The sequence below is a fragment of the Brassica napus genome, chromosome C6, assembly GCF_020379485.1.
Source record: "Brassica napus cultivar Da-Ae chromosome C6, Da-Ae, whole genome shotgun sequence".
Classification (NCBI taxonomy): Eukaryota; Viridiplantae; Streptophyta; class Magnoliopsida; order Brassicales; family Brassicaceae; genus Brassica; species Brassica napus.
In genome coordinates this window covers 40,642,582-40,778,409 of record NC_063449.1, presented here as the reverse complement: position 1 = coordinate 40,778,409, position 135,828 = coordinate 40,642,582, and the positions used below count along the sequence as shown (strand labels likewise).

Here is a 135,828-nt window from a genome sequence, read left to right as displayed (position 1 = left end):
CAATCCAGGTTCTCATCAGAATCATCATCCAAATGATTGCCTTCTTCTGTAGCCTCCCTTGGATTTGCGGCTTCTATATTTTGATGCTGGCTTGTAGTCGGGGTGAAGGCAAGATCATGGTCGTTGCAACTCGCAGGCAAAGGAACATCTCCCTGAAAAGAATTATAGTTTTCCAACCAAGCGTCCAAGTCGTCCATCTCGTTGATGATATCAGTACCAAACGAAATCAGATCTTCAATTGGAATATCATCATTACCTTCCTGGTTAGGAACCAACCCTATCTCGTTCGTATTATTTTCAGGAGGAGTTACATTGTCCAACGCAGCAAAACTTGTTTCACCAGGAACTAAACCCACTTGGTTTATATTGGTTTCAGGAACAGTCAAATCTTCAAGAATAGCATAAGCCTCGTCAGAAGAAAACCAGTCCCAATCCATTTGGTTTGTATCGGTTTCAAGTGGGGTTTCAATATGACTTGTTTCACCAGAAACCAAACCCAAATGGTTTGATTTAGTTCCATTGAAAATCATATCTTGAGAAAGACCATGATTTTCTCCAAAAGAAACCCTACCCATTTGGTTCATATCTAGTGGGTTCTTATTGGTTTCAAGAACATAGCTAGATGGTTGAGAAGGGTTAGGATTAGACTGAGAAATACAAATCTTAGCAGATTCCTTTTGGAATGCATCTAAATTAGATGCACCAACTCTTGAACCTGAAAGGACATGAGAGACATGACTATTAGACCACTATTGCTAATATCATTTGTAGAAGGAATATTATTGTAAGATGAGTTATTATTTGTGGCGGAATGAAAATAATTAACTTTTATTTATGATTTATTTAATAATGTTACCAGAAAGTGAGTGCCTATGCAGACCCGATTTTTCTCCTATATGAAACTTTGGCATTCTGTCCTTCTTCTCAGCAGCAGATCTTTTAAATGAATCTGCATTTAATGAAACAGAACAATATTGACACAAACATGAAATAAAACTATAGAATTATGAAAAGTAACCATATAGCAGGAGAGCACTTACATTGGACAGTGGATAATGAGGAAGATTTTCTCTTTCTCAAGGAACACCACATAGAGTTACTTTCAATGAGAGTTTTCGCTAGGTTAGAAGCTTTGAAAGGATATACATAATCTGATGGATATTCATATGTTTTATCCGTGGATTTCCATTCATTCCTTGTCAATGTTTTGTTAATTATCTCAACTTGAAACTTGTATTTCTACAACAATTACAGAATAAAATGCTATATAAAAGCAGCCGAACAATATTATATGTTGAAGAAATGTATGTATATATACGTACCTGAAGATAGCTACCAACTTGGCGTTGAGACAAGTTTGAGTCCTTCATGATCTCCAATATGGCTTTGGGACGAGACTCTGTAAGATAAAGAGGATAAGAATTTTTTTTTAAAAAGGTAAAGAAAAATTGGTCAAATATAAAATAATCCTTACCTTTTTCACCCAAGATGGATATAGCAGCTAAAAACTTCATGTGGCGGTCACGAGTCCATACATTCTTGCATCCCTCAACATCTGCTATGCTTTTTCCCTTTTGGTACATTTGAGAAGATGTGAATGTTTTGTTGAGTGGTCGTCTTCCTAACAACGATGACTGACTTGTCCCCTGCCTCTTTATGTGATCTCTGAAAGCTTTCATCTGCTTCATACGTTCTTCCACAATGTTTTCTCGTTTTTCAGCTACGTTGATTTTCTCCCACTCTTGCCTTTTATTAGGTAACACAAGTTGAAACATGTTGTCGACGTCATTTTCAGAAATTGGCTTCTTCAGACAAGAACATGCTCTTTTTGTCAAAAGATCTGATGTTTCCTTAATGTGTATTTCTGTACCAATCACTTTAACAAAGACATAAGTGTTAGATTCATTTGTTCAAGAAACAGAAGTGGAAAGAGTAAAATAAAAGAAGGATTTATTAAATTTACTTACGTATAAGAGGAATTTCTTTGTGGTGCATAGCAGTGAGAAAATCATTTGTGTCGGACAGTTCAACGTTGGCTATAACAAGTCCAATATCTTTTTGTTTTTCGATAACCGATATAGCCTCGCTTGCTCCATTCACACTCATAACATCTAATATATAAATTGATTTACAATGCAACAAATGAAAAAATGTAACATATGCAATGAAACAATTTTGAATAATATGGAACTATGTGAATGAAAATTATCAATACTAATGTAAATGATTAAAATAAGGAAAATTTCAAAGAATGGTTGGTTTTACCTTTATGCGATCGTTGTTTAAGCATTGGAATGAGAGATGCGACTGATATAGCATCGTGGTCGATTAGCAGAATAACACCAGTGCTTTCAGGAATAATGTTTTTGGTCAAATTTACCATGTTTTCAGCCATTTTCGAGAGAATTTGCTTAAAATATATGAGAGTTTTAAATGTATATCGAGTTTCATAGAAAGAGATGGCAAATGAATATATATAGAAGAAGAATAGAAAAGTGGACCCAACAAGATCACAAATTGCAAAAAGAACAATCCAAGAATAAAGCATTTAACTTTTTATCTCAATATATCTAATTTTATAATTTGACCCTTAAAAATATATATAAAATAGAAAGTATCTAGGTTAAAAGACAATTTCTCAAAAAAACTTGTCTCGATGGTCAATTTTATTTTAATAGTAACTACGAATAAATTTATAATTAGTTTCTTTTTATTTACATTGAATAAGATTAAAAAAATGGAAATAGTATAATTCATTTGACTGTCATAATTTAAGAATATTTTAATTTACCATTTACCGACTTAGCAATATCGATATTTATATCGTTACTATTTTAAAATATTTTGACCTGAAAATATATTGGTCATATACTCTTTATATAATACTTAGGATTATTATTAATTATTGTTGACCTAGTAAACATATAATTACTTTTACGTATAATAGTCTTTCATAAAAACATTAACAATGTTAGAATTTTATCTAAAAGATTTGCTTAAAATCAAAATAATAATTTCTTACGATGAAATGAAAATATAAATTATCTATTTTTTCTGAAACTAAAAATTTACAATACTTTGAATAATTTAATTTAAATATTATATAAATTGTTATTTAAGACAGTATTAGTTTTGGTAATTATTTTCTTAATATATATGGGAGTTTGAAATGTATATCGAGTTGTAAGTGAAAAATGACAAAAAAATATATAGAAAAGAAGAAAAATGGACCTGAAAATTTAATAAATAAAAAACAATCCAAAAATAAAATATCTAAATTTTTATCTCAGTATATTTAAATTTATAAGTTGAACCGTTAAATATATATAAATATCAAAAGCATCTAACTTAAAATGTATTTTTTAGAAGCTTGTCTCGATGGTCAATTTAATTTTAATAGTAATATAATTAGTTTCGTCTTACTGATATTTAATTAAACTAAAAGTTTTTGGAAATAGTATAACTCATTTGACTGTCATAGTTTTGGAATACTTGCAATTTAACATTTATCTACTAAGCAATATAGATATATAGTCATATTGTTACTTTATTTTAAGAAAATTGACCTGCAAATATATTGGTCATATATTTTTAATATGATATTTAGGAGACTTATTAATTATTGTTGACCTAGTAAACATATAAATACCTTTTAAAACAATAACAACATTAAATTTTTTTTTAAAAGTTTTATTTAAAATATAAATAATATTTTTTCGTGGAGTGGAAATGTAAATACTATGGATTGTTTTGAAAGTATAAAAATGTAATATTTTAAATAATTTAATTTAAATATTATATAGCTTGTTATTTAAAGTCAACAATTGTTTTGGTATTGATTTGCTTTACAATTTCATCATTACCATATTTTGATTGATCGACTTTTATTTAAAATATGGTGAGAAATATATGACTAGTCAACTTAAAGCTCTTAATTAACTTTCATGCTCATTATGAAATTCAAAAAAATGAAAGTAGGAATAGGAATAAAATTCATTTTTGTATGCATGGCTTTGAATGTAAGCTAAAAATTTACTACAAAGTTGTAAAATTTCTAAATAAAGTCATTAAGATTGTGATGTTGTATAATGTATAACTAATGCTTGTTTAGTCGTGAATTCATGATCGATGGTGGACAAAAGCAACATTAGTAATGGACTAATGGTTAACAACATCAACACATTCATAACAAATTAACAAGAATTCAGAAATAGTGAAACTAAGCCCGTTAATTTGAAGGGACTAGGCGGGTTCGAGCACATGTTTAGCTTCAGGTGAATGCACATGATCCAGATGCGTGGCATATTTACACTGGTTATCGAAAACCCTCATTTAGAGATATACAAAAAAAAGCTTAAAACTTCTACTATGTAATGAACAAAACAATCATCTGAATAACCGTAGAATGCTCCTCGGATTTCAAAGTATCAGAATAAGCAATGTTCAAACAACCCCACTTATAGTCACAAAACAGGCTCTTACGAATGCAACATTATTCACTTCCTTTTACCAATATGCTATTTGCCAAATCCTTTGAATAGCTATCAATATCTCTATAGGGTAGGTATAGTACTGTTCAATTATAGGTATATACGGTCCAAGCCTTCTGTTTTTCATTTTACCTTTGGTCATTTAACAAGCTTGAAGGAGGACTTGTTGTTGGGTTTGCAACCAGCGGCCATGAGCTTCTCTTGCTCAGATAGTGAGTGGCGGAAGTGGCAACGGTGGCCGTAAGGACAGATGTCACCAGCAAGAACCATTCTGCAAACTTCAGTCTTGTAACGAGGATGGCGGATCACTGGGCGGAGTTCTTTAATGCCGTGAGCGAACTGGCAGTGGTCACCGTATGGGCATGTCCCCGTCTCTTGCCACTTGTTGCAGAGCTCTGTCTTTGTCATCCCTTGATTGTACACCTCCACTTCTATCTCCTCTTCTTCTTCTTTCTTCCCTCCTCGCACATATACCCTTTGCTGCAATTTCATGAAGTCATTTACATCTTTAGTTCAAATAACACAGAGGAACAGAGTATTTTGGTGCTTTCGTAAAAAAGAATCATCTATGCAGCTTAGACTCAACAGTTAAACCGTTTATACATCGACTCTAACTAAAGCCTCCTCTCATAAATACAATTTTTACTGCATTTTACTCAATCATGGCCCTTCATTAATCACCATTACTCTCTACATCTCTAGTTAAACGAAAGCAGAGGAATAGAAGATTAAGGTATCAGAACATGCAGCTCAGATTCAACAGTTAAGCAACGTCTATTGTGTCTCAATGACTAAACCAAAATCACAGTTCCTGCATCTTAGTCATTCATGGTTCTTCATTCATCACTATTACTCTTTAACATCTATAGTTCAGACTTCAGAGAAACATCTTTTGTTTATTTCTTCTACTCAAGAATCTAAATCATGAACTTAGTTGAACGAATGTTTTTAAATAATCTTGTACCAACACCAACAAATAAAAGCTTAGTCAAATTCAAAGGCTAATCAACCCTGTAGTCTCAGTGATTCCTGTAATCAAACTCTATAACTATCAAGAAAGCAAAGAAGAGATTAGTTACCGTCGTACTGAGTTGCTGACCACAAGCTCCAGGCTTAGCTACGGCTCCACGAGATTTTCCACATTGAGCAGCGGCGGCGCCACCACCACCACCACCACCTCCACCTCCACCACCTTGGCTCGACTTAGAGTAACCGCTGGATCTCACGGAGATGCTCTTCGGCAGCGACGAACGGTTCAGATCCTCACTCGCAATCACGCTCGTCGGACTCTCATCGCTGACGTCATCTCGATTAACCGCACGGTTCTGATTCTCCGCGTCCTCGGCGCCGCGATTATTCCCTCCTCCGATCGAAAGATTGCTAAGCATCCGAAGCGGAACCCTATCGTAGCCGAATCGGTTCTGGATAGAGGATCTGATCAGCTGGTCGAGCTCCTTCTTGAGGTGGAGATTCATCGAGCGGAGCTCCGTGTTCTCGAGACGGAGCACTTCCGCTTCGAGCGACGCCTCGTGGAGGCGCGTGTAGCACAACGCCTCTCGGTTCACCATGTCTTGGCGCTGCTGCATCACGCTGCGGCTGTTGGAGTGGTAGAGCTGATCGCGTAAGAGAGAAGGTTCGCCGTGAGAGTTGGCGATTCCAACGGCGGAGGTGCCGCTGTAACTAAACGGCGCCGTTTCGTTTTCCATCGTTCCTCAGCGATTCTGTAACGGAACAACCGTATGTGATAATCTCAACAAGCAATTTGGTAATCGAAGATTCGGATTATCACAAAATCGCGGAAAATTATACAGGAAAGAACATCAGATCTAGTGGATAATCGATTTTATATGATGGAGAAAAGAAAATTGACGGTTAGAGATTGACCTGGAGTCGAGAAACTGAAGAGCAACCGAGAAAGTGCCGAGAAAATTGAGAGGAAACTTTCTTGCTCGAGAAAGGGAGAAGCTGCAGGTATTTATAGTGGCATCTTGGAGGGAAGTTAGGGAGATGGATTATCGCATTTAAATAAATAATTATTTTAATTAAAGTGAAAATAAGGCGGTTGTTAGAAGTAAAGTAACTAACAGAAAGATTCACCTCTGGTAAAAAAAAGAGCAAGCAAGTACCGAATGCTTTAAGCCTTGAGCTAGATTTAAGTTTATGCCACTAATTTTGACCATTTTCATGTAAATAATATAATATTGGATGTTGATAGTAAGAGCAAAGTGTACTTTTTGATGATAATAATTACGAAGAAGCCATAGTAGCTGGAGATACTAATAACCAAGGCCCAGTGATGGTTAGAGAATCATTTGTTTCAACTAATTGCTTGTTTCTGAAGATTATTTCGAGGGTTAAGATTGGTCTTTTTACTAAAAAATAATATTACTTCTGCATTTTGATTGGTTAATATAAAAAACTTTAAAACTGAAAAGAAGGTTTGCTTATTTATCACAACTATAACTAACCTCTTTTTAAGTGGTCTTGTCAAAAATTCATCAATACAACAATTATGGTTTTGGTAACACTGAAAAAGTCTTTACAATTTCCACTGTTCATATCTTATCATTGTCAATGTCATTGTTTGTTAAGTAACCTTTTGATTTAACATTAAGGATAAAGTTAAAAATTCTGGTGAGATTTGGTGATTACATATTGGATGGTGAAGCAAATAATCAAACAGTAACATGCATGAAACTGAAATAGATGAGCAGCTAGATTAGTGTCTTATGTACAAAGGCATATTAGTACACACTTGTACCACGTCTATCTTCTGCTTTTACGTACGTTTGAGACCATATTAAGCTTGTTTCTCCTCTCTGAATCCAAAAGAATGCAACTTACATAATGATTTATATATTTTTATGTCTACGGTTAATGGAAGCTAGTCTCTGAAGATACTTACGCTCTTGCCCTCTTCTTCTCCTTGAGCCATGAGATGGCGTTTTGACGTGCACAGTCAGAGAGAGGAGAGCAAAAAGAGATTACTTCCTCCGAGTGATTGTGAGAGTAATGAGTTTCGCTGCTTCCTCCTCCAATGGTTCTTGAGAATAAAAGAGATGAGGAAGCTTCTTTAGGTGTAATTATGGAATTATTGAATGGTGAAGAAAATGTATTCACCTGAAGATATCAAAGGTAGAGAGAGACATTAGGTTACAAAAGAATATATAAAATAGTTAGCTCAAGACTCTATAGACTTATATATACCTCACAGTGGGCTGATGTTCCCTTAAATAAGATGTTATCATCTGCAACTAGATCATAACCAGCTCCAAAAAGTTCTTCAAAGTTTCGGAAAGTGAGATCAATGTCAGGTATATGGAAGTCATGGTCATCACAAATTGTATCTTCACAAACTCCAATGTCTTGTAGATTTTGATCCCACAGCTGAAAAAAGAGAGCTAAGAGCATCCTTATCGGTCGTATTTAGAGAGGATCTAATGCTAATTATGCATTAAAAATAAATCAAAAGAAATAATAAAGGTTTGAGACGTCTCCTATTGTTGCGACGGAAGAGACGGTATTGGGGGACACGTGTAGGCAAAATAAGAGGAGAGAGGAGAGCGCGTCTTCGGTTCGCTTTGGTTCTGTTTCTTTCTTTCTCTCAAAACTTCTCTATCTTTCGTCTGCGAGAAAGGCGATTCTCTGTGTCTCGGCGGTTCCTCGACCAAACGGCGATAATCCTTCTCTCCATGGCTCGTCGACGTCTCGGAATCGTCTCTCTCCGTGGGTTGTAGACGAAACGACGAAAGTCTCTCTCTCCGTGGGTCGTAGACGAAACGACGAAAATCTCTCTCTTCGTCGACGTCTCGGAATCGTCTCTCTTTGTGGGTCGTTGTCGAGGAAGTAAATCGGTGATTATCTCCCGTGGGTCTCGTCGACGGTGAAGGACCGCTGTCTCTCTCTGTAAATCGGAAGGTAAATCGTTTCTTGTGTTCTTCAAGCATGCATGTGTTAGATTTGACTTATTCTTGTTCTGATTGCATGTGTTTTTTTGATTTGTAGGTTCGATTCTTTGTGGCGGTGGCTGTCGTCGACGGGGCTCTGTGTCGGTGGCTCTCCTCAACGGCGACGGAGCTCTCTTTGATGGCACTCTCCGATTCTCTAAGGTAATGCTTCTGTTTCATGTTCTTCAATGATGCATGTCTCATATTGTGCTTGGATTCTGTCGGGTTTAGCTGAAAAATATTTTGTTTCAAGTTAATCAATTTTGATAACGTTTCTGTCATTTGATTCTGTCAAGTTAATCAATTTTGATAATGTTTATGTCCTTTGATTCTGTCAAGTTAATCAATTTTGATAATGTTTTTGTCCTTTGATTCTGTCGGCTTTGACTGTAAAATATTTTGTTTCAATCTTGTTTTGATTGTTGCAAGGTTATGATTAAGATTGTGTTGATTAATATTTTTTTGTTTCTGTCTTTGTGTGGTGAGATGAATGGATGAAGTCGGCTTTGATGTGTTCTATGGAAATAGAGGTCAGGAAGCTTCATCAATACAGGTTAGTGTTACTCTTCCATGAATTAGAACTGATGTGGTTAGCTTCTGTGAGGAATTAAAGATGTAGTTAACTGTAACATTATGGTTGTGATGATGGTAATAAATAGAATTGACGGTTAGATAGAAAAGGGAACGTGAAGTGTGTTGAATGAATTAGATAAATGTCAAGTCTTAACGCATTCAAGTCTGGTACTAGTTAAAAGAAAAATTGAAAGCTTCTGTGATGAATTGTTTGGTTGGTGTGTTGAATGCTAGTTCTCTTTCTCGAATTATTTATAACCATTGTCTTCCTCTTCAATCTCCAACATCTGAATGCGCTTGCTCGTTCTTTCTCCTCTTTCTCCTCTTTCGCCTCTTTCACATCTTTCACCTCTTTCACCTCTTTCACCTCTTTCTCCTCTACCTCTGACGTCGGAAATGGATTTCAATCCATTTCAAGACTCTGCCAAATTTGTTGAACTACTTAATAGTCAACAAAATGTTGTCTTTGGCAGTCAAGGAAATGTTTCTCTCTCTACAACGCAAGCTCCTTTCGTAGGCACTCAAGAAGATCCAATCATTGCTGACGAGCTTCCAGCAGAGCGTAATCCCCGAAGGACTTGGACGCCAACAGATGATATAGTGTTGATCAGCTCGTGGTTGAACACGAGCAAAGATCCCATTGTTGGGAATGAACAAAAGTCAGGGGCTTTTTGGAAGAGAATTGCAGAATACTTCTCGGCGTCTCCTAAGATAGCTGGTTCTGAAAAAAGAGAAGCATCTCAGTGCAAGCAGCGTTGGCACAAGCTGAATGATTTGGTTTGCAAGTTTTGTGGGGCGTATGAAGCAGCAACCAGGGAGAGAACCAGTGGTATGAACGAGAATGATGTGCTTAAATTAGCCCACGAGATCTTCTTCAACAACTACCAAAAGAAGTTCACCCTTGAGCATGCGTGGAAGGAGCTTCGCGCTGATCAGAAGTGGTGTGAACTCTCCACAGCCAAAAATGGAAGCAGCTCCAAAAAAAGGAAGTGTGAGGATGAAAACAATGCTTCTGGAGATGAAGAGTTCACATCTCGTCCTCCGGGTGTTAAGGCATCAAAGGCCCGTGGAAAGAAGCCGGTGGTTGATGGGAAAGTGTTCTCTGACTTCCAGAATATCTGGAGTTTGAAGAAGGAGGACTTGGCAATGAAGGAAAGGCTCTCGAAGATGAGGATGCTTGAGTTGATTCTTGCAAAAGAAGCACCACTAGACGAAACCGATGCTGCTCTGAAGAAAAAACTCATCAATGAGTTGATGTAACTCTCGGTCATGCTCTGTTTAACTTTCATGTTCTAATTAGTTTAAGTTTCATGTTCTGTTTAATCTTTCATGTTCTAATTAGTTAAATTTGTAACTCTTGGGTTCTTGTTTAATTTGAAATCTTGTTTGTGTTCTTGTTTTCTTTGAAACCTTTTTTGTGGTTCTTGTTCTTTATACTGATTTGATCTCTGTCTCGTGATCTTTATACTGATTTGATCTTTGTTTCTTGTCCTTGTTACGTACAGGAGCATTGGAGGTGAGAAGGATCACGGACTTGTTGTGTGAAGTGTTGTATTGTCACGGACTTTGTCATCTTGTTGCGTCTTGTACTTTTGTGTCTTGTATTGTCACGGGCTTTGTATCTAGTCTAGTACTCTTGTTGTGTAGTGTCCATTGTACTACTCCTGTTGTAGTGTCACGGACTTGGCATCACTCTTGTTTCATAATTGTACCAAACACAAAAGCTTATGTCTATATATTGCACTTTCTATTACTCAAGTTTCATATCTTCTCTATATATTGTACCAAACACAAAAGCTTCTGTCTATATATTGCACTTCATAATTGTACCAAACACAAACTCTCAAGTCTCTTTAATCACAAGTTTCTCTTTTCTCTCTTTGATCAGAAGTTCACGTTGAAAAAAAAAAAGATCACAACTTTCTCTCTATGGCTTCTTCTTCTCAAGATCCTTTTGATTCTTTTGATGATGCAGTTGATGATGCATTTGATGATCTTTTTGAGCAAGCCTTTGAGAATATTTCCATTCATGTTGATCAAGAAGAACAAAAAAAAAGAGAAAAAAACGAGCTTATATCGAAAGACATCGTGAAGAAGGGCACATTCATTTATGGAATGATTATTTCAGTGAAACTCCAACTTATCCGGATAATTTCTTCCGACGACGTTTTAGAATGAACAAGCCATTGTTCATGTACATTGTTGATCGACTCTCCAACGAAGTTCAATATTTTCGGGAAAAGAAAGATGCTCTCGGAAGAAAAAGTCTCTCTCCCCTTCTGAAGTGTACTGCAGTCATTCGTGTCTTGGCATATGGTTTTGCGGCAGATGCGGTCGACGAATACCTCTGGCTCGGTGAAACAACAACTCGGTTATGTGTGGAAAATTTTGTGGAAGGGATAATATATTTGTTCGGCGATGAATACTTAAGAAGACCAACCCCGACTGATCTTCAGCGACTCCTTTACGTTGGAGAACATCGTGGATTTCCCGGGATGATAGGAAGCATCGATTGTATGCATTGGGAGTGGAAGAATTGTCCCACCGCTTGGAAAGGGCAATATTCTCGTGGTTCGGGTAAACCAACAATCGTTTTAGAAGCGGTTGCTTCGTATGATCTCTGGATATGGCATGCGTTTTTTGGACCTCCAGGTACCTTAAATGATATCAATGTTCTTGATCGCTCACCTGTTTTTGATGACATAATAAAAGGTCAAGCTCCTCAAGTCACTTACTCTGTCAATGGAAGAGAGTATCATATGGCTTATTATCTCACCGATGGTATTTATCCGAGATGGGCCACTTTTATCCAATCTATTCCACTGCCACAACACCCGATGGCTGTTTTATTTGCTCAACATCAAGAAGCTGCCCGAAAAGATGTCGAACGTGCTTTTGGAGTCTTGCAAGCTCGGTTCGCCATTGTCAAAAATCCGGCGATGTTTTGGGATAAAGTCAAAATTGGGAAGATTATGAGAGCATGTATCTTAATACATAATATGATAGTAGAAAACGAACGAGATGGAAACACTCAATTTAATGTTTCAGAGTTCCAACAAGGAGAAGACAACGGAAGTGCACAAATCGATCTCGATATTTCCCATGAAATGCATACAAATATCGCCAATATGATGGATGCTCGAACTCGAATTCGTGATGGACCAATGCATCACCAACTCAAAGCTGATTTGGTTGAACATATATGGCGTAAATTCGGACCTGATGAAGACATTGACTGAGCTCGGAAGCTTCTTTCAATTATTATTCTCATTTATTTTCTTAATCTTCATTTCTATGTTTTATTTGAAATTCAATGTTTAAAATGTTATGTTTAATAATTTTATCAATAAATTTTAAGATAAATAAAATAATTTTTTTTTAAAAAAAACCCTAAAATTAGAGACTTGCAATGGACACACTTATTTGAATGTCTCTATCTTAAGTTTCTTAAAGTCACTTTTCCAACTTAATAATATTAAAAAAATAATTAGAACCCCTAAGTGAGTATTAGGGATAAGGATGCTCTTAGAGCACCAGCATTGGATGTTCGTGGGTGGAGTTCACACGCTTCCCCAGAAAAAAAAAATATTATAATATGCTACAGTAATGATCATGTCTCGCCACGCTCCTTCCGTATGAACCCGAGTCGTCACTGCTCAGCGGGTCCCACGCCACGTGGCGGCCCGCTATTGGTCAATTTTTTTAAAAAAAAAAAATCAAAAAAAAAATAATAAGAAAATAATAAAAAATTCAAATTATGAACCCAACCGGGGGTTCATTAATGCTGGTGCTCTAACCATGTAACTAAATGGTTACACCACATTTTCATTAAAAAAAAAGGAAAAAAAAATGGTTACACCACGAAGACACGCATGATACTATTTAAACCAAACCTGATTGTTCTTGTTAACTGGGCTTTTGCATTCCCAATAGGAATCACCAAGCGTAGAAGACGAAGACAAGTGTGAAAAATCAACAATCAGATCTTTTCCAGTCTGTGGAAGATGGACCAAACGTTCTTCAGATTGCTTTGGAAGCTCCAATGGAGAAGGACCATCTTGCTCTGTCAGCGACAAACTCTTATTCTCTTTCCTGAGTTGAAGCTTCTCCAATTCAAGAATCTGTCTCAAGATAAAACCAGCTTCTCTTTGCACCTGAAATACTATCTAACTTGATATGATTTCTTCACTCTGTCATGACTGATGTGTTACGCTTGCGTGTGTTGTCATTTTTGTAATCATATATTGTCACATTATCTATTTCATCGACTATAATATCTTCCAACTAAAAGAGTTAATTATCAACACGATTTTTATTTATTCCAGTTACAACTTGCAAACGAATCAAAGATAATGGTCATTATTATTACATAAACATGTTCAAGCCAAGCTTTGTTTTACAAAATGTTCCGTAAACGCCTCTCTTCGCCTTTCTCTCATAATAGTTTGTAATTCCTACTTAAATACAATATTAATCTTGTATGCAATTCTTTTAAATTTCTGTCAGTTGTTCGTTATTCTTATAAGTTTATTCGTAGGAGTTAATATGTATGATTAAAAAACATGAAAGCATAATAGTATAGCCATGAAAGTTAGATCTGGAGGAGGAATCTTAACAAAGAGACTATGTACCCAATCAAACATCATTCGGAGAGGCCACAAAGAACAAACCCGAGTCCCAGACCGATTTGATCTATCATGGTCGACATGGCGAGACCCTCCTCCGTCAATGTCACTTCCCGAAACGCCTAAGCGAACCTCAAAGCGACAAATGGGACAAGTGTTATGAATATTCAACCAAGACACAATGCAGCTCGTATGATACAAATGCAAACATTTCAACTCTTTGCCTTCCTCTCCAACTTCAAACTCCTCTTTGCATATCGCACAAACCTTCTCCTTTGCCAAATCTTCTTCCGTGATAGTCACGGTCTTTAAATCCTCGATGGCGGATAAAGAGGCCGGTGGTGGACCAACACGTTCGCTAGGCATGGCATCAACGAAGTCATCATCGGTATCATTAACTAGTTCATGGTTAAACCGGTTACTTCTTGATGAGTTGATAAGATGGAGAGTGATCCAATCGGTATCGGTATCCCAAAAAGATCGGTTAAGCCTCATAATGTCAAGCTCGTCGTGAAGATTGATCTCTCTAGAGCAGAAAGGACATAAAGAACCATATAGACCATAGTTTCGGAGCCTTATGGTACGGCTACAATGACGGCAATAGAAGTAATGGAACGTTCTTGTTCTTCTTGTTCCATTTACAATGACTCTCGGACGATACGGATTAGATGCCATGTTTTAACGTGAAATTTAGTCTTTTATTTGGATTAGGGTGTAAACATATGCATTTATACCTACATACGTGTACATGTTTTGAGGACGAGGCAAGACGAAGCCTGTACGAGTGTGTTATTCTTTTCTGTCTAGAGGAAGAATGGTGTCGTGTGGCGTCTGCTTATGCTAACTCGGGAATCTTTAGTGGTTTGTCTTGTACGAAATCAAACATTAATGATGCTTAGAAAATCAATTATGGTAAAGAGTGATTAAGCAAAGAGGGGTGTTATATGAACGGCCCACTATCAGCCCAGATCTTGGACCAGTGTTCTAGTGCTTCCTTAAAATTGAGCATATATTATTTTTTTGAGCCAAGATCTAAGGAAGCACTAGAACACTGGTCCAAGATCTGGGCTGATAGTGGGCCGTTCATATAATTGCTATTTTTGGAAACCTAATATCGCACATAATTGAAGCATTGTACGAGCAGATATGTTTATTCCACAATTATTGGAAAAAAAATACCATGAATCTAATCAAATAGTTTGGACTTTCGACAACGAGGAGACTAGTTGCGTATTAAAGACCTAGTTGATAAAATTTTGGGAATTTAAGTGTGGTAGAAAAAAGAAAAGCATCAAATGCTTTGTTATTGGGATTCGCACTGTTTGCTGAACTCCAAGATCTACCGAGGAGTACAATCCCCTATATATTACAATTTTTTTAAGCAACACTTCATCACTAGAATGATTCTTAAAATCATTAGAGAAATAGGTTGGTCCATCTAATTATATAATAATATTTTTATTAAATTAACAATAAATTCATCATTAATGTACTTTATTATTTTCTTAAATAAAATTTACGGAATTGCCTAATGTTGCTAAAGTATATATGGCAATTAATGATTTTGAATAATAAATATTTGATAAAAAATAGTGTATATTCTATAATATTTGTTTAATTTTAAACTATTAAATAAATTAAACAACCACAATAACCATATAATAAAAATTTAGATTTTTATGTATATGTTATATTTTGAATTTTTACAAACGGCTATAAATTACTAAAACTGTTAAAAATCTCACATTCAAATTTTATGATCCATGGTTTAAAATTTTTGTTTTGACAAAATAAAAATGATTACAAAAAATATATATAAGTAAAAAGTCTAATTTAATTAATTATTAAGATTAATATATATATCGTTTTAAATTAAACTATAAACCATATAAAATACAATATTTTAGTTTCAAAATTTACTTTGAACAATTTTTTGATAAAAGTTTTGAACGATCATTGACAACCTTTTTAAAAAACATTATAAATTAAAAAAATATTAATTCCACAATGAAAATTTTGTTATCAGTAATTTAAATTTTTTTTCTACAAAAGATACAAATGATCAAAAAAACTATATGAGTAGAAATTATCATTTAATAGACATTAATATTAAAAATATACTAAAATATATTATCTATGTTAGTATCATTTAAATTTAATAACATATCCTATCAAATATAAAAAAAATATATTTTTTGGATTAATAAAATTGATTTATATGTTCGCACCAATTTAATTATATATTTAATAGTTACTGACTTTTAATTATTTAATATATATCTATTATTTTATAATATGTAAAAATATTTAATACATAAAATAATTTATATATATAATGTTGATCCCACGCAAGGCGCGGGTCTTAACCTAGTTTTAATTTATTTTCATATTTTCTTCTAATCTACATTATAATAGTGCAGTTGCATCACTCCTGATGCGACATGTCAGCGATATGTGGGTCTCATTTTTAAAAAATGTGAAAAAGTGTCAAGTCTTTGACTCGAACCCGGGTTATTAAGATCTAAACAATAACATTTATACCACTGAGTTAAAGGATTCTTTGTAAATTGATGGCTGAAACAAATATAACATTATAATAGTGCAGTTGCATCACTCCTGATGCGACATGTCAGCGATATGTGGGTCTCATTTTTAAAAAATGTGAAAAAGTGTCAAGTCTTTGACTCGAACCCGGGTTATTGAGATCTAAACAATAACATTTATACCACTGAGTTAAAGGATTCTTTGTAAATTGATGGCTGAAACAAATATATATTTATGAAAGTCGGAAACCTTTGTTTCTTCGGTTTTCTCTGTGGGACCCACACTTATTTATTTTATCTAATGATTTAATAAATACTTTATAACTCACGTTTTGAAATGAGATTCGTTAAAAAAAAACCCAATAAACCTCTTTGGTCTGTAAGCGTTCTCTTCAATGGAAGTTTAGGGCTTTCAATTTTTATTCATCGGTTCATGACTCATCTAAGAAACACAGATTGGCTCTTTGAGTTTCATGAATTAGTTTTTCTTCTTTAGTCTCTACATCTCCCCATCTTTAATAAATTCATCATCAGTTCTTTTATTTTGCCTGATAAATCATGATTGTGTGGTTTTAATTTTCTTTGGTCATCCTTAGCTTGCACCCTTTGATCTAACCAAGAAAAAGAAGAAGACATTTGTCGTTCAGGATGCCATCGAGGACTCAGCTGATTCACACGGGAGACATACTATCTGTTGCCTGATTGTTCAAGAAGAGTTTATGTGATGTGAAACATATTTGTTTATTTTCATCAGTTGCTTTGTTTAATCTTTTTTCCTGCAAATAATGATGGCTTTGACAGTTCATTTACGGGAGCCAAGAAGTAAAAGAAGAAGAAGCCAGTGAGTGTTTGACATTTTCTGTCTTCCTGAGTTTTTTTTTCATTCATTAAACTTGAATTTTGAAGATTATGTGCCTCAAATTCTTTTTATTTTGATGGTTGTTAGGTTGAATGAAGATCATTGAATAAAGAAAATGTCGATGCTCCTGAAGATTTGGAGGGTACTTTATATTTCTTTCTCTGATAATTCTAGCGACATAAATTTGAACCTTACAGAGGGTATATTGCAGAGCATCCTAATGATGAGAAAGAGGTGGAGGGAATTGATCTGCACCAGCAACGTTACCCGTGGGAGGGAAGTGACATGGATTACTTATACGACGAGGTAAGCATATCACTAGATGGTTTGCGGTCCATCTTTGAGAGCCGTCGATTGTAAGTGTATATCGTTTTGAAGTTGTACAACACTAAGATGTAAAGAATTACTAATCACGATTACCTTACTAGCAGAGTTCTTTTGCACAGCTATTGTCAATGAAATTAACACTGGAAATTGATGGTGCTATATTTCATGTTCCAAATGCTAACGCAAGCTCCAATGTTGATTCTCAGCTTTAACATGCCAAAATCACAATGCAGTGGGTGTTGTAAGGTAATTCAGTAGGCACAAATGTTCAGATGAAAAAAATTCTAAATTGTATTTATGCATCAAACTTATCATCCGTAACATAATAATATGCTTTTTTGTGCTAAGAACCGTTTGTAAGTAAATGTCTCGGATGTATATGACTGCTTAGTTTGTTGCTTTTGACAGTGAAATCACTACGCTTGCAATGTGTCAGGACATCAAAAGCATCTCAGCTGATGGTTAGCTTTACAATTTCGTTGGTTTCTTTTTCCTATTATGTTGGATGGGTTATTTTAGCTAACAAATATCGCAACAGAGCGCTGGCAATAACTCTAATAGATTTATATATACATGTAGAATTGGAAGTTTGGTGAGAACATGAACAAGTACTTCTGTCACGCTATTGGACAGTTATACGCCATTTCAAGAGAATTGATTTCTTATATTTCTCATAATCAGTAAGATTTTAACTGTTTTGTCTACTTTGCATTCATACTTCATTCTCCATCTAACTTCTCGGTGCTACTATATAATGATCAAGTCATTTTCTGCACAAATAGGCAAGTGGGGATGAAAAGAATACGAAGCAGATGATGAAAAATGATTCGAGCAAATTAGTGGCAACACAAAGCTAAGCGAGATAAAAATATCAATCAATAAAGAATGAAAGAAGAATGAGCAGGGTTAAGTTATTACACAAGCCAAAATTAAGACAAATCAAACGACAGAACGTGAAAACAAATTAAACAAGACAAGAGGAGATGGTGAAGATAAAATGCATTGAAAAACTGAATGCTGGATTAGTAAACAAGAAACAAAAATAGATTAAAATGTAAAAATAATAATAATATATCCTCTATTTTTGTTATTTTCTTTGGGTTGGGGGGCAAACTAAATTATTTTCAAAACCCAATACAAAAATAATTAATTAAGTACTTAATTAAATTCAAAAACTAAATAAATATTTTATACATGAATATTAAAAACAAAATATTTTAATATGCAGTTTTTAACTAAAAGAAAACTTATAAATTAAAATACAAGAATGCTATAAAGTAAACAAAATCAAATGAAATATAATGTTCTTGGTCTTACCTCCCTCCCTTCAACTAGCGGAAGGAATCGTTTCCTTTATTCTATTATTTGCTTACAGTGAAAATCCTATTTTATTTTTCAATTTCACATTATTATTCCTATTATGTTGGAAACTAGTAGTAATTAAATTTGGATTTCACTTCGAGTTTATCTTTATCCATGAGAAAAATGGTGGAAAGTTGACGTTGTTTTCACTAAGTATATAATAACACTACACTACAATACAGACATACTTTTTCCCATTTTCTATCTTTATTTCTCTAAATACTCTCCAAGAAGGCGGAAGCAAATTTAAAAAAGCAATCCCACAAACTAAAAGAGACGCAGATAATTGGTGTAATTTGGTAAACAAAAAACCAACTTTGGTTTCGTTAAGAGAAAAAAAAAACTGCAACCAAAAAAAAAAATCCTCTTCTCCTCGTTCCATGGCTACACGATCAAAGGAAGCTCGCATTTGAGATGGATTTAGTTTAATTAGTTTGATTTCGGGGCTAATCGTGATTTCGATTCATAAAGTTTGCTCCTTTTTAGCTGATCTTAAGAGGATGTTGAGGGTTTAGAGGTGTGTGTGTGTGTGTGTATGGTGGTTTTCTTTATTTAGTTATGTGGATGGCTACACGATCTAGCTATGGGTTCCCTCACGAGTCTATAAATCTCCAATCTTTGAGCTCGTCTGAGATGATGCCGAGGGGTCCTTACTTTGGTCGAAGTGGGTCCTTGTTGGGGATGAATATGATCAGTAATGTTCAGAATGGGAACTCTTCGAATTCGTCTATTGATTCGGGTTTTGGGATCAAGCCAGAGACTTCATTGGCTAGTGAATGGTCAACTGAAGAACAGCTCAAACTGGAGGTTGGACTTGAGAAGTGAGTGTTTATGTTATTTCTTTATTATCAATGAGTCTTTTCTTTTGTTTGAAGTTGATCTGACTGAAGGAGTTTGGTTCTGTCTTTTTGCAGATATAAGGATAAGCCAAGTATTATCAAGTATATTAAAATTGCAGCCACTTTGCCTGACAAAACCGTTCGAGATGTTGCTTTGCGGTGTAGATGGATTACGGTAAAGCTCTGTTTTCACCTATCTGCAACTTTCAAAGTTTTTTTTTTTTGTTTGGAGTTTTGCGAAAAAACCTTCTCTGTTCTGTAAAATGCCGCCTTAGTTTTTTGCCTTTGTCCATTTGTTATTTTTTTTTTCTTTTTAAACAGAGAAAGAGAAGAAAAGCAGAAGAATTCAACTGTGGAAAAAGAATAAGTTCTAGCAAGGTATACTTGACACTCCTAAATACACAAAGAAAAGCGTCCATTTGTTTGTTTTGCTATTTGACATCAAGCTAGATTGAATAATATGGTCTAGGAATGAGATGAAATGTAACTCTTATATCTTGTTAAACTGTGGTTTTGGTTCTAAAAGATTTTATATTTCTACAGGACAAGCAGACAGGATTGTCCTCGAGGAAAACTTCTGTTTTGCCTGATAGCATGGCTTCATACCCTTTATTGATGCCCTTTACAAGCTCCAGTAATAAACATATTACATCTGAAGGTTAACATCTCTTTTTATCTGAGAATTTTTCACCCTAATTTACCCAACTCCAGGTATCTAAAAATAGTTTAGTTATAGAAGAAGACTCTACACATAGACATTTTGAAGTTGATGAGTAATTAATTCTTTTTGGTTGTCCTGTATCAGATTTAAGCGGCCATGCAATCAGTCTGTTAGAACAGAATGTAAGAGCTTTAAGTCAAATTAGAGCTAATCTATCCTCATATAAGGTAAGCTCTGGATTACCTGGTTTAAAAGAATGTTATTGGGGTTTCTTGGTAAAATCTCTCCCTCCTGGTGATTTATGAACAGGTACATGATAACATCGATCTGTTTTGTCAGACAAGGAACAACCTTATCACCATCCAAAATGAGTAAGTTGATACTTTTTGTATATGATTTTTTCTTTTATAATATTGATGGAGATTGTTGAATGGATGTCTTTAATTTGGGCAGCATGAATAATATGCCTGGCTTGATGAGCCAGATGCCACCTTTGCCGGTTGCAATCAATGATAATCTCTCAGCTACCTTGTTGAGTAATTCAACCTTGGTAAGTTTATATGCTGCTCTCTCATCTTTGAAATGGTTTTTAGACTTGTAGTGGATTTTTTTTTTTGGTTTAGATATATACACATGTTAGATTCATCTTTGGCTTCTGCAATTTGTACCAGGCGATGCCATTAAACACAATGAAAAATGGTGGTTTCCATATGAAGCAAGAGCCTTCAGGGTGACCATTAAATACTTGTAAATTGTCTTAAAGAAGATTGAGGAAGAAGAAGAAGAAAAAGCTCACCATATATTTTTCATCACACGTTGGGAAGTTTCTAGAGATGTGATTCTTTCGTAACACCAAAGATCTTTTATCGCCAGGCTGGCATAAGATTAAGAAAATAGTAAGTCTTGGTCCTGGCTCCAAACTGAAAACCCTCTTGACAAGGTCTATAGATTAATCAACTTAGCATTTAAATGTCATTGGAGAGTTCTAAGCGATGTGTATAAAATGATTCCGTGGGAGATAGAAGAGTGTGTTGTCGTGTAATCCTTTTGATTATTTGGTGTGTTGTTATCCTGGTATCCATTCCCTTTTTAACATCAAAGTGGTCAACTTTATTTTTGTTATTTCTGTTCCAACTAAAACATTTCTTCTTTTTAGTTGAAGAGAATTCAAGGCCTATGAAGGTCTTTTCAACTTTAGCTTCCACAGAGTAAATGAGATATTTAACGAAAGACGACTTATATCTAATAAGTGCCAATTCTTGTCAACGCTTCAAATATTTAACTAGGAAAATGTTTGGGCCCACTCGAAAGTGGGACCCTCCAAAAATAGGCGTATGCCACTTATGAGTGGAGAGCACACGGTATTCTTTAGTAAAAGGCGAAAGAATAGTTCGCTTTGTGCTCACCACATGGCTGCGTGACTTTTACATGAGCAGCGCGAAGTCTATTTATACTACAGTCTCCCGTATCAAATCCTATCAGCTTCCCGATGTGGGAACTAAAAACTCTTTACTAAAAGGTGTTGTGGGCTGTAGCTGGGGCCTATGCCTTACGATAACAGAATTATAAGGTTATTTCTTCTTTCAGACAGGGTGCACTTGACGCATGTCTAAGTAATTGAACAAGAAGATTATTTCACATACAAAGTGTATGTAATATAATCTAGTCACATACAAAACACAAATCTCTATGCTTTTTATCCTCCAGAATACACATTGGAGATGGAAGTTAGGTTCAACGGCTGCTTTTGGAGAGACCCATTTCACATTCCGTCTGTGTGATGAGCAAATAAAGCAGAGCATATACACAAGGAAGGCAGGACAGATCCCTCCAGTTATGATGTTAGATAACTCTGCCATTCAGTAATCAGAAGAATATGGCTCAAAAACACCAATAACTTATTATACTTCAAGCGGGTTTTGCGAAAATAACATGGCATTAACTAGGTCATATTATTATACCTGACAATGTGGTATTTAATAACATGATTATGCATAATGTGATATAATAATTTGATTACATGTCACTTTGGTCATTTAGCTGATTTGACCTTAGTCTTATATAGTAGTATAAGTGAGCATCAGACGAAACTAAAACAAACAATCTTCAACCTTCAATTTGTATGTACGACCAATAAATGTTAAGAAACAAGAACAAGAAAATGCAAGAATCCATGTTGGGTACTTCTGTAATATCAGAATAATGGGACGAAAGGAAATCAATGAGAGAGACGGGGAAATTCTACATCATCCAATTCAACCGGTTTTGGGAAGATGAAACATGATCTCCACCTCTAGATGATGGATCATCAAAGTTGATCAAGCTTCTTATGGATCGATTATCGTTGCCATTTTGTTGAAAATAGGAAGGACGAGAGAGGTTGTCGCTAGAATCAAGTAACAAGAATGAAGAAGTGGAGGCAGTGGAAGCCATGGCTGTTGCTCCGACCGGAAGTGGGTGGTTGTGTGTTCCTTCATAGGTTGTTATCAATATCGACATGTCTTCAAAACATCTTTGCACCTTCACAAACGCAACAGCACTTACATAAACTATATACACATATATAGCATATAAAGCAAAACCAGTTTTACACATAAACTAAGATCATGATATGCATGCAGTAGAGTGATTTAAACTAACGTAGTTAAAACCTTGTAAAAGTGTATGCTGCTTGGGAAAAAAAAACTTGATATAAAATGGCCACCCACAACACAATACTATAGAATTTTTGTTGGAAACAAATCAATTATATATAGAGCCTAGATAGAATATTTTTATTTGTTTGATCAAAATTGGTAAAAAAAATCAATGTTACTTGTTAAAAACCCTCATGAAATCCATATTGTTATTTTTTTTTAAAAACATATGAGATAAATAAATAACTTATTTCACAATATTTTATCTGTCATTTCGGTAAATAAATATTAAGATTTGGTTATCTTGTACATTTTATCCAAATTATAATACCCTAGAATTTGTGGGTATGTGTATTTGCACTTCTTGCAGATCTTACCTGTTTTCTAACGGGACATCCTGGAGCCACGGTGCATCGGTAATAAGCTCTTGGACAAGGATTCCCTTTTGCTGTTTTCTGACCATACTTTCTCCATTGGCACCCATCATTCATCTTCATTCATACATACACAGAAAAACATTTCTTAATTTTTTTTTATGTTACCAGTCTCCAAACTGAGTCTAAGATTGTATATATAAAGAAACTCACCGTTGCGGTTTCACATCTCGCCCTCACTGACACCCTGGCTTTTCTATTCCCCGGTGAAGACGTTATGACACGTTGCGTTGTATCTTGTCCCTGAATTGTGCTGCTACTATTGTATCTTTGCGCGTTATGAGACTCAGCTGCTTTGCTCTCTTCTCGTTTCTGCTTTTTCTGTAGAGAAAGTGAAAGCCCTAATTCCCCCTCTACCGACGGCAAGGAAGCAGATCTTTCGACTCCTTTTTTCCGAGCCTTGGCTTGTGCCCCAAGGAACGTTTCAAGATCCTAATTAAAAGACATCAAGTTATATATATATATACCTGTTAATTAAGTGTGACTACTACATATGTAAGTAACGTGTATAAAAAACAAGATTCTCTCACCATCTTGTCAGTATGATCGATAACCGGAAATTTCATCTCGAGCTGACGATAATCTTGAAGGGTTTGCTCTACAAGCTTCCTCAACCTCATATTCTCTTCTTTTACATGTTCCATCTCGATCTGCATCTGCAAGAGCTAATCTCCATCTATGGATGTTAACCTATTTGCACACGATATTAATATATAAGTTCTAATGTATGGTCAGTACCTCTTCACGTTCGTTTTCTTCTTTTCGGGTTCTTGAACTTAAAAAAAAATCTTCAATTTCGTCTTCTTTCACCATTTGTTCATCTTTATCTTCACTAGCCCCATCATCATCATCTTCTTCTTCCTTCTCACAGCTGTGTTTTGATCTTTCTTCATCTTTCTCTTTCTCAAGTCTGAGAGAAAGATCCATGTCAATTAATGGAGATGAAAAGCAAACCTCTGTATTTGTTTGTTAGATTTGGATTTTGAACTGCTAAAATCAAATTCCATTTTCTGATCAGAATTTCGTTTACTATTTGTATTATTCACTCTAGTACGCATCTAAAGCTACATTTGACTTTCTTTAAGTAATCAGATTGTCTTGAAGATAAAACAATCCAATATTAATTAATTAAGTGTTTAATTTTGGCCTTTAGAACAATTAAACCCGACTTATCATGGATAAATTAGATGAAGATTCTTTAACATTTTAAAAGTATCTTTTGGATTATCAACACTTGGGTCCAGGAAACTTCCGGTCACATGTGTTGTACCATGTGAAATACAGAAGACCGTCGATGTGTGCTAATTTTTCAACTTTGGTATTGATGTATTGATAATCAGATGCGTACATGCATAGTTCGCTAGTGTTGTAAAGATCGAGATAATAATTTTTTTTAACAAGAATGGTGGGATCAAAATTCAAAATGTACCATATATTTTACTTCTTCGTCTCAATCCATCATTAGACGTATAAAATCAAAGCATCCAAAATGTGTAACTCATATGAGTTTTTTTTTTTGTAACTTGGCTTTACTATGTAATGAGCTAGATTATTATATAATTCAGTCAACGAATCTTGAATTTCCTCTTCAAGGTTTTATTGAAATTTTCTACTTCTAAATATATTTTCTTAAAGGTCAAAGCTTGGTGTTATGGATTTGTATTCTCGCGCAGCCCTCATGCTACACATACCGCGTTCGGGGGAGCGAGGATATTTTAGTTATGTTCGTTGTGCAATTTCTTAAGAAAAGTCAGTACATATGATATACACAACTTGATACCAAAAGACAAATTGATTTGATTTATAAATAGTATGATATTAATATGCATGAGATATACTATTCTTGTAAGCTTTGTACGTGTTGGTGCACAATTTGATGGCGAGAACGTCGGAATATATATGATGTATTTAATCAGTAAAGTCATGTCCCTCTGCTAAATATTTAAAGCCGTTTGATTTTATTAAGTGTGTTAATATAACTCATTATGTATGTGACATCATTGTTGTGATTCTTTTTTTGTTCCTAACGTGAATATTTAGTTAGCAAGTATTAAACTCGTACGAAAAGATCCAGAACAAGATACGATGCCAACGAAAAAAAGTCCAGAACTAGATACTAGTTGCCTTGGGATCGGATCTAAAAATAGTCAACTAGCATACTTTTAGTTTTTATCGTTTCCATCATATTGTATATAATCTTGGCTGAGTCTTTTTTTAGGGCATTGTTAAGTCCCTGGTTATTCTGATAGATTTTCCGTTTTCGTAAAGGTAGGTTGGTAGAATGTAATAGGCTTTGTTTATGAAGTAAAATGGTAGTTTAAAAAAAGGTATATATATAATCTTATCTCACATTCATTTAATAAACTTATTTTTCTTATCGAAAAGTAGGCACTGGTCAATAGTTGAAATATAATTAGGAGTAAGTTTGATAGTCATCTCTCTAGGCCAGGTCCGGGTCATAGGCAAAGGAATTGACCACTTAAATCATTCCGATTTTATACAACAATTTTAGTTGAATGTAGAGTACTAAAAATATTCTTTGAAGAATACAAACATAGAATTGTATTTGAATGTACGCGACACTACGAGTTCTTTTTAAAAAAAAGTTAGACCAGCCCTGCATCTCTCTAGCATCGAAACAAACTCGTGAATTTATAAACTCATTCAATAATTGTGTATTGTATTCAATATTTGTTTAAATATGCTAATATAATTTGAATAGCTAGCCAAACACACAGTTTTGAAATTATAAATCAACTAGCTAGCCAACAGTTTTCATAACCGGAGCTTGCCATTAAACAAATTCATTTGTTTCAAGATACTAAAATAAATTGAATACTAGTAGGGATAAATATATCACATCGAAAATTCTAAAAGATATTAAGTAATATATAAGTGGTTAGGATCAATCCAATTTATCACTGATAGTTTCAAGTTGAAAACTCATAATAAACTCGAATATAACATGATATCAGTGCATAGATCCTAAAAATTATAAATTCCTAATTAATATAACTTCTCTACTTAACCCTCTTTACCGGGTATAACTGTTTTACTAAACTCGCGATCGAGTACAAATTTTCTAAAATTCTGAAATTTCCGACCGGTAAAAATCATCATCAAGTAATATATAAAAGGTTAGAACCAATCTAGTTTACATCAATTAGCTTTAAGTTGCAAGCCGATAATAAACTTGAATCTAACAAATACTCAGCTTACAGTTTTGCAACTATAAATTAACCACTAACTATATGTATGTTAAGGTTTACTTTACTACATCTTTTTAATCTTAGAATCAACCGATAATAGATAAAATCATCTATATCTCTTACATATAATATTTACAATATAATATTAGAATACCAACAAACTTTATCGACGTTGGATTAACATTTCAACATAAGTAGCTATGCGTGTGTCAAAAGATATATGCATGCAGTTCTTTTACTTATATCTTGCCAAAAAGGAACTTTCCAGTTACATAAAATAATTAAATAGCATATGGATGGTAAAGAAATGAAAAATTTGGCAGAGGAAGCGTGGGACAAGAGAGTAATCGGCGCCGCAGCCATATCTTCCGTTAGAATTTTTATAATTCTTTTTCTTATACATAAAATTCACAAGCAAAGAAAAAGGTCAAATGCAATTTCACTTGTCCGGTTGTCCCTTTAGTCTGCATATTGTGATTTCTTCTCTCATTTTAAATCTTTGTATCCCATCTGCGGCTTTACATTATGTTGTCCCCCTCCCCCTTTCTTTTTGCTGCATTCTAATGGGGTTTAACAATTCAAAATTTAAAGTGTTAATAAAGTATTACAGTTTCTACATAAAATGTATGTTTAGTATTATTCAAAATATTTAGGATTTAGCCATATAGCAGCGGGAACTGGAGTTGTAAGATAGGTCCCTCGTCTATGATGAATTTTTGGGAAAGAGAATAAAGAAAATCTCCCAAGAAGCCTGAAGCTTATTGGTTTGATATCCATACTAGTCCATATCCAATTGTTTTGGAAGCCCTAAGTCAAGGATAAAAGCAGCCAAGCCTCTTGGCCAAGACGAGTAAGACTTTGTTTCGATTATATATGCTAATATAATTTGAATAGCCATTCAAATATAATCCACGGCCAAGACGTGTAAGACTTTGTTTCGATTATATATGCTTTGTAACGACGAAATCAGTATAATAATCTCCTCACACAACGTTACTAGACATATCTTCCTTCCAAAGTTAAACGTTGGAACTTGGAAGTCTACTATAAATCTGTCTCACCACGTGGTTTAAACATCGTAAATTAGTAACTTTTCGTTCTTAATTAGTGAAATTTCTTGTTACTTATAACGGTTTTCTCAGCAGCATTTCAGTGGGCATGCGGGTTCGGATAGTTCAAGTGGGGTGATTCAAAATTCGGAAAATTCGGCTCGACCAAAGTCTCCGGAAAAAAATTGGTTTGGTATTGGGGTAATTCAATTTTTATTTTTATTTTGTCGAAACTAACAAAGTTTTTGGTTTCGACTATATATAGTTCGGTTAAAATTCAGCTAATTTTGGGTAATTTTGATTTGAAATTTGATTAGAATTTTTTTTTTTTTTGAAAAACCCCAAAAACAGAACCGAAAACTGATTTTTTTTAATAAGCCTGCTAAATCTAATCAAATTTCTCACTAAACTGACAGAATTAGCCGAAAATTCGGTTTGGCGGATTTTGGTTCGGTCTAAAATTCGAGGCCTAATTTTGAGTTCGAGAGAGCATATAGAAGAATCTAAAGATCAGACCCAACGGTGAAGCATAAATGGGCCTTAAGAGGCTTATCCATCGGCGCGTCAGTCTAACGCATTCGTGGAGGTCATAGCTACACCACACGTGGCGTGAGGAAAGAGAAACTCCGAATCGAGAGAGCTAATTGGTGGGGAGCAGTGGTGCTCTCATCTTCATCTTCATCTTCATCTTCATCGTCCCTCTCTCTCGCTCCATCAGGCATCTGCTTTACAAACCCTAATCTTCAATCCCTAAAAGGTAAAAGTCCGTCTCTCTCTCTCTCTCTCTCTCTCTCTCTGTTGCGTGTTCCTTTCTATGCTCCCTTCGTATAATTTTAGCGATCTGGATTTGTTGCTCTACGCTAGGTTCCCTGTCAGGTCATAGAGAAGAGATCTCGATATAAATTAAAGTATTTCGGACTCGAAATTAGAGATTTGCTCATTCTATCGATTTCAATTAGGTCTGGTACATTTGAAACTTTGTTGAATTGTTTATCTTGAAAATCGCAGAATCCATCTGAGCATTCTTAATTTTTTATTTCTGGGAAATTAAGGATCGAACTGTTGAGGATATTCTTTTTATTTTTTTAATATAAATTTATCTTGGATTTGAGATGTGCGTGAGAGTGATTATTCTCCCTTGTGGATTAGATTCATTGCTATGATTTTAATTATTTGATTCACTGTGTGTGTTTGGTGAAGCTGCGCGTTCCCTTGGTTTGTCCTGTAGTTTTATCCTATTAACTTCTATATAATGATTAGATCTGACTTGGTCTATATACATTGGTTCTCCATCTATGTTTTGTTCCTATCACGTTTAGAATCTTTTTGCTCAGAGTTTAGTCATTATGTTGTCTTGGAAGCTGTTAATCACCCTTGTAGGCTTACACATTACAGTGACAGACACCTAATCGCTTTTGTTTGTGGAAAAACGTTTAGAAGAGGGGGGGATTTGTGTGTAATAAGCTTTCCTGAAAAACGAAATGAACAATCTTTGTAGTAATATAGAAATTGACGGAGATTGAAGTCCCCTCTTCTGAGTCCCAAAGTCTGGTAATTTTATGGATCCCCTCTTATGCTCTAACCTTTCTTAGATGCTGATGATGATCGACGATCACCATCTCCAGGAACTGAGAAAAACTTATGATTATGTTTTTTATTTATTTTCTCGACTGATCGGTTAAATATGCCACTAACCATTCTGATCTGTGTTTTGTTTTAATCAGTTTGTGACTCTATTGATCTCCGAAAGTTTCGATCTTTGATCATCTCTCTTTTTTTTGTGATCTTATTTGCCTTAAACATTAACAGCTTTTCTGCCGCCAACTTAATCACGATCGGTGTTCATCACTACGTAGCATCAATCAAAGGTAGCTTTTTTCTTACCAAAGATTCTATCTTTACCAATGAATTAACTAACTAATATAGATCACAGGACTGAACAATGCACTTAGTTTAATCATATGGTTTTTCTGCTGGTTTTCAGTGAGTTTTATTATATAAATCATTTGGTTGAGAGCAGTGCCCAATGGATACTACAACATCAAATAGTATTGTTAGCCCTTCTACTACGCTACAACTCTGTAGCATCATCCCCGAGAATCCCTTCGCGGCTATGGAGTTGCCATTGCCTTCCTTTCTATCTCTGAAACGACACTGCCTTGGCAACAACTCTGCTCCTGGAGAGTTCTTCTTGGCTTCTTGCCCTTCCATTGTCCTTCACCTCCTCACAACTTGTGACTTGTGTCCTCGTGGCCTTGCCAAACTCGATTAACCACTCTCTTGTTCTGGATATGACACACTAGCCAACAGGAGAGATTGCTGATTTGCTTTGGGTTTACACACCTCCACAATCAGGTTGTTCATAAGAACAATGAATCATCAAATTAAAGAAGAAATAGTTTTATAAAAATGATGATTGAAACTTTTGGTACAGACTTGACATACTTAAATAGAAAATTCTAGACCTACTGCTTGATCATAATAGAAAACATAAGACTTACTGCATGAACAGCATAGAAAACATAAAACAGACAAGCAATAAATGTAGGTGGTTGGGACAACGGTAGTTGCAGCTTCTTCTAATTTTCGTCGAAGGCTTATACTTCACTTTTCTTGCTCAATATTCTGATCAAACTCAAGCTCAAATACCAATTCTAGAAGACCAATACGTCCATCAACCAAACCAGTAGCTTTTCTTTGTCTAAAACTTCATGAATGAACCCAATAAGATTAATAAGAACTTCCACTGATTGTGCAACAGTTTCTGTTCCTTTTGATCTAAACCAAATCTTCTTGTCTTTGTATTTGCTGCCGCTTAGGATTGCATCAAAAGGTATCCATCTTGTGGACGAGAGATCAGGTTTAAACAGTAGAAAGTGTGATAAGGACGAAGATGAAGATGATGATGATGATTGGGACTATCTAGTCTTTTTTTCTTCCACAAATCTTAAAGGTCCTGAGTCAAAGTATTGCTATAGAGGAGCCACGCTTTTTTGGGAGCTCGTCTATTCAGAATGATGATGAATCAAATAAGTCTCAGCAAGCTTTTATACATTGTTTGGTAAATTTGTGGAAACATTAGCTTGGAACCAATACAGTAATGAAAATCAAACACTGAATCAAATCATGTAATGACTGAGAAGATATATATATATATATATGTATGTACTTTGTTTTTAACAAATGAAACAAGACGAGTTGCAAATTAAACTTCGCAACCCAGAACTTAAACTGTTTTTACATTGAGACCACCAAGATAAGAGACTACAATAAACTGATAATCTATTTATTAAGTCATGATCACACTGCCTGACTGAAACATCATCATACTCTTCACTCGATTCTCTTCCTTAACTCTGGCTTTCTCTTTGATTTTTTGAACTTGCATCTGAATCTTGTTGCTAGCCATCTCTTCTTTCTCCATTGTCACCAACCTCTCTCCACTGATCTCACCAATTAGCACTTTCCTCCTGAGATCTGGATTGCTGTTGTCTCCAATGTTGAAAAGAATCGATCTGTATTTGCTTTTTGAGGAGCCTCGAAAGAACCTAGTCTCTCAAACATGGCAGATTCAACCGAAGCAGCCACACTCCAAGAATCGCAAGAAACCACTCCTTCCTTCATCTAAACAACAACCTCGTTAGCGACTTTAGACAAGGACTTGTGAAGAATCTCACGCACTTTGTCCCGGTTAGAATCCCCGTCGTCGTCCAAATCATCTCCTCCTCCACAAGTTTCTTCTTATTATTCTTATTCTTCACCACCACCTGTTGATTGTGAACTCTATCACGACGTTGGCTCTGTTTCCCTTTATCAGAACGTGGGCATTGTTTCCTTCTGGTGGCGTAGAGATACCTTAGCCAAAGAGTGTAAAGAAGCTTTGCCTCGGATTGGATTCTAGGGTTTTTGTCGTCCATTAATAGGACGTGGCTCTTTCCAAATTGAGGGTATCTGCGATCGGTGACCAACTCGCAAGCAAGTGACTCTGGACCAACTCGCAAGCAAGTGACTCTGGAGCAAGTTAATGCTCCTCAGTAACTGGCGGTACAAGGAAAGGACTTTGCCTCTGTTCTTTGCAGCTTCTTCTGCTGTCAACCATAGCAGGCTCGTCATGACAACACAGGATTTGTCCCTGCAATTAAAAGTGAGGGAAATGTTCATTGAGTAATTTCGTCGAACACCTGTTGCGCAAGAATTAAACACCAAAATGATGTAATAACACAAAAGAGACGATACATCGCCCAAGCAATAACATAGCTAAAATAAGCAGAACTAAGGAAAATTCGATACTCAGACTTGCCTTCCGCTGGGAGAGACTTTCACCAGACGGCGAGGATCCGGCGAACGAACAGGGGCGACTAATCAAGAATCACCGAGAGAGATAGCGAATCCCTAACTACTGGTTTTGAGTTTCTTTCACACCGTTCCGATTTTATTTTATTGGTTCTTGTAAACCAGCTCCCAATTTCTGCCTAACCGGCTCCAGTATCTGGTTTATTTAGTCATCTCTAAACCACCGAGTTATCTGATCTAGCCAAATAAAACAGATCATAAGTTCATAACCAATAATCAACCATTGAATTAGAATATTTTGTCTCAAAATTATTTAATTAAAAATTTTAACGTCTGATTAATTATACTATTACGAGAAATATTACATAGATGATTCTACAGCCGTTGATTCTACCACCATATGAGAATATATGTCTGACTACGTCACTCCGAGCCGCCCTATGAAATCCATGCTGAAGACCTCTTATAACCATTTTTTTTCATAATATGCATAATTTGCGTTTTCTAAGATTTGAACCCTAGACTTTTTCGTGTAGAAGTATTAATGAACACTTGGTCAAACCATTGGATCAAGGGACTTCCACAATTTAATAAAATTTTGAAGATAAATAAAATTAAGTGAAGAAAATGGAAAGTCGTACAACAGAAAAGGAAAGTTTGAAGAGGCTAGCGTTCCAAGTAAGTAAACGTGTGGAGAAACCACATGACAAAAACCAAACATATCAGGAGTTGATTTTAGACTCTCTCTCTTTATATACAAACATGTAAGTTCATACCCTAACAATACAAATCATTCTCTCCACTTTCGTTTCTTACAAACCTTATTTTTCAGTCGAGAACGAGAGATAAGGATGGAGAAACAAGAGTTCTTAGAACTGTTTGAGGCAGCAACTAAAGCGGCAAAGTCTGCTGTGATAGGAGACGGTAAGAGTTCTTCTCCAGCGGTCTCAAGGAGCTTATTAAATTGTGGAAGCTCCTTGATCCAATGGTTTGACCAAGTGTTCATTAATACTTCTACACGAAAAAATCTAGGGTTCAAATCTCAGAAAACATAAATTATGCATATTATGAAGAAAAATGGTTGTAAGAGGTCTTCAGCATGGATTTCATAGGGCGGCTCGGAGTGACGCAGTCAGACATGTATTCTCATATGGTGGTAGAATCAACGGTTGTAGAATCGTCTATGTAATATTTCTCAGCGCTGTAATAACATAATTAATCATAAGTTAAAATTTTTAACTAAATAATTCTGAGACAAAATATTCTAATTCAATGGTTGATTATTGGTTATGATCTGTTTTATTTGGCTGGATCAGATAACTCGGTGGTTTAGAGATGACTAAATAAACCAGAGACTGGAGCCGGTTAGGCAGAAATTGGGAGCTGGTTTACAAGAACCAATAAAATAAAATCGGAACGGTGTGAAAGAAACTCAAAACCATTAGTTAGGGATTCGCTATCTCTCTCGGTGATTCTTGATTAGTCTCCCCTGTTCGCTCGCCGGATCCTCGCCGTCCGGTGAAAGTCTCTCCCAGCTGAAGGCAAGTCTGAGTATCGAATTTTCCTTAGTTCTGCTTATTTTAGCTATGTTATTGCTTGGGCGATGTATCGTCTCTTTTGTGTTATTACATCATTTGGTGTTTAATTCTTGCGTAACAGGTGTTCGACGAAATTACTCAATGAACATTTCCCTCACTTTTAATTGCAGGGACAAATCCTGTGTTGTCATGACGAGCCTGCTATGGTTGACAGCAGAAGAAGCTGCAAAGAACAGAGGCAAAGTCCTTTCCTTGTACCGCCAGTTACTGAGGAGCATTAACTCACAGAAGCTGCAGCTTAGTTACGCTTCAAGACTCGCCAAGAAAGCTGAGATTAAGACCATCTTCTTGTTTGGCTCTGAGGAGGTTTCTAAACACAACGTCGCAGATCTCATCCGTACCGGTGAATATGCTCTTTCCCAGTTGAAACAAGGCAAAATCCCAAACAACGCTACTCAGTATTGAGCCATGTAGTTGCTTCCATTTGCATTTCTTCATGCATTCACAAACGGTGTGACGCTTTTTGTTTATTTGAAAACATACATTGAATCAGCTTTACTGTACAACGTTTTGGTTCAATACAGTTTGAATAAACAAGTGATTACTTGTAATGCACAACAAGCCGAGTTAGGAGTGAATGGTTCACATTATGCCATAACTCATGTGAATGATAAATAGTAAGTATGGGTTTCTTTCACAAATCTGAGGGTTTAACAAAATTGTTTGATTGTAATTCGACAAAAAACATACTGGATCATATTTTAAGATTCTACCAAAACTTGTATCAGATAGTTGTCAGCACGAAAGCTTTTAGTAGTCAATAAGCAGCTCTCATTCTGTGTTCAGCCCTTCCTCTAGCTTCTGAGCTTTTTGATTTCCAATCTGTGGCCGTCTCATAGCTGAATAAAACAGAGGAAGATGAAGAATTTTTATGTCACAATCTTGTACAGAGCTTTATTTCATTGTCTTTGTATGTTTAATGGAAACGTGTAAACTCACATTTAAGAGCTGACCCGGCAAGACAAGTAAGCCTTGATTTAGTGTTTGTCTCGGCTAATGGTTTTGCATTCTCTTTAGCCGCCATTCGCATGTCCCAAACACGTATGATCCCATCAGAAGATGCAGAAGCAACCAAATACGGATCTTCTGACGCACCGTCACTGTCATTCTTCGTAAGTGTGACGACACCTTTGATCCGAGCTGGGTGAGCATCTTGTATGGAATAAGCAAGCTTCCCCCTATTTGTGTCCCAAGCTGTTATAGCCCGATCCTCACCAGCTGTAAACAGAGTCCCACTCTGTTGCAAAATCAATCAAACATTTTAGCTAGGGATGTTAATATGGGCTTTTGCCAATAGGGTTAGCCCGGCCCGCATCTATTTTCTTAATCCAAAACCCGTTTTGTTTTGTGTGGGTTAAAATAGGGCCGGCTAAAATGAAACGCGAGTTAGCCCTAAGCCCGTTATGTTTTTTTTTTATGAAAACAAACACTATTAACACGACGTCGTTTTGATTTTTCTTCAAGGCCGTCTCTTTTTTCCAGAAACCAGAAAAGAGAGAAACAAAGAGGATCGCAACGTGAACCCTAGAATCTGAACGAAGCTGCTCAAATTCAAATCCGATAACACGACGTCCTCATCAAGTTCTGCTGCTCCTGGATTGATTTCAACGAACACACCAACCCTAGAGATCGATTTCGAAGAGCGTCGTCGGGGTTGTATCCGTCTTCTCCAATAAGCATTCTGTGAGGTACGTTCTTCTAGTTTTGTTCTGGGTTTGTTGAAATCGATCTCTAGAGTTTCTGGGTTTGTTGAAAATCTGAGACTGATGTTATGATCTTTATGATACTAGACTACTAGTAAACTGTATCTTGCTGTCTTGTGATACTGCGATTCTTTTAAGCTAATGGCGAGATGATAAAGCTTTTTGAACTGATGGATTGTTGTAGAATTGAGATTGTCTCTTCTTTGGAAAGAACGTTTTAGCTCTATGTGAACTTTCTGTTAGTCATTAGTGAGTCAGAGGTACATTGTTTCGTTTTTTTTTTTTTGCATCAGCTCCTTTGTGAACTTGATTAGGTTTCATTTGTGTTACCATGAATGGTTTGTTCATTGTGCAGTTCCACTGATAGATGAATATATGCTGTTAACATTAATGCCTGTTTTATTTTTCGCTGTGATTCTGCGAAATATCTGCAGTTTCGAGGAAGAGATATCTAGTTATGTTGTTGTTACAATCTTTAATGTGATTGTTTTTACTTAATCGTTATGAGTACTTGTACAGGTGTGATTGTGACATTATGGCGAAAGCTACAAGGACACGACGCAGGGTTCACTCGCGGCGGATCAGAGCAAGGCCTTACAAATTCCAATCTTCTAATCGTCTTGTCACAAGGAACGTGTTTCCAGAAGATTGTTCAAAGTGTATAGAGAAGAGGGACAACTGGGAGAATGTTATCTGCTCGGTTTGCATGGAGTGTCCTCACAACGCTGTTCTTCTCCTCTGCTCATCTCATGACAAGGGATGTCGTCCTTACATGTGTGGCACCAGTTTCCGCTACTCCAACTGCTTATATCAGTACAAGAAAGCGTCAGCTAAGCTAAAGGCAGCAGCGAGTCGTCCACCGAGCAATAAGTCCGAGGTTGGGAATCTCACATGCCCGCTTTGTAGAGGCCAGGTGAAAGGCTGGACGATCGTGCAGCCTGCGCGTGACTATTTGAATCTCAAGAAGAGGATCTGTATGCAGGAGAACTGTGTTTTTGCTGGAACCTTCAAGGAGCTGAGGAAACACATGAAAGTGGACCATCCTTGTGCGAAGCCGCGTGAAGTTGATCCTGAAGTGGAGCAGAATTGGAGAAGGCTTGAGATTGAGCATGACCAGAATGATGTTATGAGCACGATTAGGTCGTTAATACCTGGTGCAACGGTGCTTGGGGATTACGTTATAGAAAGGAACGACGGCAACGGTTCTGACTCAGACGAGGGTGGTGATCATTACAACGGTTCAGGGATGGATGCTGGGTTCGGTAGGAATTTTTTGAATGTTATCCTTATGATGCATGCTGTTGAGGCGTCAAGGAATCAGACAAGACGCTCTGATTCAGATTCGAGTGGAACAAATGAGATGAGTTTCTCTGGAGAGGAAGAGGAAGATAGGCAGAGTACCTCTCTGGCAAGTCGAATGAGGAGACAAGGACGGGTTCTACTAGGACGATCAGGTAGGAGACGTAGAGCTAGAGAAGCTAACCAGAGACCAGGTCCTCCTAGATGAGAGAGAGATATCACAAGCTCAAAAACAAAACCCTTCTGTCTGATTTTGAGTTTCAGGTAAGTTTTATGGTAATGGTTTAGAATACAAATGACCTGTGAACCCTTTTTCTGCTTTCACCATTGGAGAATTTGGGGATTTGACTCAGATTTGCTCCTGATTGTCAAAGAAACAGGTCTTTGTTTTAATGTATCCTGATGTAACTTTTCTTTGTCAAAATTTACATATGTGAATAAGCATGGTGATTAGTGATGCTCACTATCTCAACAATGATGAACAAATTGGTTACTCGTTTTGTTTATAAATTTCATGTTCCCTTAACTTCAGCGTATATATATCAAGACTTTTGAGGCCACAGGGCCCGTCCTAAGGATAATGAGATGGGTTTCTAAATTATTCAAAAATATTAAATTTATACTTGAATGTATCTAGCACATAAATTTTAGAGCGGGCATTGGAGACCACAGATACCTGCAAAAAGGCTTATGATTGATTTCTTTGAATTAACATGATCTCGTTTCTTGTATGCGTATCATTTATTTGGTTATGAAATGTCAATAAATAAAATTGTGGGGGCCTTGTTCTTACTATCCTTCTCACTTTTTCTTTTAACTCGTCGCTTTCGAGTTTTGTCTGTGTCCCCATATTTAAGGCAAATTACAGAATCAATAAAGGGTGGAGGGTCACTGTAATTGTGAACAAATTGACAAAAAATGAAAGGAATTTGGGTTTAGAATTAAGCAAAAAGTTGCATCCATCCACTAAAAAGAATAAACTGGAAATGAAAAATATTTTAAACATATCGTCTATTAAAGAAAGTAGCTTATGTAAGAAATAGTCTCACTTCTCCATAATCTTCAATAACAGAATTCTATCCATTACAAGTTTACAAAACCAATTCATTAGACGTTTCGAATCTAACTAAAAGATCTCTAGCCGAAAGCGTCATCTAGAAGAGAGACAAAAGAAGGCCATCTTACTGATTATTACCCAAAAAAGAGAAAAAAACATTTTGTCTTTTAAAAAGTTTGAAGTAGAATAAAGCTTACTTTTATGGATGTCGGTAACTTTTTGAAAATTTTAGCATATAATTTCTCTATTTTTGTATAGTTTCGACTTGAGCGTTATCGTTTAGCGCATTATAGCATTTTCAAAAGTAACAACTTCAAATATCTAAGTTTTAAGTATTCAAAAAATGCTTTTAAAATATTAAATTTTAAGGTCTTGTTATATATATGAGCTTCCATATTTCTTCTTTACAATTCTTTTCAAAATAATTTATTATTTATTATTTCAATTCTTATAATTATATATTCCATAAATATAATCACTTGCCAAAATATATGATTTGATAAAGTTTAGCTATTAAGCTATAAGAACTAACAAACATATAAATATAAATTTTAAGATTCATAAACTGATCATATATAAAAGCAATATTGTAGGATCACTTTGAAATGCAGATTATATGCATGAGGAATATGATAACAGTTTTTGTGCCACCTAAAAGAACCATTCCATGTGATTGGCACCACCAAAAATATTCACTATTTCGACACCAAAAAGTAAGTTGATAGACCAAATTAAACTTTACTTTGAAAATGGATAAAAGAAACGATTTGTTTGTTTTTTCACAAAAGCTTGTTTAACTATGAATATAATAAGAGTATGTCTAAGATTCAGTTCGAATGTTATTCTTTGGTAATTGACGATCTACAGGTGCTAATACATCTATCTATATATATAAAGTTGGTTTTTTCCTTTCTTATGACATGTGGAAGAGGGGTTTGTTGACATGTGTCCTCATGTTTTTTTTTGTATTTAAATTCTTCTTCTTTTAAATTATTGCAATTTTCTCCATCAATCTCTAATTGCGTATTATCTAATCTTTCTCACACTTATTGGTCTCTAAAATTCAAAAAATAAATAAAATAGTATAAATATATTTTAAATATTTAATTTATTCACACCTAAAAATAGCAAGACTTTTCATCATTTTATTATTTTTACTAATTTTTATTATTTCATTTACAAATTATATTTATTTCACTATTAGTATCATAAGATAATCAAATTAAGAATAAGAAACTAGACAACCAACACATAAACTAAGAAAGCAGACCAAACGGAGAATAATAATCGAAAAGCCAAAGCCACCAAAAAGCAGGAAAATATATGCCTAAAACACCGGAATCACAACCAGTAGCTAAAAAGTAAGAAACACCTCACAGACTAAACAAGAACATACAAGACGGCATGCAACTGAAAAACCACAAAGCTCTGGATAGAAAGGACCAAAGCTCCAAGAGACTAACTCCGCACACCTATACCAAGGAAAACATGGAAAGAAAAGAAACAACTTGAGAGACGGAGAATGGAAGACAACCACCAAAAAATCAGAGACTAAACTTGAGACCAGAAATAACCTTCCAAGCCCACATAGCATACACGAACGAAAACATTATCCAAATCTCGAGTGGCAAACATGGTGAAAGGGAGAGCCACCAGAGATGCGATGAAAGCTGCAATGAGATGCAAGAATAGAGAGGGAAAAGGAGACGGAGCGAAATCAGAAAACTATGGAGCCGTCCTTGAGCTATGAAAGAGAGCATAGATGTCAGAACACCAAAAACTAGATATTGAAAACCAAAACGAGCATAGACTATTGACGGTAAGCCAACGACGAGGAATACAAAATCAAAGACGAATAAACTCTGACCCAACCAAGGAGATGCAGTTCCTAACATCAGCTGAAATCTAAGGAAGAAGAGGAGCAATCAATATTGATTGGAACAACCTACAATGCCGTGGGAAGCAACCGAACAACTGAAAACTCATAAACCCGATCTGCAACAAATACCATATAATCTCATAGGTGAAGAAGGCAAGAAGAACAAGAGAAAAATGTGAGTCTTTTTCCGGTGATGGTGAGAAGCACCGCACACCAGAAATGTAACGAAATACATAGACGGTGAGGGCTCAAGTTTAAAATATGGGGAGAGGGCAAAAAACATCTTTAAAATAATAATTTTCAAAAATATGAAAAAAATATAATACAATTTTGACGATGAGACCGTTAATCTTAGAATCAACAAATGCGTAGATGCAAAGTTATTGAAATTCAATATTAGTTTACGTTAGAGGCTAATTTGACTACTAACAAGTACTATACACACAACAACACATTATTCAAAAAAAAAAACAAACGCAAAATATATTAACTTATCACCTACTACATAACAAACTAAAAACATCAAATAATGATCTTAACAAATAAAAACGATAACATAATTACATTATCCAAAAAAAAAATCATGCTCTTAGCAATAATAAAACAATATTCCGCGCGAAACGCGGACACCCGCTAGTTATACATATTTTTGTGGTAAGATACATTACACATCTTGATTGGACTTTTACGAGATTTATGCAAGAACAGCAGAGCAAAATTTATACTTTAGAAATTTTGTAAATTGATTATAGATAATAATTTTCAAAAATATGAAAAAAATATAATACAATTTTGACGATGAAACAGTTAATCTTAGAATCAACAAATGCGTAGATGCAAAGTTATTGAAATTCAATATTAGTTTACGTTAGAGGCTAATTTGACTACTAAGAAGTACTATACACACAACAACACATTATTCAAAAAAAAACAAACGCAAAATATATTAACTTATCACCTACTACATAACAAACTAAAAACATCAAATAATGATATTAACAAATAAAAACGATAACATAATTACATTATCCAAAAAAAAAAATCATGCTCTTAGAAATAATAAAACAATATTTCGCGCGAAGCGCGGACACCCTCCTAGTTATACATATTTTTGTGGTAAGATACATTATACATCTTGATTGGACTTTTACGAGATTTATGCAAGAACAGCAGAGCAAAATTTATACTTTAGAAATTTTGTAAATTGATTATAGAGAAACTTGGATTCTTTTTACTTTTTAAAGGGGTTTTGGGCAAAATAAAGTATTACATGACGAACACAATTATACTAATTTACTAGATTAAGATCCGCACCTTGCGCGGGATAAAAATTATATATAAAAATTATTTTATGTATTATATGTTCTTACATATTATGAAATAATAAATATATATTGAATAATTAAAAGTCAGTAACTATTACATATATAATTAAATTGGTGCGAACGTATAAATCAATTTTATTAATCCAAACAATTTTTTTAAAAAATTTGATAGGATATGTAATTAAATTTAAATGATATTAACATATATAGTATATTTTTAATATTAATGTCTATATTTTTTTTTTAAATGATGCTTTCTACTCATATATTTTTTTGATCATTTGTATCTTTAATAGCAAAAACTTTAAATTACTGATAACAAAATTTTCATTGTGGGATTAATAATTTTAGTAATTGATAATTTTAAAAAAATTTATCAATGTTAGTTCAAAACTTTTATCAAAAAAAATTATTCAAAGTAAATTTTGAAACTAAAATATTTATTTATTCAATATGGTTTATAGTTTAATTTAGAATGATATATATACATATATATTTTAAATTTTAATGATTAATTAAATTAGACTTTTACTTATATGATTTTGTAATTATTTGTATTTTGTCATAACAAAAATTTTAAACCATGGATCGCAAAATTTGAATGTGAGACTTTTAACAGTTTTAATAATTTATAGTCATTTTTTAAAATTCAAAATATAAAATATACAGAAAAATCTAAATTTTTATAATATGGTTATTGTGTTTTTTAAAAGTTATTTTAATAGTTTTAAATTAAACAAATTTGATAGAAGATACATTTTTTTTATCAGATCTTTATTATTCAAAATCATTAATTGTCATATATACTTTATCCACATTAGGCAATTCCGTAATCTTTATTTAAGGAAATAATAAATGACATTAATAATGAATTTATGGTTAGTTTAATAAAAAGTTTATTATATAATTAGATGGACCAACCTATTTCTCTAGTAATTCTAAGAATCATCCTAGTGATGACATGTGGCTACAAAAAGAAGTTGTAATGTTTCACAAATAATATATAGGGGATATAATTGATATTGTTTACGTGTAATTAAATAATCCAGTGCTAACAACTGCGATTTAATTGGCCACCCTTAGGTTTCTTAAGTGACAAAACATCGAATTTTAATAGGTCTAGAGATTAGTATGATTTCAGTCTAGGATTCTCTCAGTTAAAATGACAATAATTAATCATCTATATTTCTAGTAAACTATGATATTATGTTCTACACACTATATCAAACCCCATTTCTTAATTAAACGTCAATTTTTCTGTATGAGGATTAAACTATACAATTATGTTATTCTTAAATGTTATATGTATAATTTGTTGCAGTATATTGTCTTTTATGACTGATTTGTGACGTTATACCGTCTTTTTTTTTTGCTATATATCTCACTGAGACGACAGGGAGACGGAGATAAAAAAGTTGGAGATAGATACAAAGTCGGCTGTACCTTACTCTCATTTTTCATTTATCGTATGGGTAGGTATCTCTTATTGTTATCTAATGTCAGTGATCGGATTATGGGTATTTTTATTGTTAGCATATATCAATAAGCGGATCATAACTTATCAATTTTTTTTTTTTTTGGACAACTAACTTATCAATTTATTTAAACTTACAAAAACCTATAAGGTGGAGACATAAATAATGAAACCATTTGAGAAGAAACTAGAGTGGTCCAATGAGTAAATATTTCTGGCAACAAGAAAATGAAATCAAATTGTAATAGTAATATTTAAGAATTGGGTCGCCACGATGTGACATGACCTATAAAGATGATTATAAAAGGAAGGAGAAGAAGGAAATCATGGAAGTGAGTGAAGAGGGCCTGGTGAAAGAGACTGATGACTGACTCTTAACCATTTTAAACTTTGGCACTGAAAACATGGCGTTTTTTTCATCATTTCTTTTAGTTTATTTCGTGTAAGGAAACGTCACCTACTTCCTCAGCTCTGAAAATGACTTTTCTTCTCTTCTCTACCTCCATACATTTACATCCTTGTATTTTCTTTTGAACCGAAACATCCTTGTATTTCTCACATTGATTTCTCTTTTGCAATAATGAGTGACCATTTTCTTTTTAGTCTGTTCCTCCCATTTTATCGAACACGTCCCTCAACTTTTCAACTCTGCCAAAGAATTAAAAGATAGTTAACTTTGGTCTGAAAGAGCATGTTTCTATAATTCCACTGGCTCATTTGTATAACAAGAGGTATACGTTTTGGGTAAATGGTTTATTATTTAGGTTTGTATTCTGATTATACTCGTTTTGTGTCCACTTGATAAAGTTTGTCATCATTACCACTACAAACTTTTAGAGTATGTCATCATTAGTATGACAAACTTTTGCACATCTAATGTACTGTTTTAATAACAAAATGGTTAAATATAAACTTATAATGCTAACTACATAGCATATTTTAACTATATAGTTCATATAATTTGTGATACATTAATATTTTGTAGATGTGTGATTATATGATAGTCTTTAGTTAGTGTAGGTAGTAATCATTTTTCTTTTCTTTGTGTAATTCTAATATTGAAAACAAATCCAAATAAATAATTTAAATACACAAATAAGTTCGGTGGTATTCTTTTAGTTTGGTTACAGAAAATTAAACTAAGTTAAGAAAGAAATCTAAATCATTAGTTTAAACTTGTGACTTTTTTTACTAACATAATTTAAAATATTATGATAGTTAGATTAATTTCAGTTCCTTGTAATTTTCTGTAACACTATAATGTATTCTATTAGAATGTACTATTAAACCTAAGTTAAGGTCATTCCCAAAGAACTATGGTAGAGCAATTTAGATTACATGTGTCATTTGCAGCGAAAATAAGATTTTATTAAATAAATTCATTTTAAGATAAGAATTTAGTATGTATTTTAGTACTATATATATATATATATATATTAGTTTCGTTGGTATGAAAAATATAAGATAATTATTTATATTTACATTTTAGATAATTTTACTAAATTTTATTTAGATTCTTTAAAAAAAAATTCAGTATTTTTTTTGTATTTCATAAAATATTATATATATATATATATATATTTGATGATTATAATTATTTTAATATAGATAAATATGTAAAATGCATAGATTATAATAAATTATCATTTTATTTTAGCTAAGATGCATTAAAGTGATAAAATAATTTAGTAATTAATTAACTGCATATTGTATTTATATTTAACGACTACAATTATTTTCAATATTTCTATATTTAATCTATAAATTATGATTAATTTTTTTTTGTTTAGTTGAATTACAATAAAACCAAATGGATGAAATTAATTAATTTATCAGTTTCATAAATTTACTGTCAGTCATTTAACCATATTTTATCGAAATTACATTCTAATATATTTAAAATTTTATAAATTTGATTAGTTACTTTCTTATACTGAAAGATGAGTTTAAGTAAAATTTAAACACTTCGTTGTATACGACAATTTAACATTTCATTAGTAGTGTCTTAGTTTTGTATTTGTAAATACACTTATGCTAAAAATATTATATAAGTTTTTAGTTTTTTAATATTAAGCTAGCCGATGTAAACTTTTTTTAATATAATTATGTTATTTGTAAAAATTTAACAAAAATATAAATGTAATTTCTGTGTCGTAATTAATTTAATGTCATGCCATATTTTAAACCATATTTTTATAGAAAAGAATGTGATGATGAAAAAGTAAGTTTTAATATTCACTTATCAATTAATGTTTAGAAGATATATTTGTTTTTTAAAACATTTTTATTTAAAATAAAAGTTTAAAATTTAATGTTATCATATACTAGTTTCTAAAAATCTAGTTTCTTTCATTTGTTTAACAAAATACTTTGATGCTTTCAAATGTTCGGCTTTCACATATCCTTTCCGATTTATGCAATTTTGTTAACAGTGATTTAAGCTCTTTTGTATGAAAACGACATTTATAATGAAATATCATACGGTACATTTAGATACCATAGAAAGTGAGACATAATTATAACCTATGAGAAAATTATTTATTAGTATTCAAGAAACCCACATGGCGACCATGCAAGCGTTTAATACGTAATTATGACTCGCACCAAATAATATATCCTTCTTAAGTTTTCGGTACTTTACAGAGGTGAAGGCAAATGATCCTAACAATTATCGACTGTTGGATACGATTTTGTACCTTTACATGAAACCAGTTGAACCTAAAATATAAAACATACAAAACAATATCCAGAGAAATTTTAGTTAAGCGGTGTATACGTTTAGCATATGGCCGTGAAAGAATAAAGACTCATATGAAATAGTATAATTCGTCATCAACCCACACTATGTAGAGGACTTTAGGGGGTGCATTCTGAAGAATTTCAAAAAAAAATTGAACATGAAAATTTAAAATTTGGACGTATATTACATGTTTAACACACCTTATAACATAATATTAACAATTATCATGATCTGTAAACAATAGAGTTAATAACTGCAGTTTGAAAGTGTTAAAGAACTAATAGTACTATAATACTGTTGTCATTAATCTAAGTTGATATTTTTTCTTCTGTTGAAGAGTTAATTGGATGGACAAAGATTTATTTTGTTGTGTATTAACTGGACAAAACGTTATGGTCTTCTATTTTTATTGTCCATTTTCGTCTATACCATTTATACATCCTGAAAATCATACTATAATTTTATTTATGTTGAAATCCGTTTTTTATGAAGTGAAAACACTAATGATTAAAATTTTCTTAATGTCCAAAAGCATATCAATCTCACACTATCTTCTATTTTTTTTTTTCACTTTTCAAATGTTTTTAATTAATTCTACTATATTTAAACTTTAAAGTGGATCAATAAATGGAGGGATAAATCAAATTATTTCAAATAAACAGAGCAATATTTGTTTGTTACTATAATTTTGTCTATTAATTCCTTTTTCTCTAGAATAGGTTTAAGATGAAATCAAAATCCATTTAAAGTGTAAAATAAAGTAACACTGTTGGAAATACTATCTATGATTTTATACAACTTGCCTAACCCAAATTTTATACAACTTTCCTAACCCAAAAAAAAAGATAAATCGATATATATCCCGATTGATTATGTGTTTAAGTATATAGCACACATCAAAATATAAGGGTCAAAAGGTCTAACCTTGTGACTTATTTTTGTCTTTATGTTAAAACTGAGAGGAGATGAATCATACGATTTCTTGACTGGTCACGTAGAGACCAAAAATTTACAGAATCAAGACAAAAGCTAAAAATCAATCAAGTTAAAGTTTACCATTCGATACACTATACACTGCAAATGTGAGATATGGAAAGAAGATAGTCCACCTGGGAATCTTATGCACGATTTGACCTCACGCTTGATTTCGCATTTAAAGCAAATACTTGTGTTTTTTTTTAAATGCGGATATATGTTTTATTTCTTCTTTATCTTTAAATTTAAATTTAGGGAAAAAAAATCGATTTTGTGTGTGTTTCTGTTAAAAAGTAACCGTTATATAACCCGATAATTTATTACACAAAACAAAGTTACAGTTGACAAAAAAAAGTTACAATATCCAGCAACCAGAAACAGATCCAACCACACTTGATATTCATACGTACAAAACTCTACTCCATTCGGTTTTTGTTCGAGAAAAAATAAACAAAACAAATTTATAGAAAAAACCAAAGAATATAAAAAGATCGTCTTCAGTTTCAATCAAAAGAACAAAAAAAGGAAGAATATAATTTGTTTTTTATTTTATTTGTTTTTTTCTTTTCAAGGTCTATGACGATGCTCTATCACTCGCTTTTTCACCTTCGGTAGTCGCCGAAGACACATAGCTCACAGCAAGTGATGTACTTTCATCGGTACAAGGCGGTTGTGGAAGAATAGGAGGAGGAGGAGCCGAAGCAGCAACAGCTTGAAAGTGTTTCTTGCAGTCATGGCAAGTGATTTGCATCATCGTTGCACTAATCCTCCGACATGCTTCTTCTCTATAAAGCTGAGCTTTATGAAGCTCAGCTTTTGCATGTTGCCTTATTCTCTTGGCTTCAGCAAACTCCAATTCCGCAATCTCTATTTGCCTTTTGGCTTCCTCTCTTTGTCCCAATAGTAAGCTCGTCTCCCCCTTCTCGTAGCTTGACGTTGTCGGCTCCATCCCTATTGACAAACTAAGGCTTGTCTCATCAGCACTAGCCCGCGATGGGAGTAGCTGAAGCTCGATGCTACTACCAGTAGTAGCGCATGAGCCAACGAAAGGATAGAGCAAATCGGATGTGTGTTGATCGGACGGTGGAGCTTGTCTTAGCAAAGGATGTCCTGGCAATACAGGACCAACGGAGAGGTCAACGTTTTTGGCGACTGAAGCAGTTTGTGTAGCGTTTGCGGTATGTTGTTGCTGTTGTTGTAAACGGTGGCCGGAGGGTTGTGATCGGCGCATGGTGCAATGGTCCTGGTGCTCAATGAAACTCTCTACTCTGAATCAAGAAGAGTGTATATATATTGTTAGCTAAAAATAGAAAACACAAAGGAATATTTGTTAATTTCAAGCAAACAAATAAAATATAACTTAACTAAGTTAGTGGAGTTAGGTATCTTTTGGATTATATTTATCACTAGTATGAGATGCAAGACGTATGGTATATACTTTAACAATATATCTACTTAACAAAGTGCTATAGTGAAATTTGTGATGGAGTCAACGTAAGTTCAAATATATAATCAAAACATAATCCTTGATCATAAAATTAATTAAAATATTTCAGACAACAATCCAACAAACCTCAGCTTCCATTAGTAAGCTTGTTTCTAGATCTCTGTGCATTATTCTATAATCAAACATGTACACGCCATACTAGAAAAAACATTCTTTGATTTGCTTTAAGGATTCATATATATATATATATAGTTTTTTTTCTTCTAAATATATTGATAAAATAAATATATATTAGTATTTCCACTAGCTAGGGTTTCATGGAAATGGAACCTGGAGAAAACGCGGCCGCAATCGCAGGAATGGCCGCGAGTGCCACACGTTTTGAGATGGGCTTTGTAATCAGATTGAACAGCGTAGCCTTTTGAGCATCTCTCACATATCCATTGCTTATGGTTACTGTGTTTCCTTCGAAAGTGTTTCTTGATACCCACGAGATCTCCGAGGGCGTGACAAGGGTTGTGGTGGAGACATGTCGGCTCTGGACAAACGTAGACTCTCTTCTTCACTTCCTCGGTGGTCTCTCTCTTTAAAAGCTTCCATGGAACTTTATGTCTTCTCCTGTGCATCTGTAGATTCTGGTCTCTCTGAAACCCTTGATTACAGATCTCACACACGTACCGATCTGATTCTAGTAGTGTTCTTGGAGATAAAGATACCACCTCAGCCTCCGGATCTGCCCCCGCCAGAAAAGTATGATTATTTTCGGATATTGATATAAAAAAATAGATTTGGAGAAATAAAAACTTGAACCAAATTGTGACCAAAGTAAAAAAAAACTCAACATATAAAATGATTACTTTCAATAATTTACTGAAATTAAGAAAAAAAAAACTTTGAAACTAGGATACCTTGTGCTATTCTTTTTTAAAAGCAAAAAAAAATTGAAAATAATTACCTGGCGTCCCGGCCGGTCGTCTTTTCCTCTTTTGGGTCACGGCGGCTCCATTACCGTCGGGAAGAAGATCGGAGGAAGATGAAGAAGGAGGATTCCGATGATGGTTGATGTTCTTGGTGTTCTTGCTTCTCTCGTAATCTATCATCGGATGAGGTTCTAGCTCTCTTTTTGTTTCTTGTTTGAAGATAGTGTTGGTTTATACTTTATAGTGTTAGTGTATAGAGAAGGGTACTGTGACTAACGAAAAATAAGAACAATATTGAGGAATCTTTTGTTTTCATGCAGGAGAAAGAAGGAGAGATTGTTTTTAATTTGTTTCCTTATTTATTTGGTGGAGAGAGTATTGTGTTTTACATCTTTACTAATAGAGGAAGAAAAGTAAGATGAGTTAAGAGAGAGAAACAAAGGGCTTTGTTTTTCTGAAATCATCTTTTTATCACATAAAGGAAAAAGCTTTTCTAAACCCTTTACTCTCCATCTTTTTATAATTTTCTGGGAAAAACCAAAAAAGAAAATATGAAAACTTTCAACTTTTTGATAATTGTTTCATTGACCTTTCACCTTAGATGGAGAAACGCATTGTATGGTCGTTGGTGCTTCAATCTTCTTCAGAGTAGTTATGAACCTCTCTTTCTCTCTCTCCTCTCTCTCTTTTCTATCTGTACACTGTTAACTGTTGATTTACAAACACCAAACATATATATGCAGAGAAATGTTGTATACACATATAAAGAGAGTGGGACAAGGAGTTTGGAGCCCACATTAGCATCTGGACAAGAAACAAAAAAACATCCCCTTCCACAACAAAACAATTACAAGTCATTATTATTTCATATCATACAATATTCGATCAGACTGAGTTAAAATTTTCTCCCTTTTCAAGATATATAATAAAAGGATTGATGAAAATTCAAATGGGAATCTTGGAAATTTGATGTTCGAGTACATGATTTTTAATGGTGACAAATGTGTGTGTAGCCTTTAGGGTTGGTTTATATATAAAAGAGGGACATGATGAGGATATTTGTTTGGAAAATAATACACATGCATATATACCCATATCATGTTTCCGTATAAATACAAATATACAATGTGGTGCCATCATCTTTACATATTTTATATGCCCTTTTGTATAAGATATATATTCTAATTAAAAATGAATACCGTGTCAATAAGTGAGAGACCCGAATGATCAGTAAGACAGTAACATTGCAGTAGAGTTTTTCTTACAAGAAACTTTGTGGTTAGAAACACTCGTGTGGTTACACAAGCATAAACCCTGAGTCAGATCTGGGTTTCGGTGTCAGCTGAGACCAATTCTATCTAACATTACAAAGGAAAATCTTTAGATCTGGAATATGTTCGAAGGAATTTTTCTTTATAAAAAACATATCTATAGGCTAATTATAAAGCATAAGTGCCTGTGTGCTGTATGTATAAAATAACATACATTTTAAAGTCCATCCATCTCATTAAAGGGAATTTGTCTAACCTAGTGGAACTGTAAAAAAATCGAGTAAATACAAAACCTTTTTAAAAAGTCATTTAAAAAACAAAAAGAGGATGTTACTTTAATAAGAAGAGAAAAGAGAAGGTTGAGTTGGAAAGAATGGGTGGGAGGATGGGGAAAATGGATTCTCATCACATGCAATGCTTTTTGTAAGTTGGATATATCAATCCTTCATACAATCACATTATTGCTTGAGATACATATTAATAATATAATACTCACATATTTCATATATTCGCTAAATAGCTAGGTAAGTTCGATTATTTATCGCACATATAGCATTCTAAATAACATACATTATTATACTTCACGCAGATTAAAAAAAAACACATTTTTTATTTGATGTCATCCTATTTGTTTAAATCTATTTTGATTTTTGTCACCCCATTCTTCCACAACTATAAAAGTTTCTCATATGATCATCTAGCAAATTCACCCTCAGTTATTAGCTAGTTTACTCGTATTTATTTAACTGCAACAAGTCTCTCACTCCCGTTGTTACTTGTTTTAGTTTTGTTGATTTGTATCGTTTTATCACCTTGAATTGACACCGGCGTCTTTAGATTTAGCAACATGCATCTATCTTCTGTTTTATTTTGTTTTATTTGTTAAATGAGTAATAATGCTTTTGTTTTCTTTTATAAATGCGTAATAATGCTATACTCCACAAACAGCATATAATCACAACGCCCGAAAACCCTTTAGTGAAGCTGTGCATTGAAACCTGAGGCATTTGTCTCGTTCGCTCTTGTTGCCTTCTGAAAGTTGCAACTTGAAAAGTTAATGACATTTTTTTTTAGATTCTACTGAAACCCGAAACGGAGAGCAATGACTGTCCGTCGCTTTTTACTACAAAATATACATAGATGTAACTGTAGTGAGCGTTAATGCTAAGAACATCTCCAATGTATTACTCCATTTTTTGTTCTAAAATGGTGTAACCCCAAAATAGAATTGGTTTTTACTTTAGTGTATTACTTCATTTTTTATTCCAAAAATTAATATTCCAAAATAATTTTATTTTTATTCAATTAATAATTGTTAGTAATACCTTCTACTTATAAGAAATTAACAATTAATCCCAACTATTTTATGTTTACAAAATTTCCGTAAAACTATAATTTATTTAGATTAAAAATTTATTATTAAAAAGTAAAATATCATAAATATATATAATATAGCATATTTTGGTTCAAATGAACATTAGAATATTTTTTCCACAAATGCTCAACTTATGATTTTTATAATGAATAATAATTTTATCTTTGATTTTCCTAAATCGAGCAAAAGAAAAATTAAAAATCGGTCATTTATATCGTCTAGACAACATACATGATATTACCGGATTTTAAATCATTTATTTTATTTACACTATATTTTTATGTTTAGTTTTGGTATTTTATTAGTTTATGCATCTTTATTTAAAATTATTTAAATATTATCTTATGGATCATATTTTCATCTTATTAAATATTTAGGTATTAAATAAAACTGAGAAAAAAATATGAAAAGAATATTTAAGATTTAAAGGACTATTTTATAAATAAAAAAAGATTAACTCCAAAATGGAATAATAGTAAAAGTACTATATAAATGGAGTAATCCTAGCTATTACTCAATTTTGGAATTAAAAATAGAATGGAATTAGAGTATATTTTACTCCAAAATGATGTTTGCAATAAAAAAAATGCAACGGGATAGGAAATTCCCTAAGCGTGGACATACGAATGCTTAAAATTAACAACATAAAAATGTAACTAATTTCAATGAGTATTTAACCCATCCAAAATATCTGACAGTCTAAACTATAAATTAAATATGCATAATTAAGTTTTACCAATATTTAAATTAATAGTAAGAAAATGATATTTTGTCATATCAATGTGTACCTCTAAACCAACATTAAATGCAAAAGATGTCATTATATTATACTCCATCCGTTTCCGAAAATAAGATTTTCTAGAGTATGTACGATTATTAAGAACTTAATAAATGTTTATAATTTAATTTATTTTTTATTTTATTATACAATTTTCAATAACTTTCAACCAATGAAATTTATTAATGTTTCTCAAAAGTATAAAAGATATCTTAACAATATAGAAAATCTATCTTTGTGAAATAAGTAAAAAATCTAAAAAATCTTATTTTCGGGAACAAAAATAACTTAAAATGATCAAAGCTGAGGTATTCCACGAGATTGAGTGATTGATATGATAATAGAAAAGCAAGATTTAGGGGGTAAGATTAGATGCGAGATTCGTTTTAGAGAAAGAGAAGTACGAATAAAGGAGAGGGGAGACAAGAAAACAAACAAAAAGAGTATTAATTAATTAGGTTTTAACTAAGGAGGAGATAATAGTGATGACAACATGGGAGTTGGACCCTTTGGCTTTTTGCTTTCCAAGCAGTAATGATGAAGAAGTGTAAACTTCTATTGACAACGCACAAAGACTAATTAAAATAAATTAGTTACAATTTTTTGTATAATAATTTATAGAGAGAAGAAAGTGACTTTGTCTCTATGTCATAATCTTCATAGAAAGCATTGCCAAATCTTGGCCACATGGACGGTGTAAGCCTTTACCCTACCCGCTACTCTCATCTATTGCCTTTGCATTTTCTTCATTATTACATCTCTTATATGTAGCTTTTGTATAATTGTCATCATTATGGATTTGTACATTTGCTCATAAAATAGACTGAGCCTATTAATGCTCACGGATCTATACATACATGAATATGAACCCTACTTTAATTTTTCTGTTTTCGATAATTAGAATGCTTTGTGATGTTAAGTTGCGACTGGTTACGACAATCAACTGGTGCCAAAAGGACGGGTCTCCAGTTAAGTGGCTCGGCCAGGGAAGACAACATTTGTCTGCATTTAAATTTGGAATTAACTGAATATGATCAAATAATTAATACTCCAACTGCTATTTTATGTTATTTTAAGTAAAGAACATTTAACTATCGATTCATAAGTCTTAGGATATCTTTTAAAGCTTCTTAAATTCCCATTCTATGATTGAAAAAGTCTATAAACGTTGTAGAGTATAAACTATTTTGTGGTATTTTTAACACTATTAAAATTCAAAATATATATCCGAGAAAGCCCCAATTATGATACTTGATAGAAACCGGAAAATATTGTTATATTAATTAATATTCCCTCTATTTTTCTATATTTTATATTTTAGAATATTTTTTTCTAGATTAGATGATGTTTTAATTTTTAACTTTTAATGTATAATTTATTAATATTTGATGTTATATAATTTTGTATTATGCAGTTTTTAATTATTGGTTATTATTGGTCGAATGTACTTATGTATATAAATAATGATTTTTTGTTTAATTTTTTTTAAAATTTGTGTTTACCAATCTAAATCGTTAACTGATTAAGAAAAGGAGAGAATAGTAACGTTTTGAGTAGACCAGTATTCCATTTGTGTGTGAATAAAAAAAATAGTTTTATTGTCAATATGTTATATTCTGTTGACATGCTATTAATTTAGTTTATGCGTCCAATCTGCTAGCATGTCGTCCATCTACTATATATGGTTTAAGTTATTGTAAGTGCAAAAATTCACGGTCTCTGAATTCTAAAATTAAATTCAGAAAACACGAGCAGACAAGATTGTGAGATTAGGTGCAACTGTGCAGCCCATTCATCACGTTTAAACTGAAATGGAGAATTTTTTTGCTGTAAACAAGTTCTATAGTCTCTAATTAAGTACTACAATACAATTTTGTTGTTGTGTAATAATATAAGCCTGTAAGTTGGTATATATAATATATATATTGTTTTAATTTCTATTCAAAGCGTTTGGTTAGTTAGAATACTTTTGTTTTTGTCACCATATTATAAATTGTTAATAGTTTTTGTTTTGCTTAATATTATATTTGATTAGGCGACGTATTATGACTTATGAGAAAGTACTAGTCTCTATAAAGTTCGAAACTTATGGTACATCCTTAAAGTCTTTGCTTTGGCCATACCATTTTATGATTGATAACGATTTCCCATCGGCCTTGTTGCTTTCCTTGCAAACATTTCGGGTCTGACTGGACCATTCGGAAAATTCGGAAAACAAGAGGAACGAATAAAAAAAGAATATACGAAAATAAAATAACAGGAATAAAAAAGAATGGTTGTTCCTTATCAAATTTGACAAAGAATAATTTTGTTCTTTAATTCTCTACAAATAAAAAAGAATGAAAGAGAACGAGAGGTAATTATTATTCTTTGTGAATTGTGATTTTTTTTAGGAACGTTAGGGAATGCATTATTCTTCGCCGTTCACTGGTCACCACCATTCATACCCTTCGTATCAAACGAAATCAACACACACATATACATATAGAGGAACATCATTAGCCTTCCTTAATCAAAACAAAAGTTAAATATGCTTTTCAAGTGGGTATATTAAAATAAGTTAAAAGTCTAATTAAGAAACGTTTATTTATTTTTCGTTCAACACTAGGTATACGCGGGTTTGAATTTGAAGGACGTAGTAAGTAGTAACAATACAAGTACAAGGCGAGGCAATTGGATAAGACCTTGAGAAGGATGGCTCAAATAAAATTACGACGCTTCACATCATGAAGGCCCGGGAGTTTCTCGATTGGGATGGATTATTTGTAATGGTCATGGCTACTTTCAATATTATAGAATCATCAGGAAGTTTCAGGGATGTTTTCAGAGGCTGAATGCACAGCACTTTTATGGGCTTTACAGGCAACTTGGTCTTTAGGTTCCATTTTCCTATCTTGTCTTTGATTTCCAATAAGATCAATAATAATTCATCAACCTCAGGTGACGCCATAGAAATATCTATACATTACGAAAATAATCGTATATGCTCTTTGTGACTAACATCAAAGATACTAACATGGAATCCAAAATGATTGATAATACTTGAAATTGTGAATCTTATATAAGATTACCATCTTAACCTCATTGGCAAATTTTTATCATCAATTCACTATGAATCTTATGACTGAGATAATGGTAATGAGTTTCATCAACCGTGTTAGGTTGAAGAGGATGGCAGTCCACATGCTGTACCACCAATGTGCTTGTATTTCCGGGAAGGAAAATGAGCCACGGTGCCTTTAATGAACTCATAATCAAGCTCGGTATATCTCAAAATGTACCACTTGATCTCTTTTGAGTTTTTACTCAAGATACTGGTAAAAATTGTGTATATGTACAGAACCAGAACCAGGGAAAAGGTAAAAAAAAAGACAAGACAAGTTCAATCTCATCCAGATTGTTTGTTGTGTCTTCACTAGAACGTAATCAAATCTGGCATCATGTACTCGATATAAACTGGTTCTTGGTACGATACTATAAGAGGCAGAGGATGCTTTTGATATTCTTTAATCACCTTTTCATGGAAACAACACTCATCATCTTCGAAAATCTCCCATTTCTCTGTGATGATCGTCTCCAATCTCGGTTTCTCCAAAACCACCATAGCTTTCTCTTCCTCTACTACTTCTTCTTCAACGTTCTCAATCATGTTCTTGATTGTTTCTACTTCCGCCTTTGGTATACTAACGAACTGAGGAGTATCTCTCGCGTTCGGGACGCCAAATCCTTTGCAAAATTCAAAGTAGACAGCTAAATCTTCTCCCTGAGACGTTACCTTATTGATGATCTTTAAGGTCGCAGCGGCGTCTGCTTTACCTGAACTAGGAAGCATTCTGATGACGCCGCTGCATATTCTACCGTAGATGTTGATACTCTCGATCACAATACAATCCATCGCTTCTAGGATCAACGTCCTCTTCATGTTATCAGCAATGGGACGTATCTGTAGAATCAAATCGAGAAGAGACTGCAGTTTCTGGATCCTTTCCAGCTCAAAAGATCTTCTACTCGCGGGGCGGCGGTGGAACTGATCGGATAAGAATGAAGCGTAGTTTTGGAGGAAGGCGAAGTAAGCACGGACGAAGATGTTGAACCCCCATGTTTTGCTGAGGCACGAATGCCCGTCGGAGAAATCTGAGAGGTCGAAAGGGAGACGGCGGAGCTCTCCGAGGACGGAGGGGAGTTTGCAGGAGATAACGCCGTGGAGGAGCATAAGGGATTTGAGGGAGACGATCCAGCTGCGCGTGTGGCTGACGCGGGAGGAGAGGGTGTGGATTAGCGTCTTGAGGTTGAGATGAGGAGAAGATCGGATCCATTTGTAGACGCGGTGAGCGTTGGAGTAGTCGACGGAGGAGGAGTCGTGGGAGGTGGCTTTGATGATGGCTGCTTCGAGGTCTAAGTTGTGGTGTGAAGTTCGCTTTGAGAATCCGACCGCTAATAGGCTTTTACGGTCTTTTATCGCGGCGGCGGCTCGTTTCCACAGCTTCATCGTCGAGAGCCCCCTCCCTTCCTCCTCTTCCCCTCTCTCTCTCTCTCGTTGTCTTTTCTGTATCTTTCTTCTTCCTCGAGATCGAAAAAATCATCTCTGTAAATCTCCTTTCTCTATTTTAAGTTCTTGTCCCTAAACCATCCGTTAATACCGTTGTAACCGCTGATTTCATAAAAATAATATTTTTTTTGATAAACAACGAAAAAAGCTGGCACGTGTGAACATTTTTTTTAATTCGTGCATTTTTTTTTTGAACCGAACCAAAGTCGTATAAAATGTCCTTATTTGGGTTTGTTTTCAATATACGTATAATAAGCAAAATGTCATTTATTCCATCTCCGAACTCAAAATTCATGACATAATTCTCTTGGGAAAGCATTATTTATCCTACTAAATTTAGAGACGTGAAGTTCACTTATTTTAGCAGAATCTATTTGAGTTTATCGGACCGAAACGTATCTGAATTTTCCTTGAGGTTCTATAATTAAAAAAAAAAAAAAACCTAAGAATCAAAAACAGAACAAAAACTGGATTGGGGAACCTTTTTGACTCAACATTTTGCAATGAAGAGACTAACGTCGATCTGACTACAGAAAATTTGCCACAAGTGTAGAAAATAATCATTTCTGTAACCCCAACTTGGGACATGTCTTTTATAGCGGGCTACTACAAAGCAATTAATAAGAGAGATCATTCAAGAAGAGAGATGACAAGAGCAACACTCATGCCAAGCATCAACGATATCAAATGGCACACACTGTTTTTAACTGTCGATTTTCCCGAGTTGTTGTTCATCTCCGCAAGAACACCTGCAACCGCTATGTATATGAATCCTCCCGCTGTGAATCCCTACAATATTTCAATCACCCACCCAAAATATAATAAAATTATTTAGATATAACGTTACTAAAACGAATCAAAGCCAAATGTTTTTACTACCTCAATCAATGATGACTGTCCCGGTTCATCTCCCCAGACCAGAACCTGTGGCCGAGACAAATAAAAAAACATAACGAAGGTTAGTTCAGTTTCAATATCTCTAGAAAGGTTTTCAGATGTAAAAGACTTGCCAATGAAGTTCCTGCAAGTGCAACGAGTGCAGAGAGGAAGTTGAAGAAGAGTGCCTTTGTTACAGTGAAGCCTGACCTCACTAGAATCCCAAAATCACCTATCTGCAAAGTATCGTTATCTTTTAAACGGTTACTTACTTGTTGCTATACACATTCTCAAAAGTTTGTAAATGAAACAACACATTCTCAAAAGTTTGTAAATGAAACAGAGTAGGGGACCTCTTGGGGAAGCTCGTGCGCAAGCAAGAACATGGTTCTTGACCATCCACCAACTGATCCGTAGATGAGAAACGCACTTCCTAACGCCATTCCATCAGTAAAATTGTGCTGCACAGCAAAAACGGGGACAAGATCGAATCTTCTCAGATGAAGTATCTCTTCTCTAATCTTTGATAAATAACAAAGGAGCACATGCTTACAACACCATCAGAGAACAAGTTGAGGTAACCAAATACTAGGCTTGAGTTCTTCTCCGCCTGTTCAGGTTTGTCCAATTTTCCATTGGAGATAGTTTCTGAGCCTGAGTTTGATTTATCCACACCATCAATAGCAGAAGTCTTTCTCTGCAATGTAACAAACAAGTCAACAATATAGATTAAATGACATGGAAGTGCTGGTTCTCACCTTACGGAGAGATTTATCTTTAGAGACTTTTTCTGATGAATTTTCAGTTGCATCAGAGGGACACTGTTTGTCCGCGTTGTTATGATCGTCCTCATCCTTCAGTTTCTTACTGCCTCCTGCATGGTGGTGGTGGTGATGGTGACCCCAAGCATTGGATCCAGACGAGTTTTCTTCGACGTACCGCACCAATTTCTCCACAAGAAGGAAGACCACAATCCCAGCTAGACAATCAAGAATCATGTTTAAATTGAAATATAAGATCTGTCAAACTACTTTTTTTGATAAACACAAGAGCAAGTGTTCTACTACTTACCAAGAACAGACAGTCCAACAGACAGATCTTGTATAGAATGTGAATGTGAAGGCGAATCCGAATGAGAGTGAGAATGATCATGATGGTCATGACTCTCATGGTGATCATGCGAATGAGAGTGACCACCACCTGCCACACAAAAAAAAAATTGAACTTTAGAAGATATCTCTTGGTAGTTGGTAGACAACAAGGGGAAACATGAGAGTATTAAAGGCAGCAAAATGAGTAGGCTTAAGAAACAAGTTTATACATCAATGTGCATACTAGTAAGAAGAGATCCATTGTAATGTACCAAAAGCATGTGGCAATTGGTGAAGAAAAGCATCCCCCAACATAGCTCCTGCCTGATAAACCAAATCAACGGAGAGTATTTTGAAGCAGCAACAGATCATATACCTACATTTCAACCTCATAGCGAAACTAATCACAGTGAAAGAAACAAAAGACATACCCCAAACAGAGCCAGGGCATCAACAAACCATTTTGCAGGCTTCCCTTGAACTGTAGTTTGAAACATAAACAGGTTCAAACAAAAGCTACTCTAGTATAGCCAATTGGATAAACAAAGAGATAACTTTCTCCATAACAGTCAACACAAAGATCCTTTTGAGATTTCACTTACCGAACATAACAGGGAGCAAAATCAGACAAATGAGTGAAGCCAAGCTAACCAAAAGAGAGCATCCCAACGCATTAACCCACAGTGCTGTAATAAAAAAAAAGAAAGAGAACTCTAAAATCATCAGATTATTCATCTACGAGTTTGTAAAAATTCAATAAACCAATTACCAAATCCAGAAAGACTAGAACTTGATTCGTGATCGTGATCGTGATCGTGATCGTGATGAAGACACGGCCCAAACCCACACAGCCTCATATCCTCCTCCTCCGCCAGCTCCTCCGGCAACTTCATCTTCACCTCCTCATGATGATGATCGTGGTCCTCACGCGCCGGCGTTGAGTGAGAGAGTCCGGTGTATACGCACAGATCCAGGAACAGCACCAGAACGAGAAACGGAACAGCGAGTCTTGTCAGTGACAACGACATCTGATTGATCTAATGCAAGAGACTTAAGAAGAGCGGCGGTTGTTGCAGCAGGCGCCTTCGATGGTGATGAAGCAGACGATGCAGAAGATGAGGATGATGATTCCGACTATGACTCCGAATGTCACCACATCCATTTTCTTTTTTGTAATTAAATCTTTTGATTTTTTATTTATTTTTCTTAATTTTGAACCTCTCTTTCTAAATCGAGAAGAAAGCCCCAATCTGTATTTAAGAACATTCAGTGGATAGCTCTGGACGTTCAAGTGTTGGGATTTTCAATATGGTACCGAGTGGGTGTCAATTTTTATTTTTTTTTATCTTTGTTAATACTAAATGTTTTTTTTTTGGGTAAAATATTAAATATTATTACCGATTTTCAATTTTTCGACAGAAGTTCTAGTAGCATAAAAATAAACAACACCACACAAGACACACTACAAACAGCAACAAAGGACCAGACCGAACAAAAACGCAGCGCAAACGTTCAAACGCAGCAATAGCGAGACGAGGAAGAACCTTGCAACTCCAGAACTAGATAGAACATCGACTAGTTGCCGGGAGCTACCGAGAGAAGGGCGCCCTTAAACCCTGAATATTACGGTTCCTAACAACTTCTAACCGACAACCCATAGCGAACTAAAAGCGAAGAATCCAACCACGGACCCAGAGCAAGCTTGATAAAAGAAACCACCGGCAGTACGAGGAAGAGTCAAAGACCGACGATGCCGTCGTTCAATAGTTTGCGGTGGAGATTACCGCCTCCATTGCATTCCACCAGGACCGTCTACACCCATTTAACCACAAACCCGAAGCGAATATGGATCGGTAAACGCACAACTCCTCCGGAGGAGACAAAACCGAGACCACACACATGAGCCGCTGCCTAGCTATTACTCCAAGTAAAAGACAAGCCGGAAGTCATTGCCTAGCCAAGAAACAAAGCTGCTGAGATTATTTGAGAAGAAGATGGCTACGGATCAGGCCACATAGTCGAGGCCCTAAGATCCGAGCGGTGAAGGGAACACATGGGAACCCACACACTACTACGCGAGCCACAGGGGAGGTCGGAGAACAGACAGACGTCTCCACCACAGTCACCAACAACTCCCGCGCAGCCACCATCAGAGAACACGACGGAGACGCCTCAAACCCAATAGAGAGAACTCGAGACAAGCAAGAAAAGGCCTCAAACTCACGCTCGAAACCATGAACCAGCGAATCCGAGAACCCCAGCTCCACACGCAGCCGCACCCACCACCAGACGCCACGCCGGAGGTGAAACGAGACCGACGAGGAGCTCCCCGACGCTGCACGCACCTCCATCTCAACGAAGCTTGGCTGGATCTCGACAAAACGCTGGAAGCTCTGCTTTCCAGACCTGGGTTGCACACGACAGAAGAAAAAGTCGTCCTCTAGCGACCTCCGCCGTCGAAAACCCTAGATCTATATCCGGAGAAACCAGATCTGAGGCACCACTGAGCGGCGCCCTCGCCGAAGAACACGAAGATAACGAGGAGATAAACGGTTATGGACAAAACAGGAGATTAGGCAAGGTCTGGCGGCCGCACGACGGAAGCGGCGACCACCGGAAAAGATTGACGGCAAGACTGTGACCTTTGAACAGAGAGGGGGAGGAGCTTGTGTTTAGAGAGAGAAAACTTTTTTTCCATTTATAGTAAATGTTATACATGATTTTTAACGTAGGTACTAATATAACATTTTGAAAGATAACAATGTCTTTAATTACATCAAATATTTTTTTTGTGTGTTCTACGTAAATTATATGCCCGATATATATTAGATATCATATATACAAATCCAAAATTTGTACAATTAGATTTATGTATAAAATATCTAGAAAATCAATTTTCTGAATTAAACAATAAGAAAAATAGACATTATAAGTTTTTTTCTCGTTATTATGCTATTACAAACTATGAGAAACATTACATAGACGATATTACTGCCGAAAATTTTATCTGCTTAATGAGGATTCACGTCTGACTGCATCATCATGAGCCGCCATGTGAGATTCATTCCTGATGATACTCCTTGCGCCATGCTGAAGATCTCTTATAAGCGTTTTCTCCAATTTTCTGCATAATTCGCCTTCTCCGGGAATTGAAACCCAGACCTCTTGGTGTATAAATTGTGTCGTCTGAGATTCGAACCTCAGATCTAGATGTAGAAGCTTTTAAACCTTAACCACTAGACCACAGTGCTTCCACAAACAATATGGTTAGTATGATATTAAAAATTGATACATTAGTTATAACATTTGTAAGAAAATAAAAATATTGTAGGCAATTTATTCAATAGAATATTTGATTTATATAATTGTATCCATAGTTTTCAAAATAGAGAAGGTGTAAGTATTGTGAAAATATTTTATAAATCAGGTAAGGACGGATCATAACTGCCTTGGCCGATTGTACATTTCAATTAACTTAATTGATTTATGAGTATAATGTTTAATTTTAATTGATTCTTGACTACCTGGAAAAGAAAATCATAACCATTTAATTATGTGTTTCTTCCATTGTAGTTAATTTGAATTATTTTAGAAAAACATTCAATACGTGGCAAAGAATTATATATTTTTACGTTAAATTAATTAAATTTTCAGTAGCATTGGATTGTAAATATTGTGAAAGTCTAAGGAATATTCTATATGTGTACTTCTATTTTAATGAAGTAGATTCATAAATTTCATTCAGATATTTTATTTATTTATTGGCAAGGTTCGATTCAGTTCTTGCATGATTTTACCACATCTTCAAAATCACCAAATATTTGAAAACTACTCCAAAATATCCAAATATACTCAGAAAAGGTAAAACTATTCTAGTAAAATAACAAAAACTATAGAATATACAATCAGGACCCGATCTAAAGGGTTATAAACATTTTTTAAGAATTTTAATAATTTCTTTTTCTGTAAAATTAACGGTTAAAACCTACATAAAAGATCTCAATTTTTTTTGGAAATGAACACTAATATTTCACGCAGCTTTTTGACCAAATTTGGCTATGTAGACGAGATATTCATAAGTAGACCTGGACACGGATTAGATATCCGGGGTTTTAAAGGTATTTGCGATTTGCTTCGTATGTCACGGATATCTAATTTTTCGATTTGCTTTGCTTCGGAAAAATACGGATATTCAGAAAAACGGATATCCGGAAAATAAATAGATATTTGCGGATATTTACAAATACTTACGGATATCTCAAACGTTTTGATTAATACAAATAATCTTAAAAAATTGATATAAATTTGTTTTGTAAAATATGTTTTGCAGGATATATATAATAAAAATTAAAAGAAGTAGTGAATCTACATAGTTTGTAAATTTTTTGAACTTAGTCAAAAAATTATAATAACACAAAACTTAAAAAAAAATTATAATTGTCATAAATGTGTTCTCTTCCTTTTATGTAATACTTTTATATAAGTAATAATGTGAATAGAATTTATCAAATCATATGTTAGAATAATAATTATATAATTTTATACATTAAAAACTTTAAATATAATCAAGATATACATGTATTTATATATTGCCGGATCGGATCGGATATCCGCTTGCCAAAATTTTAATATTTGTGATTTGTTTCGATTTTATTGGATATTTATTTTTAGTATTTGCTTTGCTTCGAATGTACGGATATCCGGAATTTCTGGATCGAACCGAAACGAATAACGAATCGAATCAAATTTAACGGATAAAATGTTCAGTCCTATTCATAAGCAATCGCTGAGTTATGCAGATATAGGTGCAGTTTAAACACCTCTAACATGGGCTTGGTGAATTCAAATGGAGCATGTATCAATGGAACCTCTAACATGGGCTTGGTGAATTCAAATGGAGCATGTATCAATGGAACCACAATCATGACCTTGACTAGAACATATCTAGGGTTGCACACTCCTGGTAATGGGTGCAACAACCTCTAAAAACGAGTTTGACTGGCATCAATATTTCGTTTTGACTTATTGAACAAACAATTTTAAAATTTTTTTTTTAACACTGTTTAGTTTCAAACCATAAAAAGATAAATATCAAACAACCAATTTTTTAAAAAGATAAATAAACCAAAAAAAATCATCAGTAAATGACCTCAAAAGCTCAAAAGAATATAGATAAAATCCGTTAAAGATTGAGATATTACCATCCAACAAACTGGTTTTTGTATTAATTTTTTTAAAAATCTTAATAGGCTGAAAAATTAGGATAGGCGCACATCCCTTATATATTAAAGGAGACGCATTATAATAAATGTGTTTACAATAAACTGGACACATGTCAAATGTAGAAAGCTTCTCATCCGAACTCTACATAAATATGTTCACACTATGTACTTTTCGTTTTTTTAATATAAAACTCACATGCATGATTCTTCTTTACATTATTTTTACTGTTTTCGAATAGAGCTAGACAATTTATTCATAAATTTTGATTCGATTCGTTATCGTTTTGATTTGAACCAAAAAATCTGGATATCCGTTACTCTACAAAGCAAATCATATACTAAAATGCAATATCCGTAAAAAAAAAACAAATCACAAATATCAATATTTATAGGAACGAATATCCAATTTGATCCGTTATATGCATATATATATATATATACATATATTTAAATAATTATATATAAGTTATATATTATAGTTTATATAATTTTTACAATATTTTTGTTTTCAAATAATTTCATTTTAAGAATTTCATTTTTCATGTATTATTATGAAAAATGTCATTTAATATTAATTAACAGTATCTTTATATATTTATCAACTATCTTTATATACTTTTACATACACATACATGTGCTTATTGACGTGAGCACCATATAACTAAATATTTACCACAACTGAAATATTTAATTTTTTTGGAAGTTAAAATATTCTTTTTTCTTAATGCTTCTTTCACTATCGACCAAATTGTAGTAAAATGATTTGTCTTAATAATTTTCTTTTCTTTTTTAACTATTATCCAATTAGAAATTATAATATGAAACCATTGGTTCGACATCACAACTATCTAAGATTCATAACATGAAAACAAATAAATAATAGTAATTTTTGATTATCACAGAAAAAAAACCAAAAACGTCAAACATTTTAACCGAACAAACCAAATAAATATTGATTTAAAATGATAGTTATATTTTAGGAGATTAAAAACCAAAAAACAACCCAAAACCGAACCAATATCCAGATTAAACAGATTAATGTTTTCTTATTAAAAAAATAAAGAAACTAATAATCACATTTCGCGCGAGGTGCGGGTTATTACCTAGTATTTTATTATAGAAGGCGTATGTGAACCCAACTAACTGGCGAGTCACGTGGAATGACAGGAAGAGCACACGACAACCACAATACGGCTCGTGAAGAGAAGACAAGACGGAACGGGATGCTCCATGACGGATTTAAACTAACGGTGTCATCGTTGATTGGTCTCGTCGTGTAAAACCGGCCACAATCACGCCATTTTCCATAACGTATGTGAAAATGGACCAATCGATTTAAAATAACGAGGCTGACTCAGCTTATTAACTAATCTGATACTATAAAATGATCAATGCCTTCTCTACTCATCAACTAGTTTACTTATTCCCTTTTTCGCCTTCACTTTACTTGCTTCTCGACTGTTGCGGAAAATGGGCGGCAAAACTCATCTTCGTTCCCTTCCGGTGGTTACCGTCCAAAACACTAAGCTTGCGGATGCCCCCGTTCTGCTCTTCGTTTACTTCCACAAGGCTTTCCGTGCCCAGCTAGTGGAGCTCCGTCGTTTCGCTACTGACGCCTCTGCAGCCGGTTCCTTTAGCGGGGAATTGGCCGGGGAGCTACGCCGGAAGTTTGAGTTTTTGAAGCTTGTGTACAAGTATCACAGCGCAGCTGAAGATGAGGTTAGCTTTGTCCTTTTTAGATGATCCCACTGTTAAATGGAAATTTCAATCAAATTCTCGTTGATAATTTCGGTTAATCATGCCTTATATGTCTCTTCTCTTCTGTGTGTGAGTGAAATAGTTTTATTATTCGAAATGAGTTGCTGGATTTTGTATTGCTAATATTCGTGGATTAGATTAGCACGTCGAGGTTAGTCAGAATGTGAAAATCTGCATTTTGGCGCTTAATTATGCCATTTCGGTTTGGTTCCGTTTTATTAACTAGAGATTAATTTGGTTTTCTTAATGTCCAGTTTGGTTTGTCTTCATTTTGGTTTTGTTTAATGGGGTTGGTGTTTAGATTAGTTCTAGTTAGATTAAGGAAAAAAAAAACAATTTATAAAACATAAAACTAACCGAACCAAACCAAACCACCATTTGATTATTAAGTCTTTAGAGCATGATTAATGGGGGTTCTTAGGGTGAGGTTCTTAGCGGAATATAAGAAACCATTTCTTAACTTATTTAAGAGCCGGTTCTTAGCTTTTTTTCGTTAAAAGTTAAGATACGGTTTCTTATATTCCGCTAAGAACCCCACCTTAAGAACTTCCATTAATCATGCTCTTAGTTTCTTCATGTTTAGGTGTAAAAAAATGCATGACAAATAAAATTGTAAAAAAATGCAATCCAATAATTTCAAATGAATACTTTCCAACCCTAGTAAAAAGAATTTGATGCTGAAGATCTTATAGGTAGCTTTTCAGGGTTTAACGAAATGTAGAAAAATCACGTTTTTTTTAATTCAACATATTGAAAATTTTACATTTGAGATAATGGAGAGTTGATGGTGTACCTGGTTCAAAAGGAATATTCAAAAAGTAAAAAAAAAAATGTATGCAACAGAAGTAGTAGATAAACAGAAAAGTAAAGTATGTAACATATGCTTAGCGTTTAGATTAGATAATTAATTATCTTAAATCTTTATATCATTAATATATATACTTGGTATGGTTTGGAACAACTTTTTCGCCTATCCCTAGATTCTACACCAGATTTTTAGTAAGTCATTGTCATTCATCATTTCATACAATCTTGATAGTGGTTTACGATTGGTGCTAACGAGTTTCTTTAAGAAAAAGACGGTTCCATTGGGTTTGAAATGATTCGTTTTTATTGGCATGCAGGTTGTCTTTTTGGCGCTCGATGAACGTGTGAAGAACATTGTTTCTAGTTATTCGCTTGAGCATGCTGGCACAGATGATCTCTTATCCTCATTGTTCCATTGGCTACATGTTCTTGAAGAGGAATTAGGGAGCGTAAGCGATGTACTTCGTGAAGTTATCCTATGCATAGGCACCATTCAGTCATCCATATGCCAACATATGCTTAAAGAAGAGCGGCAGGTCAATAATATAGTCCAGTTAAAGACATTTCACTTTAGATTTTTGCTATGTTTCCTCTGCTCATAACACTCCATGATACTCTATTATGCAGGTCTTTCCTTTGTTAATTGAGAAGTTCTCGTTCCGAGAACAGGCATCACTTGTGTGGCAATTCATTTGTAGTGTTCCAGTGATGGTACTCAAAGACTTTTTGCCATGGATGATGTCTTATCTCTCTCACGAGGAGAAAACTGAAGTTGTGAATTGCATGAAAGACATAGTTCCAAATGAAGACTTATTGCAACAGGTATGCATATCCTCTATTTTATTCCAATCTTTTTAAATCTGATAATAAATTTCTTTTTTTTTTATAAAAGGTGATAAGCTCTTGGCTGATCAACAACATTCCATCGACTTGTGGGGCTTCTACAAAGATCGTAAAATGTGTCCAGTATGGAGATGTGTCTAAAAATACGAAGAACTCATCTAGGACACAGGAGGCCAGAGGATGTTTTAAATGGTTCTGCCGGTGGAGTGAAAAGGCTCTTTTTATTAAAAATGTAGGTCACAGCCCAATTCATGGTCTTCAGCTTTATCAAAATGCAGTTGAAAAAGATTTGAGAGACATTCAAGAAGAATTATGCCAAGAGAAATCCCCAAGACTTCTTTTGGACCTTGATGTAGTCATGGCTCGGTTAAACTTCCTTGCTGATGTTCTTGTTTCTTACTGGTAAGATGCCTCATCTCTTAAAACTCGTCCTCTTTTCTCTGAATGGGTTACTGAATATATTTTTTTCTTGCAGCAATGCATTTAACAAGTTCTTCCACCCGGTGTTAGGAGAAATAGCCTCTTCAAGTACAAATCAATTCACCATAGATATTTGTCTTGGGAATTTTAAGAGATTTTTATACAAAAGTGACGATGCTAAAATGTGGACGGAGGGTTTTCTACTGAAGCTTCAGGAGGAACTTGATTCCCTTGTACTCCAAGTAACAAAGCAATTTTCTGTACATAGAACAAAGGTACAACATTTTTATACTCTTTTCTAGTTGGAGTTTTTAGTTGAAACTAGAACTTGTTTTAATGAAATTGATTCTCTTTAATCTCCAGGTATTCCCAGTCATCAGCAAGAATTGTAATCATGAAATGCAAAGGCAGGTCCTGTACACAAGCATACATGTCTTACCTCTTGGATTGCTAAAGTGTGTCATACCATGGTTCTCTGCTCATCTGTCAGAAGAAGAATCTCAATCCATTCTTCATTTCTTGACTTTAAAAGATTCTTTTCCCAAAAAAATATTTCCACGCCTCTTGTTGCAGTGGCTACCTTTTGGCTACTCAGACAAAACCTCTGTTGGAAGTTCTTGGAAACAGCTCTTCGCAATGTTATGCTTCTTTAAAAGAAACAAGTCCTCAACCTTCTTCATGTTGCCGGCTGCTGGAGACATGTACAAGACACCTTACTCTAGTAGAATGCTTTTCTCCGGAAACCTTAGGTCTCGTCATCTCCATATGGATGATCCATTTACCATGTATAGAAAACCAATTGATCTCCTTTTCTTCTTCCACAAGGCAATGAAGGTGGATCTTGACTACCTTGTTAGTGGATCAGCAAGACTAGCATCCGACTCTAGCTTCCTCATGGAGTTTCAACAGCGGTTCCATCTGATAAAATTATTTTATCAGATACACTCTAATGCAGAGGATGAGATTGCGTTTCCAGCACCGGAGGCAAAGGGAAAGCTACAAAAGATCACTCACTCATTTAGTATTGATCATGAGCTAGAAACCAAACACTTTGATAAGGTGTCATTAATTTTAAATGAGATGTCAGAGCTGAACATGTTGGTTTCTACAATGAAGTATGAGCGGTTATGTCTGAGTCTCCAAGAGATATGCAGATCCATGCACAAGATATTGTCAGAGCATTTCAAACAAGAAGAAACTGAGCTATGGTGTCTGTTCAGGGGCTGCTTTACTATTGAAGAACAAGAGAAAATCATAGGATGCATGCTTGGGAGAATAAGCGGGGAAACACTGAAGGATATGATTCCCTGGTTAATGGATTCTTTGACATCTGATGAACAACATGATGCAATGTCCTTATGGCTCCAAGCGACAAGGGGAACAATGTTTGTCGATTGGCTAAATGAATGGTACAACGGTCATATTATCAAAGAGGAAGCAAGAGAAGCAAACAACATAAAATATGAACACTTGTTATCAATGAGTCAAGAACCATCCATCCTCTCAAGCAGTATAGAAACAATTCATGGTCAGCATCCATCTTATCGAGATGCTCATAGTTCCGTCTTTGGCTGCGAGCACTACAAGAGGAACAGCAAGCTTCTTGCTCCTTGTTGTGACCAGCTCTTCACGTGTATACAATGCCATGATGACGAGGCTGATCACTCGGTGGAAAGGTAGTGTAACATCTTCTTCTACTTTCATATGAGGAACTTAAACAAAATCTTGTTTGGCGCTTAACCGTATTTTGGTTCTCTTGACTTCTTATGCAGGAAACATATCGAAAAGATGATGTGCATGAAATGCCTTATGATTCAGCCAATTGGTGCAAATTGCTCAAATGCGTCGTGCAAGTCGTCAATTGGAAGCTACTTCTGCAAGATATGTAAATTATTTGATGATGAAAGGTAAATATTCCTCTGCTTCAGGATATTTACTTTGATGCTTCAAGTGTCTCTTGTGCTTGATATTAATTAAAACATGTACAGAAAAAAATGTTGGGTTATAAAATTTACAACTTTTGAAAAAGAATCAAATTATATATTAATTTTTTTTTTTTTTCAAATTATATATTAAAGAAGTTTTAAGTTGATTCAACTAGGAAATGTTGAATCTGAAGACTAACAATCCAATGATGTTAACAGGTCAATTTATCATTGTCCCTACTGCAATCTTTGTCGGGTAGGGGAAGGACTGGGCATTGACTACTTCCATTGCATGAAATGCAATGCTTGTTTGTCATGTTCCTTAAAAGAGCATGTTTGCCGGGAAAATTGGCTAGAAGTTGATTGTCCGATTTGCTGCGAGTACATCTTCACCTCCAGAACCGTGATAAAGCCTCTTCCATGCGGTCACTTGATGCACTCAGCATGCTTTCAGGTAGTTTAACTCTGTCAATGTTTTATGGTAATAATGAAAACCTGAAAAATACATTGCTAAATTTGTTTTTTGTTTTTGATTCTGGTGATAGGAATACACTCGTTCAAATTACACATGCCCTGTCTGCAGCAAGTCGCTAGGAGATATGAAGGTAAGTTACACATTTTCAAGCATAATATTGTTTTGTTTCCTAATAAAAGAATTTAGCAGTTGCAGATATAGATCTGTGTGTTCTTCTGAATCTGAAGTGCCTGTACTAAACAAAAGACTGTTTCACACAGAGCTACTTTAAGATGTTAGACGAATTGCTAGCGGAAGAAAAGATGCCTGATGAATACTCCAACAAGACTCAGGTTCACATCTCCCTCTATCCATATTGTTACGTAGGACAAAGCCCCTATCTCTCTAGTCTAGATACCCCTATATCGATTATTATTGAGAAGCAAATTTTGATTTGGTACAGGTGATACTGTGTAATGATTGTGGAAGAAAAGGATACCGCAAATGCACTTCTTGTGGTTCATACAATTCAAAGCTCCTTTAGATGTTCCTTTCACATTATTGCAGAATAATAAGTCTTATGTATTATTATATGACTGGTTAGAAAAACGGATCTGTAAAATTTGACGTTGTACCAAAATAAAACATACAAACAAACCCAGATTTATCAGTGGATGTCACTCATTCAGATTTGAGTGGTTCGGACACATTGCCAAATCTCAAATTTCAATACCCACTAGTCCAATAGTTGACTACCAAAAAATGTCACTAATTCTACGAACCAGACACATCTTCAAAAAGAACAATTAACAATTTAAATACATTAATGACTCACAGATTCACCAAATCATTTAATTTTTTTATAAAAATACAGAAGAAACAAAAGTGTACACACCCCTTTAGCTATTCTGACCTCTCGTCAGCTTCAGTACGAGAAAAAACACAAACCCTAGATTTATCTTCAGACCATGTCTTCTTCTTCACCTCAATCTCCAACCATGTCCGATTCCTCCTCCTCCCCGCTTCTCCGCTCCCGTCAATCTCCCCGACGCCGCCAGCCCGTAATCGCGGTTCTGTTAAACCGAGCTACGGGTCGGCGAGGAGCTTCGATGGTCGTGAGAGAGACGGCCGCGCAGGAGCTCGAGGAGCGGAGAGCCGATTGGGGCTACTCGAAGCCCGTCGTGGCTCTCGACATGCTTTGGAACGCGGCCTTTGTGGTTGTCGCGGCTGTGATGCTTTTGGTTTACAAGGAGGAGAAGCCCAACGTTCCGGTTAGGTTTTGGATCTGCGGTTACGCGGCTCAGTGCCTTGTTCATGTGGTGCTTGTGTGGTTGGAGTTTAGGAAGAGGAACGCTAGTAGGAGTGGTGAGGATTTGGAAGCTGGGGAAGGTTCTGGTGGTGGAGTTAGGAATGATAGTGATGATGAAGATGGTGATGAGAGGATCCTCAGGTTAGCTCTCTGCTTCTCTATTGGTTCTTGGTTTTCTTGAAGAGTGCTTTTAGCTTGTGTAAGAATGAAAAAGATTTAGTCTTTTTATTACCAAAGTTATTACTTTTATTGTCATGGTTTGGGTTGCTTTGTTCTTCAGGGAAAAATATATATTTACTAATGATTTCACAATGAAAATTTCTCAGCACTAAGACTTGTGAATCGATGAACACCATTATATCATTTGTCTGGTGGATTGCTGGCTTCTACTGGCTTGTATCTGGTGGTGAGATCCTTCTAGAAAACGCATCGCATTTGTACTGGTATGGGGGTGATATCAGCTTAATGTTTCTTATGAATGGGTAAATGGATATGACATTGTAAAAAGTTTAATGCTTTGCAGGTTGACTTTTGTTTTCCTGTCATTTGATGTGTTCTTCGCCGTCTTCTGCGTTGTGGCTGCGTGTCTTATCGGAATCGCTCTCTGTTGCTGCCTCCCTTGTATCATTGCTCTTCTTTACGCCGTTGCCGGGCAGGTATGGCCTAAAAGAGCAACCTTTCGACTTCAAAAGTTGACTTACCTTTTGGAAGAAATAAAAATGAATACTTTGTGTGTTTCAGGAGGGTGCATCGGAAGCAGATCTCAGTATCCTTCCCAAGTACAAGTTTCAGATGATGAGCAATGGCGAAAAGCAAACAGATGGTGGCGGGAAAATGATACCTATCGAAGCAGGCACTGAGTATTCGGGAAACGAACGTGTACTTGAGCCTGAAGATGCTGTAAGTTGTTACATGTTTTTTATAGAGAAGTTTAGAATATGATTCCAGAGCTTTTTTTTTCCTCTAGTGATGGGTGTTTGTGTAGGACTGTTGTATATGTCTGAGTTCATATGAAGATGGAACAGAGCTGGTGACACTTCCTTGTAACCACCACTTTCACTCGACGTGCATCGAGAAGTGGCTGAAAATGAATGCGACATGTCCACTGTGCAAGTTCAATATTCTCAAAGGTAATGAGCAAGAATGAAGAGTAGAAGAAGAAAGAGGATTCTTCCCTTTTAAGTTTGCTTTGGCACTTGTTTTATTTTATGTTGTATATAGAGAGTAGTAGAGTAGAGCTTCGCGAAGTGATTATCATGTGTAAGCCGTAAGATATATACTTTGCGACTTTGGTGTCATTCCTGTTTATCATATATCAAATAAAGAGTTTATATACGAATATTTTCAAAAATATTAAAGCTAAGCCCTGCGGATTTTATCCGGAATTTTGTTTGTCTTTTTCTTTTGGTTGTCCGGTTAAGCAGGTTGATCAGACAATGCAAGATTTCAAATTCAGTTCAGTAACCGGTTTGGTTCGAACAAGCCACCTTACTCATAATTTCATTTTTTTGTAAATCAAATTTTATTGAAACAAAGAACTATTATATGAAATTAATCTTTAAATTGTGTGTTATTTAATCATTATGCCATTACTATCAATTATCAATCCAACTAGACTATATTTGGTAATAACAACGTTTCTCAAAATAGTTTATATTTGTATTAGATTTTGGGGTATTTTTAATTTTAATTTTAATTAGTAGAAAAGCAAACATACATTATTGAATATCCCTTGAAAAATAAAGTTCCTTGAAAAGAAAAGAAAAAACAAAGAGATCGACAGACTAGACAATAGACATCGAACAATTAACCCCAAAAAGGGCATATTACACGTGCCCTCCTTTCACGCGCAAAAAAAAAGAAAACTGTTTGACTAATCACAGCTTTTCTCACTAATCACATCACTAAACAAACTGAAGACAGTTAACTCTCCTCCGATATGTATATTTCAACCCAACTTTACTAATATAAACCAAGAAAATAGATCAAATGATAATGTCTATATTTGTTACGTTAGATTATTAATTAATACATTACATTAATTCTTACTCAAGTGCGTTGATGAAGTCATTAATTCCCTTAATAATCCAGTCTTCATTCTTCTCTAGTCTTGTCATACACAAAGAAGATAGAGAGAGAAACAACCATAACAACATTTAAATCACTCTCTCTCTCTCTCTCTCTCGTTTATAATCACTAAAGAGAAAAAGAGAAGAAAGATCTCTGAAACTCATTCTCTCTCTCTCTCTCTAGGTTTAGCATCAAACATACACACATTCTCTCTCCTCTCCGTAACGACTCTGATTTGAAAAACTCTCTCTCTCCACTCTGCATTCTGGATCGTGAGGATTCTGGATGCGTTTGTGAGTGAGGGGATCACCAGATCGGAGATGACGGATGTAACAACCGACGGAGGCTTCTCGGCCGAGACGCCTTATCCGTCGTTAACAGCGTCGGCGTCTTACAAGGATACCAGCAGCGGCGGAGGAGGGAAAACCTCGTCTCGGAGAAGGCCAATTAGGCCAAGCTTCGACGCCGCCACCGACAACAACGAGTTCATCACTCAACTCCACGGCTCGGATCCAGTGAAGGTGGAGCTTAATCGCCTCGAGAACGAAGTTAGAGGTGCGCGAATAATAGCTGCTCGATCTAAGTACTAATACGTGTCGATTTCAGATCTAATCATTCTTCTTCTTCTTCTTCTTCCTCAGATAAGGATCGAGAGTTGGGAGAAGCACACGCCGAGATCAAGGCGTTGAGGCTATCCGAGAGGCAAAGAGAGAAAGCTGTTGAAGAGGTAACTCTTATGATAAAAATTAAAAGCTCAAGTTCGTGCTTATTGTAAGCTGACGTCACCTTTATCTTCTTTATAGCTTACGGATGAGCTTACTAAGTTGGAGGAGAAGCTCAAGTTAACTGAATCGCTTCTCCAAGGCAGAGTAATTATTGAAACCTTATCACTCTTTGTTTATTTATCTTTATTTACGCTGCTCATTTTGATTATGGTCAACATACAGAATCTTGAAATCAAGAAGATCAATGAGGAGAAGAAAGCCTCCATGGTGGCTCAGTTTGCTGCTGAAGCCACCTTGAGAAGAGTCCACGCTGCTCAAAAAGATGATGACATGCCTCCTATTGAAGCCATTCTAGCACCGTTAGAAGCTGAGCTTAAGCTTGCACGATCTGAGGTATTTTTTTTAAAAGGTACTACTGTCTACTTGCGTTTATCGGAGATTTTGATCGTTTTGGGATGTGTTTTTCTGCGTAGATTGGGAAGCTTCAGGAAGATAACAGAGCATTGGATCGTCTCACTAAATCAAAAGAAGCGGCTTTGCTTGATGCTGAGAGAACTATTCAAACTGCCATGGCTAAAGCTGCCTTGGTTGATGATCTTCAGAATAAGAACCAAGAGTTGATGAAACAGATTGAGATCTGTCAGGTGATCTCCACTCATCATCCTCTTCTTTGTAACAAGTTGTTTATGTTTTTAGCTAACGAACCATCTATTATCTATTTGATGGTTTAGGAAGAAAACAAGATTCTAGACAAAATGCACAGGCAAAAGGTTGCTGAGGTGGAAAAGCTTACTCAGACTGTACGAGAGCTGGAAGAGGCTGTTCTTGCTGGTGGCGCTGCTGCTAATGCTGTGAGGGATTACCAGCGGAAGTTCCAAGAGATGAATGTAATTTTATACTGAAAAATAGAATAAAATCTTTCTTTTTTTTTTTGGTCAATAGAATTTCCAGCTGATGTAGGAATGTTTCTTGCTCTGCCTTTTAGGAAGAACGGAAAACACTTGACCGTGAACTTGCGCGTGCAAAGGTTACAGCAAACAGAGTTGCTACGGTGGTTGCAAATGAATGGAAGGATGGTAATGATAAAGTGATGCCTGTGAAGCAGTGGCTTGAAGAAAGAAGGTTTCTTCAGGTTTACTTTTGATTTGATTGTTCTTACTGGAACTGTTTTGTTATGTAGAATCTTTGAAGTGACAAAGGCACAACCTTAAGAGTCTCAATTCTCTTTTTTTTTTTTTGCAGGGAGAAATGCAGCAACTCCGTGATAAGCTTGCCATATCAGATCGAGCTGCTAAATCTGAAGCACAACTAAAAGTATGCATCTTATTTATGTGTTATTCATTCTGTTTAACTGAACAAAAAGTAAACTATCTATTTGTACAATTTACAGGAAAAGTTTCAACTACGGCTTAAAGTGCTTGAAGAGACATTGAGAGGCACCTCAAGCAGCAGTGTAAGGAACACACCTGAGGGAAGAAGCATGAGTAATGGACCCTCTCGCAGGCAGTCACTTTGTGGAGCAGATAATCTACAAAAGTTCGGATCAAATGGCTTTCTGCCAAAGAAATCTTCATCTTCTCAGATGAGGAATGCCTTTACTTCTAACTCCACCTCAGTATTGAAGAACGCTAAAGGAACATCTAGGTCATTTGATGGAGGCACAAGATCATTGGACAGAGGCAAGGCACTCCTAAACGGACCTGGGAAGTATTCATTCAACAAGGCTTGTGACGAAGCCAAAGAATCAGAGTCGTCACCTAATGCCTGGAAAGAAGATTCAGAGGAGAAGTCACCGAGTGAACTCCCTGCACCAACAACTGAAGACAATGTCCCAGGGGTTTTGTACGATTTGCTTCAAAAGGAAGTAGTTGCATTGAGAAAATCTTCACATGAAAAGGATCAAAGCCTCAAAGACAAGGATGACGCCATAGAGGTAAATCTTCGAATTTGCCATATAACATGTTGCTAAAAAAGACGTGCTTGTAATGGAAGTGTTGGGTTTTATTTTTCTGTAGATGTTAGCCAAAAAGGTTGAAACTTTAACGAAAGCAATGGAGGTTGAAGCAAAGAAGATGAGAAGGGAAGTAGCTGCAATGGAGAAAGAGGTTGCTGCTATGCGTGTGGATAAAGATCATGATAACAGAGCTAAAAGGTCTTCAAACACCAAGAACCCGTCCAACACCGCCCAGATTCTTACTGGAAGGTATATACAGTTGCACTGTTTTACTTGATCCGTTATCATTGTATAAAAATCAGACTAAACTTGATCTTCTTCTGTAGAGCTGCTGGACGAAGTGGGTTAACAAGGAGCACACAATGAAATGAGCGAAGAGATTGGTTCCCGTTATAGGCTGGTGTGCTTTTGAAGCTCTTTTTTAACCTTATATCTTCTTGTTTTCACTTCCTCTTGTGATTTATTGTATTACCATAGAACTCATCAGAATGTTATGGAAAAGAGAGAGAAGAGTTGTGCTTTCTGACTTAGATCGGCGTAGACTACTTAGAGGGAGAGATGTTTGATATGTTGGTATAACATTTTCGGAAGTAGTTTGTCTGTGCTGTTTAAGTTTTAGCTTTGCACTTGACACTTCTTCGGTTTCTTCATTCCACTTGAGGTGTTGTGTGATTATTAATGTTTTTGGTTCGGTTGATATTTAGATCTCCAGCCACACTATCTTCCATGTTTCGCTTGTTCGATACGTCAAAATCAAATCTCTGATTGATCTAAAAATCTTATTTTTCTAATTTTTTTCTTGTTTATGAAAAAGCATGCTAGAGAGTGGAGACTTCCAATGAACATGGTCTTACGTCGCCGTAGAATCCATGAGAATAACTAAACAAAGAGGAGCACAATCTCATTTTTTTGGTGGAGTTCAAAACAAATAGCACTGAATTGCCTGGGAGGTCTGTACAGGTAAGGATACGGGGGGACTAGATTTTCGAGATCTACATGATTTTAATATTGCATCTTTTGATAAACAATTCGGAAGACTAATCAAATTTCTGTCCTCTCTAGATGCACATGTTCTGAAAGAAAGACATGGTTCCCAAAATCGAGAAACGTATTTACCATCATTTGCATGGCGTAATATCATGGCAGCAAAATCTCTACTAAAATCGAGTTTGCGGAAAACCATTGGATCCGTTCGAGATACGAGGGTTTGAAGTGAACCTCGGGTCCCAGACTCTACTGCTCGACCACCTAGACTTGCCGACCACATTATTTATAGATTGTCTCAACTCTTTGTTCATTCCTTTATAATAGCCTTGTTCATTCCTCAAACGGCAGCGTCGCGGGCAGCGACAATAAATAACAAGCATGAGAGAGAAATAGTGATGCATCATTGTTATATGGTTGTCGCCGGTAGCCTTTTCACCATTTTTATCGCCGGTGTAAATTTCAGTGTATTATGTGCCACTAGAGTTCAGTTTTTGCATCTTCAAATTCAGAATTTTGACTTGAAGCGGACATGTCACATAAGATCCCTTTATATATTTTGATCGCTTGTCATTGACGCCTGCGTTCAGTAAACGGACTGGGCTAATGAATAATACCAAGGAGTGGAATCTCAACCTTTTACAGGAATCTTTTCACCCCACAGATATACTTTTGATACTGGGATTGAAACCTTTTCGCTCGCAAGCTTTGGATAAATATGTTTGAAACCACACAAAATCAGAAGAATATTCAGTCAAAATTGGATACGACCATGTACTGAAACCAAGCATCACAGGCGTACAAAGCCATGTGTGGAAGGTAAAAGCTCGGAGCAAGATGAAACATTGTATGTGGCAGGCCCTCTCTGATTGTGTGCCGACAGCAGAGAGACTCACTTATAGACACCTGAGTACCAATAAAGCTGTCCTAGATGTGGTGATTCAATGGAGTCGATTAACCATCTTTTTATGGAATGCCCCCAGCCCTGTATGTTTGGGATTTATTGAACTATTTGTCCCTTCTGTGTTACTTTCCGAGTACTTCTATATACCAAAATATGAACTTTCTATTTTAGAAGAGAAAAAATGTGGCTCCACTGGAACCACAATTTGACACTTTCCCATGGATCTGTTGATACATCTGGAAAGCAAAGAATAGCAAACTCTTTAATAAGAAAGTCATCTCCCCGATCAACACTTTCCAACTAGCTTCCCTTGAAGCAGAAAGTTGGAGAAAGGCTAATCGAAAACATGAGGAAGTGGAAGAGGATCATGACGACCCTCATACTTCAGTTGCTGAGACATTACCCCTTTGGATACCTCAAAACCCAACTTGCCAAATCGATGCTTCATGGATCGGTAATGATAGTGTCAGTGGTCTAGGGTGGAGTCCTAAGAATCAAATGAGTATTAAATTTTTCGGACTACGTGCATGCAGAGGAAACCTCTCGGCCTTTCACACTGAGATGGAAGGACTATTTTGGAAAGACTCTTGTATGAGAGACAAGGATCCCTTCAATCCACTCAAGATGGATTACTCAGACCTAGAGGATATGACTACGAACCCGATGGACTTGCCAGCTTTTACTTCAGAGATTGATGCTTTCTGAAGTCAACAAGATAACTTCGAAAGCGCAAATTTGTTTCATATTTCCCGGAGCAAGAATGGTCGGACGGACCAACTAGCAAAGGATGCTAGGAATAGAGGGTTTTTTTCTCCCATATTGATCAGACATAGTCATATAGAAGTGCTCTAAACGACTCGTTTGACCAAAACCTAGTTTAAAGAAATGGCAGCCGACAAAAAAAAACCTAAACGACTCATTTGAGTAGTGATTTTTTTTATTTGTCATGTTATTCATGATTTTAGGTTATTTTATATTTAGGACAATTATTAACGGGTATTATCAAATTTTAGCAATAATTTTATAGTTATGTTCATCTTATGATTACTTTAATAATATTAAATCGTATAATTTTTTTCTTAATTTTTTCGAAAAATAAGTTTTCTTCTCTTTTACGTCACAAAAGAGTTATATAGTGTTATGAGTTTCATCAACATCATCTTACTCAATCAAAAGCTATGAGTCAAAATAGTACAGTCTCTTGCCGTTATAATTAAAAAATCCAGCTTTTGCTATATATATATATATATATATATATATATATATATATATAATATTACTTTTAGTTTATAAGGGTTTAGTTAAATAGAAGTTTTCTTTTAACTATTGTAGATTTTGTTAATAGATGTCACTATAAACTCAGACGAATATGAAACTGATATAAATTGCAATTAAACTAATGTTGTAGGAATCAGTGAAAATGGAAAAATGACTATTATTTGATGTAGAGGGGCTTTGTTTCATAGGTTTCACTGATAATTAGCAATTACGGTTTTATTTTATAAATTTATCTTTTATATTATTTTAAAGTATTAATAAAACTTTATTACGTAATTACGATGATGATTCTTTTAACATGTGTGGTTTGGTGATAGAATAAATAAAAAAAAATTCATGTATCAAGTCATTATCTAAGTTGCGTTACAAGTGTAAAATTATATATTCTGATTTAAGTTAATATTTGAAACTAATTAAGTAGTTTAGACTGAAATAAAAGAATTATGTTAAAATTAGTTTTCGTTGGGTATATATTAGTCCATACAAGGTGTGGATCACCGTCTACTTATTTATAAGTTATGATAGTTTATATATTATATAGGGTTTTAAAACCCCAACTAAAGATGGATTGTAAGAATACTGCTCAATTAACTTTAATGGATAAAAATATCAACTTAAAATCTATTAATGTCAATTATAATTTTTCTGTCTAAACTATCGTCAAATGTTGTAAAAACCGTTAAATAAAAATATTGCTTTATGTCTGGAGGAAAAAGTTATATATTTTTAATAATAAAAAAGGCAATAAAACCCCTCAATTAAAGATGGATCGTAAAATAATCTTTCAACTAAAAGTTTGACAAAAAAACCCTCAATTTTAATTCTCTTAAAGTCGGTCCACTATGTCACTGTATTTTAGAAGGAGAGTGACAGACGTCAAAGGAATTAAAATTTGGGGTTTATTATATTGAAAACTTAATTGAGGGGGTTTCTTCCGATTCAAAAATAGTTGAGGGGTTTTATCAATAAAAATCTTTAAATATTTTAAAACCTTTATTATCACTTATGCATTGTTTAAAACTTTTATAATAAATCTATAAGCCCTTAAACTAATTTATAAATCATTATGCATACTTTATCAATATTATAAAGCTTTATAAATATTTTAATACTTTTATAAATGATTAATAAGGCTTAATAGCGATTTAATAAACTTTTAGAATTTCATGCTATTTGTTAGGGAAAAACTAGAATTATTTGTGATACTACGGAAACATGAAATAAAATAATAAAGCAAGATGACATAAGTTTTCTTATATTACTATTTATAAGTTATATTAAATTTGAAGCAAAGTGAGGATAATTAATTTAAGAATTTTAAATTACTTTTATAAACTAGTTTGATGAAGTAATGCATAATAATTTATAAATTAGTTTTAAAGGCTTATAGATTTGACTATAAGAGTTTTAAACAATGCATAAGTGATAATAAATTTTGTCAAAACATGTGGTACATGATTAAGACCTGAAATTGCTCCAGATCCGTAAAATTTACTTGAAATTATGTTTTGTTTAAGATTTCAGTATAATTGTAAAAGATTCATACTAGCACTTTCTAAGTATTTTGGAACCCAAATTCATCTATTTTGTGTATTGAGAAACATCTCTTCATATTCGGATATCAACATCTTCATAATGAGAAACTATCAATCAAATTAATATAAATCGTTTTACAAAGAATATATGCAGTGGAGATTCACATTAACAAATTTTGAGTTAAATATTGTTTATTTCAATAAAAAGGTTTTCTAACAATACATTTTTAGTTTGGAAGTTTTATTACTAAAAATTATATTTTATATGTAATAAATTATATAAAATAAAATAATATGAATTTCCATCTATATATTTTGTTACTTCTCCTACAAAAAAACTTGTAATACCTACTCAGTTTGTAATTCCATCAATGAGTCATTTCGCCTTTATTTCTTATTTACCGGTAACGAGTACTTTTTCTCAAAGTCAAATTTTACGTTTAACTATACAACAAAAAAACTTGTAATACGTACACTAAATATTTCTTAAACACTGATAAATGTTTTTAAAATAAATATTTTGATATTATTTCAAAGGGCTAAAAGTCTTGAGCCAAAACAAGAATGCAGTTTCTTGAAACACCAAGAATACGATAATTTGTTTCCGAATACATAACAAAAAATAAGTAAATTTGTTACTGTAGACGAAAGCAATATAAACATTTCCACAGTCCATGAGTACGATCACAGACCAAATACATGCATTCAAACGTAACATTGTTATTTAGTCATCCTCAAATATATTTACATTTTTGTTAACATCTATAAATAAAGAACCAATATGCATGTTAAATTCAATCCAACAACCCATTTTACACAATCTACATAGCAATGGCTTTCTCTAATATGCCTCATTGCATATTGATGTTTATGGTCTCATTTTTCATTCTTACTCTTTTTGTTGCAGCGTTAGATGTCTCAGATTCTGTGGCGGAAGCACCAGGACCAGGATCAGGCGGTGACGGCTTCTTTCCTCTAGCAAAAAAGCATGTCGTAATCCGGGAAAATGGGCATTTAATTCCCGAAGTATTTGAAATCGGCAGTTTTAATACTCAAGTATTGCTTACGCATATTTATTCCTCAACTAATAGTTGACTGCGCAAAATTGGGAACAAAATAGTCAACGGTTAACTGATGAACGGAAAATAACGGTTTCCGTCAACTTTTTAACGGTAGAATATTCTAATCATGATTTTATGCAGTCAATGATTAATTGGGGAATATTTAATTTTCCGACTGAAAATACTTGAGGAATTAAAAACTCATTTTTTCTTTATATTTCGTATAAGATTGAAAGTCACTAACATCAATCCCTTTAAAAAAAACATAAGTAAAAAATTTTTCAAGTTAAATAAAATCATTATACGAGATATTTGCCTTTAGAAATAGATTGTTGATTTTTTACAATGACATATAAAATAATACAAAATAATTACAGTTACATCGTATTGTTGATGTACTTCATGTTTAAATCACTTTAGATAATTTTTAAAATAATTCATAGTTAGAAAAGTTCATAATTTGAAATAATATACAAGATATTTAATCCCAGAAAAAAATTTATTTAGTTTATAAAAGCATTTAAAATAACATAAGATAATTACATTTGCATTGTATTGCAGATATACAATATATGAATGTGTAAAGTACATATAATTATATATGATCGTCTAAAGTAGAGATCCAATGTACAACATATAATTGTCTAATAGATAAAACTCTCGTATATTGTTTATATCTAACTTGAGAATATTTCAAATTATGATTTTCTATAAAAAAAAAGAGTGTTGTTTTTAATTCCTTAAGTATTTTCAATCGGTTCATAAAATCAGTGGGATCCATAAATATTATAATATTTTTTTTTTTTTGGAAAATGCGAGAGATTGGAAAGTGAACCCCTAACGGGATGCTCTAAGCTACCTTCAACCCGTTAGAAAATTGTTTTGTATAAAAACTTTTTTTCTGTACAAAATCATTCTAGTAAGATGGAACAAGTGTATCCCACCAAAATATTATAAAAGTGTTTTGAGGCCCATATGAAATAGCCCATAAAGTACACTTGACAGAAGAGCCGAACATCAGCACGTTTACCATATCAACAACAATTCAATGAATTTCTGACGTTTATTCACTGTTTCAAACTGTTCATTTACAAGGTTCATGCGACACGATTTCGAGAATTTACATGACTATCACACATCATCGTTCCAACAACACAAATTTAAAATTTTGTTTATGCTGAATCAAAACCTTAGCTTGTGATGCAAATAATGTACGATACAACACTTTCTAATAATATATTTAAGAAAAAAAGATAGTTAACTGAACGTAATGGATTACTTTGTATTGTCAAAGTTTATAAATTGTGACGGTTTGATTTGTTCATTGGCTCAAGACTCATCATGAAATACAGAGAAATATATGGTTTGAATTTGAGTCAACTTTGAGATCCGAGACAGCCAAAACACCAGACACGTCGTTGCCGTCGTCGTTCCAGCCTTTACATCTTGCTCCAGTCGGCTCCTCTATCACGTCTCTCCAAGGGTCTCCGTAGAGCTTCTCCTCTCTTTGAGTGAAAGGTGGCTATGAGGTAAGCCATCAAGGACCTCTTTCTTTAGTTCGAAAGACAACAACCATGGTGGTCTCTGGTTCAATTTTGGTAACTCATTCTTGCTACAGATGTTGTTCACTTGGATCTTGAGGAAAACCTTAGTCACGATGTCATCTGCTTCAAGGCGTAGCCTTTTTCTATCATGAGCCGTCTGTTTTCAAGGAGTTTAATCACTTCTCCTATTCGTCAATTCCATCCTCCTAAGCTCCGGTTTCTAGCTTCAGTGTGTCCTGAAGTCGATGTTGTACCCATTGAGTCGCGCAGACGGATAGGGAGCCAAATCGACATCATGCGCTTGACCGTAACGTGTGCTTCAATGTAAATGGCGTCGAAGTCGGGTCTATACCTTTGCTATCACCGAGCAAGCTTAAGTTTTGTTGGCCAGCTTCCTCCTCCAGCGGAGCTCCGGGATGGGAGCCAGTCATCACCGTCGATGCCTGCTTCGAGTCACCTCGGTGAGACCTGACTAAACACCTCTCATGGCTTTACTCTTGCAGTCTCAGGTTGCTCCTTTGATTTGAGAAGTGCTTGTATTAGGGAATCCTCGTATAGATAGGATTACCTAGAGATAAGTCCGAATCTATTGTTGATATACATAAACTTATAGATAAACTCTAAAGTAATATAAAGTCGGTCATTGCTCGTGTATATATATGCTTTGTAAGTTCAAAAGTTAAATACAAGTTTACAGTTTATATTATCACATCTACTATACATGGTATCAAAGCATTAAAAAAAAAATCCTTAAACCTAAAGTCGATTTAGTCTATCAAGTTGATGGTGGGTGAAGAAGATTCTTCCGCACGCAAATCCTCTGCTCAGGTTGAGCAAAGTAACGTGAGTTCGGTGAACTCAACCCCATATTTGTTGTTTGCATCGAACAACCCTGGTGCACTGATTACTTCGGTGGTGTTCACCGGAGACAATTACAATGAGTGGTCTATGGAGCTGATCAAAGCCTTGAGAACCAAAAGAAAGCTAGGGTTTATTGATGGCACAATACCTAAACCGTCCATTGATGACTCTAACTTTGATCTCTGGTCCTAGGTCAACTCCATGATTGTAGGTTGGATAAGGTCTTCTATTGAAGCAAAAGTTCGATCAACAATCACTTTTATTTCTGATTCTCACAAACTTTGGGAGAATTTGAAGAAACGTTTCTCGGTGGAAAACAAGGTTCGTGTACATCATCTCAAAGAGCAGTTGGTGTCTTGCAAACAGGGAGGTCAATCTGTGATGGACTACTACGGACGTCTTGCTAAGATGTGGGAGGAGCTAGATATGTATAAGCCTCTTCCTGCTTGCAGTTGCAGTGCGGCTGCAGAATATGAGAAAGAAAGAGATGAAGAAAAGGTTCATCAATTTGTTATGGGTTTGGATGAATCTAGATTTGGTGGAGTATGTCAAGGAATCATATCTAGTGATTCATTAGTTGACCTTGGAGAAGCCTATGCTAAAGTTATCCGAGAAGAACATAGACTTATGTCTTCAAAAGAAAGAGAAGTACAATAAAGTGCAGTCGGTTTTGTCGCCAAGAAGGATTCAACTGACTCACAGAACTCTGTATCATCTCGTCGTCCTACTCAATGTTCTTATTGCGGTCGCAAAGGACATGAAAAAGTAAACTGCTGGCAATTGGTTGGGTTCCAAGATTGGTGGGAAGATTGTTCAACTAACAAAACAGAAACCAGAGGATCACAAAGCAACAGAGGACGTGGTGCTTCAGGTTCTGATAGAAATCGGAGCAAAGGCAAACAATGTTCATGCAACTTCCTTTAATGCTTCCAACTTTCCAGCGTTTGCAGAAGAACAATGGAATGCTTTGACTCAGATACTCAATGAGAAAACTAAAGCATCCTCCGATAGGTTGTCGGGTAAGCATTATGGAGATTTGATTCTTGATACTGGATCTTCTCACCATATGACTGGAGAGCTCTCGTTTCTTGAAAATGTCTCGAGCATACCTCCTTGTCCAGTAGGTTTTGCTGATGGAAACAAGACTTTTGCCACACATGTTGGCGTGTTTCATCTCTCTAATAACATCACACTATCTAATGTGTTGTTTGTTCCAGACCTAAACTGCTCGCTCATATCAGTGTCCAAACTTCTTCGTCAAACAAATTGTTTTGCGTTGTTAACAGACACACTTTACATTTTGCAGGATCGTTTCTCGAGGACACTGATTGGAGCAGGTGAAAAGAGAGATGGGGTTTATTATTTCAAGGATGTAATGGCTGCTAGGGTACACGTTGCTGAGAAGACTGCTAAAGCATTTGATCAGTATAGATGGCACCAGAGGCTAGGGCATCCAGCGTTTTCAGTCTTGAGTTTTTTACCTTTGTCGTTTTCATCAAATAAGTCTGTAGCTCCTAGTTCTTGCGATACTTTTTTTCGAGCAAAACAGAAAAGAGAAGTTTTTTATCAGAGTATGAATAAAACAAAAGAGTGTTTTGAAATGATTCACTACGATGTCTGAGGTCCTTATAGAGTATGATCATCCTGTGGAGCTCATTACTTTCAAACAGTTGTTGATGATTATTCAAGATCAGTCTGGACCTACCTGCTTCTTGAAAAGTCGGAAGTACAAACAGTTCTTTAGAACTTCTTCTCAATGACGATGAAACAATTTAATAAGGAAGTCAAAGTAGTTCGAAGTGACAACGGCACAGAGTTCACATGTCTATCTCGGTACTTTCAGGAAAAGGCATTATCCATCAAACTTCTTGTGTTACAACCCCTCAACAAAACGCTCATGTGGAAAGAAAACACAGGCACATACTTAACGTTGCACGGTCTCTACTGCTTGAAGGAAACTTGCGATCAAGTTCTGGGGTGAAGCAATCTTGTGAGCCTCTCACCTGATAAATAGAACCCCAACGACAGTACTCAACAATGCGTCTTGATTACGCGTTTAAGCACACACCAATTAACCTAATGTGCCAACAATACCACAATCGAATGGTATGTCATTGTAGCATTTTAGGATCGAATCCACAGAGAACTAGAGACTTATAACACCAAGAATACACAAACCTTCCTAATCTAAGCAAACAAGAAGATAGATGATTTGTAACAAACTAATATCCTAGAAATATAAACAAGGTGATCTCAAATCCAGTCAAGAAATAAGTGCAAGAATTCAATCAAATACTAAGGATGGATCCATGGTAAGGATAATTGATATAAGGTGATCAAGGTTCAATCTAAAGGTGGCAACTTTCAATCAAAGTAATCTCTTAAGTCTAAACACAATTCTAGACAAGTCCTATGTCTAGGTAAATGCCCATTTGCTTAGAAATCATTAAACATCAAATGTCTTTGGCTTAATTCAATCAAGCAATCTTTAAGTTCAAGTTCAATAACTATCTAGCAATTTTAACATCAAGTGTCCTTGGCTAATCTCACTAGAGCTTAGTTGAGTTGATTCAAACACTTCATCTAATCATGTCTGATGAGAAGTGTTTAGAAATCAGGTTTAGAGTGATCAAGACTAAACAAGCATTAAAAATACTCAACAAGCAAGTTCATACAAGGATCTACAATAAAACACCCTAAATCTACACTCAATCACCATAATCTACCTTAACCATGAATCCAAGGAGTGTCTACTCTCTAATCTCCATGAGAAACCTCAAACCCATGATGGATTCAAGGCTCACCATGTTTATGAGAAGGAGAAACAAGATATAATATGAAGAACTTCCTTAGATTATGATATAAAGATTCAAGCTTTTTTTACAAAGGGAGGCAAGTTCTTGAGAGAAAAAATGAGATTCCCCTTAGGTTTTTAGGTTTAAAACTATATATAAGAGATGCCAAACTCGAGCTGGTTTAGTGAATTAAACCGGGTCAAACCGGAATAAACCGGTCAATCATTTCTGAGATCGCGTTTTTGTCTTCTGCGAGCGGCCTTTGCACCTCGCTGTGGCAAGTCGCTGTGATGCTTGATCTTTGATGATGGATTTCCCGAGCGAGTTCATCACGTCGCTGTGCTCGAGCTCGCTTCGTTCATGGCTACAACTCGCAGAGGTCGTCGCTTCAAGCTTCGTCGTCACTAAGCTCTCCACTGAACCGGAACCACCGAGCCACAGCCAAGCTCAATCCGTCGTTCATCCATCGTCAACACCTCGCCGGTGCTCAGTTCTCCCGTCGTGGCTTTCGTCGTGGTAAGCTCTCCGCCGTGCTCTCAGCCTCCGCCGTCGGGATTCAGATCCGGCGAAGAGAAGCTCGTGAGCTCCTCCACGGTGTCGTGCTCTCAGATCGTAGCTTCCTTCTCCATGGTACTGTAACAGGCTCTCCGCGTCGTCAAGCTCCGGATGCATCAGGAGAAAGCTCGTGCTCTCCAATGGAGGTTTCTTCATTATTTTCAAAACCAGTCCCTGGCCTTTTGATTCTTTACAAAATGGACCCAGCCTTTGGAATGTGCAAAAATGCCCTCGCGAATCAAACCCAAAGTTTCCAATGTGCGATTTAGCCCAATCGAATATTACGAATTTGCAACCTTGGTCCCTGGGTTCTTGTTAACATCACAGTGGACCCAAAACTTCCAAACTTTGCAGTATAACCCTTGAATTTCGCCCCAAACTTCCAAATAAGCATTCCAACCCCTATGATATGCAAATGAGTATGCAAATACAACACAAAGACCTAAATGCAACCTAAAATGATCATAATAAGCTAAAATATGAATCTAAAACTTGTAAAAATCATGAGATATCAACTCCCCCACACTAGTCCTTTACTTGTCCTCAAGTAAACTTTCAAGAACATGGGAAGTGATGTTTCAATACACAAATGTAAATTCATGACCTTAAGAAACTCTTCAATGCCATCATTGTGATATCCTTACAAAATCATACCAAATAGCAAGAGCAAGATGTTTTTATTAGCTCTAACTTCTCTCGGCCTATCAATTCCTTTGATATTTTAACTCATTATCATGAATCCTCAAATCAACCAACTCTCACATTCAATAAGAAATATCATAAGTGAATTCTCGCAAATTGCCAATTGGTCCAAATCATTTGGTTTGGTGAGAAAAAAAATGGCTTAATGTGAAGAATGAGAAGGGTCCAAATACATTTTGCTATGGTGACTTACACTCAAGAATAGGAGTTTGATCATTATGCAAAATTTATCTAAGAAAAGGAGCAATTAATGCATATATAAATCGGTTCTCATCATTGTACCCTTTTCCTAGATAATTTTTAAGTTCTACCCTTTCTTTTCTTCATCTCAAATCCCAAATGTACACCCATTTTTATCTCTTACCCAATGAACACTCTTTTCTCTTTTTTTTTTCTTTTCTTTTTGGGGTTTTTATTGACACAATCTGAGCTATATATATATTTATTTTTTTTAGACATTTTTTTTTGATTCATTTCCTTTACATAATCTTTCCCAATTCAATCCTCAAGATCAAAATAATTAAAGCACATCATTCCAACCACCATCCTAGATTCTAGCCCAAAAGAGGTCCCTATGCTAGCAAGAGATGAGAACAAATCAATGTCGCTCCTAATACTCTCAAGATTTTGCACATGACAAGCTTTCACAAAAAGACCTCACTCAACAATTAATGATGGTTTGAAAGAAGGAAAGGGTTTAGGGTATGGACTACCACTTGAGTTGTCAAAAAGATTGGTAAAATGGTTTATACAAGCTCAAGTGTGTGTAAAGCCATGATTTAGTACTCAAGAGACCATAAGCAAGAAGCATTAAGTTCATTTTAGTCAATTAAGATCGGAGTTGGTTTCAAAGAGTAAGATTCAATGAGTCTTAAGAGGAGTTTTCAAGGCTCGAAGTCTACAAGAAATTCAGAAGAAGCTCAAGCTACTTATTATGATTCAAAAGGGTATCAACAATGAGTTCATTGCATGAGTCCTGCATAGGGATTTTACCTATGCATTCTATATGATCTAGACTCAAACCTAAAGATGCAAATGTATTTTTTTTTATGGATTTTCTATGCAAATGGATATGCAATGCTTATGACAAGTAAACAAAACAGAAAACATGTGAGATAAGTAGACTCTCCCCCCCCCCCCCCCCCCCCCCACACTTACTTCACACAATCTCTTGTGTGAGAGCAAGGTGAAAGAAAAGGTCTAGAAGAAACAAACAAGAAGACTATATATTTACAATGGTTGTAGAGACACTTAGCTTGGAGTTGCTAGATGGAGTTGAATAATTTTATCACTTGTAGCTTTGCAGGATGGCCATCTTTCTCTTTGATTAAGAGGAGAATCACCTAAAAATTTTAAACACATTTATTAAACATACAAAAGAAAAACCACACAAGTAAAACAATAATATATATAGGGATAGACATGAGACTTCCTCCCAAGTGAGCTTGTTTTAAGTCTCTAGCTTGACTTTGTGTGCTTGCTAATCATAAGTATCAAAAGGCTGAGCCAATGCACCTTTGGTCTTTCTCCTACAAGAACAAGAAACCAAGTGTGCAAAGAAACACACTACTGTCCATAGAAAATAGACAGATTTTTCCTCAAAGAGCTTCACTAAAGATATGATATGAGTTATGAAATGCTTCTTGAGGTTCAAATGATCATGAGAATCAAAAGCAATAGGTGGAAACACAAAATCAACTACAGGTTCAAACGAGGTTTTAACAAAGTAGTCAACTCTATCTCCATCAATCAAATAATTCACAACGTTCAAATTCTCATGATAGTTTTCAGCATGGGGGTTTTCTATCTCAAGCAAGAGCTTATCCACATCAAGTTCATCCCCTAAATCAGCAAGTTCAAGAAGAGGTCTAGAATTCTCAAGCAGCAAAAAGTTGGACTCAAGATCAAATGAAGCACAAATATAGTTCTTGACAAAGCAAACTTCAATGTGATCTTTAGCAAGATTTTTTACTCTCAATTCATCTAGTTTCCTAGTTTCACATATCAGATCAAGACATTCATTTATGAGCACAAGAGAATCAAGATCATGGGCGTTATCCTCACCACAAGGCAAGCAAATTTCCTCAAGTTTAAGTTCTAAAGTGGAAATGCTTATACCTTCCAGCTGGGGTGGTGGAACCCAATACATTACCTCATCAAGGGCACAAGCAACATCAAACTCATACTGGTTAACATCTCTTCCTTCAAACTCTGCTCTATCTCTAATAAGGTTTATCCGGACCATTTGTGCTAGGTGTCTTATTGGCTTGCCCCAATACTCTTTCGTTCTTTGAAGCCGGTGTAACTCCACTCTTTGATCTGGTGTGAGTATGCGTATATCAAAGGGTGGTGGCTTCACATATGGCTGATCTTCAATGCGATCTTCAAATGTCTCTTCCTCTTCTCGTGGCTTCTCAGAGTAGCTTGAAGCCATCTCTACAAATAACAAAAACTAGAAGAAGAGGTTAGTAGCTATACAAAAGCAAAACAAAGCATAAGAAAATAAAGCTTAATCTCAAGAAAGTTTGAAATCCTAATGACAAATCTACTTAGTTCCCCGGCAACGGCGCCAAATTGATTACGCGTTTAAGCACACACCAATTAACCTAATGTGCCAACAATACCACAATCGAATGGTATGTCATTGTAGCATTTTAGGATCGAATCCACAGAGAACTAGAGACTTATAACACCAAGAATACACAAACCTTCCTAATCTAAGCAAACAAGAAGATATATGATTTGTAACAAACTAATATCCTAGAAATATAAACAAGGTGATCTCAAATCCAGTCAAGAAATAAGTGCAAGAATTCAATCAAATACTAAGGATGGATCCATGGTAAGGATAATTGATATAAGGTGATCAAGGTTCAATCTAAAGGTGGCAACTTTCAATCAAAGTAATCTCTTAAGTCTAAACACAATTCTAGACAAGTCCTATGTCTAGGTAAATGCCCATTTGCTTAGAAATCATTAAACATCAAATGTCTTTGGCTTAATTCAATCAAGCAATCTTTAAGTTCAAGTTCAATAACTATCTAGCAATTTTAACATCAAGTGTCCTTGGCTAATCTCACTAGAGGTTAGTTGAGTTGATTAAAACACTTCATCTAATCATGTCTGATGAGAAGTGTTTAGAAATCAGGTTTAGAGTGATCAAGACTAAACAAGCATTAAAAATACTCAACAAGCAAGTTCATACAAGGATCTACAATAAAACACCCTAAATCTACACTTAATCACCATAATCTACCTTAACCATGAATCCAAGGAGTGTCTACTCTCTAATCTCCATGAGAAACCTCAAACCCATGATGGATTCAAGGCTCACCATGTTTATGAGAAGGAGAAACAAGATATAATATGAAGAACTTCCTTAGATTATGATATAAAGATTCAAGCTTTTTTTACAAAGGGAGGCAAGTTCTTGAGAGAAAAAATGAGATTCCCCTTAGGTTTTTAGGTTTAAAACTATATATAAGAGATGCCAAACTCGAGCTGGTTTAGTGAATTAAACCGGGTCAAACCGGAATAAACCGGTCAATCATTTCTGAGATCGCGTTTTTGTCTTCTGCGAGCGGCCTTTGCACCTCGCTGTGGCAAGTCGCTGTGATGCTTGATCTTTGATGATGGATTTCCCGAGCGAGTTCATCACGTCGCTGTGCTCGAGCTCGCTTCGTTCATGGCTACAACTCGCGGAGGTCGTCGCTTCAAGCTTCGTCGTCACTAAGCTCTCCACTGAACCGGAACCACCGAGCCACAGCCAAGCTCAATTCGTCGTTCATCCATCGTCAACACCTCGCCGGTGCTCAGTTCTCCCGTCGTGGCTTTCGTCGTGGTAAGCTCTCCGCCGTGCTCTCAGCCTCCGCCGTCGGGATTCAGATCCGGCGAAGAGAAGCTCGTGAGCTCCTCCACGGTGTCGTGCTCTCAGATCGTAGCTTCCTTCTCCATGGTACTGTAACAGGCTCGCCGCGTCGTCAAGCTCCGGATGCATCAGGAGAAAGCTCGTGCTCTCCAATGGAGGTTTCTTCATTATTTTCAAAACCAGTCCCTGGCCTTTTGATTCTTTACAAAACGGACCCAGCCTTTGGAATGTGCAAAAATGCCTTCGCGAATCAAACCCAAAGTTTCCAATGTGCGATTTAGCCCAATCGAATATTATGAATTTGCAACCTTGGTCCCTGGGTTCTTGTTAACATCACAGTGGACCCAAAACTTCCAAACTTTGCAGTATAACCCTTGAATTTCGCCCCAAACTTCCAAATAAGCATTCCAACCCCTATGATATGCAAATGAGTATGCAAATACAACACAAAGACCTAAATGCAACCTAAAATGATCATAATAAGCTAAAATATGAATCTAAAACTTATAAAAATCATGAGATATCACGTCTCCATATGAGTTGTTGTATGGTATGAAGCCTACATATGATCACCTCAGAGTCTTTGGCAGTTTATGCTTTGTTCACTCCAAATCAAGAGATAAAGACAAGTTCGGTTCAAGAAGTAGAAGATGTGTGTTCGTTGGTTATCCATTCAATCAGAAAGGATGGAAGGTATTTGATTTAGAAACAGAGGAGTTTCTCATATCACGGGATGTCATATTTAAAGAAACAGAGTTTCCCTTCTCGTCCAAGCCATCTGTATCATCTACCGATCAGCCGATCCTACAGGACATTGTTGATGAGGATTGGGAGATAATGCAAGTTACTCCTCCTTTAATAGACAAGGGGAGTACAGTTCCTTCTGTCACTCAACAAACAAGTATAACACCACAAGAACAGTCTGAACCCACGCAACCAGTTACATCTGTCAAACCATTAGTTGAGCAAACTACAGTTCAAGATGTTATAGAACCAGTACCAGTTTCTCCTATATCTTCTCCTCCAGAGAATATTGTTTCCAGTGAAACATTAGGTCATGGCCAGAGATCACGCATTCCTTCTGTTAAGCTCAAAGATTATGTTACCTATAATGTTGTTCGCCTTGAAGAACCCAATCTCTCTCTCACTGGCTCTTCATCAACGTCTTCTACGAACGTTCTAGGTATGACATCTTACCCGTTGAATGCGTATGTCTCTGACCTAAATTTTTCAGTCCCCCATCAAGCATTCTTAGCAGCTATGACAGCTGGAGTAGAACCAAAGAGTTACTCTGAAGCAATCAAAGACAAAGTATGGCGAGATGCTATGAAACGTGAGGTTGTGGCTCATGAAGAGCTTGGCACTTGGGACTTAGCAACTCTGCCTCCTGGCAAAACAGCCATTGCTTCAAAATGGGTTCACCGTACCAAATATAATTCTGATGGAACAATTGAACGCCACAAATCTCGTCTGGTGGGCTGTGGAAATAGGCAAGTTGGAGGTGAGGATTATGATGAAACGTTTGCGTCAGTTGTAAAGATGACTACAGTTCACAGTTTGCTGAGTCTTTTTGCAGCAAAGGGCTGGGAAGTACATCAAATGGACGTTCACAATGCATTCTTTCATGGGGATCTTGAAGAAGAAGTGTATATGCGCCTACCTCAGGGCTTTACTCACTCTGATCCTCGCAAAGTTTGTCGATTATGCAAAGCTATTTACGGTTTAAAGCAGGCTCCTCGCTGCTGGTTTGCCAGGTTATTTAATGCTCTCATTGAGTTCGGTTTTGTTCAGGCCTACTCAGACTACTCGCTCTTCACCTACACCAAATGATCAAAAGAAGTTTGTGTTCTCATTTATGTTGATGACTTAGTCCTTGCAAGTAATGACCTGCAACTACTTACCAAATTCAAGACTTATTTGGGAGACTGTTTTCGAATGAAAGATCTAGGCAAGCTCAGATACTTCTTGGGAATAGAAGTTGCTCGAGCTGCTGATGGAATCTTCCTCTCTCAACGCAAATATGCGTTAGATATCATCAAAGACTGCGGATTACTTGGTGCTAAACCTGTCTCCATTCCAGTAGAGCAGAATCATCATTTAGCAGCCGACAAAGGACCTTTGTTTTCAGATCCAAATAAGTATAGACGCCTAGTTGGTCGTCTTGTTTACTTGACAGTCACTCAACCTAAGCTTTGTTATGCTATTAACCTGTTATCTCAGTTTATGAAGGCCCCTACCGTGGCTCAGTGGGAAGCAGCATTACGGGTGGTCAGGTTCCTTAAAGGATGTCCTGGACAGGGGATTCTTCTACGATCAGATAGTTCACTTGAGCTTTCAGTCTATGTCGACGCTGACTGGAGCACTTGTCCTGTTATGCGTCGCTCATTAAATGCCTATGTTGTTCTTCTTAGAGGGAATCCTATTTCATGGAGAACTAAGAAGCAAGATACAGTTTCTCACTTTTCCGCTGAAGCTGAATATCGAGCAATGGCTGCAGCTGCAAAGGAGTTGAAATGGATCGTACAATTGATGAAGGAACTGGGTATTGAAGTCAACAAACCATTTTCATTTTATTGTGATAGTTAGGCGGCAATCTACATTGCATCTAATCCAGTTTTTCACGAACGCACTAAACACATTGAAAGAGACTGTCATTGTGTTCGTGATGCAGTTAAAGCTGGTCTTATCTCAACTACTCATGTGCGCACCAAAGAACAGAGAGCTGATATCCTTACTAAGGCTTTGGGGCGTGCTCAGTTTGAGTTCTTATCATCCAAGTTGGGTGTTCAAGATCTTCACTTTCCAATTTGAAGGGGAGTATTAGGGAATCCTAGTATAGATAGGATTACCTAGAGATAAGTCCTAATCTATTGTTGATATACATAAGACTTATAGATAAACTCTAAAGTAATATAAAGTCGGTCATTGCTCATGTATATATATGCTTTGTAAGTTCATAAGTTAAATACAAGTTTACAGTTTATATTATCACATCTACTTTACAGCTTGGGAGGGAGAGATTAAACTGTTAGTTTTTAGTTCTGTTTTGGTATTATGCTTAAGCTTCCATTGTTTGGTTAAGACTAATCATAATCTCCTCAGGGTTTAGGGGTTTTTTTTAATTTTTTGCACCTTTAAGCTGAAAAGCAAACTACGTTGCATTAACATGTAATCAAACCTTCATTGTTTTCAATGACATTTACAATTTAGCAAAAAAAGAAAAAGTATATGGTTTGAATTCCCTCGTACTGCACTTTTACAAAAAAAACATCCATTGCTACAAAGACTTTAGAGATTAATCTAAGCTTCGGTTTGGAATCATCCAGTTATACAAAACAGTTGAGAATATCCTAATTACATCCAATGTCACTGGTCCAAGTCTTTTTTTTTTAATTAGGTCCAAGTCTTATATTGGTCGGTTCACTTCTTTCAACAGATTCGTGATTCTCATGATCATATTGTGCAGTTAAGTTATGAAAATGAAATAATGACAAACTAGAGCGAGATTAAAATCCGTGGTAATATCCAACTAATCATCTGAAGTGCAAGATAGCCAAGTTTGACTTCTGATCACTTCAAGTATCATGTTGGATCACATTTATATGCAAGTTAGGTTCTATGGATCTGAATTTTCTAATTATCAAATTAATAATAGGTATCTTACGGAATAGATTTAAAATTGTACTAAGCAAAATGATATAACGATTAATGTATTGCATGTGCTATAACGTGAACAGTACAAATTAACTGAGAGTTAGGGTTTCCACGAGTTTATTGTATTTATAAATAAAACTATACAAAGACTTTAATTAGAAAGAATGTAGATTCACATAACTCATCCCTAAGATACGAAAATGTGCAAGCTCAAAGAATGTTGAATATATACTTTATATCTCCCTAATTTCATTTTATATTTCTAATTTTTGTGTCAAATTATCTTTGACTAATCAGGAAAGAATGTGATACGTGATATTATTATACAAAAATTTATATATATAAATAATCATTTTGGTTTGAGCGAGATTAATTTTTATTTTAACCTTTTTGCCTGACTTGATTTACGGAGACACGATTCCTTAAAAGGGACAAATCATTATAGGAAGATAAGCTAGTGGGTGTGTATATGCACCAAAAAGACAAATAAATGAAACTCAAAGTTGACCCCAAAATAAGTGTAACAGGATAGATGCCTAGAGGCTATAGCTAGGTTGTATAATGACACTCACAGCTTCTATAGTCTAACCTGGCATTCACATGTTCATATCACATTATTTGAATAGAAACCTATATGTTTTGACATTTTGTCTTTATAACTCACTTATGCATTTTACTCTTTTCTCACATTTAAATATGAGTTAAGAAGTAAGAAGCAAAAAACTAATGGTCTTGATAGTTCTAAAAGGCTATATACTGTATAAATTATAGTTAAAAACTACCACCCTGCAACTGCAATACTACAAGGCAAACTCAAACATACGCCACTCCTCACTTGTTAAATTCAGATTTACTACTTTCTTACATATTCCTTAAAAATATACATGCAGTTTGTAGATCTAATTAAATATCACAATATGTATAGATTGCATATATTTTTCTATAAGCATAACAATTTTGTGAAAAAGAAAGAAATACTATATTTTTTTGTAAGAGTACTCCCTTAAAGCTTGTGTGATAATTTTATCTGATGTTTATATATCACCTGCATGTATGAAGATATAAACTTCTTTTAATAAAAAGATAATCATTTAGCATGGAAGGTTGTAATTCGTTAGTTAAATGTGCACCGTTATATTTTATTAACAATTGTCCTTATATTACACCACATAGCTATTTATCCCTTCACTTTCAGGGTTATTAACACTTTGGCTAATTTCTTAAATAACTATGATGCATAATTATTCTCGACATTTTTTATTTGTATATATAATAATTTTATAGGTCTATTAGACTATTTGTTATGATATATATAATTGTCATCTATAAATATATACGGGACCATCTAACTTTATTTTTGCGACAGGACCACCTTTTGTTTTTTTTCGTTGGAGTTCACAACTCATACAAACATATTATTGAGTTTCAATCCAAGTTATGGTACATGGATAACACTAGTACAACCGACTAGATTATAAGTTTCTATCAATCACCTAACCATTAAATATATTTTTTATTGACTTGACTTTGAAAACCATACAGTTTGTTTTTATTAGGGGTGAACAAAAAAACCGAACCGAACCGAATCAAACCAAACCAACCGAATCGAAACCGAATCAAACCGAACTAAAGTCTCTCTCAAACCATTCGGTTGAAGATTTCTCCAATCCGAATGGTGTGGTTCGGTTTTAAACCGAACCGAACCGAACCGAAAAACCGATGTATTTTGTAATTATTTAAATTAAAAATATTAGTAATACCAATATACTAAAATTCTAATACCAAACCACATATTTTCCATTTTACATCCATTAACATATATTCCTCTAAACTAATATATAATCATCGAAATATTTTATTTAAAAAAAATAGAAAATTTTGTATTTTTATATTCTTATATATGTAAACGTGGATGTTAAATCTAAACCTAAAACCTAAAGCAAATTTTATTAAAAACAAAAGTTTTTCTCCACACCATCACATGGAAAATGATTCATTGCAGACTTTAAATTTATTAATGATATAAGAGACATTACTAATCATGTTATATTTTTTTTTAATTTTAGTTAGCTTTCATTTGTTTTAGTTCTTATATATATTTTTTTACTTTATTGAATGTTTTTGTTTCAGTTTTATATTGAATTTATTTCACATAGTTTATGTTTACATAATTTATGTTTTAAAACATAATTTCTCTTAAAAAAATTAAACTAAGAAGAATCTAATTAAACTGATCCAAAAAAACAAACCGAACCAAATACAAACCAAACCGAACCGAATATAAACTGAACCGAACATAAACCTAACCGAACCAAACTAAACTAACTGTGGTTTATTTCAGTTGGAAAAATACTAAAACCGAACTAACCAAACCGAACCGAATCGAACCAAAAATAACCGAAATGCCCATCCCTAGTTTTTATCACAAACTATTGGTCATTTTAAATGAATTCGTGTGTAAATGAACATGAAGGTATCATAGTTTGGTTTAAGATACTCATAAATTATAAATTAACATTATAAATTAACATGAAGGTATCCAAGTATATTTTTTATAAATTATACTTGGATTAAACAAACAATACAAGACTCGGAAAAATCAACATTACGTAATAGGGAATCACACAACTATACCAATTGATCCATCAACCGGATTAAAACCAACCCAAACCAAACACAACGAAAAAAATCTTGCCAAATAATTTTTTTTTTTTTTGAATTAACCACAGTGTCCGGCAACCAGGTCAACCAATATTCTATGAACCCTCAGGAGTGCAATATTAAATTATCTGGTGGCCAACATGGACAAATAAAAAAATCATATTCGTTTCAACGCAAAAAACAACATGACCTTCTCACGATAGCTAGATTCAACCTCATCGGTCAGTCCAACGAGTCTGGCTGTGAGACGGTCAAAGATGTCATCCAGGAGATGGTCACCGAAATGATTGATGAAGAGAGATCCCATTGTGGCCTTTATGCAAACCATCCATTGCCTTACATCCTCTACGTCCATTGGCCGTTTGAGCCATGCTGTGGGGTCTATCAGCTCCATAGATTCGACAGAGAAGCAGCCATTTTTCTCTACCAAGGCTGCTACCTCCTCAGGCGATGCCGAGTAGATCGGTATGTTGAAGCTATCGACTTGCTCTTCACTGATCAAACCCTATATGCCCATCTCATTTAACTCAATCAAACCATTATTGATAAGAAACAAGAGAGACATATACGTTAAAGTTCCATTTTTAGTTTTTTTTGTTCATGTAGGAGTGTGTTAATCAAAATAAGGAAATTGCAACATGTACATCTATGGGATTCCTCAAGTCTATGTTAATCTATGTTTTAGGTGCTCACTTTTTTTTTTCTTTTAAGAACAAGGATCCTAATTTATATATAATATTAACAAAAAATCTAAAGAATTTTATATTTTGGTCTTAGTGTCATGGAGGAGGTTTGCTCAGAATTTGATTTGCAAATAGTCAACCCATTTTTGGTATGGTATTGAGTAATTCGATTTTTCTGTCCCTACTTTTACAACATTAAAATAAATCTGAATTATAGTCTTTTATATGTGTGAGATGATTTATGAAGAGTTACCTGGGATTGCATTTGAATGAGAACATCAGCAATGGAAGTATACATGATACTGTCGGCAAGATTGGAGAAAGGCATTCCTTGAGGAATCCCACACATTCCAACAACCAAAAGACCTCCACTCACTATTTCTTGAGCCCTCGCTTCCAGAAACTTCTCCATGTCCCGACCAAACTGGTCTTCATATGCCTTCACGACTTCTTCCGCCGCGTTTGAGTAGTGAACCTTTCCCTTATTCCATGCCTTGGAGCTTTTGTCCAAGAGCTCCTTTGGAACACTTGAAAGCCAGTGTGTGGCCGCCAACGTCACTACAATATGAACGGAGGATTGAGGAAGAACACGTCCATAGAACGAACCAGGGACACCGACCGCAAAGTAACTCCGGTCTTGAGGTAGAGATGTGAAGAGAGTGTTGAAGTCGTTATTTGTGAGGTCGTTGAAGAAGACAAGGAACTCTGCCTTTGTGGAGTTTGAATCTAAGGTGGTTTCAACAGATTTGATGATGTCTTGGACGAGAAAGAATGTGTTTGGTCCAGTTGCACAACCAAGGTCAGCTATACAGAATGTGTTCGAGTCACAGATTAGGTTTTTTGCGTCAAGTTTCTCCGTTATCAACTTGTCTATTGTCTCTTTCAACAAACTTGCTGATCTTCTCTGTCCACACCAAAAGCAGTTGAAAGATTACTGTACTTTGATGATATTTCGTATTTCTAAGACGTGCTAGCTATTCCAATTGAAAAAACGATTAAAAGACCGAACTGAATCTCATTTTAATGTCCGAACAAACCGGACATCACTGGAAAACAAAATACCTAAAACCCTTAAAAGATTTCTTCAACACCTTAAAATCAACAATAAAAATAAAAAATAAAAAATAAAATCAACACTAATTTTTGCTTTAAAAACGAATTTGATTGAGTTCATATATACTTTTGTTTTCCATTAAACTGGACCAAAATCTTTCCAGTAATACAGAATACTATTTTGCTGCACTGGTGAGATGAGATCCAGACCAATATAGTTTCCTCTATATTTTGCTAATCAAAGATTAGCTTTTCGTAAGACAATGAATCCGCCTAGTAATCTTCGGTGTTTTTTTGTGTGGCTCGATGACTTCTGAACATTTTAATATCGTCACTGAAGTTTCTTTATTAAAAAAAGTACATAGCAACGAACCAAGGTAAGAGATTATGAAAATGAAGTCAAATTCTTTTTTTCTTTTAAAGTAATGGGTTTCCAATTGATCCGAATAGCCAGCCAAGTAATATGTCTATTCAAAGATTGACCGATCATTTTCTTAGATTAATCTTGTTTTCGAAATCTATTAGACTAGAAAATGAAATATTTCAAAACTTTTTCTTCATATTTTATTAAAATCTCAATCTTGTGGAGTATACATTTTACAAATAAGTGATAATATATATAAACATGTATTTATACATATCATTATAAACATTAATTCCAACTCGTTTTAAATGATTTTAGACAATTAAAATGAACTTGTGAAACAAAAACATAATGAGTTAAAAAAATGTAACTCTTTTTTCAATTTTAGGGACTTTCCTGATACCAAAAATCAGTATAAATGTAAAGAATGATGCACCACCTATTAAATTTGCTATATATAACAATTTCTAATTAAAAATGAAACATCATCTATATATCAAGGTTTTCAACATTTTATAGAGATATATATATTATGTTTTTAACTGAACATCAACATTTTATATTTGTTATTCGGAAATTTTGTTTATAGCTCACTGTTTTATTCAACGGTATGAATCTCACTAATTAATTATCTGATAAATCAGATGTAACAAACCAATTCATAATACATCTTTTTGAAGTTCCTAGTTTTAAGAAATATGAAGAAGAGAATAATATGTGTAAAAATAAGGTGACAAAGAAACCTGCAGATGGGAATTCTTAGAATAGCTGTTGGGGCCATCGCCTCCGCTCATAGGAAGTGAATTAAGAACAATCTCTACTTTTTCCATTATGATTTGGCTCTTTTCTTCTATACTTTTTTTTTTTGTCAAGCCTTTTCTTCTATACTTTGAATGTAAATTCTGATGCCTATCATTTATATAGGCCATGCACTTAACACGTAGTGCTTATATTATATACATTTTAATAATAATAATAAAAATATGAATACTAATTGAGATTTTTTTGTTTATTATTTAGCTTGGTGTCAAAATCACTCTTCCATAGGAAGAACAGGTTTACCATGTCCTAGTTTCCAGCTTGAAAAGATTTTGGTTTACTATGTCCTAGTTTCCAGCTTGAAAAGATTTTGGTTTACCATGTCCTAGTTTCCAGCTTGAAAAGCTTAATATCAAAACCCAAAACATTTTTGCAAAAAGAAATTTCACTTTGTATCGTTCGAATTTTATCGGATGTCTCCGAAAGAACAATTTCACACTGTATATTATATATATACCCATGCAAAAGCAAAAAAAAACATTAACACCAAATTTTGCTTCAAAATTTTCAATAGAAATTGATGACATATAAGAGATCAACTAAGAGATCGAAATTACATACATAAAATGAAACATAAACCCTCTAAAACTGAATAACGTGTATATATACGATTTTTGTGAACAGCATATTTTATGTGGGTTGAATTGAGATAATAATATCGACGACAATAGCACAAACCAAAAATTATATGTTATATATATATATATATATGTATATGTATATAATTAAAAAAATAGTACAAGAATGTGCTACAACATGTGCTTATTTAGAACAAAGAAAGCAAATTACCGAAACAAATTAGGTAGGTGTAATAAAAAATAGGTAGGCTTAATAAAAACAAAGAGTAAGATTGTAGCAAAAATTAAATTTGAAAAAACTTGTAACAAATTTTAGTTGTAAAATAGATTAACTTTCTTCTTTAAAGCAGTTAAAAGGGGTTATTTTCTAATAAATAACAATCTTAACATTATAAGATATAGACTAGGCAAAATCTTTGTTATAGTGGATTTTTTTTGGTAATAATAAATATTGATGATTTTACACTAATACAACTAATTAATTAGCAAACTATATCTTCTCTACTAAATTTGATTTCACTTATAACACCCAAAAAATTGATTTCACTCAATAATCAGCAGTTGATTTCACTCAATAATGAGCAGTTGAGCTCATATGCTCCCGTACCATACTCAGTGGATTCCTACTGGTAGGCCTGAGAATTTTATCCGAGATCTGGATTCGATCCGTTTCCGATCCGAAAATCCGGATATCCGGAAAGGCCGAATCCGGATCCGGATAATAAAATGTTGGATCCGTCAAAGCCGAATCCGGATCCGGATATCTTGATTTTTTAGTCCGGATATCCGGATCCGTAAATTTTATTAATAACTATTTCAAAAAAAAAATATCTATATATAAAAACTAATTTTATTTAATATATTTTCATTTTAATAATAGTGTATATAAATTTTATGTAAATTTTGAAATATTATACATAGAAATAAGTAAAAGCATTATATATATATATATATATATTTTAATTATTGTTAATATTTTATATTATTAATATTATTTTTTATTTATTTTAAGGATCCAAATCCGGATCCGGATATCCGCCGGATATTATAATTTTTAGAAGGATATCCGACATCCGGATATCCGCGAATCCCAGATCCGGATAAGGATAGTAAAATTAAGGATCCGCCGGATAAGGATCCGGATATCTTAAAATTGTCCGGATACCCGATCCGTTTTAGACCTACCTACTGGTAATACGTTATAAATATATGAGCTAATAATGGATTATTAGTGATTATTATTACAGTGGTCCTAGTAGGCTAGCTACTAGTCACTACATATAATATTTTTTTTCGTTTTAAAAAGTCGATTATTTCTTTGAAATTGAGAACCTACGAAATCGCAGGCCAATCAAATAAATTAATAGCTAATCAAGGTACTACGATATATGCCCATCGATCTCCAAAGGAGATGCTTTGCACTAATATCCAACAAGTCAAAAGATGCCAAAATTTATGATAATAAACGTAAATCAGTTTGTTTATATTTTAATCAATGTGTCTCTACTGATTCCAACTTAGAAATTCTGTTTTGCTTTTATCTCTGGCAATGCGTCTTTGTTGATTCCTACGCAATCTACCTAGTAAGGTTATCTCCATCTCCACTCTATTTTTTCCTCTAAAATAGAGTAAGAGTGAAAATAGAGTAATGATTGCTCCAACCTAACTTCAAATCTCAATACATAATAGAGTTTACTCCATAAATAGAATAATCTATTTGTTTTTGTTCATCACTCCATAATAGAGTGAGAAATGGACCTCTGCCGGAAACCGTCTCCCAATCTCCACCATCGAACATACCAGGAAGAGACACCATTATCCCTCCTCTATCCATCTTCATCCATCGTCCACGTCGTGGACCATCAATCGGCCGACGCCGGACACAAACCAAAGAAAGAAACAGAGCCGCTGTCAAACACCAAAGACGATGCTACGCAGAGTCAGAAGCCGACTGTTCACCTTCAATCGAAACAGGTGCAACATCGGAGTCAACAACCGATCAACCACCTAGCATTGGTGCGTCACCGGAATACGTAGTTTCACCGAGAGATCCCGGTTGAGATACATCTCATCGCCAAAAAGAAGAAGAGACAGAGAGACGACAAAGGAACAGATTCAACAAACACAAATCTCGACCGACGACATGTCTTTGAGAGCCCACCGTCGCCGGCCGAAAAACGGAGATCGGAAAACTAGCCGCCTTTAGAGAGAGGATAGAGCTTTTTCTCTCTCGTCTCTAAGCGATGAACTTGATAGATATATGAATTAATGAATATATCAGATAATAAACAGCATAATAGCAGAATTAAGTGATCGCATAAAACATATTTTATGCAAGATAGCTATATAGTACTAAATCTAGATTCGTAGTTTTCACTTTTTCGTTATATTTTTAACACATTAGAAACAAACTCAAACAAGTGTTGTTCATTGTAAATTTACATTGTCGATATTAACCGTATTGGTGCAAACATTTTATGAGTGGAGTCATTGTATATCTTACTAATTGGTGCTATCCGAACTCAACAGACTTAAAATAAACAGGTCCAAGGGGGTTACAAGTAGAAACGAGCTGTATACAGTTATGACTTGAACAGGTCAGGAGTTAAATAGACAGAGCTTAAACGGATTAGGGTAAGCCTGTTCAAACATCACTAACCTATATACCATGTGAACCGGTATATTGCTTATTAATGGAGAGGAGAGCATAGAAGTTTGCGTAATGTTCTAGTTGGGCCTTATAATGGGCCTGGGCTCGGTGAAATCTCTGTAGAAAAACTCTCCATCTTTCTCTTTACTATAGATAGTAATGGTGAAACTTCGCTCTTTCTCCTCTCTCCACTCTTCTCTCTCCGTCTCGTCGATGATGGCGTCTACTGTAGAGCATTCGACTCGTAAAGACCAATCGAAATCAAACAATCTCTCCGATAACTGGATTCGGATCATCGGGTACATCGCGAAATTCAAAACCGAGCTCTGGATGCTTCACGGTAATTGGAGAAAAAACTGCAAACTTTTTGAATTTCTTTTCGAAATTCTGAGATTCGTTTTGTTGAATTGTAGATGTGTTTGAAATGGGACCGAAGCAGCTACCTGAGAATCTAGGGGAAGACACCAACGAGATGGTAGCTTTCAGATGCTTAGCGTCTTTGTTTGATTCCTCCACTTCTAAAGATGCTGAGTCAAAGATAGAGTTTGATTCGTCCCAGAGCTGTGAACATGTACTTCAATGTATATTGGATGAGGTAACAACAACCCAACACTGTTTTATAATGTGACTCTTTGTCAACTACTACTTAGTCTTAGACAATCTCTTGTTGTAGATACCATTGTCAGAGCTGAAACCAGGTGCACCGGGACTGTCAAAGTGGAATCTTCTGCCCTTTATCCAAAGCAAGCTCCTTTGCTTGCCAAAATGTGCTTTGGAACTGGTATGATTACGTTAACACCATAAAGGCTTTTAAAGTTTGTGTCTTTAACATCCGTTTTGTTTGATTTGATCAGATGATTGAAGCATCCAGTGAGAAGGATGCGGAAGTGTCGCCTTGTAATGAGGAAGAAGAGGGTATGAGAGTTGATGGCGATCAAGTTACATCTCCAATGGCTGATCCAGAGCCGTTTGTTCATGGCCCTGCTGATGAGACTAGTGGATCCCACCAGAGCCCTCCTGGAGATGGAGCTGATATTAGTAGATCCCAGGCGTCTCTTGGAAACGGAAGTGATGGTTATGTGTCAAGTCCCTCAGAGAATAATATATACAGGTGCATTCAATGCAAACAGAGTGGGAAGCTCTTGTTCTGCTCCAGGGATGGATGTACTGTCATGGTTCATGAGAAATGTGTTGTGGATTCGCAGCCTGTTTACGATGACGCTGGGAACTTCTACTGCTCTCTCTGTGCTTTGGGCTGTGTTTCAGCTGAGTACCTCCAGTCTCAAGAGGAAGTTGCTAAAGCCAAGAAGAAATTGGTTTCGTTTCTTAGTCTAATGTCAAATGTTAACAAGAAGAAACCCATTTGAAGGTTAAAAGCCTTACTCATTAAAAGAAAATTACATTTGCACTTGCTCTCTCTCTCTGCTTTTCGCGCTAACAATGAACACAAGATTGCTCTCGTCCCTACACAAGGTGTTCAGTATGTCAATAGACTTGGACGGTGGTCTTTTATCAACAGACCCCTGTGGCATCAAAGTACCATCATAGTCCAAAAGAATAGCTCTCGTCTTTGTCCTCTTATAAGCAGACACAATGTGTTCCATAGAAAGCTTCCTGAAGCTCTGGTCTAACGCCACAACCCTGAAACTGAGACCAAACCCCATTCCCCAACACCTTCTCCTTCCATGCTCACCGCAACTCCTCTCAAGATCTTGTAGGAAGCTACGAGCCCACTAGCCAACATCATGCGTGCTCACAAAAATGGTTGATCTTTCTTTGCTTAGAATTTCTAAGCGTATTTTTAAGATTTCTGGGTCAAAGTGTTCAAGATCCGTCCCATAACTAAATTTCTTTAGGAATTATACCCATAGCAAACTTATGGAATAAAGAAGTGGGTGATGTATAATCCAAGATAAACGTGATCTGAAGAGCAGGATGGGTAAAATTACTCGGCAAACTTAAAAACCAAACAACACTTAGCAAAGAGTTGTTTATGACCCAACATGCATAGTTGTTGTTGCAATACATTACGTGAAACACATCAGATATATATTTACTAACATCATTCTTCCAAGCCCCCTGTTCTTCATACTTTTAACTCACAGCTTCGATACAGGCAATCCTGAAACACCCCCAAAAGAATATACATTTAGTGTAATATGACGAATGAGGAGATCTAAGTACATTACATATCGTTTGTTTATGTTAATGAGTTAATTACCTAAGGCTTTAGAGTTGACAATGCTTGGGCTGGCATTAGGCGGTGAAGCATTTTCGTTCAAGAACGGATCGACCCGGTTCGGGTCACTCCAAATAGGATATCCTTTGATCCTTCCCTGTTAAATACATTTTCAGAATTATGATAATCAAAGTTTAGTCATTTTAATCTATTACAAAAACTATTAAAATGTGAATGCATACGACGACGTTGAGAGCTGCAAGGGTAGCCATTCCTTCACGAGTCCACTGTCCATAATCAATCAGAAAGAAACATTAAGTCAGTTTCTGTTTAATCTACTGAGACATGCACAAAGGAAACGTTTTGAGTTTGGGTAAACCTTGGAAGCAGAAGCAATGTGAGGAACAACAATGGCGTTCTTCATATCAGCAAGCCCTGGTTTCATGAAAGGCTCTTCCTCAAACACATCGAGACCAACTCTGAACATCGGGTTCTCTCTCAGATGATTGACCAGAGCTTCCTCGTCGATCACAGGACCTCTGCTGCAGTTCACAAGGATTGCTTCCTGAAAGCAACTAAATTCAATCAAAACAAAAATCAAACAATAAGAGGGATCAAGAGAAACAAGAAACCAAAGTCACCTTTTTCATCATGGCAAGTCTCTCCTTGTTGACAAGATGGTAAGTGGTTTTGTCCAACACAGGGTGAAGACTTATCTGTTTTTTTGTTTGTTTCAGACACAAACCAGTTCAGTTTCTAGCTTAAAGAGAGATAACACTAACAGTGTAAACCAAAAGAAGTTTAACTACCAGATCAGCCTCACGCAGCACCTCCTCCATGGAAGAAGCTCGTTTCCATGTCACAGGTTGTTCCCCATTTGCTTTCAAGAATTGTCCATAAGCTGCCAATGACCATTGTCTCAAATATAATTAACTTCAAGAGAAAGAGTAAACTGTATAAAAACTGTAAGTACCTGTCACAAATTTCTCAAGGCGAGTGGATTGGTAAAGATCAAAGTAGATCAAATTCATCTTGAATCCTTCCACCTGTTTAGAAATAAAGATGTAAAGAACAAACCTTTGGTCTATATAACAAGGGATCAAGTGCAGGGTCAAGTCCTGAGGGGCTTGAAACAATTACAATTACAAATCAAATGATCAAAAAAAAATATATATATATATATATATATATATATATATTCTCCTTCGGTTTTAAAATGATGCATGTTTTAGAATTTTAAAATTTTGATTATAATATTATTTTTTGTGATTAACTATTTCACATAATTTTTAACCAATTAAAATTCAGGTAAATTTCCCATCTGCTCACGAATTGGATTCGAACTCTGGCTGGAGGGACAGACTCCAGAATGTTTGTATCTCGTCATGACCTGCCCTGATCAAATGTAAAAATGTCAAGCAATAGAGGCTTTACCATCATTCTAGCATAAGCAGACCCAATACGTCCAGCTCCAATAACTCCCACCGTCTGTCCTTTAAGTAAGTTCCCCACAAACCTGCCAGAACCAAACAATCATCTTAGCATCTCTAAAGCGGTTTCTTGATTTTCTTGGTTTTGTCTTACAGATGAGGAAGCCATCCTTCGTACAAGCCAGCTCTCATGAAACCGTCAGCTTCAACAATCCTTCTTGCGGCAGCAAGGGAAAGCGAAGCGGCTAGCTCGGCCGTAGTCTCAGTCAACACTCCCTGTCCAACTCAAACAAAACGATGTGAAACTCTGGTTACCTGTACTCCTTCAGTTATATAAACCGACAAGGAAAGAACAGTCTGTTGTTTTTACCGGAGTGTTACCAACGGCGATGCCATACTTATTGGCAGCTTCAACGTCGACGTTGTTGTAACCAACAGCCATGTTACTGAAAGCTTTCCCTCCTGCTTTGCTCAGAGCTGAAAACAGAGTCTCTCCCCAATCTTCCGTCAACTATGTAAACAAAAACTTAAACCTGTTTTTTCTACTTTCATACATGATGGATGGTACATAACACAGACACTTGTCTTTCATTTCTATTACCTGACCGATGACTCCATCACACCTGTTTCCGATCAGATCAATGATGTCTTCTACAGACAAGATTGTCTTCTTCAAATGGCATATCTATATATTCAAAAAGACAAAACTCTTAGTAATGTTTTTGATGTGTAGTAGAAACTAGAAGGAATCTGAGTTTTAAAAATGTTTACCTCGACGCGACAACCTTGGTCGACCAAGAGGTTGATCCAGCGAGTGCCAGGCATCGGTTTCGTGCTGACGACTCTGTACTTCCCATTAGGATTGTACACTTCAATGGCCACCGGTTTCGACATGGCAGAGAACAAAGTGTTTCTGTGGAGAGGCGTTTCGAAAGAGAGGACCTTGGCTTTTAAAAAAAAGTTTCAGTTTTTTTTAGCTTTTTGTGGTATGAAATCGAAAAGGAAGATCCAACGGTCGATATTGCATGATGATTTTATCTACGTTTTTTTTTTTGTTTTATAACTGTATTTCAGTGGCTAACAATGGACGATGAGTGATAACAACTCTGCTTCTTGTTTATTATCTGAGTATGGACCTTACGTTCCCCATAACGAGATAATGCTGACGTGTCCATTATCCGACTCACTGCTGCATCATCATTGAATATAAAACATAGATTAAACTTGTGATCAGATTATGGTTACAAACAAAAGTTATGTCAAAAGAAAAAAATCAATATTCTTTTCGTTTCATTTAAAAAAACATAAGGTTATAATTTCTACAAAGAGTTGCAGGTTCAGAAAAAGGAAGGAAGATCTACGGCTTCTTGTGGTGCTTCTCTATATCATACAGAACACATACATCTGAAGCTGTTTTCATCTGAATGATATTGACGGTCTGTTTCATCGACCAACTACGACCTGCAACAAACGAGATGAGCCGTACGCTTCATTAGTAGTTGAGTAGAAAGTAAACACAAAAGAAGGGAGGGGAGGGAGCTAACATTGAGGAGATTTTCGGTTTGGTTATTTGCAATGAGAAGAAGGATGATATACAGAACCTGCACCACATTAGAAAAAAGGTTTTGCATCTTAAGAAGACATGAATGATGTTAACATGGATATAAAAGACTCGGTTCAATCACACCTCGCAAGAAACACAGCAGTAACACATGAAGATCCGGTTTCCATAGTAGAGTCTGAAAAGCCAGCTGGTGCTGTCTTTCACATCCTTATGGCTGCTAGAAACGTACTGCCAGAGAATATTATTACAAGTTCCCGCTCGTTAAAAAATTGGAAAGTATTAGAGAAAATTTCAAAGAAAGAGTGAATTAGCGTACCTGTACATCTGAAGCCAATGACTAGCAATATCCAAAGCAAGCAATGAAAGGAAGACCAAGCTAGGCCGGTAGACTTGAGATAGAATCACGAGTAGACAAGCTGTGCTAACTCTATTAACCAAAGAACATCCCCAGAATTTAATAAAAAGATAAGTCGGAAGATCATAGCATATACGTAAGTAAGTAAGTAGGATGATTCATTGCATATATATATGTAAGTAGAAGAAGATTCACCTATCTGTGACCATGTCGAGAACAGCTCCAAAAGTTGAAACTGAGGAAGAAAGAAGGAGAAATGAGTCAAGTTCAAGCTTCCTAGTACATATTATTACAGTAATGGCAAGTCTTGGCTAATAGATCCAATGTTGATCAAAGGTATGATGTTTTAAGCAATGAAAAATGTAGTTTCAAAAAACAAAGAAAGAAGAAGCAGAGAGAAACCTTGGTTAAATACACGAGCGCACCAGCCATCCACAGCATCACAACAAAAGCTGTAGAGATATAAACCGCACTGATCAAAAACGAAGACCCAAAGAAGAAGAAGTTAGTTATCAGTATCACTCACCTGAAGAAATAAAGGAGGGAGAAGAGTGTTTTGTTGGAGAAACACACAGCAAAACAAAGGCAACACAGTTCAAGACAACTCTCATGTACCCTATAAAATAAAATAAAAAAGCAATTCAATTAATCATATCACAACAACAATCACTCTCACGCCAATAAAAAATCAAAGAAGTTGAAAGACCCACCAACAATGTTAGGTATATAAAGGTAAACAGACAACTTCTCTGGTCTACCTCTCTCCTTCTCCTTCCCCATTTTCACTTGCATCTTTAACCCCAATTCACCTACCTACACAGACCAAAAGGAGGAATCTTTCTCATAACCCATCACCGAAAATGCACGAAGGAAACCCATAAAATCTGAGAACAAACACAGCGAAACGAAACAGTTATCTTACTTGTGGGTGGGATCTTCAAGAAGAGATCTGTCAGAAAGAAAGAGGGGATTTGGTAAGTTGTACAGTGTAAACCGAACCGAATCATATTCATTGCCAGGTTATATGTGGCCACTTTCAATATTCAAACAAAAAAAGTAGACATTTCTGGTTTTGGAAGTGTCATTGTTAAATAAACCCTCAGAAGTTTCGATATGTTTCCGATAGTCATGAATTTGTTTCTGTAATCTTACGTAACAAAGGAGACTTGCCTCTCTTCTCCTCCTCCTGCGTCCACGTCAGCAAGAAAGGAGGGGCAAATCGTGACACATCAGCACAGCACCTTCTCTCGTGCGTTTAAAATGTCATTTACGGATCGTATATTTTGGGCTTTGTCGTTTGTTTTGTATTATGTATTTTTTTGGGTTTTGTGAAATTTTTAATATTTGGACCTTGGTATGTTTGGCCCAGAGTTAGATATAATATGTTTGTGTATCGTCTTCAACCCCGACGTGTTCTAAATCCTAATCTCAGCTTCTTAGTCATACACCACAACTGAGTAACGGCTTCACCACTTTATGCTGAAGCCATAAACCTTACATTTAATCTTAGTTAAGTCGAGCCCCACTACTTCTCATTACTTCACAACCTTCGATCTCTTCGGTTTCTTCGCGATTTTGGATCTATAAATAGGCAGCTCCTTCTTGATGGTTCTCACAGATTCATTACTTCTTCCTACTTAAAACTCATACAAAATCATGCATTTCTTCACATTTCACTGTCAATTGGCATTGCATAGGAAAACCGATGTGGTCTTCAAATCACGACGCTTCTGGACCACACCTTCCGTAACAGTTGCCTTTACCAATCATCTGTGAAATTAAACAGATCACGGCGGTTTCCCACATTTTACATTATACATTTGATGTCTTATCGCCATCTTATACCTAAAACTGTTTGCTTCAGAATTTTCTATTTACCTCAAAAGAAGACACCTTACAGTTGAAGACAATAGATTTTGGCTTCTCAGATTATAATCTTTATATATAAAGATTGAGTTTTAGGTAAAAGACAAGATCCTATAAGGATATATCACTCTCTTTATGCGGAATGATTAGACCAAGTTAAAAATAGAAGCTTAAAGCCTCATAGAACGACAATTCAAATTCATCATACCCCTTTGGTTCAAATTCAATTCCATAATTGTGTGACTTGCACGAGAATATACCTCTTAATTATTTTAAAAGTACGATAATTGTGTTTTACACTTAAAACATACAAAAAAACGATTATGATACCACGCTTTGCACTCAATGTCAACTCGACTTTCACACTCCACCAAAATTAGACATAATGTTACAAAGATCTACAACTATATCTCCAAATCATTTTGTCGCTATTATTTATTGTATCAATTTAATTGGTTGTACATTTTACAATGCCTTACACTACAAAAAAAGAAGTGAATTGTATCACTTAATTTATATCACAAAATAAAGTGATTCTATTTTATATCATTTTTGTAAATGAGACAAATATATAAAAGTTAGCATCATTTATAAGAAATTGATGTTTTATTAAATTATTTGGCATCAATTCAGTAAAATGACATATTTTTGTTGTAAGTTGTATCACTTTAACAAAAAATGATACTATTATATAAAGTTATATCAATTATATAAATGATGTATTTATTTTGCTGTTGACATCACTTATTAAGGTGATACTTATAAATAAAACCGATCCTAATAATTTTTTATATATATCATATATAATTATGTTAAATAATTTCAGTTAGAAGAACTGATGTAACAATCACAAAACCAAATAAAACAACCCACTAAAACCAATCCGTTTAAAAACTATTATAAACTTCACAATCCAAACATTACGTGAAGTAGTTACTGATAGATTCTTTGGGTTTGGTATGTTTTTCTGTAATTCAATTAGTATTTATTCTATAACTGTTTACCTCAATCAAAAATCTTTTTCTCTTTCGTGATCCTCATTTCATGAGTTCTTCTTCTTCTCTCAATTTTAAACTTTTTGTTAGTTTAAATTTTTCAACAAATATTATTCATTTCTTTCTTAAATTGAATTAACGTCTCCGGTCTCTCTCTATATATATATTTGTTTTTGTACATTGTCGAGATTTCAAATTGTGATGACAATGAGGTGTTTAAAGAAAAAAATGATGATAATATCTAAGGAAGAAGATGATGAGACATGATGTGTGGGTTCTTGGTATTTTAAAGGTATTATAAACAGATTGGACTTTAGAATAAATCTTAGTTATGTGGCAACTCGTTTTCCTAAAGATTGGTACTATTGTTGTCAGGTTTCAATAGCAATTGGGTTTGATGCTGGAGTATTGTCGTGTCTGGAGTACATGCATGAAAGCAGAATCGTGGTCTGAAGATGAAGAGTACAGGACTGCCTCATGTTGTCTGAAGTATAAATTGGAAAAGTAGGAGCAACAAGCTTCACGCCATGATGGAAGATTGAGGATGAAAATAAAATTCAAAGAACAAGAAGAAAAAAAGAAGAATCTAGATAGAAGAAAATCATGATCAGTTATTTTTAACTATTTTTTCTCTAAATTCATCTATTTTACTGATTTATCTGTAAAGCTTCTTTAGTTTTTTTTTCTCGTCAAATTATACTTTCAGTGGAAAAGAATAAGAAATAGTCAATGCAATTAATTTTTTTATTTTATTTATTGACAAATTTATTTACTGTATAAGAATAATTAATAATATTTAAATTTAAAATTATAAAAATATAATCATTAAAATAATTTCCGAATTTTAATATTTTTAATTTTTAATAATTGATAAATAATAAATAATAAATTATTGAAATCTATTATTATAATTGATGTTAACACTAACATCATTTAAAAAAAAACTGATGTAAGTTTTAGTATCATTTTTTGCAATTGATATGTATTTAACATCACTTAAAAATTGATGCAAATATTCAAATTTTTAACATCAATTATTAATAAAATGATGTAAATTATTTGCATCACCACTTTCAGAGTCATTTATATAAATGATATAAATTTCTTTTACATCATTTATAAGTGACTCAAAAATATAAAATAAATGATGTTTGATCATCTTTTTTTTGTAGTGTTACATCAAACTTATATAAGTAAAAAGAATATTTAGATAATGAGTCCGATTAGTTGTGTTGTAAATGCAGAAATTTTGATGTAAGAATTTGGACTGTAATTTCAAGTGATATAGTTGTAAGTTTTTTTATCTAGAAAATATTATAATTTTTAAACCGTTGAATTAAGAAAAATAAAACGTAAAAGTATATGATTGTAAGTTTAAGGGGAAGGATCTATTAAATTACATCGAGATGAATGAAAAAAAAAAAATATAAATAGTTTTAAGTGAAATGAAACATTTCTACAATTTAACCCAATTAAACACCATAAACCAAAATTACTCAGTTTTTGTTCATTCTGCTCATTACCTTATATATAACTTCCAATAGCCAAAAATTGGATACTAAAAATTTTGAAATTCTTAAGACAACAAAAATGAATAATTTAAAATAAATTTATAACTGTTTAGCTACTTATGTTTTTTATAATAAATTATAATATATATATAATCATACTAAATATATATTCAAAATTAAAATTTAAACAAAAATCCCGGGCGTAGCCCGGGCCAACCCCTAGTTACAAATAAACCTTCGTAGTTCAAACAATGCTTGATACTTACAAGTGCTGAAAATACAACGTATAGACATCGAAACGGTCGTCGTCAAAAAAAAGACATCAAAACTGTCCAATAAATATCCAACTTACATACTTTTACCAAAAACACACACAAAATTTTCATTAATCGAAAAAACATATATACTTGTGTTGATCGAACCAAATTAGATATAAATTTAGTCAATCTTGATTTTCACTTAACCGACATATTTTTAACAGAAATCAAAGTGACTTCGCTTTGCTAAAATATAATAAAAAGAACTAGCAAAATTTAAAATAAAAATATTAAACTTACATAGTTTTGCTAAAAAAAATTATGAAGTTTCATTGATCTTAAAAAAAATAATTTAATTGTTATTTAGATGTAAACCAGGAATCCAAGAAATGAAACGAATAAAAAATTAAATTTGTATCTGATCCAAGATGTAAAAGACACATGAATCTTGTAGGATGAAATAAAACATATCTGAATCCGAATGCGGATAACAAAAAGAAATTGAAAACCAAAAATGAACAAAATTAGAAAAACAAAACCAATGCATCCAACTTTATATAATAATACACAGTATAATTTCAATTCAGACTCATAATTGTATTATTATATAATATAGGTGAGTTAAAAGATGCAAAGTGATCATCAATCAGAAACACTATTCCATGCAAACTTGGTAACAACAAAAAAAACGACCAAAAGTGATTATTGAAGGATCTAACAGTTTTATTCCAGACTCCCAAACTTTGGTCTAATTTGATCATACAAGGCGCCTGCAGAGCGTGACACCATCTCCAATGGAAATCTGAGAGACCTCAACTCGAGTATCCAAAGCCAATTTCTTATTGAATTCTATAAGAGCCTTTCTATATTCCCTCATATGCTCAGGAACTCCCTCTTCGTCCTCAGCCACAAAACCAAACCACAAGGTGTTGTCAAACGCAATGATTCCTCCAACCTTCACCAGTTTCAAAAGCCTCTCATGGAAGTTGACGTAGTTCGACTTGTCAGCATCCGCAAATGCGAAATCAAACTCCTTTTTCTGCTTTTCTCAAATGTCGAATATGATCATTACAATAGTATTTTAAGCTTTAGTTAGTAAATAATATGAACAATCTTTTCTACGTACGTACGTCTTTCACCAATTGGTCTAGGGCCTTAATACCATCGGAGTGGATGAAATTGATCTTGTGATCAACACCTGCCTTCTTGATAAACTCTAGTCCCACTTCATAGGCTTCTTTGTCAATATCTATTGCAGTAATCTATAAATAGATAAAGTTTGTATTGTTATAGTTGCACATGCAAAAGTACGTATGATGCCAACAATATGCTGGATTGTAAATATTTGGAATGGAATGACGTGGAATGGCCTATTCCATTAATTCCATAAAAAAATTTACCATTTGACATGAATGGAATGGAATACTCATTCCATCAATTCCAAAAATAAATAGAGAAAATACAAAGAGAATCATTTCATAACAAATTTGATCATGATCCATTTTTTGCTGTATTTCATTCCTACCATTCCATTTATTTTAAATTCCACAAATTCCATATATGTTTACCCGTTACACTATATCAAGAAGAAGAAACATTACGCGGCCATCATCAGGCAAAGCAAGTGCCGTGGAGAGAAGAGAGTAGCCGGTGAAAACACCGAGCTCGAGAGTGTTCTTAGCGTTCGTGATCTTAAAAAGCATCGATAGAAGAAGACCCTCATCAACCGGAACTTCCATCTCGCTTCTGCGTTTTCATTAACAAAGAAAATTCTATAAGTAAGAATATTTCTTAATTTAATAAACTGGTTATAGCATCCTATTTATTTGATTAAGAAGACTTACAAATTGCCATATTTTTGGACTGTAGCTTTACGAAGTTCCTTAAGCAGCTCATGCTCTCTTGGATACGCTGACGTTTCCAAGATGTACTTTGACAAGTGAACACAACCAAATATATCATAGATCGGTTTTTATCAAGACAAAACCAAACTTTGCAGACTGACAAAACTTTATATTTACTTCATGAAAAATATTGAAAGAAACTTATAAAAAGAAAACAAACATGTTTCAGAGCTTCGGTCTTGAGGATCCCTTTGGTAGGGATTTCATTCGCCATCTCTCGGTCTCGTGATTGAGGATCCCTTTGGAAGGTGTCTTTGTTATAAAAGAGAGAAGTTACACGTTGGTCAGTATTGGCTTCTTCCAATCAAACTAATTGTGGAGCTACGTTTCCAATACGAGAATTAAGGACCAGTAATTATGGATCTTATCTATGACTATTCAACCAAGGCTAGGTATGAAATTCGATTATTTGGATATTATTTATAAAGTAATTATTCAATGAGAATATATTTTTATTTATCATTTGAAATATCCAAAAATATATATAAAAATATGTTTAAAAATTCTAAAATGTATGTGAAACTAAAATATATTTAAGAAAAATATCCTAAGATAGCGCTAAAAAGTTTTTAATCACAAAATAGTTTGTAAGGGTAAAAATGCAAAAATAAATTTCACTGGGGTAAAAAACATTTGTATATCTAAAGTTAACCAATCTAGATTTAAGGTTTAGATTTTAGAAGATGGTTTAGGGTTTGAGAATTAAGGTTTAGAATTTAATATTTATTATAAAATTTAAAATAATAATTTTAGAAGTATTTTTAGAAAAGCTTAGAAAAAAAAATAGAAAAAAAAATCGAAAGAAATTTGATTAATTTTTTTCAAAAAAATTGATTTTTTTTTAATATTATTCTAGTGTTTACTTACTTATACATATCTTTTATACCTTTTTAAATGAAACATACTTTAGTCATTTTCTGCTTATGTGTTTTTTTTATCGTAAAACATTTTAAATCGATTTTTGAGAAAATTTTCTCTATATTCAAATCCAAAAATATTTCGAAAAACCAATTTTTTTATAAAATATACATAAATTACCAAATAATATATTTATAATATCTGAACCAAACCAATAAAAAAAAATCTAACAAATATCATTTTTTTCATTTCATTCGGATACACCAATCAGCTATTAGGTTATACTGTAAACCAAACCAATACTCACATATAACAATAAAAAAATCCAATGAACTAAATAATTTTAACTCAATCCGAATTGGTCCTTTTTGTGTATATGCCTATAAAAAGGCCTACAAGAGATAAGAGATTGGGCCAAAAGAATTCAAAATATCTAAAATTTAACGATTTTAAAAAACAAAAGTGAAAATCAAAAACTAAGCGACAAACCCACTCTCAACTTCCTTGAAAATTCGTTTTGATTGCGAGGAGCGATCCCTTGCCCTACGCACAAGTTTGATCCTCTCCCTCCCCCCCACCCACTCTAATTCTCTAAAGTCTCTTCCTTTTCTCTTTTTCTTTTTTCATTACTAATCTCATCAAACGAATTCAAAATCCAAAAGCTCTTCTCGAGACTCGAGTTATGGTCAAATCATCGGACCGTGTTGATTCTTCGTCTTCTTCAGTGGCGCCGTTCCTGAGGAAATGCTACGAGATGGTTGACGATTCCTCAACCGATTCCATCATCTCCTGGAGTACTAACGGAGACAACAGCTTCGTTATCTCGGACACGACCGTCTTCTCCGCTCAGCTCTTGCCCAAATACTTCAAACACAGCAACCTCTCTAGCTTCATCCGTCAGCTCAATATCTACGTTAGTTTCTTGAATTGCCCCTTTGTTGTTTTTGTTCTGTTTTTTGAAAGCTTTGTGTTCTTACTTGTATATGTTTCTCTGGGAATCTGTAAAGTTGATTTCTTTTTTGATAAATTTGATTACTTTTATGTCAATTATGAAATGGGTATATGCTAATTATCAAGAAAGATTGTTTCTTTCAATATAGTGAGTAAAGTTTGTGTTTTTATTTTTTATTTTTGGTTTCAGGGTTTTAGAAAAGTTGATGCAGATCGTTGTGAGTTTGCTAATGACTGGTTTGTGAGAGGACAAAAGGAGTTGTTAAAGAATGTTATACGGAGGAAGAATGTTCAGAGTACTAGTGAGCATCAGAGCAAGACTACAACAACTGATGCTTCTCAGGAAAAAAAGTCTGGGGAGAGTGAACTGTGGAAGGAAGTTGATATCTTGAAAGGGGATAAGAAGGCATTGGCGCAGGAGCTGGTGAAAGTTAGGCAGTACCAGGAGAGTACGGATACTAAGATGCTGCACTTGGAAGACAGAGTTCAAGGGATGGAAGAAAGTCAGCAAGAGATGCTTTCTTTTTTGGTTATGGTTATGCAGAACCCAAGTCTGTTGGTTCAGTTGCTTCAGCCTAAGGAGAATAACTGGAGAAAGGCGGAAGGAGGAGGAGGAGGAGGAGGAGCGAAGATTTTGGAAGAAGTGACTGATGAAGGAGAAACAAACTCAAAGGGTCTTCCTTTAGTAACATACCAGAAGACACCATCAGAGGGAGCAGCAAAGTCAAGCTCTAATGAGATAAATGATTTCTTGAGAAACGCTGATATGTTGAAGTTCTGTTTAGATGAGAATCGTGTGCCGTTGATCATACCTGATCTATATGATGATGGGGCTTGGGAGAAGCTTTTGTTGTTGAGCCCTTCAAAGAAGAAGAAGAATAAGGTGCAGGAGAAGAATGTGAATGATGATGTGACATTGCACGAGGAGGATGAAGATGGAGGAAGAATGGAACTAGACAAGAGTCTTGCCCTGGAGCTGATAGAAGAAGAAATGGAGAAAGCAGATGACTTTGATTTTGATATTGGACAGCTTACTCCAGAGAAGTCTAAGAATCTTGAGATTCTGACACAGCATATGAGATTGCTTGCTTCAGATCAGTAGCCAAAGAATGAGTTTTTGAACATATATTCATCAGCCTGGAAACTTTTGTTATTATATAATGAAACAACAAAGTTAGGCTGGAGCTGTTCTTATTAGCGTCTTACTATAAGTCTGCTGAGATCATATTTTGTTATCATTTGGTAAACCGCATTTTTTCAACAGGTATTATATGGAATTAAATGCAGTAACGACAACAAGTACATAAGCTTTGATGTTGTTATGAGAAAAATGGAATACCATTTGTTTTAAGTGTTTCTTCTCAGTTTCTTTCAATGAGCTGTAGACCCTGAAAATATTATTAGGCTTGAATTTTATATAAAATGATATTTATATATTTTAGAGAAATATCTTTTAATAACCAAAAAAGTTTTATAACAAAGATAACGTACAAGTAAGAAAAGTAATAAAAATATGTTTCATTAAAAAATAAATGGATACAGTACATAAGAGTTAATTAATATAGATTTGGGGTTTAGATTAAGGGGATCGGATTCAAGGTTTGGATATTAAAGCTTAAGATCTAGAATTTAAAATTTGGAGTATAAAATTTAAAATAATAATTTTAAAAATATAGTTTATTAAACTTTACTCTAGACATTTTGTGTGTGTTATTTTGATTACAAAAACTTGTTTTATTATATTTTACAAGATTTTCGTATATTTAAGAGAGCTATATTTAAAACATAAGCAGAGATCATGTATTAACCAGAACAGGTATAAGTGAGAGTGGTTGTATTGTCAGTGGAAGAATAATAAAACAGTTGTTATCAACTTACTGATTCCTCATCTTGTCCGAACCCATATGTGTGCTCGTGCTCAAGTGTCATAAACAAGACTTTACCTTTTCTCTTGTATTACTCAAATCATCAAACTGAAACACAACACAAAACTCAAGACCATGCCATTACTCTTGTCTGCCGAATCCGATGGCGCGCTGCGAGAACATCTACTGGACGTGGAAGCTTTGTCCGGTCAAGAGCCGAAGATACGTGTAAGAGACTTGACCCGAGTCTCCGATGACGGATCCCTGATTCTGAAAGGAGTGTCCATGGATATCCCCAAAGGGATGATCGTTGGTGTGATCGGTCCAAGTGGAAGCGGAAAGTCAACGTTTTTGAGATCTCTTAACCGTCTCTGGGAGCCTCCGGCGACGACTGTTTTCTTGGACGGCGTAGACATCACGAGCATCGACGTCATCACTCTCCGCCGTAGAGTCGGCATGCTTTTCCAGCTTCCCGTTCTCTTTGAAGGTAAAAGTTGTCTCCTGTCTTCTTCAATCGCCACTGAAATCTAGAAAAGTTGTCTGCTTTAATGGTGTGAACAAGTCAGAGTTTAAATCCTTTGAAGGTTACTATAGTTGGAGTTTGGAACCAATGTCTGGTTTTTGATATGATTGGTTTGGTTTCACAGGGACTGTTGCTGTAACTGTTATTACCAATGTTCAAGAAATAGAAACTAGAGGTGTTTTGTAGAGTATTAGTTTTGATTATTCAGGATTTATGCTTGTATGCATTAACAAATTATTGATTTATTATATATAATATTTTTTTATTTTATACAAGATATTTTAGTATTTTAGGTTAACTACAAAATTATTTTGATGAATTATCAAAATTAGATATACAAAATAAAACAAATTAAGAGTTACAAATTTATAGTATGTGTGATAACATTAGTATTTATATTAATTCAGATCGATTTAAACCGATTTAAAATGGTTTACGAGTCATAAAAGTCAGTAGGATTGATTTGCAGCCTAAACCGATTTTCAAAACCATGGGTTATTTTTTTATGATTGGTTTGGTTTCACAGGGACCGTTGCTGATAATGTGAGATATGGTCCGAACTTGAGAGGGGAGAAGCTAAGTGACCAAGATGTTTACAAGCTACTGAGTTTTGCTGATCTTGATGCTTCTCTAGCCAAGAAGACTGGTTCCGAGTTATCTGTTGGTCAAGCGCAACGAGTAGCCCTTGCAAGGACTCTAGCCAACGAGCCTGAGGTGTTGCTTCTCGATGAGCCAACAAGCGCTTTGGATCCCATATCGACAGAGAACATCGAGGATGTTATAGTGAAACTAAAGAAGCAGAGAGGGATTACGACTGTGATCGTCTCTCACAGTATCAAGCAGATCCAGCGAGTTGCGGATATCGTCTGTCTTGTTGTTGATGGTGAGATTGTTGAAGTTCTTAAACCTGATGAGCTTTCTCAAGCTACACATCCAATGGCTAGGAGGTTTCTTCAACTCAGTTCTTGAAAATGACAAAATGATGTCTGAATGTAACAACAAAATACATTTTAAAGGTTTTATGTTATGTTTATGTTGTGCAATAAAAGAAAGACCAATGAATATGTAAGCATGTATATGCACAGCAAATGTATCAAAGAATTGGAGTTTAAGACAATCTTTAGAAACTTGGTTTGGTGAAGTCTGTGTCCACTGAGTTAACAGGAACAACAGCAGGAGCTTTAGGTGACGTGTCATCAAGTTGGACAATCTCCTTTCTTCCCTCTCCTCCATCCTCAGCCCTAACCGCCTTTGTCACTGCACCAAAGGCGTTTGATAGCCACGAAGCTCCGCTTGAGACATAAGGATTCGCCATCAAAGCCGTTCCTGCGCTAATCGCTCTCTCCTCAGCAGCTGCTAGAGCGGATTTTGTGATCTCCCTCACTTGATACCGCTCGTCCACCTCTCTCAGCTTTTCGTTCACCACGGTAGTTCCTATGCTTAGCTTCTCGCTCAAACCCATCTTGTTGTCGAGGGAGGCAATGGTTGCTGAAGCGTTTGAGACTAGGTTGTGTCTGTCGTCAAAGGCTTTGGCTTTCTCCATAGCGTCTTTGCCAACAGCATAACCTCTTTCCATCATGGTGCTTACCACATGTTCAGCTTTCTTGACAGTGAAGCCATTAAATGAATATTCCTGCTGCAAACAGAGGAGACAAACATGAAAACTGAAGGTGAAACATTAAAAGCAAAGAGTTACGTTCATTTTATTTGTCGTATTAAAAAAATAATTAGATTTCATCTTATAAAAATAGAAAAACTAGTAATTAATATAGTGAAAACAAAAACGACAATTAAAATGAAACAAATTTTAAACTCTAGAACGAAAATTAATTTGAAATGGAGGGAGTATCTTTTTGGGATTTACCGAGTCAAGTGCAAGGGCTTCTGGTGGTAGGTCGTAGTTCACAGCAGGAGTAATACTAACACGATGATCAGCAATGACAGCTCCCTGAAGGAAAGTAATGTAAATATCTTTACATTCCCACAATATGCTCACAGAAAGAAAATAAACACATAAAGAAAATACCGTTAAGAGCATAGCAGTTTCTGCTCCTTGTGGATCCTTGAAGGTAACATAAGCAAGCTGAGTTTCTTGCGTTTCACTGTGATGATGATAAGTAACTAAGATTAGATATTTTGGGTAAAGATCATGTTAACAAAGGACAAGTTTTTTAGTTCAACCTGCGCATCTCGATGTAGTGAATGTCACCAGAGAAAGAAAAGAACTCATTGAGATCTTTCTTGGAGACATTGAGTGAAACATTGCTAATTTTCACAGTTTTCACCTGCAACAAGAACGGATCCGAATCAAGGCTTATTATTATACATTGTCTAGCAACTTATTAACCATTCAAAAGATCATTCGAGAAACATTGTGCTTACGGGGGAAGTAGTAGGCTGGGAATCCATGAGAATGTTGTTCTGAGATTGATCCATGGGAATGAAAGCAGCCTGTAGAGAGAGGGAGAGAGATCAATATTCATAAAAGTCATAAAAAGAAAGCCAAAGGTATATCGAATCTTGGTAAGTTGAATCTATTGACTTGCTTCTAATTGATTAAAGTTAGCATATTGGGAACAGAATACTAGATTTAAAGACAAAAACTTTGAACTGAAGAAAGTTTTTTTTTTCTTTTTCTTTAGGTAACCGACCGACACAGTGAAGAGATCTCAGACTTTTATTCAAAAGATCATCAGATCAAGGGTCGGTGTAAAGTTGATGATGGTTTTAGCAGATTCATCAAATTTTTCAGTAGAACGTAAGCCACCACTTTGACGGGGAAACAAAGAATAAAACATAACCTTTTATCTAATAAGATCTGAAAATAGGCGACGAAACATAGACTTGGACCCGAATCTAAAGAAACGGAAGGAAGAAAAAGAAGAAGATGGGGGCGTGAATGGAGAAAGCTTACCGACATTGTCGCAGAGCGGTGGAGAATGGGAGAAAGTGTAAAGTGGGAGAAATCTAATCAACTGGAGAAGAAAAAGGGTTGCAAGTCAGAGAGAGACTTCACCAGAAATATTATTATTTTGACGTTTCTTTTCTTTTTTTCTAATGTTAGAAAAACGGGAAATTTATTTAGGAAATTCATGAGTAGTAACCAAAAAAAAAAAATTATAATGAACAGACAAAAACAGCTACATAAAATTTATAATATTATATTATAAAATATCATTTACATGCAAATACAATACATACCCAATTCTCACTTTTCAGCTTTTATGTACCTTCTCTCATTTGTTTGAACTTATACTTTTCTGTATTTAAAAATTGATATAAGTATTTAGACATTAAAAACAAAATTAATACTCTCATTTATCTATTATTTTTAGTTTTATTTGTAATTAAAATAATATTTTATTTATCTTTTCATAAATTTACTCACTCATGTATTTTAATATTTTATTGTTAAAACCAGTTACATTTATTAAATTTTACAATATCTAATTCTTAACTATATAAACAAAAGGTAAAACATCAGTCCTTCAAATTTGGATTCTAGAAAATAAATAATTCAGACTCAAAAATATACTGAAAATATATATTTCTGTGCATATATTTTAGTTTAAGAAAACAGAAAGAGAATTATTATAAAAATAAATATGATTTAAACAAAAAATATTTTTCTTTAGAAGAGCTAACTCACTCTTTACACATATTTCATATGTCTAACTATATTAAAATAGATTCCACGAATATTCAATATGTATAAGGATCACAAAGTTGATCTTAAATCCCAAAACGGTTGTATTGGATCAGAGTTTATGGGATTTTAGTTGCTTCGTGTCTCAACAGTGAACAATCGCAAAAGAGAACCCAGACTAATTATTCATGATCCTTTCTTTGTCACTTTGCATCCCATGTTAGGTTCATGGGAAGCTTTAAGACAAGTCAGAAAAATGGGATGAGATTGTCCTGTGATGAAGAAGAGTAGTATGGCTATTTGTCCTGCGATAGCTTTTCTTCTTTGCCAAAATGATCCATGGGGTCTCTTTGTACATATTTTCCTAACAATTACCAAAATCGCTTCATCGAATATTAAACATGTATAAGAACGCAAGGATGATCTCATATCCTCATATACCAAAAAGAAAGATGTAACTGGATCTGAGTCGAGTGCAACCCGGTTGATCCACTCTCCACCTGTGCAAACTCTTTCCTGCTGAGGTGTTACCACATGGAAACCTTTCTTCAATTCTCAGTAGTTTTTAAGAGTCGGGCTAGTCGTTGTGTAGATGGGAGGAGTTTCGCCTTCTGCATCTGTTAATATACCAAGTTGCATGTTTCCTAAGTCCCATGCCGATGAGAACTTTGAGACTTGTGAGCATTATACATGTTATGACAAATAAAAAGACCATCCACATCACTCTCCATGGGAGTGGACTACAAGGCAAGTGTGCTGCATATACTGGAGTCAGTACTCTGATCACCTGAAACTCAAAAAACACACATTCATTTTGACTTAACACAAGCGAGTGATTCATAAGTTTCTAGGCCAAAAGGGAAGAAGAATATACCACACAAGCGGGTGCAATGGGTACGAATGTGAGATTTGTCTTTCTATCTTCTGGGCGGATGTTCAAAGTCTGACAAAGAGGATTACCATAAAAAGATAAATAGGTGTTTCTAACGCAACACTCAATACAGCAATAGAATTTATAGGGCCAATGTAACAGCAAGATAGATAAAGAAGGTTATATCATCAGTACCTGCTCGCAGAGAGCTTGAAGAAACTCAGAGTACGCTATAGGTCTGATGCCATTGAACTTGGCAAGAAATGAATGCTTGATGATGTCTATCATCATCTCACAGAAGAAGACCATAGTAGCATTCTGCAGAGTCCATGTAAAATTAATTAAGAGCAACCTGTATAGAGACTCGTGTGTAATTTATCAGTACTTACGTAGATAAAGTTTCCAAGCCATGGACCTTCAGCTTCGAGAATGTTTTGAGCCAAAACAGACACCAGGAAGGCTGATATGTGGAATCTCTCTATTGCATCTGGTAGAGAAATAGTAAAACAACCAGATCATACCAGTTAATAGCTTGAATGAGAGTCCCAAAGGGATGTTCAAAGCTGTATGGGGCACATAATTGTTAGATACAAAATTCCACGAAAGGGAATGGAGCAAAAGCTTACCTGCATATACTAGACCATGAATGTTGTCTTTGCTGAAACGCTTGAAGACACTGCTCTTGATCTCAGCAAAGTTATTTGACACCAGAAGGGCCAACAAGGCATTGTTGTGAGCAACAATACAAGTTGACAACGTAATTGCCTGAGCTAATAGAATGAATGAATGGAGAAGTGAAGAGACAGTCAAGGAGACAAGAGAATAACGATGTGAAAATTAGTCAACAGAAATCAAACTAGCAATCAAGTAATAAGGATATTCGACGCAACCATAGTTAATGCCAGGTCCGAAACGAATCTCCAAGCACAAAATCTCAGTTTCTCAGGAGGGGAAACAGCCAGTCCCGCTGCGGAACTGAACAGAGCCCCAAATACATCTCCACAAAAGCTTTGACAGAGTCTATCAAATATCTGAAACACAATATCTGTATTAGTACCAATTGGATAGAGAAGGACTGAAGGAACAAGCCGGACAGAAGCTGAATGGATATGAAGGGGGTTTACGTTACCTCTAAGATATTATAAACCACATATAGTTTTATGGTACTTTGACCACGAATCATATGGTAAATTAAGCTGATATCTGTCAAAATAAAACAAATTAGAGAACTGTTTGAGAATCCCTTTCCACATCACTTTGATGAGCTGAACAGAAAAGTCCATTCTGATAATGATAAGTGACAAAGTATGCAAACCATGGTATCACTACACCTGTTTTTTATAGATTAAACTTAAAATATATAACAAGTTTATGCAAATCAAGAAGATTATACTGCACCTGTTCTGCCAAGAAGAATGGTACCAGAAGCCAAAACAAGAAAACAAGCAAGATCAGACAGCTCCGATGAGGAAGGCCTCCTGAGCTGCCTGCCACGAATGCTACTAAGTTACTTCCTCACAAAATTATATATATCAAGGAATGTAGAAAGTGACTCACCTGTGCTTAAAAGCATCCCAGAATGTCAGCAGGACTCTTATTGGCATGACAGTCAACAATGACAGAAATGAGTTGACGCAGACAAAAAAGCCAGTGTGTAGAAGCTGCATTAAAATTCTTAAATATGTGAATAACACAGGTAGCTAAACCAAGAACGTTCACACTCTGAGATAAAGAAGAGAGCCAGTGTTTGTTTTCACCACTTCGCATCGCCAAGGCAAGCGGAAGATCATATCATATATCCTCTCCCGTTCAACATCATTCCCAGAAGCAACTGTGCTCCGTAACGAGACCCCACCATAAATCTCCCCCGTAAAGTACTTCATAGGTGACCTCGTCTCAGCACTAAGAACTGATAACAACAATAGCAAACCATTAGAGACACACACAAGAAGGAAGAGAGCAGTCAATGAAAGATTGAAACTTACAATCAGGATCATCAGCCATAAGCTGTTTCCAGTCCAAAGAAGATTCAGTGTCAAGCCTCGTCACCACCACATTCCCATTAGTCTCACTTCTCGGAAACTGATTCTGCACCTCCTCAAACGGTAGATTCTCAGAGGAGCTTACCTCTTCTACGTATGACTTCTTATCAGAAGCCAAGGTCTCAGAGGATCTCTCATCGTTAGTCGAGTCGATACTACTCCCGTTAACGTTCCTCTGCCTCAGCTTCCCGAAACTAAACCCGTTATGCTGAACAGTCTGCGTCACGACTGTACTTCCACCACCGCCACCGCCGAAGTAATTCAATCTGTTTTCGAAAATTGATCTTTCACCTTCGTCACAGGAAGCCCAGCTCGGATCCTCCATGGATGTAAATTGAGGATCGCCATTCTCAGGGATAGTCTCGACTTTGTTGTGCTTCTTCTTCTTCTTCTTCCTGTGTCTCCTTCGCTTAGGCGATGATTCAGCGGAGTCGTTTCCGCTGATCGGATCTGAGCTGGATCGGGGGATTGGAGGAAGTGAATCGTCCTCCAAGGAGCTGAGAATCTCGAAGGAGAGTTTTCTCCCGGTGGACCTAACCGTCATTGTCTTACGTATACGGAAGATGAACAGAGACGCGAAACATATACAAAAAGACCCTAGAAAAGCAGAGAGCGCAGACGCGGTTCTCGGAAACGCCCTTCTGATGCGTGGAAGGCGTCGTACGTTTTGATGCGATTCAAGTGAGTTGATGACGTAGCATACCAATTATATAGTGACAAGTGTCTCCCTGAAGTCGCTTTCACATGCTTAGGTGTGACAAAAGTGTGATTTCCCATTCCACTATAATCAGATCCCTATGTGTACAGTAGATCTTGATATAGGTCTGACCATTTTGGTTTTGGGTCGATTTAGTTTTTTTTTCTCCTAAAAATATACTTATATTTTGGGATATTTATAAAGTTCGATTCAATTACTCAGTTCGGATAAAAACGTTAGAAACCGGTTAATACCCAAAAAATTTCGAGTCTAATTTGATTCTAATATATTTTTAATTTTAAGAATATTTTTGTTTACTTTGGACAATTTCTTAGATATTCAGGTTTTTTTAATTCGTTTTGTTTTGATAAAATATCGAATAATTTAAAATATATCTGGAAAAATTTAAAATTTTAGATATGTCAGCTTAAACATATAATATTTTTATAACTGTTTTTTAGGTTTTGTATTATATAAGTTATAACATGTTCTACCGATTCTACAAAAGATCTATTATTTACAACTTTAAAAATTCTAAACTTTTTCCAAATTTTCAATTTGTGAGTTTGAATTCTCCATTTTTCAAAAGTTCTCAAATAACCAGTAAAATAATGTACAGATTTGAATCAAAGATGAGTTCACTTTCATCTTTTGTATTGAACAAGTAATTTTGCAACTAAATTCAAATTTATATATTGTAATGTTTACAAAATAATATTAATCATCTCCATATTTTTCCAGTTCCAAAAGTTAATTTTAAAATTCGATTGATAAAATATGTTATTTTCCAATGGATTAATGATTTGGAGGGATTAAAACAGCTTGAAATTATGAATTATAGATTTGGAGAAAACTACAAAATTTCGAAAATTATAAATGTGATGCCATTGTGTATCAAATTAAAAAATAAGGAATGTGAGACACCATTGGGTAATCACATGGAATTCCTCTATATGATAGGTTTTTGCTAACTCTTCTCATATAGCTTACCAAACATAATGCTTATCCTTTGTTGGGCCACAACATTTCTAGCCTAAAAAAGCTTTAATAATTGACGGAACAACTTCAAACATTTGGCCACCTAGCTTTAGGGAGGTTAATATGGGCTCAACATAACAAGGTTAGCCCTAACCCTGCAAACCCATTTGTAATTCCAACCTTCATATTTTAAGCAGGGTTTAAACAGGGTTGACCCTAATAGGACCATGGTTTAAATTCTAACCCTTTTATTTTGATTCACACAACTATTAAACAATATTTAATAATGTTTTTCACTAAAAAAAACTTAAAGTCGAGTTTTCTCGCCCAAAACTAAAAAACGAAATTTTCTGTCGAAACCGCAAAATCGATTTTTCAACTAAAACAACAAAATCGAGTTTTCCCTCCAAAAATGCAAAATCGAGTTTTTCGTCAAAACTTCAAAATCGAGTTTTTCCGCCAAAAAATCAAAATCGATTTTTCGCCAAAACCTCAAAATCGAATTTTCCCGTGAAAACGTAAAATTAAATTTTTCTGAAAAACCCGTAAAACTCAATTTCACGGTTTTGGCGGGAAAACTCGGTTTGCCGGTTTTGGAGGGAAAACTCGATATTGCGGTTTTAGTTTTGGCGGAAAAACTCGATTTTGCGGTTTCAGTGGGAAAACACAATTTGCCGGTTTCTGTGGGAAAACCCGATTTGCCGGTTTCGGCGGAAAACTCGTTATTGCTGTTTCGGCGGGAAAACGCGATTTTGTAGTTTTGGCGGGAAAACTCGATTTGCCGGTTTCGGCGGGAAAACTCGTTTTTGCGGTTTTGGCTGGAAAACTCGATTTTGCGGTTTTGGCGGAAAAACTCAATTTTGCGGTTTTGAGGGGAAAAACTAGATTTTGCGGTTTCGGAAACCCGATTTGCTGGTTTCGGCATAAAACTTGATTTCGCTGTTTCGGCGGGAAAACATGATTTTACAGTTTTGGCGGGAAAACTCGATTTGCCGGTTTTGACAGGAAAACTCGATTTTGTGGTTTTTGCGGAAAAACTCGATTTTGCGGTTTTGGCAGGAAAACTTGATTTTGTGGTTTTGGTGGAAAAACTCAAATTAGGTTTTGGCGGAAAAAACACTTTTTTTGTTTTTTTACGGAAAAACTTTATTCTTAGTTGTGGAGCAAAAACTCGATTTTGCGATTTTGGGAGGAAAACTTTTGATTTTGATGCTCAACAAATTGGAGGAAAGAATCATATCATATCTTAATTTTTCTAGTTTTATCTTTCAAAATTTAAAAACAAAAATAAATGAAATATTTTTTTCAATTAAATGAACTAACCCTGGTACCAGCCCTAACCCTTGATTACAATAGGGTTAAAATATGACTGGGTTAAAATAGGGCTGAACTTATAATAAACAAAAAATGATTGGGCCCTAACCCCTGTAGTTAGGGATGTTAGTATGGACTTAACCTAACAGGGTTAGCCCTAACCCTGCAAACCCATTTGTAATCCCAACCCTCATTTTTTAAGCAGAGTTTAAACACGGTTGACCCTAATAGGACCAGAGTTTAAATTCTAACCCTTTTATTTTGATTCACACAACTATTAAACAATATTTAATAATGTTTTTCACAAAAAAAACTTAAAGTCGAGTTTTCTCGCCAAAAACTAAAGAACGAAATTTTTCGTCGAAACCGCAAAATCGAGTTTTCAACTAAAACAACAAAATCGAGTTTTCCCTCCAAAAATGCAAAATCAAGTTTTTTGTCAAAACTTCAAAATCGAGTTTTCCCGCCAAAAAATCAAAATCGAGTTTTTCGCCAAAACCTCAAAATCGAATTTTCCCGTGAAAACGTAAAATTAAGTTTTTCTGAAAAACCCGTAAAACTCAATTTCACGGTTTTGGCGGGAAAACTTGGTTTGCCGGTTTTGGAGGGAAAACTCGATATTGCGGTTTTAGTTTTGGAGGAAAAACTCGATTTTGCGGTTTCGGCGGGAAAATCCGATTTGCCGGTTTCGGCGGAAACTCGTTTTTGCTGTTTCGGCCGGAAAACGCGATTTTGTAGTTTTGGCGGGAAAACTCGATTTGCCGGTTTCGGCGAGAAAACTCGTTTTTGCGGTTTTGGCTGAAAAACTTGATTTTGCGGTTTTGGCGGAAAAACTCGATTTTGCGGTTTTGAAGGGAAAAACTAGATTTTGCGGTTTCGGCGGGAGAACATGATTTTACAGTTTTGGCGGGAAAACTCGATTTGCCGGTTTTGACAGGAAAACTCGATTTTGCGGTTTTTGCAGGAAAACTCGATTTTGCGGTTTTGGCAGGAAAACTTGATTTTGTGGTTCTGGTGGAAAAACTCAAATTAGGTTTTGGCGGAAAAAAACACAATTTTTGTTTTTTGACGGAAAAACTTTATTCTTAGTTGTGGAGCAAAAACTCGATTTTGCGATTTTGGGAGGAAAACTTTTGATTTTGATTCTCAACAAATTGGAGGAAAGAATAATATCATATCTTAATTTTTCTAGTTTTATCTTTCAAAATTTAAAAACAAAAATAAATGAAATATTTTTTTCAATTAAATGAACTAACCCTGGTACCAGCCCTAACCCTTGATTACAATAAGGTTAAAATAGGACTGGGTTAAAATAGGGCTGGACTTATAATAAACAAAAAAATGATTGGGCCCTAACCCCTATAGTTAGGGATGTTAGTATGAGCTCAACCTAACAGGGTTAGCCCTAACCCTGCAAACCCATTTGTAACCCCAACCCTCATTTTTTAAGCAGGGTTTAAACACGGTTGACCCTAATAGGACCAGAGTTTAAATTCTAACCATTTTATTTTGATTCACACAACTATTAAACAATATTTAATAATGTTTTTCACCAAAAAAAAACTTAAAGTCGAGTTTTCTCGCCAAAAACTAAAGAACGAAATTTTTTGTCGAAACCGCAAAATCGAGTTTTCAACTAAAACAACAAAATCGAGTTTTCCCTCCAAAAATGCAAAATCAAGTTTTTTGTCAAAACTTCAAAATCGGGTTTTCCAGCCAAAAAATCAAAATCGAGTTTTTCGCTAAAACCTCAAAATTGAATTTTCCCGTGAAAACGTAAAATTAAGTTTTTCTGAAAACCCCGTAAAACTCAATTTCACGGTTTTGGCGGGAAAATTTGGTTTGCCGGTTTTGGAGGGAAAACTCGATATTGCGGTTTTAGTTTTGGAGGAAAAACTCGATTTTGCGGTTTCGGCGGGAAAACCCGATTTGCCGGTTTCGGCGGAAAACTCGTTTTTGCTGTTTCGGCGGGAAAACGCGATTTTGTAGTTTTGGCGGGAAAACTCGATTTGCCGGTTTCGGCGGGAAAACTCGTTTTTGCGGTTTTGGCTGAAAAACTCGATTTTGCGGTTTTGGCGGAAAAACTTGATTTTGCGGTTTTAAAGGGAAAAACTAGATTTTTCGGTTTCGGCGGGAAAACCAGATTTGCTGGTTTCGGCAGAAAACTTGATTTTGTTGTTTCGGCGGGAAAACATGATTTTACAGTTTTGGCGGGAAAACTCGATTTGCCGGTTTTGACAGGAAAACTCGATTTTGCGGTTTTTACGGGAAAACTCGATTTTGCGGTTTTGGCAGGAAAACTTGATTTTGTGGTTCTGGTGGAAAAACTCAAATTAGGTTTTGGCGGAAAAAAAACACAATTTTTGTTTTTTGACGGAAAAACTTTATTCTTAGTTGTGGAGCAAAAACTCGATTTTGGGAGGAAAACTTTTGATTTTGATGCTCAACAAATTGGAGGAAAGAATCATATCATATCTTAATTTTTTCTAGTTTTATCTTTCAAAATTTAAAAATAAAAATAAACGAAATATTTTTTTCAATTAAATGAACTAACCTTGGTACCAGCCCTAACCCTTGATTACAATAGGGTTAAAATAAGACTGAGTTAAAATAGGGCTGAGCTTATAATAAACAAAAGATGATTGGCCCCTAACTAGGTGTGGGCATTATAACCGATACCCGAACCCGAACCCGAACCCGACCCGAAGTAAGCGGTTCGGTTCGGGTTTGGGTAGTGTCAAATACCCGATCGGTTATCATCTTCACCAATTCCGGATAACCGAACCCGATCGGGTATTACCCGATAACCGAAACCACCCGAACATACCCGAAATTATATAAGCCTAAGCCTGTTTTTATTCCCTTTCCCAAAATCTATCGAGCCGTTTAGAGTTCCCGACATTTGCGATTCCCAGATTCTCTCAACCCGTTGATTTCCCTTAATCACTCCTATTTCCTTTTTTTAATCATCAAAACTGGAAACCCAATATACTCTGCCCTCTTCGACATCTCACTCTGCGACGTCGAGAAGACAATCACAGGTAATTTCCAAAAAAAAATTTCTGTTTGATAAAGTTTGTTTGATTGAATTTGTTTGATTTCTTAAGTTATATTATGTTTGTATGATGATTAGAAGTTAAATTAAGTGAGATTCGATGGTAAAGAAGTTAAAGTTAGTGTTAGAGAGATTCAGTTTCGATGTTAAACAAGTTAAAGCGTGGAAGATCGAGTTTCATGTTTTGATAATCATCATGTTTTGATAATCATCATATTGATTTACTTGTGATATCGATGAGCAGAGAAGTTAATATGATACTTTTTTTTTCCTTGCTTTGGTTCATCATCACAAGTTTGTTTTTGTAATCACTTTTTTTGGTTTCTGATGAGCAGATGGGTTCATCATCACCTCCCATTGAAAAAAATGTTAACCGAGGGTCATATGAAGATGAAGATGAGTTCATGACTCCAGATAGTGATCAAAGAGGCAAAAGGAAACAGAGTGGTTCAGCTGAAGACTACAATGAATCAAATAGAGGGAAACGTGTACTCCCCACAAGGTCTGATGTCTGGAGTCATTTCAAAAGGCTAGAAGACAACAGAGACAAATGCATGTGCAACTATTGTCTGAAACATTTCACATGTCCAACAAAGTCTGGAACAACAAACTTGCGCAATCATCTCCAGAGCTGTAAGCAGTACAAGGCATGGCAAGATGGTCAAGATCATGGTAAAAGCCAGCATAGATTAAATAAAGAAGGTGGTCTGAAGAGTTTCAAAGTTCCAGAGACTGTTTTTAGGGAAGCAACAAACGAAATGATTGTAATTTCAGAGTTGCCACTCTCTTTTACAGAGAGTGTAGGATGGAAACACTTTTGTGATAAGGTAAGTGACAAGCAACTCTTTTTACTTATGTGTTTGCGGATTAAATGTACTAGTAATAATATATGTTATGTTTATGGTTTGTGTTTAGGTGAATTCGTATGACCCCCAATCAAGAAAGACAGTGTCAAGGAAAATTGTGGAGATGTATACTAAGAGAAAGGAAGCTCTTAAAAAATGGTTTCAATCTAACAAGCAAAGAGTATCACTGACCACAGACATATGGGTTTCACAAGTGACAGGTAATGTTTCTTAGTAAAAAATAAATGATCATTGGATTCTCAGACATTTTTTTTAATTGTTTTGCAGGTTGTAGCTATATGGTTATAACAGCCCACTACATTGATGTAACCTGGCGCTTGAAGAAACTGATCATCGGTTTTAAGTATGTCACTGATCACAAAGGTAAAACCATATCATCTGTCCTTCTAGAATGCCTAGCTGAGTGGGGAATAGAGAAGGTTTTCTACGTGACAGTAGACAATGCTACAGCTAATAGTAATGGTTTGATGCATTTTGAACATGATTTTTCTCTTCTCTCGGATGAAGCATTTGTCATGAAAGCAGAGTTTATGCATATGAGGTGTGCTGCTCACATTATTAATTTGATTGTGAGGGAAGGATTAGGGGAAGCAGATGCAAGTGTTACTGCAATCCGCAATGCTATTGCCTATGTTAGATCAGGAACAAATAAGCAGAAGACTTTTGAGCTAAAGGTTGAATCAGGTAGAATGCAAAGAGGAAGTTTGCCATTAGATGTTAAAACTAGGTGGAATTCTACATTCTTAATGTTGCAAAGGGCTCTTAAGTTCAAGGTTGCATTTGATAAGATGGGATTTGAGGACAAACCATACAATGATCATTTCATGGAGATGGACAGTGGCAAAAAGAGAATTGGACCTCCTAGCATGGATGATTGGCGTGCAGTAGAAAGGTTAGAAAAGTTCCTCAATATCATCTATAATCCCACGTTAACCGTCTCAGCTTCGACAACTCTAAATGCCCACAAGTGTTATGGCGAGATAGTTAACATAGCATCAAACCTGAAGATTCTTTGTATTAGCTATGATAATGAGCTGAAACTAAAGGTTGAGGAGATGTGTAGGAAGTTTGATAAGTATTGGGATGGGATGAAGAACATAAACAAGATGCTGGTTGTGGCTACCGTGTTTGATCCAAGTAGGAAGATGAAATATACAAAGATGTGTTTTGAGGAGCTTTATGGGGAAGATACTATAGAGTCCAAGCTGCTCCACGACTCTGTGATGACTATTATGAGTGACTTATTCACTGAGTATAGTGAGAGACACGGAAAACATGCAGAAGCAAGCAAACAAGCTTCTCAGTCTCAGTCTACACAGTCATCTCAGTCTACTCAAGAGCATGCAACAGACAGAATGGACTTTGTTGAGCATGAAATCGGTTACAATAGAATAGATAGAAGGTATAACAATATGTTAAAGGAGATTGGTGTGAGAGATCTAAATGAGTTAGACGCTTATCTTAAGGCTGACGTTGAGGTGGGAACTGATTATGATGTGCTCTCATGGTGGAAAGTCAACAGTGGCAAGTACCCAATCCTATCACAAATAGCTCGAGATGTATTAGCGATGCAAGTTTCTTCAGTTGCCTCTGAAAGTGCATTCAGCACTAGTGGCAGGATAATAGAACCTTATAGGAGTTGTTTAACTCACTACATGGTTGAGGTTTTGATTTGTACAAATCAATGGCTGAAGCAGGACATTAAATTTGAATCAAAGGTTCTCACAAATACTCAGCTACTAGCAGATGTTGAATCAGATGATAAGTTTCAAAGAGGTTTGTAAATTTATTGTTTAGTGCTTTGTTTCCCTTTGTTCTGTAACTTAACAATTTTATTTTGTTGTCTGCTGAATATTTTGCA

General features: G+C 35.1%; 23 protein-coding genes, 1 long non-coding RNA gene, 1 other non-coding gene and 2 pseudogenes across 40 annotated transcripts in view; 11 read left to right on the top strand and 16 right to left on the bottom strand.

Annotated features, from left to right (window-relative positions):
* Positions 1-2,395, bottom strand: part of LOC106403423 (putative two-component response regulator-like APRR6) — a 2,417-nt gene extending 22 nt beyond the window's left edge. The window contains exons 1-7 of the mRNA XM_048759922.1: positions 2,266-2,395; positions 1,968-2,111; positions 1,475-1,864; positions 1,323-1,399; positions 1,041-1,239; positions 857-949; positions 1-715 (exon numbers count right to left, since the gene is read on the bottom strand). The exon at positions 1-715 is cut by the window's left edge and continues 22 nt beyond it. Of these exons, the coding sequence (XP_048615879.1) occupies positions 1-715; positions 857-949; positions 1,041-1,239; positions 1,323-1,399; positions 1,475-1,864; positions 1,968-2,111; positions 2,266-2,395 (1,748 nt within the window). The remainder of the gene's footprint in view (positions 716-856; positions 950-1,040; positions 1,240-1,322; positions 1,400-1,474; positions 1,865-1,967; positions 2,112-2,265) is intronic.
* Positions 2,396-4,344: 1,949 nt separating this feature from the next.
* Positions 4,345-6,527, bottom strand: LOC111212287 (zinc finger CCCH domain-containing protein 15-like). Of its 2 annotated transcripts, XM_022713763.2 has the most exons (3): positions 6,375-6,527; positions 5,570-6,211; positions 4,345-4,970 (listed from the first exon to the last, which is right to left on the bottom strand). In XM_022713763.2, the coding sequence occupies exons 2-3, from the start codon at positions 6,194-6,196 to the stop codon at positions 4,629-4,631; spliced, it is 969 nt and encodes a 322-aa protein (XP_022569484.2). In that variant the 5' UTR covers positions 6,197-6,211; positions 6,375-6,527; the 3' UTR covers positions 4,345-4,628. The 2 variants fall into 2 exon arrangements, with proteins under 2 accessions (XP_022569484.2, XP_048617092.1); XM_048761135.1 differs by having other exon boundaries at positions 5,570-6,432.
* Positions 6,528-7,797: 1,270 nt separating this feature from the next.
* LOC125588529 (glutathione S-transferase T3-like) lies at positions 7,798-10,270 on the top strand. Its single transcript, XM_048759921.1, has 4 exons — positions 7,798-7,804; positions 8,496-8,599; positions 8,938-8,990; positions 9,484-10,270. Exons 1-4 carry the CDS (start codon positions 7,798-7,800, stop codon positions 10,268-10,270), a joined length of 951 nt encoding a protein of 316 aa, XP_048615878.1.
* A 3,033-nt stretch (positions 10,271-13,303) lies between these two features.
* Positions 13,304-14,880, bottom strand: LOC111206776 (E3 ubiquitin-protein ligase SDIR1-like). The gene has a single exon (XM_022704119.2). It carries the CDS (start codon positions 14,308-14,310, stop codon positions 13,564-13,566), a length of 747 nt encoding a protein of 248 aa, XP_022559840.2. The 5' UTR covers positions 14,311-14,880; the 3' UTR covers positions 13,304-13,563.
* Positions 14,881-18,908: 4,028 nt separating this feature from the next.
* Positions 18,909-21,348, top strand: LOC106402604. The gene is made up of 8 exons (XM_013843375.3): positions 18,909-19,547; positions 19,641-19,740; positions 19,887-19,943; positions 20,109-20,223; positions 20,371-20,453; positions 20,536-20,597; positions 20,680-20,776; positions 20,898-21,348. Exons 1-8 carry the CDS (start codon positions 19,285-19,287, stop codon positions 20,958-20,960), a joined length of 840 nt encoding a protein of 279 aa, XP_013698829.2. The 5' UTR covers positions 18,909-19,284; the 3' UTR covers positions 20,961-21,348.
* A 168-nt stretch (positions 21,349-21,516) lies between these two features.
* Positions 21,517-25,890, bottom strand: LOC106404903 (annotated as a pseudogene).
* On the bottom strand, positions 21,523-21,642 carry LOC125589473. The gene has a single exon (XR_007325660.1). It is a non-coding gene; the product is annotated as a U5 spliceosomal RNA (small nuclear RNA).
* A 2,253-nt stretch (positions 25,891-28,143) lies between the features above and the next one.
* Positions 28,144-36,973, top strand: BNACNNG61150D. Of its 5 annotated transcripts, none has more exons than XM_048761128.1 (4): positions 28,144-28,311; positions 29,364-29,422; positions 34,910-35,133; positions 35,668-36,973. In XM_048761128.1, exon 4 carries the CDS (start codon positions 35,684-35,686, stop codon positions 36,653-36,655), a length of 972 nt encoding a protein of 323 aa, XP_048617085.1. In that variant the 5' UTR covers positions 28,144-28,311; positions 29,364-29,422; positions 34,910-35,133; positions 35,668-35,683; the 3' UTR covers positions 36,656-36,973. The 5 variants fall into 5 exon arrangements, 3 of the variants coding, with proteins under 3 accessions (XP_048617085.1, XP_048617086.1, XP_022560296.1); XR_002659210.2 differs by lacking the exons at positions 34,910-35,133; positions 35,668-36,973 and adding exons at positions 29,539-29,909; positions 30,374-30,722 and having other exon boundaries at positions 28,172-28,311; XM_048761129.1 differs by having other exon boundaries at positions 28,187-28,311; positions 34,928-35,133.
* On the top strand, positions 28,182-33,996 carry LOC106405945. Of its 7 annotated transcripts, XM_048761133.1 has the most exons (7): positions 28,249-28,311; positions 29,364-29,422; positions 32,384-32,611; positions 32,680-32,771; positions 32,880-33,032; positions 33,164-33,388; positions 33,556-33,996. In XM_048761133.1, the coding sequence occupies exon 7, from the start codon at positions 33,575-33,577 to the stop codon at positions 33,848-33,850; it is 276 nt and encodes a 91-aa protein (XP_048617090.1). In that variant the 5' UTR covers positions 28,249-28,311; positions 29,364-29,422; positions 32,384-32,611; positions 32,680-32,771; positions 32,880-33,032; positions 33,164-33,388; positions 33,556-33,574; the 3' UTR covers positions 33,851-33,996. The 7 variants fall into 7 exon arrangements, with proteins under 7 accessions (XP_013701965.1, XP_048617089.1, XP_048617088.1 ...); XM_048761132.1 differs by lacking the exon at positions 32,384-32,611 and having other exon boundaries at positions 28,187-28,311; XM_048761134.1 differs by lacking the exon at positions 32,880-33,032.
* LOC106403420 lies at positions 30,844-31,471 on the bottom strand (annotated as a pseudogene).
* LOC111207015 lies at positions 34,054-34,902 on the bottom strand. The gene is made up of 2 exons (XR_002659215.2): positions 34,385-34,902; positions 34,054-34,284 (listed from the first exon to the last, which is right to left on the bottom strand). It is a non-coding gene; the product is annotated as an uncharacterized LOC111207015 (long non-coding RNA).
* Positions 36,974-46,197: 9,224 nt separating the features above from the next.
* Positions 46,198-48,960, bottom strand: LOC106402743 (protein indeterminate-domain 14). The gene is made up of 3 exons (XM_013843530.3): positions 48,300-48,960; positions 47,675-48,077; positions 46,198-47,165 (listed from the first exon to the last, which is right to left on the bottom strand). Exons 1-3 carry the CDS (start codon positions 48,442-48,444, stop codon positions 46,472-46,474), a joined length of 1,242 nt encoding a protein of 413 aa, XP_013698984.1. The 5' UTR covers positions 48,445-48,960; the 3' UTR covers positions 46,198-46,471.
* Positions 48,961-54,954: 5,994 nt separating this feature from the next.
* LOC106402393 (putative clathrin assembly protein At1g68110) lies at positions 54,955-73,124 on the bottom strand. The gene is made up of 2 exons (XM_048761127.1): positions 73,110-73,124; positions 54,955-56,224 (listed from the first exon to the last, which is right to left on the bottom strand). Exon 2 carries the CDS (start codon positions 56,175-56,177, stop codon positions 55,104-55,106), a length of 1,074 nt encoding a protein of 357 aa, XP_048617084.1. The 5' UTR covers positions 56,178-56,224; positions 73,110-73,124; the 3' UTR covers positions 54,955-55,103.
* Positions 56,687-59,494, bottom strand: LOC106402392 (IAA-alanine resistance protein 1-like). The gene is made up of 11 exons (XM_013843106.3): positions 58,974-59,494; positions 58,807-58,890; positions 58,636-58,685; positions 58,477-58,528; positions 58,185-58,313; positions 57,872-58,092; positions 57,667-57,810; positions 57,467-57,574; positions 57,248-57,349; positions 57,117-57,161; positions 56,687-57,026 (listed from the first exon to the last, which is right to left on the bottom strand). The coding sequence occupies exons 1-11, from the start codon at positions 59,230-59,232 to the stop codon at positions 56,868-56,870; spliced, it is 1,353 nt and encodes a 450-aa protein (XP_013698560.2). The 5' UTR covers positions 59,233-59,494; the 3' UTR covers positions 56,687-56,867.
* Positions 64,630-70,308, top strand: LOC106406747 (zinc finger protein BRUTUS-like At1g74770). Its single transcript, XM_048761126.1, has 11 exons — positions 64,630-65,145; positions 66,309-66,527; positions 66,619-66,813; positions 66,884-67,236; positions 67,310-67,529; positions 67,618-68,930; positions 69,027-69,161; positions 69,399-69,633; positions 69,725-69,784; positions 69,915-69,986; positions 70,097-70,308. The coding sequence occupies exons 1-11, from the start codon at positions 64,897-64,899 to the stop codon at positions 70,175-70,177; spliced, it is 3,132 nt and encodes a 1,043-aa protein (XP_048617083.1). The 5' UTR covers positions 64,630-64,896; the 3' UTR covers positions 70,178-70,308.
* LOC106406822 (E3 ubiquitin protein ligase RIE1) lies at positions 70,483-72,277 on the top strand. Of its 2 annotated transcripts, none has more exons than XM_013847561.3 (5): positions 70,483-71,083; positions 71,269-71,385; positions 71,466-71,598; positions 71,684-71,842; positions 71,928-72,277. In XM_013847561.3, exons 1-5 carry the CDS (start codon positions 70,602-70,604, stop codon positions 72,087-72,089), a joined length of 1,053 nt encoding a protein of 350 aa, XP_013703015.2. In that variant the 5' UTR covers positions 70,483-70,601; the 3' UTR covers positions 72,090-72,277. The 2 variants fall into 2 exon arrangements, with proteins under 2 accessions (XP_013703015.2, XP_013703016.2); XM_013847562.3 differs by having other exon boundaries at positions 70,491-71,083; positions 71,910-72,277.
* On the top strand, positions 73,115-76,413 carry LOC106406415 (microtubule-associated protein 70-1). Its single transcript, XM_013847076.3, has 11 exons — positions 73,115-73,567; positions 73,654-73,739; positions 73,816-73,881; positions 73,960-74,130; positions 74,211-74,381; positions 74,469-74,624; positions 74,723-74,869; positions 74,980-75,051; positions 75,128-75,670; positions 75,753-75,940; positions 76,018-76,413. Exons 1-11 carry the CDS (start codon positions 73,333-73,335, stop codon positions 76,055-76,057), a joined length of 1,875 nt encoding a protein of 624 aa, XP_013702530.2. The 5' UTR covers positions 73,115-73,332; the 3' UTR covers positions 76,058-76,413.
* Positions 76,414-93,713: 17,300 nt separating this feature from the next.
* Positions 93,714-94,589, top strand: LOC106403419 (uncharacterized mitochondrial protein AtMg00810-like). Its single transcript, XM_013844247.2, has 2 exons — positions 93,714-94,320; positions 94,450-94,589. Exons 1-2 carry the CDS (start codon positions 93,714-93,716, stop codon positions 94,587-94,589), a joined length of 747 nt encoding a protein of 248 aa, XP_013699701.2.
* Positions 94,590-97,926: 3,337 nt separating this feature from the next.
* On the bottom strand, positions 97,927-101,067 carry LOC106405099 (loganic acid O-methyltransferase). The gene is made up of 3 exons (XM_013845702.3): positions 100,937-101,067; positions 99,030-99,680; positions 97,927-98,598 (listed from the first exon to the last, which is right to left on the bottom strand). Exons 1-3 carry the CDS (start codon positions 101,021-101,023, stop codon positions 98,251-98,253), a joined length of 1,086 nt encoding a protein of 361 aa, XP_013701156.2. The 5' UTR covers positions 101,024-101,067; the 3' UTR covers positions 97,927-98,250.
* Positions 101,068-104,377: 3,310 nt separating this feature from the next.
* Positions 104,378-105,651, top strand: LOC106406115. Its single transcript, XM_013846707.3, has 4 exons — positions 104,378-104,580; positions 104,654-104,835; positions 104,914-105,021; positions 105,095-105,651. Exons 1-4 carry the CDS (start codon positions 104,400-104,402, stop codon positions 105,605-105,607), a joined length of 984 nt encoding a protein of 327 aa, XP_013702161.2. The 5' UTR covers positions 104,378-104,399; the 3' UTR covers positions 105,608-105,651.
* A 525-nt stretch (positions 105,652-106,176) lies between these two features.
* Positions 106,177-108,933, bottom strand: LOC106406114 (glycerate dehydrogenase HPR, peroxisomal-like). Its single transcript, XM_013846706.3, has 12 exons — positions 108,621-108,933; positions 108,451-108,534; positions 108,220-108,360; positions 108,004-108,125; positions 107,854-107,935; positions 107,393-107,465; positions 107,229-107,320; positions 107,061-107,135; positions 106,799-106,984; positions 106,662-106,706; positions 106,462-106,576; positions 106,177-106,362 (listed from the first exon to the last, which is right to left on the bottom strand). Exons 1-12 carry the CDS (start codon positions 108,741-108,743, stop codon positions 106,340-106,342), a joined length of 1,161 nt encoding a protein of 386 aa, XP_013702160.1. The 5' UTR covers positions 108,744-108,933; the 3' UTR covers positions 106,177-106,339.
* Positions 108,934-109,149: 216 nt separating this feature from the next.
* On the bottom strand, positions 109,150-111,082 carry LOC106353994 (CDP-diacylglycerol--inositol 3-phosphatidyltransferase 1). The gene is given in 9 exon segments (XM_048761125.1): positions 109,150-109,310; positions 109,394-109,450; positions 109,537-109,641; positions 109,730-109,840; positions 109,964-110,003; positions 110,171-110,220; positions 110,295-110,350; positions 110,353-110,384; positions 110,479-111,082. Coding segments are annotated over 7 exon segments (399 nt in total). The 5' UTR covers positions 110,561-111,082; the 3' UTR covers positions 109,150-109,310; positions 109,394-109,450; positions 109,537-109,613.
* A 3,857-nt stretch (positions 111,083-114,939) lies between these two features.
* On the bottom strand, positions 114,940-116,633 carry LOC106414755 (putative caffeoyl-CoA O-methyltransferase At1g67980). Its single transcript, XM_048761124.1, has 5 exons — positions 116,462-116,633; positions 116,242-116,327; positions 115,999-116,143; positions 115,528-115,659; positions 114,940-115,436 (listed from the first exon to the last, which is right to left on the bottom strand). The coding sequence occupies exons 1-5, from the start codon at positions 116,513-116,515 to the stop codon at positions 115,155-115,157; spliced, it is 699 nt and encodes a 232-aa protein (XP_048617081.1). The 5' UTR covers positions 116,516-116,633; the 3' UTR covers positions 114,940-115,154.
* Positions 116,634-117,670: 1,037 nt separating this feature from the next.
* Positions 117,671-119,467, top strand: LOC106402333 (heat stress transcription factor A-8-like). The gene is made up of 2 exons (XM_013843046.3): positions 117,671-118,072; positions 118,301-119,467. Exons 1-2 carry the CDS (start codon positions 117,842-117,844, stop codon positions 119,210-119,212), a joined length of 1,143 nt encoding a protein of 380 aa, XP_013698500.2. The 5' UTR covers positions 117,671-117,841; the 3' UTR covers positions 119,213-119,467.
* A 492-nt stretch (positions 119,468-119,959) lies between these two features.
* LOC106406413 (ABC transporter I family member 17) lies at positions 119,960-121,615 on the top strand. Its single transcript, XM_013847073.3, has 2 exons — positions 119,960-120,462; positions 121,025-121,615. The coding sequence occupies exons 1-2, from the start codon at positions 120,111-120,113 to the stop codon at positions 121,465-121,467; spliced, it is 795 nt and encodes a 264-aa protein (XP_013702527.2). The 5' UTR covers positions 119,960-120,110; the 3' UTR covers positions 121,468-121,615.
* On the bottom strand, positions 121,486-123,559 carry LOC106406414 (binding partner of ACD11 1). Of its 3 annotated transcripts, none has more exons than XM_048761121.1 (6): positions 123,413-123,559; positions 122,881-122,949; positions 122,680-122,783; positions 122,525-122,600; positions 122,363-122,446; positions 121,486-122,134 (listed from the first exon to the last, which is right to left on the bottom strand). In XM_048761121.1, the coding sequence occupies exons 1-6, from the start codon at positions 123,416-123,418 to the stop codon at positions 121,619-121,621; spliced, it is 855 nt and encodes a 284-aa protein (XP_048617078.1). In that variant the 5' UTR covers positions 123,419-123,559; the 3' UTR covers positions 121,486-121,618. The 3 variants fall into 3 exon arrangements, with proteins under 3 accessions (XP_048617078.1, XP_048617079.1, XP_048617080.1); XM_048761122.1 differs by having other exon boundaries at positions 121,486-122,131; XM_048761123.1 differs by lacking the exon at positions 123,413-123,559 and adding an exon at positions 123,300-123,340.
* Positions 123,560-124,059: 500 nt separating this feature from the next.
* Positions 124,060-127,725, bottom strand: LOC106402528 (protein POLLEN DEFECTIVE IN GUIDANCE 1). 2 transcript variants are annotated; one of them, XM_048761119.1, is made up of 11 exons: positions 127,001-127,725; positions 126,773-126,924; positions 126,573-126,676; positions 126,414-126,502; positions 126,145-126,218; positions 125,896-126,046; positions 125,642-125,809; positions 125,405-125,502; positions 125,211-125,333; positions 125,019-125,087; positions 124,060-124,931 (listed from the first exon to the last, which is right to left on the bottom strand). In XM_048761119.1, exons 1-11 carry the CDS (start codon positions 127,599-127,601, stop codon positions 124,722-124,724), a joined length of 1,839 nt encoding a protein of 612 aa, XP_048617076.1. In that variant the 5' UTR covers positions 127,602-127,725; the 3' UTR covers positions 124,060-124,721. The 2 variants fall into 2 exon arrangements, with proteins under 2 accessions (XP_048617076.1, XP_048617077.1); XM_048761120.1 differs by having other exon boundaries at positions 126,414-126,493.
* Positions 127,726-135,828: the final 8,103 nt, after the last annotated feature.

Excerpts from the sequence above, each read along its gene's own strand:
- LOC111212287 (XM_022713763.2), bottom strand. The coding sequence starts at position 6,196 with ATGGAAAACGAAACGGCGCCGTTTAGTTACAGCGGCACCTCCGCCGTT. Across the intron at positions 4,971-5,569 it reads GTCAGCAACTCAGTACGACG|CAAAGGGTATATGTGCGAGG; the intron begins GTAACTAATCTC and ends ATGAAATTGCAG.
- LOC125588529 (XM_048759921.1), top strand. Across the intron at positions 8,600-8,937 it reads GCACTCTCCGATTCTCTAAG|TCGGCTTTGATGTGTTCTAT; the intron begins GTAATGCTTCTG and ends GAATGGATGAAG. Across the intron at positions 8,991-9,483 it reads AGGAAGCTTCATCAATACAG|TCAAGGAAATGTTTCTCTCT; the intron begins GTTAGTGTTACT and ends TGTCTTTGGCAG.
- LOC111206776 (XM_022704119.2), bottom strand. The coding sequence starts at position 14,310 with ATGGCATCTAATCCGTATCGTCCGAGAGTCATTGTAAATGGAACAAGA.
- LOC106402604 (XM_013843375.3), top strand. The coding sequence starts at position 19,285 with ATGTGGATGGCTACACGATCTAGCTATGGGTTCCCTCACGAGTCTATA. Across the intron at positions 20,224-20,370 it reads TAAACATATTACATCTGAAG|ATTTAAGCGGCCATGCAATC; the intron begins GTTAACATCTCT and ends GTCCTGTATCAG. Across the intron at positions 20,454-20,535 it reads CTAATCTATCCTCATATAAG|GTACATGATAACATCGATCT; the intron begins GTAAGCTCTGGA and ends ATTTATGAACAG.
- LOC106405945 (XM_013846511.3), top strand. The coding sequence starts at position 33,575 with ATGACGAGCCTGCTATGGTTGACAGCAGAAGAAGCTGCAAAGAACAGA.
- BNACNNG61150D (XM_048761128.1), top strand. The coding sequence starts at position 35,684 with ATGGCGAAAGCTACAAGGACACGACGCAGGGTTCACTCGCGGCGGATC.
- LOC106402743 (XM_013843530.3), bottom strand. The coding sequence starts at position 48,444 with ATGATAGATTACGAGAGAAGCAAGAACACCAAGAACATCAACCATCAT. Across the intron at positions 48,078-48,299 it reads ACGACCGGCCGGGACGCCAG|ATCCGGAGGCTGAGGTGGTA; the intron begins GTAATTATTTTC and ends TGGCGGGGGCAG. Across the intron at positions 47,166-47,674 it reads TGCGGCCGCGTTTTCTCCAG|AGTAGAGAGTTTCATTGAGC; the intron begins GTTCCATTTCCA and ends TTCTTGATTCAG.
- LOC106402393 (XM_048761127.1), bottom strand. The coding sequence starts at position 56,177 with ATGAAGCTGTGGAAACGAGCCGCCGCCGCGATAAAAGACCGTAAAAGC.
- LOC106402392 (XM_013843106.3), bottom strand. The coding sequence starts at position 59,232 with ATGTCGTTGTCACTGACAAGACTCGCTGTTCCGTTTCTCGTTCTGGTG. Across the intron at positions 58,529-58,635 it reads ATGCCCTGGCTCTGTTTGGG|GCAGGAGCTATGTTGGGGGA; the intron begins GTATGTCTTTTG and ends TTGGTTTATCAG. Across the intron at positions 57,027-57,116 it reads GACAGTCATCATTGATTGAG|GGATTCACAGCGGGAGGATT; the intron begins GTAGTAAAAACA and ends GAAATATTGTAG.
- LOC106406747 (XM_048761126.1), top strand. The coding sequence starts at position 64,897 with ATGGGCGGCAAAACTCATCTTCGTTCCCTTCCGGTGGTTACCGTCCAA. Across the intron at positions 67,530-67,617 it reads TTTCTGTACATAGAACAAAG|GTATTCCCAGTCATCAGCAA; the intron begins GTACAACATTTT and ends TTTAATCTCCAG. Across the intron at positions 69,987-70,096 it reads AATACTCCAACAAGACTCAG|GTGATACTGTGTAATGATTG; the intron begins GTTCACATCTCC and ends GATTTGGTACAG.
- LOC106406822 (XM_013847561.3), top strand. The coding sequence starts at position 70,602 with ATGTCTTCTTCTTCACCTCAATCTCCAACCATGTCCGATTCCTCCTCC. Across the intron at positions 71,386-71,465 it reads AACGCATCGCATTTGTACTG|GTTGACTTTTGTTTTCCTGT; the intron begins GTATGGGGGTGA and ends AATGCTTTGCAG. Across the intron at positions 71,599-71,683 it reads TTTACGCCGTTGCCGGGCAG|GAGGGTGCATCGGAAGCAGA; the intron begins GTATGGCCTAAA and ends TGTGTGTTTCAG.
- LOC106406415 (XM_013847076.3), top strand. The coding sequence starts at position 73,333 with ATGACGGATGTAACAACCGACGGAGGCTTCTCGGCCGAGACGCCTTAT. Across the intron at positions 74,131-74,210 it reads TTAAGCTTGCACGATCTGAG|ATTGGGAAGCTTCAGGAAGA; the intron begins GTATTTTTTTTA and ends TTTTCTGCGTAG. Across the intron at positions 75,052-75,127 it reads AATCTGAAGCACAACTAAAA|GAAAAGTTTCAACTACGGCT; the intron begins GTATGCATCTTA and ends TACAATTTACAG.
- LOC106403419 (XM_013844247.2), top strand. The coding sequence starts at position 93,714 with ATGAAAGATCTAGGCAAGCTCAGATACTTCTTGGGAATAGAAGTTGCT. Across the intron at positions 94,321-94,449 it reads ACAATTGATGAAGGAACTGG|TTAAAGCTGGTCTTATCTCA; the intron begins GTATTGAAGTCA and ends TTCGTGATGCAG.
- LOC106405099 (XM_013845702.3), bottom strand. The coding sequence starts at position 101,023 with ATGGAAAAAGTAGAGATTGTTCTTAATTCACTTCCTATGAGCGGAGGC. Across the intron at positions 99,681-100,936 it reads CTAAGAATTCCCATCTGCAG|AGAAGATCAGCAAGTTTGTT; the intron begins GTTTCTTTGTCA and ends TGGTGTGGACAG. Across the intron at positions 98,599-99,029 it reads TCATTCAAATGCAATCCCAG|GGTTTGATCAGTGAAGAGCA; the intron begins GTAACTCTTCAT and ends ATGGGCATATAG.
- LOC106406115 (XM_013846707.3), top strand. The coding sequence starts at position 104,400 with ATGGTGAAACTTCGCTCTTTCTCCTCTCTCCACTCTTCTCTCTCCGTC. Across the intron at positions 104,581-104,653 it reads CGAGCTCTGGATGCTTCACG|ATGTGTTTGAAATGGGACCG; the intron begins GTAATTGGAGAA and ends GTTGAATTGTAG. Across the intron at positions 104,836-104,913 it reads TTCAATGTATATTGGATGAG|ATACCATTGTCAGAGCTGAA; the intron begins GTAACAACAACC and ends CTCTTGTTGTAG.
- LOC106406114 (XM_013846706.3), bottom strand. The coding sequence starts at position 108,743 with ATGTCGAAACCGGTGGCCATTGAAGTGTACAATCCTAATGGGAAGTAC. Across the intron at positions 108,361-108,450 it reads GTGATGGAGTCATCGGTCAG|TTGACGGAAGATTGGGGAGA; the intron begins GTAATAGAAATG and ends TTGTTTACATAG. Across the intron at positions 107,936-108,003 it reads GAAGGATGGCTTCCTCATCT|GTTTGTGGGGAACTTACTTA; the intron begins GTAAGACAAAAC and ends TGGTTCTGGCAG.
- LOC106414755 (XM_048761124.1), bottom strand. The coding sequence starts at position 116,515 with ATGGCGAATGAAATCCCTACCAAAGGGATCCTCAAGACCGAAGCTCTG. Across the intron at positions 116,328-116,461 it reads AGACCGAAGCTCTGAAACAT|TACATCTTGGAAACGTCAGC; the intron begins GTTTGTTTTCTT and ends CACTTGTCAAAG. Across the intron at positions 115,660-115,998 it reads CTTTGCCTGATGATGGCCGC|ATTACTGCAATAGATATTGA; the intron begins GTAATGTTTCTT and ends ATCTATTTATAG.
- LOC106402333 (XM_013843046.3), top strand. The coding sequence starts at position 117,842 with ATGGTCAAATCATCGGACCGTGTTGATTCTTCGTCTTCTTCAGTGGCG. Across the intron at positions 118,073-118,300 it reads TCCGTCAGCTCAATATCTAC|GGTTTTAGAAAAGTTGATGC; the intron begins GTTAGTTTCTTG and ends TTTTGGTTTCAG.
- LOC106406413 (XM_013847073.3), top strand. The coding sequence starts at position 120,111 with ATGCCATTACTCTTGTCTGCCGAATCCGATGGCGCGCTGCGAGAACAT. Across the intron at positions 120,463-121,024 it reads GCTTCCCGTTCTCTTTGAAG|GGACCGTTGCTGATAATGTG; the intron begins GTAAAAGTTGTC and ends TTGGTTTCACAG.
- LOC106406414 (XM_048761121.1), bottom strand. Across the intron at positions 122,601-122,679 it reads CACTACATCGAGATGCGCAG|TGAAACGCAAGAAACTCAGC; the intron begins GTTGAACTAAAA and ends TCATCATCACAG. Across the intron at positions 122,135-122,362 it reads AAGCCCTTGCACTTGACTCG|CAGGAATATTCATTTAATGG; the intron begins GTAAATCCCAAA and ends CTCTGTTTGCAG.
- LOC106402528 (XM_048761119.1), bottom strand. The coding sequence starts at position 127,601 with ATGACGGTTAGGTCCACCGGGAGAAAACTCTCCTTCGAGATTCTCAGC. Across the intron at positions 126,677-126,772 it reads TGCCTTGGCGATGCGAAGTG|CTTCTACACACTGGCTTTTT; the intron begins GTGAAAACAAAC and ends ATTTTAATGCAG. Across the intron at positions 126,219-126,413 it reads CATTCTTCTTGGCAGAACAG|ATATCAGCTTAATTTACCAT; the intron begins GTGCAGTATAAT and ends TTATTTTGACAG.